Source organism: Talpa europaea (assembly GCF_964194135.1).
Source record: "Talpa europaea genome assembly, chromosome: 6".
Classification (NCBI taxonomy): Eukaryota; Metazoa; Chordata; class Mammalia; order Eulipotyphla; family Talpidae; genus Talpa; species Talpa europaea.
Window position 1 is genome coordinate 9,790,124 of NC_140072.1, and position 144,179 is coordinate 9,934,302.

The 144,179-nt window shown below is 45.4% G+C and overlaps 3 protein-coding genes across 5 annotated transcripts; 2 read left to right on the forward strand and 1 right to left on the reverse strand.

The window, feature by feature from the left end:
* Positions 1 to 15,024: 15,024 nt before the first annotated feature.
* Positions 15,025 to 18,970, forward strand: GDF7 (growth differentiation factor 7; the record flags this gene model as incomplete). Its single annotated transcript, XM_084235422.1, has 2 exons — positions 15,025 to 15,367; positions 17,991 to 18,970. The coding sequence occupies 2 exons, from the start codon at positions 15,025 to 15,027 to the stop codon at positions 18,968 to 18,970; spliced, it is 1,323 nt and encodes a 440-aa protein (XP_084091548.1).
* A 13,261-nt stretch (positions 18,971 to 32,231) lies between these two features.
* Positions 32,232 to 98,241, reverse strand: LDAH (lipid droplet associated hydrolase; the record flags this gene model as incomplete). 3 transcript variants are annotated; one of them, XM_084235812.1, is made up of 6 exons in its annotated part: positions 32,232 to 32,423; positions 43,748 to 43,830; positions 53,169 to 53,403; positions 83,449 to 83,618; positions 95,803 to 95,946; positions 98,088 to 98,241. In XM_084235812.1, the coding sequence occupies 6 exons, from the start codon at positions 98,239 to 98,241 to the stop codon at positions 32,232 to 32,234; spliced, it is 978 nt and encodes a 325-aa protein (XP_084091938.1). The 3 variants fall into 3 exon arrangements, with proteins under 3 accessions (XP_084091938.1, XP_084091939.1, XP_084091940.1); XM_084235813.1 differs by lacking the exons at positions 32,232 to 32,423; positions 53,169 to 53,403 and having other exon boundaries at positions 43,798 to 43,830; XM_084235814.1 differs by lacking the exons at positions 32,232 to 32,423; positions 53,169 to 53,403; positions 95,803 to 95,946 and having other exon boundaries at positions 43,798 to 43,830; positions 98,070 to 98,241.
* Positions 98,242 to 113,511: 15,270 nt separating this feature from the next.
* Positions 113,512 to 113,646, forward strand: LOC311172002 (thymosin beta-4-like; the record flags this gene model as incomplete). The annotated part of the gene is made up of 1 exon (XM_084235105.1): positions 113,512 to 113,646. The coding sequence occupies one exon, from the start codon at positions 113,512 to 113,514 to the stop codon at positions 113,644 to 113,646; it is 135 nt and encodes a 44-aa protein (XP_084091231.1).
* Positions 113,647 to 144,179: the final 30,533 nt, after the last annotated feature.

The following is a 144,179-nucleotide window of genomic DNA, read 5'->3' on the forward strand; positions in this document are numbered from 1 at the left end:
ACCCTGCCATGCTGCTCCTACCTCAGGAAGACGAGGCTTGACTGCGCTTCCCAAGGAAAGAGACCTCCCCTGGGCCCCACGCCCTCTGGAACGCTGGTGCCACCACCCACCTCACTGCGGTGCCTCTGAGGTGCTCTGCCCAGGGCTGGGCACTGGGGTGCAGGTAGTCAGTGTGGGGGTCTGTGGAGAGAATGTGTAGCAACCGAAAAGGACCTCCCTGTTGTCTACGCAGTCCGCATTGTAACAGTGTCACTCCTGCAGGAAGGCAGGTTCCAGGTTCCCTGCCCCGCTCAGGGAGGGTGTTGCTGAGCAGCAAGGGGAAGCCGAACAGGATTTGGGGGAGAAAGCTGGAGGGATGAGGCCTGGAGGAGGCCCGTGGAGCAGACAGACATGTGAAGAAGCAGCCGCACTTGCTTCTCGGCCTTTGCCTTCTCTACAGGAACTTGGCTGTGGACAGAAACACCTGGAAGAGATGTGGGAGAGAGGCCCAAAGGGGAGGCTGGCAGTGGCAGCCTTTAACTTGATTTGTACTTTGATTTGCTCCTTTTGGCCCAGACTTGCCTGGCGCCTTCTGCCCCTTTCCTGGGGTTCTTTCCAGAAGGTGCCTTAGACTTGGGGCAAGTTGTCAGGCCTCAGTGGCGCTGCTCTGGGCCAGCCCTCTTTGGCTGGGCATTGACCCACGAGGGGACGGGCCACTTCAGGTGCTTGATTTGGAAACTATATTCTTTCCCTTGTCTTCGTCACACTAATCGTCTTGAAGTTCCTTCCATTAAGTTCCTACGCACCAGAGTATGTTTAGTTTTGATGCGGCAGATGGCAGAACCTAGAGCGGGCAGGTTTGGGGGTTCTGGGTTGCCCCTCACCCTGCCCTGTAACATCTCCACAGCGAGCCCCACTGGCAGTGTTGGGGCTTAGTGGTACCACACACCATGGGGTGATGCCTGTCATGGCATCATTCAAGGTCAAACACAGAGCCCCCATTCCTCACCCAGCAGGGAGGGTTGAACAGATAAGGGAATCTGTAAGGTTGCCATGGAAACCAGGCCTAAGCGGGACCACCTTGACCTCCTTCACCAGCAGAGCTCCAGGAGTGCAGAAGCAGAGTCCAAAGTCACCGCCCTAGACCAGACATCCCAGCAGAACAGGTGCGAACCGCTGACCCAAATGGGCAAGCCCCTGAGAACAGAGACTAAAAGGAGCCTCAGGGTCCTCCCGCCCGGGGCACAGACCCCTGCCCTGCCCACTGCACCCCTCAGCAGTGTGCTCACAAGCCCTTCCCTGTGCGCCATGGTCTCTGGTACCGTGTGCCTGCTCCCTGGGAGCCTCGCTCACAACCACCACCTCATGGTGACCGGCCTCGTCGCCCGTATTTAATCCCAGTTTTCATGAAGAAATTCTATAGCGAAAAGTTTAGAGAGACGAATCGCTTTCCCCGGTGCATCTTGAGCACTGCAGACACGCATGGCCTTATCTCGCTTCTTTCAAATATGTTTGTGGACAAGCTGAGGCGGCGAAAGGAGGGATGAGCGAGGGAAGGAAGGTCTGGAGGGGCCCAAGCTGCTGCCCGCAGGCCAGCAGGTGGGGTTCACGGTGGCCCAGGCTTGCCCCTCAGAGGAAGGCGGGGCGGCGTGGAGGCCCAGGCTGCTGCTCCTGCGCCGGGCCACACAGCTGGTGGGACGCGCCTCAGCCCAGACCTTCCCCAGCTGGAGCGGCAGTTCAGGTGTACAAAGGGGCAGCCATTGCGCTGGCGGCTGCCTTGCCCTTATATTTGCGGAGCGGGGTGTCAGGGAGCCACAGTCCAAGAGGGCCTGAGAATGAGCATAGGGCAGAATAGGACTATCATGCAGGAAGCCTGGAGACAACAGGAGGGAACTTAGAATTCAGAGGCAGAAGAGGGAGCAAGGGGAAGGAAAAGGGATAGGCAGGAGACAGGTAGGGGGCCGGAGGGCCCAGTGCCTAGCCAAGGGCGGGGCCAAGGACTGTGTGAACTGAGGGCCAAGTGCAAGCTGAGGGTGGGCGTACAGCCAAAGGGCACGTAAACAGTGGGAGTCGGGTGTACAGCCAAGGGCTGGGCACACAACTGAAGACCAGGTGCAGACCCCAGGGCCTCGTGCATGGTTGAGGGGCACCTGCAAAGCCCAGGGCCAGGGACAAGAGTGAGGGCCGCTTGCAGAGCCAGGGCCGCGTGCAGAGCCCAGGGCCGCGTGCAGAGCCCAGGGACAGGTGCAGAGCCCAGGGCCGCGTGCAGAGCCCAGGGCCGTGTGCAGAGCCCAGGGCCGTGTGCAGAGCCCAGGGCCGTGTGCAGAGCCCAGGGCCGCGTGCAGAGCCAGGGCCGTGTGCAGAGCCCAGGGCCGCGTGCAGAGCCAGGGCCGGTGCGGAGCCCAGGGCCGCGTACAGAGCTGAGGGCCGCGTGCAGAGCCCAGGGCCGCGTGCAGAGCCCAGGGCTGGGTGCAGAGCCCAGGACAGGGTGCAGAGCCAGGGCCGCGTGCAGAGCCCAGGACCGGGTGCAGAGCCAGGGCCGCGTGCAGAGCCCAGGGACAGGTGCAGAGCCAGGGCCGCGTGCAGAGCCCAGGGACAGGTGCAGAGCCCAGGGCCGCGTGCAGAGCCCAGGGCCGGGTGCAGAGCCAGGGCCGGTGCAGAGCCCAGGGACAGGTGCAGAGCCCAGGGCCGCGTACAGAGCCCAGGGCCGGGTGCAGAGCCCAGGGCCGCGTGCAGAGCCCAGGGACAGGTGCAGAGCCCAGGGCCGCGTGCAGAGCCAGGGCCGCGTGCAGAGCCCAGGGCCGTGTGCAGAGCCCAGGGCCGGGTGCGGAGCCCAGGGCCGCGTGCAGAGCCCAGGGCCGCGTGCAGAGCCCAGGGACAGGTGCAGAGCCCAGGGCCGCGTGCAGAGCCCAGGGCCGTGTGCAGAGCCCAGGGCCGCGTGCAGAGCCAGGGCCGTGTGCAGAGCCCAGGGCCGCGTGCAGAGCCAGGGCCGGTGCGGAGCCCAGGGCCGCGTACAGAGCTGAGGGCCGTGTGCAGAGCCCAGGGCCGCGTGCAGAGCCAGGGCCGGTGCGGAGCCCAGGGCCGCGTACAGAGCTGAGGGCCGCGTGCAGAGCCCAGGGCCGCGTGCAGAGCCCAGGGCTGGGTGCAGAGCCCAGGACAGGGTGCAGAGCCAGGGCCGCGTGCAGAGCCCAGGGCCGCGTGCAGAGCCCAGGACAGGGTGCAGAGCCAGGGCCGCGTGCAGAGCCCAGGGCCGCGTGCAGAGCCCAGGGCCGTGTGCAGAGCCCAGGGCCGTGTGCAGAGCCCAGGGCCGCGTGCAGAGCCAGGGCCGGTGCGGAGCCCAGGGCTGCGTACAGAGCTGAGGGCCGCGTGCAGAGCCCAGGGCTGGGTGCAGAGCCCAGGACAGGGTGCAGAGCCAGGGCCGCGTGCAGAGCCCAGGACCGGGTGCAGAGCCAGGGCCGCGTGCAGAGCCCAGGGCCGCGTACAGAGCCCAGGGCCGGGTGCGGAGCCCAGGGCCGCGTGCTGAGCCAGGGCCGCGTGCAGAGCCAGGGCCGTGTGCAGAGCCCAGGGCCGCGTGCAGAGCCAGGGCCGGTGCGGAGCCCAGGGCCGCGTACAGAGCTGAGGGCCGCGTGCAGAGCCCAGGGCCGCGTGCAGAGCCCAGGGCCGGGTGCAGAGCCCAGGACAGGGTGCAGAGCCAGGGCCGCGTGCAGAGCCCAGGACCGGGTGCAGAGCCAGGGCCGCGTGCAGAGCCCAGGGACAGGTGCAGAGCCCAGGGCCGCGTGCAGAGCCCAGGGCCGGGTGCAGAGCCAGGGCCGCGTGCAGAGCCCAGGGACAGGTGCAGAGCCCAGGGCCGCGTACAGAGCCCAGGGCCGGGTGCAGAGCCAGGGCCGCGTGCAGAGCCCAGGGACAGGTGCAGAGCCCAGGGCCGCGTGCAGAGCCAGGGCCGCGTGCAGAGCCCAGGGACAGGTGCAGAGCCAGGGCCGGGTGCGCAGCCGCGGGGCACGTGCACTGCCGGGCCAGGTGCACACAACCCGAGGCCTCACTTGAGGCCATCGCAGGGCTGTGAGCGGCCCCACCAGAAAGATGTGGCTCGAAGCACGAGGCACTGGCGGCGCCGTGCGAGCAGCAGGCGGGACTCGGGCTGTGGTGGCGGGCGCGGGGGGACTGCGGTGGAAGCGGGACGCGGCCGAGACAGCCGTCGGATCGCGGCCGGTGGCAGAGGGCGTGAGGGCGGGGCCGCCCAGCCGCCGAGGAGGGCGCGCCCCCCGGCCCGCGGTGACGCCCGGCCGGCCTGGCGCGAGGCCCGAGGAGCCCCTGGCGACAGCGCGGACCGCCGAGGGGCGCGCTCGTGAGGGCGGGGGCCCCCATCTCTCGGGCGGCGCGGCCTGTCCCCAGTGCCGGTGGCGGTCGCGCTGCGCCCGTGGAGGCCCCGCCGGCCCGGCCCGCTTCTGCCTGCGCGCGCCCGTGCGCCTCTCGGGTAATCGCCTGCAATGCCTGGAATGCGGGCTCCAAATCTGATATTTTGCTTCCTGCCTGACTCAAGGAGCCCCTTCCATGACTGAGCTGCAGTAACGCAAACCACATTGCGCGGGGCGCGCCGCCCGGGAGCAGTGCCCAGGCCCCGCCTCGAGGAGTCCCCGGCCCGCGCGCCGGCCGCTTGGAGACGGAGACTGCGCTGGGCTGCGGCCTCTCAGGCCCAGGCGGCCCTTGTTTCTGCTGGGGCCTGTTTCTGGGGACCTGCTGGTTTCTCCCTTCTAATGAGTGATGCGTTAGCACCCTAGGGGCCCGGCACCCCAGTGGAAAGGGTCAGCCCATCACATGCGTCTCCGCAAGTGCTGCTGTCCAGCGCTGGGCGTGACCTCGCCAGGCCCTGGGCGAGCAGGTGGCGCGGGCGCCCCTGGGGAGGCTCACCGACTGCTGAGGACGTTGGAGATGCCAACACGGCCGTGGGCCCGGGTGCTCGGGGAAGGGCACAGCACTACTCCGCTCGGGGTTGGGGCATCCAGGAGTCCTTCCAGGAGGAGGTGATGGATATTGTCTCTTGAATCTCGGTTTTCTCAAGTAGTGAAATGGGGGTTCCTGGTATGAGTTAAATGTGACTGAAATGAGAGGCACAGCAGGTGCTGTTGAGTGGCTACTCAAAAGCCATACACATCCCCTTTCTCTTTGCCTTTTACTGCCGCAGAGGCTGGAAACACTGGCGCTCTAACCTCCCTTGCAGTTAAAAGAGGCCCCGTGACATAACCTGCCACGTATACAGACGTCCTGTAGAGGGTTTACCTTGCCAGGAGAAAACTTTGCTCTTCTGCTGTCTACTGTCTGGAAAGGAGATGCAATGCTGGAGCAGCAGCAGCCATCTTGTGACCATGAGGCACAAACAGGCTTGAGGGACCCATTCTTGGGACTGCTGCTTGCACCAGGGCTTAAACCACTCCAAAAGGTTTTCTGCAAAGACGTCCTTGTGGGTCAGGGCTGACAGAGAAACTGCTCAATGTGGGATTGAAACAGTTGAGGAAGAGAAGCAAGAACGTGAGTTTTACACAGCGGTGCAAAGCCGGGTGCCTCAGAACATCAGTGTGCCTGGAGCACCGGGCCACAGTCTGCGCTGTATCCTGAGGGGAGCAGACTTTCCTTCCTGGAGGGGACTGGAGGTCCTGGGTAGTGCCATCTAGGAACATGGGGCCAGTGCTTGGGGAGGGGGGAGAGGGGAGTGGAGGGTGTGTGATGGGGGTGGGGAGTGGGTCGGCAGAGACCAGAGATGAGAAAATGTGGAAGGTGAGAGTGGCGATCTCTCCAGAAGCTTGACCCTGAAGCAGAGGACACAAGCAGGTGGTGTTCTAGATTACTTAGAAATCTTTTATTCATTGCAGGAAAACTAGAAAATGGCTACCTGGCATTTTTTCTGCAACTCTATGTAACACACAGCTTTTCTTTTAATGCAGAATCCCACTGGACATGCTATTTTTTTTAAACCATTTTTTAAAAAAGATTTATTTATTTATACACGCACTGGGTACAGTCAGAAGCGCGGGAGGGTGAGAGAATTCGCCAGAGCAGGGAGCAGAACAGGCAGAAGGACTGAAGTACACTGCTGAGGAGAGCAGTGGGCATGGCAGGAGAGGTCTGCGCGCCATGTGGGACCCTCGCCAGCGGCTGGGGATCGAACTGGCGCTGCAGAGGCTGCCGGCAGCTTTGCAGCCCAGCGCTCAACCGCTGCGCCACCAGGGGAGGCCCACCACTGGACATGCTATTTTATGACATGTCTTCTCATTCACCGTTTGGAACAGCCTGCTGCTCTGCAAAGCCCCCCTCCGACGCCCCCCCACCCCCACATCCTCCCTGGGCACTAGGTGCTGGTCTTAGGCAAATGGCCTTCTACCTAAGGAAGAATTAGGCTGCTCCCAGAGCCAGTCCAGAGCCACAGACATGAGGGAGGAGGGGGGAGGGGGAGCAGGAGGGACAGAAGAGACAGAAAGGGGTGGGTTCAAGGGCTCCAGGGGATCCTCGGAATCCCTGCTGCCCGGGCTGGCCTAGCCAGCCTCTCTTCAGGGGGGAAGGCGAAGGGCTGGGCAGCTGCCCATGGTGGGGGAAAGGGGCGCACAGGGTAGTGTCCCCTTCTGGGTGTGACCTACCCTCTGCCCCCAGGAGGGCTGAATAGGGCACCTTCCCCACCGCAGCAGCCCTGGAGCCACTTCCTTAAATCCTCTCCAATGTGTTAGGTGGGCAAGGAGTTTCTTCAGAAGGAATTTGTTTGCCCCAGTTGTGTTCTCAGTGATGTTGGGCCCCAAGTCCACCGTGTCCCTGCCCAGAGCCCAGGCGAGGAAGGAGTAAGGCAGCGGCTGCGTCACTCCTGTGACACCCGAGGTGGCCGGAGGACGTCCCTGAAGGATCCCTCCTGTGGAGAGGGGCTGTTAGGGGGAAAAGGCTGTCCTAGAGCTGATTCCACACAGGCTTTGTGGACTCCACCCCCACCCCAGGCCAAAGCCAAAGACACTGGGAACTCCAAATCCCATCCCCACCAAAGGGAAGGGGGCTGGGACCTGAGGGTGGGGTTCAGCAGCCAGGTTGGTATAAAGCCAGACACGTGGGCTTTGGAGGGGACCCCCATTTTGGCTCCCCGCCAGCTCGCAGCGTCCGGCCAGCGCTGAGAGTGCCTTTGGGTTTCCAGGTCGGGTAGGACGCATTAAAGACTTTATTTCCCTATTTTCTCCCTGAGTTGTACATTTTCCTTATTTCCTTTTCCCTTGTCAATAAGCCTTTTATTAACCCTTTGTGGGCGCCTGTAGTGGAGTATTCATAAGTCCCTTGTAAGCGCGCGGCTGAGGCCCCACAGCCAGGAACCCGTTCAACATCGGGGCCGCCCTGTAACAGGACAGCTGCGGGCGAGCACCTGTTTGTGAGTCTCACAAGTTTCTCTGTAACTCTCCTGTGTGCGTCCTTTGCACGTGCAAAAAATTAGGCTGTTTGTCTTTTTCTTAATTCGTAAGAACGCTTTCTCTGTTAGGAATACTAAGGCCCGGTGTTTATTATTATCTCATGTCTTATTTTTCTGTTTTTATTTTGAAAAAGTTTCAAAGTCACAGAGAAGCAGAAGGGCTGCCGCGCCCCTGGGACACCTTCCAGGCTCGGCGGTGGAGGAAGTTGGGAGAGGGCACTGACCTGGCCACCGCCAGCCTGTCGGGGAGCTGGGGTGCTCTTCCACCTCCTGAATCTGAAGCAGGGGGCAGAACTTTGTGTCCCCCACAGTGACCAGTCACTGGCTGTGGGACACCCCAGGAGAGGCCTCTGCAGCCGAGGTGCCTCCCCGGAGGACTGCAGGGAGAGGCGGGGAGGTGCTGCAGGCTCAGGGGACTCCCCTTCTGTCCTCCCAAGGCCTGGGGTCCCCTGGCACAGCCCCAAGATGGGCCTTCTCCGTGGCCTCTCTCCCTTTCCCCTGAAAAGGCTGAGTTATTTGTGGACGGCTTGAGGCAATACTTGGTGAGTCCTTAGAAGCCGGAGCATTTCCCTTCAAGGCTGCCCCTACCCTGCCCCTGCCCACAACCAAGAGCCCAGTGGACCCCAACATTTAATTGTGGCAGCCCTCGGTCTCTCCAGTCCCCCAGTCTCTCCCAGACTTGGACATTCCCAGGCTGTGCGGGCTGCTCTTGCCTGGGATCTGCTCATTTCTGGGGTTCCCCGCAGGCGACTTCTCTCGCGGGAGGGCCTCAGGGCAGTCACGTGCACAGGGCCTCAGGGCACACAAAGCCAGTGTCCCCCAGGACTCTGGAGGCTAAGTTGGATGTCTGGGGAAAGTCAGTGCTGTTTGAAATGTTTAATATGTTTAAGATTTTTAAGTAGTTCTGACCACAGATGTTGTTTTCTTGCAATGCAATGAAATTATACTTCAAAAAATATCCCTCTTACTAATACAGTATCAATAACTCAGGAGCTTCCTCCAATTATATTTTCTGTAACCAATGGTTTGATTCTCTCTGAGTCCCCTTTGGCTCCCGGTGATGAGAGAGAGGTGGGTTTCGGCCCTGCTTCCCCAGGAGGCAGCCCCCATCGTCAGCAACTTCACTGCACAAGTCGCCTTTTCCCTGCTGCAGTTGTCATCGTTATTCCAAACACCTGCAACTATTCTGTTTGCTCCTGGGTGCTCTGTCCTGTCGCCTTGACCTGCCAGTTCTGTTTCCAGTGGGAATTTCGAGGGAATTCCTTCATATTGAGACCTGAGAGTGAAGCTCTCTAAGGAGGACTTACTGTTCCGTGATATAAAAATGTGAATCAATTTTAGACAGAGTTATGGGGGGCGGTCTGTGAGATGCTAAGAGGGCTGGGTACAGAGCCGGGGCAGAAGGACAGGTGGGCCACCTGGTGCCCAACAGCCCCTCTTCCCCGGCTGTGCTGGCTGAGTTGGCCCCTCCCCCCACGCTGCCCACCTGCCTCAGTGTCACCTGTTGGTAGCATCTTCCCGGGTCAGGTGCCAACATCTAATTCAAGCCCATGCCAGGGGAAGAGCGATCTGCCCTGTGGGGTTGTCATTACCCTACTAGGTGCCATTCTGGTCATTTCCAGTTTCGCTATGGCCTCAATTTTTAAAATCCTTGTATAATCTTCGCCGTGCGAGCACACCGATAACAAGTTAAACTTTTACAAGTGAAATTGTTTGTCAAAGAATTTCCTTCTTTAAAATCTCAGTGTTGTCACGGTGCTCTTGGAAAATCTATGAACTTACATCCCTGCCAAGGCTATACAGGATGCCCACTGGCCTCGCCTCGCACGGGTAATGCAACTTAACTTCTTAGGTTTTACTAAATGTAGAGGTTAAAAAAAACAAAGGTCCTTTTAATTTGTAGTGATCTGCTGCTGGCACTTGACTCTGTCACCCAATGTCTTACTCTGAGCCCCCGAAAGCAGGTCAGCATTGGACTCCCATCCTCCAAGTCTTCATCCACGACAGAAAGGAAGTCTGAGGGGGGGGGGATGGAGCCCAGCTGCCCTCAATTATGCTATCACTTGGAACTGGAGGAGCTTCCTAGGAAAGTGGGGAGCCTTGAGGGTTTCCTCAGTTTTGTAGGTGCCCTCGTCTTCAGCAGAGCAGCTTCATGGACTGCCCACATCTCCTGGAGGCCTGTGCTGCACGGGCCAGCAGGCTGAGCGGCCACTGAACTCCATGATACCAGGTCCCTGGGCTCAGCCAGGGTTGCTCCTGCTGACGCTTCTGCGGGAACCAGGGGACTGTTGGGCCCTGCTGTCCGCAGGAGTGGATGGTCTCACCTCCTGGACTGAGGGACAGGCCTCTGGCACCTCAGTTCTGCTCCTGCCCTGTTAGCCGCTCTCTTGCCATGCCAGACACAATCTGGCCTCCTATTCATTGTGTTTCATGGAGAGACCTGAGCTTCTGCTTTAAGCACACGCTGGGGCTGGCGTTCCAAGTGATCGCAGATACAAGTCACCAGCTTTCATTCCAAAAGGAGCTTTTTTTTTAAAACGTGTATGTGGACACAAAGACATCCAACAAATCTAATGGAGACACACGCTAGAACACTGCAAGTACTGGCACGATGGCAAATCACCAGGGGTGGGGGGCTCAGAGACGGTGGCCACAGAGGACCAGCTCGACTTCCACCTACACCAGGACTTACCCCGAAAATAGCAGAAGTGGCCTCTGCCAAGCCAGGCGCTGTGGGAAGGACTTCGCCTACTCTGTTTCCTGTGCCCTGGGGCTCACCCTGACAGGCAGGAGTCCCTGTCCCCATCTAAAGACCAGGACACGTTGAGATGACAGGTTGATGAACTTTATAATGGTCCCAAAGCTGGTGCCCAGCAAAGGTGGTTTGGTCAGGCTTGCCATGACCCCGCACTGACCTCGGTGGCGACAGGTGACCCTTGTTGCCTCCTCTCAGGACACCTTACAGTTAGCTCCCAGGTGAGCTTGTTCACCTGCGGACCTGCCAGTCTTCTCCCACTGACTGAAAATTCAGCCCCGGTGGCGGGGCTGTTAGAACCAGTGGCCAGCAGATGGCAGTGTCCACCAGAGTCCTGCTATTTGTCCCGCCCGCCAGGCCTGAGAGCTAGTCCCTCGGGGAACTTCTGGGAAGGAAGCCACCCAGCTCCCTTCTTCTTTACCTCCCTCCCCCACTCAGCAGCCCCAGCCCCAGCCCCAGGGCAGGTCTAGCCAGTGGCCAGGGCTGCAGCCATCCCCAGTGTGGATGCCAGAGCTGTTGCCCTAGTTACTGGGGAGAGGCAGCCCTGGGTTGAGCATGGGAAATTCCTGAGAACCCAAAGTAGCCCAGCCTGGGGCATCAGACCCAGGGCTAAGCACATCCCTGCAGTCATCTTCCCACAGCAGTGGCCCAGCAGCCCCATCCCAGGTCTTTCTGGGGGAGATGCTCCTAGCACACACCCAGCTGTGTGCAGACCAGCATCACCAGATGCAGTGACAGCAGGCAGCTCCGGCCTCCTACCAGTGTTGTTACTACCTTGCCAGGAAGGCCATTCTCAGGGGTGAACCCCAGGCCAACTTGGGGTTCTGCCTCCTTCCAACCCTCTCTTCAGCTCTGAGGCAAAGGCCAGGGGCCATGGTGGATCCAACCAAGGACAGGTTCCTGGCTAGGTCCCTGAGTAGCCTTCTCTCACATCTTGAGTGTGAACCTTTGCCGGTGTCACCCTCAATTGCATTTAGGAATCTAAAGACAGGAAGGGTCCAGAGGACTGCTGCCTAGGGTTCAAGGCTAGATTTGAATTCTAGTCTCTTCTTTCTCAGGAGCACCAACCAAGCACAGCGGGGGGCATCTATTTTATTCCCAAATATCACTTGGCTGCAGGGACCCAGAACTCCCAATGGTGCACAGGGCAGGGGCTGTCCATCATTCCTCAGCTCAGGGTGCCCTGAGTTAGAAGGAAGAAAGCTGCATGTCAGATCACAGAGGGGTCCCCAGCCCAGGTGCTCTGATGCCAGCTAGCCAGGTGATGACCACGTCCCCTTCCTGGGCACTTGGCCCCTCCTGGGGACCCTGCAAGCTGGAGAGCAGGCCATCGCGTAGGGGCTCCTGTTGCTCATGCCCTGGGATCTGAGTGTGGCTGGACTGTGCAGCCGGGGCCTGCCCAAGCTCCAGGGAGCTCTAACAGGTAGAGTCCAAGCTTCACTTCCTAAGTGGCATCAACCCAGTGTCCAGGCTCAGTTCCAGATGACATGTTGGCTCCCCAGGGCAGCGGCCACATGGGGAACCGTCCCCACATTCAGGACTGCCCAGGGATGGGAAGCTCCCCGTCCCTGCAGGGAAGCAAGCACAGGGTAGCAATCTGTCACGAGTAAGGCGTGGAACACCAGCAAGTTGGCTTCATTCAGATTCTGCGACCTGAATCAGAGACCAGGCACTCAGAGGAAGTCAAGAGCTCCCACAAGGTGGGGGGACATTGGGGAAGTGGTCAGCAAAGAGCTCTCCAAGGGAAGGATCTTGAGGTGGAAGAGGGGACCCACCTCTCCTCATCTGGGTCAAGAAACACCACCCCACTCAACCAGGCTGCATTTATCCTCCCCCTGGACCCTCCCCCATTGGAGCCTACCTCACTTCTTCCTGAGATGGTGATGGTGGGGGTTTGGAGTTCTGGAAGTGCAGGATGGTGATAAACTGATGAAGAAGGAAAGCTCGATTTTCCAACCCCAGTTCCCCCAGTTTCTCTGAGCCGCTGCAGCTTCCTGCAGCCTATCAACAGCTCCTGATGAGCCGGGGGCAACGAGGGCCCAGCAGCAGGTGGTCCACTGGCTCCCTCCTGCCTGGTTCACCTGCCCCCAAGCTTCAGGCAGCCTCCCAGAAGAAGCATCCTGCAAGGGCTGGCCTGGCCCCTGGGTGTCCTCACATCACCTGCTCACCGGGGGGCCTCGGCTTCAGGAAGTCACTGCCCAGGCCTGAGAACTCCTCTTGGCCTCTTGGTTCTTGATTCAGGAAGGGCATCACCATGTGGCCCTAGGTCACATCATGTCACCAAGCAGCTGGGCCACCTGCTCCAGTGAGGCTGGCCTGTTCAGCTCAGTGGCTTCTGGAGTCTTGGGTAGGCCCCCCGCTGGGATGTTTGATTGCCAATGACAGGTGCTTGAGCTCCAGCAGCAGCAGCAGGAAGAAGTCTCCTGGGTCATCCTTTGTCTTCACCTGGACCTGAGAGTTCCTTTCTCTGCCAAGAATTTTCCAGAGAGCTAGATAGGGAAGGCAGGACCGCTAGACAGGGGTTGTCCACTGGGGTTGGGGAAGGGATTGCAGACCAAGCCCCTCACTGCCCCCTAACTGTGTGCAACCAAAGGTTGGGCAAAGGCATTTGGTGATTCCAGGCTCTGGGTGACTCTGGGCAAGGTGTGGACATCTTTTGTGACTCAACTTTCTGTGCATATAAAGTAGAAGTACTAACACCTGCCTCCCAGGACAGAGCGGAGGTGAGAACCAAGCGACAGGAGATGTGTTAAGCATTTAGCATGATGGCTGGTATTCAGAGAGCAAATGGTCACTGCCGCTCAGGGGAAGGAGAGGGAGCCAGCGATGTCCCAAGTGTCCCTGGACCTCCCTCCTCTGGGCTCAGCTCCCAAGTGTCCACTGCAGATGGAAACGCTGCAGCCGTCCCTCTGAATGCCCACCTGCACCCTGCACCGCTGTGTGCTCCATGTTTGCTGTCTCCACCCCCTCCCCACCCCCCCAAGCCAAAGCCGCGTCCACCGCCTGGGGCAGAGCACTGGCTGGCTGTCTGCTGGAAATGAGGGCAGAGGGGCTCTCCACACAGCTGCAGACAGCCGAGACCATGCAAGGGGCTGGCCTTTAGGGTTAAAGTGCGCCTAGAACCAGGACCAGTGATCCTGCCCAGGGTTCCTAAGGTGCGCGAACAAGTTAGTAAGTGGCTGCCAAGGGCTAAGGAAGCGGAAAACCAGCAGGGACCGAGCACCTGCGGCAGCGCAGAGACCTGTGGCGCGGCTGCGACACTGACCAGGGTCTCCTGGCTCGTCCTGTCAGGCCGCTGCGGGCTCAGGCTCGGCCCGAGCGCACGCCGAGGAAGACCTGCAGGCACCGCGCGGGCCGCTCTCCTCCTGGCCTCGAAGGCAGGGGGATTCGTGTTCTCGCAGCTCCGGCCACCCTAGCCCCCCGCTCCTCAGCCCACCCCATCTGCCTGCCCAGCTCCTCTCACCCCCACATTCCCCGAGCGGCGGCAGGTCCCAAGCCCAGCCCGCGCCGCGTCTGCGCCCTCCCTGGGGTGGGGACGGCCCGGGAGTTCGTTTGGGACGAAGCAGCCGGTGCCGCGAAACCAGGGCGCCCGGACCGCGGCCGCAGCCGGAGCTCCCGCCTCTGCCCGCCCGGCCTCTCCCCGCCCGAGCGCGGCGGCGCCCCCGAGGGTCGGGCTCGCGGGACTGGGGTCCCTGACATCCGAGCCAGGCCGGTCGCCGGCACCCACGCAAGAGGCCGCGACACCCGCTCCGCCGGGCTGTCCCGTTCGCGGCAAATCCAGTCTCAAAGGCAAAGCCGCGGTGCCCGGGCCAGGCTGCTCGGCCGGGAGGTGCCCGCGCCCGGGGCGTCCCGCCCGCCCGCGGGCCGAGCCCGCACCCGCCCTCCTGCTGCCGCGCGGCCCGGCGCCCCCAAGACCGTCTCCGCCCCGCGAGGTGACCAGAGCGACTCGGCGAGAAGGACCCGTCGGCGCCCCCGCCCCGGCTCCCCGCGGCCCGGCGGCTGCGGCTGCGCCCCGACATACCCGGCGCCGGTTCCCACGGCGCGCCCGGCAGGCGGGCGAGGGCGTCACTGCGAGGCGCGGAGGGACTCGGGGCGCCGCTCCCGCGCGGCCCCCGCCGCTCCGCGGCTGCCCGCGCGTCTCTGTCCCGGGCGCCCGAACGAGCCTTTGCTGTCCACGGCCGGCCCCGACCCGCCCTGTCCTCCCTCCCTGCGGGCCTCCGCCCTGCCCTGCGCCCCTTCCCCAGCTCCGATCTTGGGGGGCCCGGGGCAGGCCGGGGGGTCCCAGAACCGGGGATCAGAAACGCGCCTCCGGCAGCTCCGCACGCCCGGGTAGCGCGCCGGCCGCGGGGCTGCGGCTCGACGGGCGGGGCCGAGCCTCCCGCCCCACCTCGGCGTCGGGGCACCCGGCGGGCGGGCGGGCGGGCGGGGCGGGCGCTGCTCCGCGAGCCGCGGGGAGGCGGAGGGGCGGGTCCCCTCGTACCCCCGAGTCCCCGACTCAGGGGGGCGCGCTGGGCTCGGGCGCGGGAGGGTGGAGGAGGGTCGGCGGCTCGGGGCGGGGTTGGGGGGCTGGGGGGAGACGCCGCGGGGAGCCCTCGCGGGCGAGCGGGGGCCGCGGCTCCGGGGCGGGGGGCGGAGGCTCCGCGGGGGCGCCGCTTTCGGCCGAAGTGGGGGGCGCGGCGCCGGCGCTCGAGCGTTCGGCAGGGGGCGCTGCTCGCGGCGCTGGGCGGGGTGGGGGAGCGGGGGGGCCGCGGCCGGCCGCGCACGCTTCCCCGTTATTAAACACTATGTTCAGGAGGCGCCGGGGGACTTCCCGGAGCCTCGGAGCCCGCGCCGCGCGCCCGCCCGGCCCGCGGAGCCCATGGACCTGAGCGCGGCCGCCGCGCTGTGCCTGTGGCTGCTGAGCGCCTGCCGCCCCCGCGACGGGCTCGAGGCGGCCGCGGTGCTGCGGGCGGCGGGGGCCGGGCCCGCGCGGGGGCCGGGGGGCGGCGGCGGGCGGACCCTCGGCCCGGCCGCGGCGCTCGGGGCCCGCGCGGCGCGGCGCGGCGCGGGCGCGGGCTTCAGGAACGGCTCGGTGGTGCCGCACCAGTTCATGATGTCGCTGTACCGCGGCCTGGCCGGGGCCGCCGACGCCTCCCCTGCGGGCTCCGGCCGCCGCGGCCGCGCGGACACCATCACCGGCTTCGCGGACCAGGCGACCCCAGGTACGCGCGCCTCCCGCGCCGTCTGCCGGGCGCGCCCCGCGCGGGGGCCGCGGGGGGCCGGGCGCTCTCCCCTCCGTGGGCGCGGCCCGCCCGGCCTCAGGTGCTGGAAGGAAACCTCGCCGCGACTGGCGAGGCCGTGGCAGCGGGCGGGCCGGCCCCGGGGGAGGCCGGGCGCTGCCCTCGAGGAGGCAGGTTCGTCCCAGCCCTGGAGCAGCCGGACGGGGCTCCGGCCCTGGGGGCCTCCGCGGCCTTCGCGGTGGGGGCGGCCGCGACTTCGGTGCAGCCACCGCTGCAGCTCCCGGTCCCTCGGGGGCCGCGCACATGGGGGGGACTCCGGGACGCGGACAGAGGCGGACGATGTTCCGAGAGAAGCCGGTGGGATCTCCAGGTACAGGAGGGAGGCCCCTCTCAGCCGGCTGCCTGGGCTCGGCGGAGGGTGCAGCCCTGGGTGCCCGGGCCCTGCGCTGGGCCCCGGGAGACACAGAGGCGAGGACTCGCTGCGTGCGCGGGAGGGTGACGAGCGCGGCCGTGGAGGAATGTGGCCTGTCTCTGACCACGCGCCCACCTTACTCTGCCCTGAACCCTCCAAAGGTAGGACTTGGGTGAGGTCTCGGTGGTTGCTGTGTCATCTGGATTTTATTAATCTCTATTGAAGTCATTAGAGCAGACAGATAGGGAAAATTTAACTAATTTCAGGCGGAAATGCAAGTAATTTGGGCCTTAATTCTATCCAGCCAGAGATATGACACAGAAGGCAGGAGGGAAAGTGGAGTTTGCAGGCTGAGCGGGCGCCGCAGCAGGCCCAGGCTGCCTGGGAGCCGGAGCAGCTGTGCGGCCCTGGCCTGGGACAGCAGGTAGAGGCCCTGCAGGGACCCGGCATTGCCCACTGGCTCACACGCCAAAAGCCGATTTATTCTGGACACCCAAGGCCCAAATGGCCCTCTAGTCTGGTGGGGGCTTTCAAGCAGTCTCTGAGGGCTTGGCATGCCCTCCTGCCTGCTCATAGGATGCTGGAATACTGGGGTGCAAGGCCAGAGCAGGCCCAGTTCTAAAGCTGTTCCCAGGTGATGGGAGAGGTGGGGTGCGCAGGAGGTGGGGTGCACAGGGACCCAAGCCAGCAGAGGCACCAGGAGCCTGTTCTCATGGGTGCATGTAGGCTTGCCACAACCTCAGCCTGAGAAAAATCCTTTCCTGCGGAGCTCTGCTTGGCTGGCAAAGGTAAGGCCACCTCACCTTCCTTCCAGGGGTGGGTGGGGGCATACAGCAGCAGTGCCCTGAAGCTGGGAGAGGCTCCGGGGTGGCTCAGAGGAAGTGTTCCAGTGGCAAGCCTGGAGAGGGACACATGGGGGAGTGGGGAGCATTTGCTAACACTTCTCCTGCCTCCCTCCCACCTTAAGCCTTAGTGTAGAGCAACTGGAGGTCCCCAGAAATCACTGGCAGCACCCAGCCTTCCACCTCAGAAGCGGAGGGCTTGACTTCCGATGGTGGGGGGAGTCTGCTCAGTCTCTCAGAGTTTGGGGCAAAACGAAACCATATGACCCTCTTCAAAGAAAGCTCCTTATCTGCTCCTTGGTGGAATTTAACTTTTTTTTCCTGAAGACCAAAAAGGAAAAAAAAAGTGCACACGACCAGAAATAAAACTCCAAAGCTGGAGATAAGTCATAACGAGGGAAAGAATTAGCCTGAGAAGGGACCAGAGGGTCCTGGAGACAAGATCTCCTGGGGCCGCTGCCCTGGCTGCAGCAAGACAGTCCCTGGCCTTCCCAAACCTTCCAGAAGATTCCCTGTGCTCCACTGCTGCGTCCCCCTTTCGCTCCCCCTCCCCATCAGAGGTCTCGGGAGCTGGAGTTGCTGCTGGGCCTGGGGTTTCGCGTCAGCAGCGCTGGTCCGCGGGAGGCCTGGGGCTGAGCCCGCCGGGTGGTGGCCGCAGCTCGCCTCCCGCACAGCTCGAAGGCCAGATTCGCGGAGCTCCTTGGCAGCCCCGCTGACCCGTTCCCCTTCCGGACGGCTCTTAGGGTGGCAGTCTGCGTGGGAGACCCCCCTGGCAGGGATGTCCAGGCCGGCTGGGGAAGGGTGGCAGCCGCAGGAGCAGTTACAGGCAACGCGAATGTTCCATTTGCGCACAGCCGGGACCCCGCCGCCCTTGGGGGTTCGGCATTGCCGCCAGGGCAGTTCCCGGGCAGAGCAGAGCGCACCGGCGGGCAGTGGGCCTGGCTCCCGACCTCGGACGGCGCGGCTTCTGCTGCGCCCCCCGGCCGTGGTCTGGCCTCGACCTAGTTCTGGGAAGCTCGGGCTCTGGGGGTCGCAGCCAAACCCCAGAGTCTTTAGGTCTCGGTCTTGGGGTGGGGTGGGGGTGCGTTCTTGTCCTGGCGGCTCAGCGGTGCGCGGGGCCCTGCGGTGGCGAGAGACTTTCAGCTCCTTGAACTAAAGCCTGGTCGGGATGGGTGGGAGAAGCCGCCTCCGCTGCGGGCCGGCCGGGGGCCAGGGGCTGCGCCCGCGCCCGTCGCCCCGCTCCGCGCCCGCGGCGGGGGCTGCGCGCAGGTCGGCGACTCCGCGGCGGGCGGGCGGCCGGGGCTGCGGCCTCGCGCTCACCGCGCTCTCTCTCTCTGCCCGTCCCCTGCAGACGAGTCGGCAGCGGCGGCGGAGACCGGCCTGAGCTTCCAGTTCGACTTGTCCAGCCTTCCCGACGCCGACGAGGTGGTGGGCGCCGAGCTGCGTGTGCTGCGCCGCGCGTCCCTGGCCCCCGGCCCCGGCCCCGGCCCCGGCGGCGCGGCTCCCCCGCCGCTGCTGCTGCTGTCCACGTGCCCCGGCGCGGCCCGCGCGCCCCACCTGCAGCTCTCGCGGGCCGCGGAGCCCCTGGACGGCGCCCGCTGGGAGGTGTTCGACGTGGCGGACGCCGTGCGGCGCCACCGCCTGGAGCCGCGCGCGCCCGGGGCCTTCTGCCTCCGCCTGCGCGCGGTGGCGGACCCCGCGCGGAGCCCGCTGGCGCTGAGGCCGCTGGGCTTCGGCTCGGGGGCCGGGGGCGGCGAGGCGGCGGAGGAGCGCGCGCTGCTGGTCGTGTCCTCGCGCACGCAGAGGAAGGAGAGCCTCTTCAGGGAGATCCGCGCCCAGGCCCGCGCGCTGCGGGCCGCCCTGGCCGCCGAGCCGCCGCCGGACCCGGGACCCGTCATCGGGTCGCCGGCCGCGGGCCTCGGCGGCCGGCGGCGGCGGCGGACGGCCCTGGCCGGGGCGCGGGCTGCGCCGGGCAGCGGCGGGGGCGCGGGCCGGGGCCACGCGCGCAGGGGCCGCAGTCGCTGCAGCCGCAAGCCGCTGCACGTGGACTTCAAGGAGCTGGGCTGGGACGACTGGATCATCGCGCCGCTGGACTACGAGGCGTACCACTGCGAGGGCGTCTGCGACTTCCCGCTGCGCTCGCACCTCGAGCCCACCAACCACGCCATCATCCAGACGCTGCTCAACTCCATGGCGCCCGACGCGGCGCCCGCCTCCTGCTGCGTGCCCGCGCGCCTCAGCCCCATCAGCATCCTCTACATCGACGCCGCCAACAACGTGGTCTACAAGCAGTACGAGGACATGGTGGTGGAGGCCTGTGGCTGCAGGTAGCACGCCGGCCTGGCCAGCCTGGAAGCGGCAGCCGCGCCGCCCAGGACCCCGGCGAGGAGCTGCCGCGGGCGGGGCGCGTCACGGAGCACGAGCGGACCCGGCCCTGCGCTGTGCGAGGAGAGGGGGCGCGCGCTCACACTCACAGCAACACTCACACCCGCACACTCATGCGGCCGTGCACACGTGCACCGTGGACAGCGCGTGGCAGCCCTGGGAAGAGATGACCCGAGGCCACCGCAAGTCACAGCCACGTGTACTTTGGAAGCGCATCACCGGCGGCCCCTCCTGTCTTTTGGGGAGAAGGTGGTGTGTCAGTGTTACAGTGAGGGCGCTAAGTCGGGTAAACAGGCTGGGGTTGGGGGCTCCAGAGTGGGTGAGCTGGAGGGGCACTGGAGTCGGTTTTCTCTTACCCCTTTTTGTTTCTGCTGAGTGTGGGGCAGCCCCGGGGTTGCCCTCTGGGACCCGCTGAGGGTGTCAGGCCTTCACTGAAAGTTTATGTTAAGACTGGGCCATTTTCTCTGGGAAGGAGCCCCTGCAAAAGGCCTTCTCTTTTTCATTTAGCGGCTAAGGTCTAACTGCTCCTCCTCAATTTCGAAAGGGAATGTTTGTTGGGAAGAATGCACCGGGAGGGAGATCCGCTCCTCCTCTTTCCATCAGGTCCAATTGGGAGTGAACTTGAAAGCAGAAAGAATAAATGTAATTTGGAAGATGGGGTGACATGGGGAAGAGGTTGGGAACCCGGAGTCTGGTCTGACCTGAAGTTGGGGGTGGGTGGCATCCACCAGGTTCTGACCTCCTGAACCGGGCAGCCCCAGGTGGTTGCTGCGCTTGGGGGCACCAAAAGCTGGGAGTCAGGGGAGGGGCCAACGGTGGCTTTTCTTTGACCTGCCAGGAGGCCTCCTAAGGAGCTGGGGAGGATGCCACTAGGGCTTGAAAGAGGCCAGGAGGCTTTGTGGGGTGGCTCCCTCAGAGGACTGGGCCAGTCTGCCAGCTAGGCAAAGTCCCCTCCAAATGGTGGACTCCGAGTGGGCAACATGTGCTCTAGGCTTAGTGATCAAGTCTGTATCGGCTTTTACACGCATTCGCCGTGGTGTTGTTGTAGTTTTTGGCAGTGTGATTGTAACGGGAAATGAAGCCACACAAAAGTGCTTTTGTGAGATTTCAACTCCCCGCAACCCAGCAGTTCAGAGCCCAGGGAGCAAGGCCAGCCCCCTCCCGGCCTGGCTCTGTAGAAGGGCACTGGCCTCTCCAGAAGGCCTGAGTGGAGGGGCATGGAAGTCTAGCCTCCCACCCCCAGGCTCAGTATTTTGGCCCATAGAGTCTGGGCAAAAGGACTTTCTCTCCATGTAAAAAAGGAGCTCACTCCTATACCAGGCTTCCTCGCGGCACCTGGATGTTCCTGCCTGGACTCCCGTGTGGGCCTGTGTACATGGCTGGGAGGGCAGGAGGAGCACCTAGGATTCTACCTGTCTGGGCTCTGAGGGCTTCTCTGAAAAGCCCTGCAGCCCCCCTGGGCACCCCTCTTGGAGGCTGCGCTGGGCTTTCTCCTCTAGGGCCTCAGAGGGTTCCCTTCTAGTCTTGGGTGCAAAGGTCCAGGATGAGTTACGCAAGATTCTCAGTGATCCCACTCTTGAGTGCGAGAGAGATACTAGAGATTGACCCCACCTGAGTCCTTTCTATCCTTAAAATTCCCCCAAAGGAAAAGAAAACACATTTACAGTGTGAATTTATATGCTGGCTACGCGAGTAGCTATAAATAACCAGAAAGTGCAGCCATCTCTTGGGTTAAGACAAAAAATCCAGAAGTGACTGCTCTGGTTGACTCCCAGGCGGTTCCAGTCGCTGGGCAGGATGGTCCCGTTACCTGTGTGGATTTCGCCAGAGACGCCTCACTCTGCTTTGCTAACCTGTGCTGTGATGATGCCCGCGTGCTGGTTGCCCTGATGCCTGCCGTTAAGTGGCACTAAAGTGTTAACAAGTTGTAGTTTTATTTAGAAAAGGAGTTAATGAAAAATTACAACCCATTATTATTTTGAAGACATTTTACGGTATTTCCTATCTTTGGACAAAAGCAAATATTTTGATACTTTTTTTTAGTGACTAGGAGAAACAAATTGGGGGGGGGGATGTATTGATTCAACCTGGCATGAAAAAAAAAATCCCCTTTCTTTGTTTCCCCTGATTAGCTCCTCCTGAAACCAAATGTGTCCGAGTGATGCAGGAAGTAGGCATCTCCCTGCATCTTGAGCCCAGGCCGCACCCAGGGGTGACAGTTCCTTCCGTGGCCCCAATGTCCTCAGTGTGTTCTCTGTTTACTGAAACAGAGGAACTTCTGTGTTTCCTCTGGAGCTGCATGGAACCACCAGGGGCCATATGTGCCCATGCCACTCCACCAGCCCTGTGACATCTCAGATTTAAAAGTAGGTGACTGGAAAGGATGTGTCTCACTTTCTGGAAATGACAGTGGAGGGGCCCCCACATGTGCAGGCAGACAGGCCTTGCTGCTCTGATGTGGTTAGAGCAGCTCTGTGGAGAAAAGGCTCCAGCCAGCCCAGTCTGTCTGCTTTCTAGGTGGTCACTTAGCGGCAATCTGCAGCCCCCACCTGGGAGAGCAGGCTGTGAGTGAAGGCAGCCCCTCCCCTACTGTTCCTCCTAAAAAAAAAATGGAATTTTCCATTTTGTTAGGGGAGAATCTTGCACTGCCAGTGGAGAGCATTTGAACTGTCTTTCTGCTAGAGAGTACGGTTTGGCCTCCCTGCTCGGGGAGCACAGGGCAGGCCTGCTGGGACCTCAGGGGGCTGGTGCTGGGCCTGCTAAAACACCAAGAAGGCCTGGTCACTGCTGCTTGAAGCCAGACTTCTGTCCTAAAGGAGACCCCAATCCTGGCCTGCCGGCATGTCTGCTGATGCCCAGTCGCTTGACTTCCCATGCAGCAGGGCTGGGTCCTCTGGAGAGGTGGTCATCTCACCTTGGGAAGTGGGCTTGAGCAGAGCTGTCACCCATGGTGCTGCCCTGCATGTGATCGCTGGGGGCAGAGGACAGCGGAGTCCACGCCATCAGACCCAGGCCAGTGATCTCCCTCTCTCCTGACAGCGTCGTGGAGCCTCCCTGTCAGTGCTCCAGAGAGTACTGACCGCCCTGTGGGTGGCATTGGAGTGTGAGTCAAATTTAACAAGTCTTTTATCCTGTTTGCGATTTCATTCAAACTCGGAGCAGAAAGCAACTGGGGACTACAGCCTGATTTTGTTCTAAAAGTGGGGGGAATTTGAATGCTTTCCAAGAGCAGCTTGTGCACAGACCAAGTCAGTCTCCCCGTGCTTGCATCTGCCGTCCAGAAACCCCGGGAGAGGAAGAGAAAGCGCTACAGCCGTCTCTGGGGCACAGATGTCATCGGGGCCTGGCCAGCTCTCGAGAGAGCCTCTCAGAGGGGACGTGGGACCAGCAGATGGGCTGCGCAGACCAAGGCTGGGGGAAACAGCAGTGTCGGGGGAGGGAAGGACCTGCCTTTGTCTCCTTGAAGGTGTCTGGACTGGGAAGGAGAGAGTCAGCACATGGGTGAGTCCAGTGTGACTGATGGAGTGGGGCGTCATGGGCTCCTGAGTGTCTGTGCTAGGTGTGGGTCTGTGTGGATTCCCACACGTCTGCCTGCCTGCAGGGCAGCCCCTCACCAGCCTCCATCCCCTCTGGGAATCCCGGCTGTCACCTCCCACCCAGAGCTTAAAACTTCTGCCCATGTAAAATAAGGAGCTCTGCAGCTCCCGGCTCTGGGATTCTACCTGGTCCAGGTCACTCACATGGTTCAAAGGCAGAGCGAATGTATCTGGTCCCAGGAAAGGTCCCCTCCACGCAGGTCCCGGCCCCAGCGCCATGTTGCATGAGCATTGCCGCTCTTGTGTGCCTGCACCCGTGTCCACGATGCTCCTCGCCTTCTTTGCTGCTTCGATTTCCACCCAGGGCAAGGCAAGTGCAGGGGTGCCTGGACCTAGGGGGAAGGACTCAGCTCACCAAAGCCAAGCCCTGTCCTGCGTCCCTGGAGGAGGAGCACTTCCAGCAGCGTCAGCCCTCCCGGGCCCACACAGGTGGGAAGAGCCTCCCTGGGCTGACGTGCTTCTGTGACCAGGTCGCGAGACTCCCGCTCTGCTGGTGCTCTGTGGAAGCAGCAGGGGAGAGAAAAGGCTGGTTGGCAGCCCAGGCAGGACCCTGGGCTGCCCCTGGATGAGGACAGGTGGCAGGTGGACTGCTCTGGCAGGTCCCACCCTCTCCTGGCCACCGCCCTGCCAAGCTCATGTCTGGTGCCCTGCCTGGGGGCTGGCCCAGGGGTAGGTGCCAGAACCCTTCTCTATCTCTTCTTTTTTGTGGCCTGGAAAATGGTGGCAGATTTAACATTAAGAAGCATTAGAAGGCAGGAGTCAAAAAAGATGTTGTTTGTCATGTTTTGGGTACTTTGGAGGCCTTTGGTTCCCAGAGCCTTCTGGCCATTTAGGCTGGAGCAGTCACCTTCCTCTCTGTGCCCTTTGGGCTTTCACCTGCCCCCAAGTTTAGAGCTGTGCACAGTTACCTCCCTGCCAGGCAGTTTTCGGGAGGACATTTCCTGTCTGTGAAGTTACCTGCCCTGGGCTGGGGGTGAGGGTTGGCTGTGGCTTAGTAAATCAGGGGGGTCACTGAGGACTTGAAATTTGCCATTTGGGTCTGAGCTTCGCTCGGGGAGGCTCTGTGCTCAGGATATCCAGCTCCACTGCACGGTGCTTGCTGCTTCTGCCTCCCTGCAGTGTGTGCCCCAGGGGCCGACAGCAGCTGTGGCCTTGGCTGGCTGAGCAGAGTTTGGGCTGGTGCTTCGTGGCAACCCAGAAGTTACAGCAGAGCAACCCAGGGCGGTGGAGTCAACTGTGTGGTCACTGCAAAACAAGTCTGCATTTCGGGGTACGCTTGTGGTTGTTTGAAAGCACAAGTCCATCCTCAGTGGCCCAGCCAGCAGCCCCCTCTGCCTGCTCAGGCCTTGGGGAGAGGGAACTGCCCGGCAGCCCTGCAGACACCCGTGCCTGCCAGTGTGTGCGTCTGTGCTGGCGGAGGGAAGGTTTGACTCTGTCACAGGCCTGGGGCAAAGCAGTAGGGCTGGCGTTGAGGGCCACTTCCCGAGGGTTCTGCAGCCGGCGAAGACCCGGCAGGGCGCTGCCATGTGCTGCTGTGCCGAGCAGGGCTGTGGCTCTTTGTTGCCTGATGAACTTTGTCTGCTAGTTTAGAAACCTCGCTCTAGGGAGGGGCCCCGCTAGACACTTTTTACCCTTTTGCTAAGTCAGTTAGGGGATGCAGAAATAAGTTGTCTAGAAAAGGGAAAAGGAAAAACTTTGATAGTCAAGCCCTGGGCATCGTAGGGAGTCGCGGGGGGAGACTGCAGCCCCTGGCAGGCTGTTTTGCCTTTGCCTTTCTATTTCACTGCCCGCTGAGCTGTTGGCGAACAGGGTGGCCGTGGCTGGAGATGGCCTGGCAGGAGGGGCCCGGGCCGGTGTTCTCTCCCAAAGCGCCTCCATGCTGGCTGACCAGCGAGGCCACCACGCCCACCACTGCATCTGAGACCTGCCGAGACGCTGCTCCCAGCCCCTGGGCCGCTGGAGCCCAGAACCATGGCGGGAGCTTCCAGGGTGATTAAAAACAAGACTTGCTCGAAGGCTTGGTCATCAGAGTCCTGCTGAATTAGACGTAACCCACAAGCCCATCGGGAGCCCACCACCACACACCCGACGCTCCGGGGCGGTGGGACTGGGAAGGGCGGCTGGAGGCCAGTGAGAGGCGGCCCTGCACACGCCGCGGGGGCCCCACCTGCCGGGCTGCCCTCGGCCGCTTCAGCCCAGACAGCCCTGCCTGGACTTTCAGCAGGAGAGTCTGAAAGCTTGACAGATGCGCTGCAGGCCTCTCCCCACTTCCCGCTTATCTTGGCGTGCGTGAGGGCACCAGGGGCGAGGGAAGACTCGTGGGTCCTATTTCCCTGCAGGGCAGCAGCATGGCGTGGGAAGGGGGCACCCACAAGCAGAGCTTATTTCTTTGCAACTTACATTTCTGGGTCAGGACCTGCCAGAGTCAGAGCAAAGGCAGCCACTCAGCATTCTGGTTGCGAGATGGTGGTGCCGTTGAGCGAGAAAGCACGCTCTGGGGAAGACGTGCTTTCTGACTGGGAAATACTCAGGTGCTCCAAGCCAGGAACAGACTTTTGAAAGGGGCATTTCCCTGGCATTCTCCACCTCAGCCACATCACGGGTCACACACCCCGAATGATTTTTTTTGTATCACTTTATACTGTAGTGCAAGCAGCTTCCATGTTTTCTATGACAAAGAATCATAATGCAGTCACTTTAGGTCTATTAGCTGCGAGTATTTCACCCCAAATGAAGGGCCAATGAACTTGTTACAGGGTTTAACATGCGGGCTGCCACTTGCCCTTCAGCGGATGGCAGGAGGCAGTTCTGGAAAGCTTAGAAAACTTTTTTTCTTCTTCTTCAATATAAAGAGGCAATTGCTCTCATCCTGAAATGTTCTGTAAAGTAACCACGCCAGTCAGGGCCGGTGCTGTCTGACGGCCACCCGCCTCCACTAGCACGCTTACCCCGGCTCCAGGACTGGGATTTTAAGGAAATGTGCAAAATTTGGAGTGATGGTAATGCCATCATGGCTCAGCAACAGGGACTGTTCCCTCAGCAGCTGAGGGCAAACTGCATTCTTTTTTGGGGGGTGGAAGTCACTTTCATCTTGCGGTGACACTCACTGTTCCTCAGCCGGGCTCAGGACGAACGGGGAGAGGGGTGAGTTTTTCGAGCTTGTTTAATGCGAGCTGAGGTTTCCTTGGCGGGCGATTCCAGCTCTGGTTTGGTGGGAGCAGAACTCCGCGGCTTGGGGCGTGGGCCTGGGGCTGGGGCACCCTGCTGCCTGGCCGGGCCACTTGGGCAGCAAGAGCTGATGTCGTGAACCCTGCCAGGCCGGCCAGCGCGCAGGGAGCTCTCGAAGGGCAGTACAAACCCACTGTGTACATGTGAGCTCAAGTTTAAATAGATTGTACATATTGAAATGTAAATGAACTGTAAAACAATCTCTATTTTTCTTGACAATTTTATAGCAGTATATATTTGTTAAACGTCCTTGTGTACTCTGCAGTAACCATTTTTAATATTTTGTACAGATAAGTTGATTAAATATTTTATTGATAGAACCGCTCCTCTAGGGACCTGTTTTGTGACTTGCCACCAAGCTCTTCTGTGCTATTACTCCCGCCCTCAACCCCAGGAGCAGGAGTCAGCCACTCCGGGGTGGCCTCTCAGGCCCGCGGGGCTTTATGCTGACCCCCCACCCCCACGGTGGGGGGTGCGGTGCTAGGGTTAGGCTGTGGTTCCCCGGTCTGCGTGACCCCCCCAGCACTGTGTAGACACCAGGCGCAGCCCCTCAACCCCCGCATGACGCCCCTTCTGGACGGGAAGGCAGAAGAATCAGGCTTGGTTCCGGGGAGAAGAGGCCAAAAGGCAGTGGAAAGTATTTTCTCTCTGGAAAATGAGCATTGTGTCCTGTAATGAGTGAGGATCGTCACTCCAAACCCAGAGGGCGAGAAGGTTTTCTGGCTTCCTGTGCCCTGGGCTGCTGCAGGACCTTTCACTTCAGAAAGCAGGCGTGGCCTGCGGAGAGGGCACGGCCTGTCCTGGGAGCCGTGGCTCGGCAGGTGGCTGCAGCAGTGTCCTCTGCAAGGCCACTTGCGTATTTTCTAGAAACAAAGAAAAACCTAGAACGAACTGGATGGGAACTTTTGCGGGGTCCCCTTCCGGACCACGTGCAGACCTATGTCGAGCGCCCCATCCCACCTGTCACATCTTTGCAGCAGCCACAGGTGCCCTGCAGCGGCCCTGGCTCACACACGGCGAAGGAGACTGGACTCTGCTCTGGGAAGGCCTCTGGGAGAGGACTAGTGACTGAGCAGGCCGTGTGGGAGGGTGGCAGGGACTTGCTCTCACTGCTGGCTTCCTGCCAGGGTCACGTCCTCTGGGCCATAGACCGGCCAGTGTGACCTGTCTTTGCAGAGAACAAGGGCAGCACAGGCCCACTCTGGCCCACAGGCCTCCTGCAGGTGCTAATGCCAGGCCTGTGGCCAGGTGTGTCTTTCTCAAGTGAAAGGTAGATGAACAAAGTCTGCTTCCTTTTTGGCCCTTAATTGAATCTTTACTGAGGCAAAGTGTCTCTTAGGAAGGAAAATTGTTCGCCAGCGAACTTGTTTGGTTGGTCTGACAAAATGTGCAAGGTCCATGACCCTGCCGTGGAAGCACGCTTTATTGATAACCCTCTCTGGCCTGTTTTCTCACCTTTCATCTACACGTGACATACCTTGGCGGTCTGTGGGCAGAGGGTCCCACATTCAGTAGAGAAGGGGCAGTGACAGGGAGAAAGGCAGGTCAGGGGTGGCATTTGAAACTGCTTCCTACTCCCCAAACCCGAGGAGAGGAAGCGGAAGGGCCCACAGTCACTGATGTTAAGGGCTTGACGACTGGCCACCCTCCCCAGTCGGCAGCGCCTGGTGTGCTGGTGCCTGCTCATCTCCAGGTAGGCGAGAAAGCCAGGCCTGCGGCTACCACTGCTGCCCCGCTGTGGCCAGTGCTCCCGTGACCCTGGGAACCCTATACCCATCTGCCCGGAAGGAACGTGACCTGGGGAGAAACGGGTGTGTTGCAACGTGTCACCAGCGTGCAGCCACTGACGCGAGGCTGGGGTGTCCGCCTGTGCTAATCACATGCAGGTGCGCAGCCTTCAGCGGGGCGGTGGGAGGAGGCCCAGATGTTCTGCAGAGCCCGTGCGGGTGGATTTGCAGAGGCTGACTCGAGTCCCTCCGTGAGGGAGGGCGGCCCCGCAGGTGCACCCGCACCCCCTGGCTGTAATGGACGCCCAGTCACAGGGTCACATTCCCTCCCAGGAAAGAGGAATTTTCCCATAGACTTACCCAGAAGGAAGCCTGTCCCAATGTGGGGAGGTCAGCGTGGGCCCCTTTGCCAGAATGTCTGAGGAATGCAATTAAAAATGAAAACGCTCTGCTATCCCAGGACACGGTCTCCTGTATTGTTGCTGTAATTCCCACTTGGGGTGCTGCACGGGGTTTGTGCTCAGCGAACAATAACCACATATTTGGGAGCTGCTAATACCCAAACTGCAGAGGTTTTCTAATCAGAGAAAGAAGCAACAGTTGCAGCCGGACGGGGCAAGAATGGGCAGGAGCTGGTGCCTGCTTTCTCAGAGTCCCCAGGGTCAGAGGAGCACTATCGAGGTCCTCGAATCTCGCTGACCCTGTGTCACAGCTCTGCTGGGGAAATGCTACCCAGATCAAAGAGCAGGTCCATTTCACACCCCTACCGAGGGAGAGAGAGTCCCTGAGAAGTGATTCCTGATAATCTGATGCACCAAGTGAATTGTGTTTCTTGATAGCTGGCCTATTAGGCATCATGGATACATTTGTTCACAGAGCACACAGACCCACTAACTCGCCTCTCCTCAAATGCCACTCTCCGGGGGAAGGTGACCCCGAGCATCTTCTTGTTCCTGCAAGGGAAGGCCAGGGACAAAGGTGCCGTCTCACACTATTTAAGAGATGCTGTGCTTCCTGCATCTTTTCTAAATTGACTGTAAGCACCTCAAGGTGATGTCCTCCAGTATCCAGGTGTGTGTGTGTGTGTGTGTGTGTGTGTGTGTGTGTGTGTGTGTGAGAGAGTGTGTGTGTGTGTCCTGCGTGGCCTGAGGCTGGAAAGTGAGCCAGGTGAGCTTGCCTCCTCCGTCCCCCCATCATGAACCAGAACTGCTAGGACTGCAAGAATCGGGCTCCAGGCGGGAGAAACAGTGCACTGATGCTATCATGGGTGCCCGCTGCACCACAGCGAGAGATGAAAAGAAAATCACGTTCGCGCACTTTCCTTTAGGAGCTCATCTACCATGAGCTGGACGTGTGCGCATGACTTCATCCGACCCCATTAGAAACAAACACAAAACCTCCCAGAACTGAAGCAAGCACATTCACAGATGAGGACACGGGGTGATGGTGGAGAGGGAGGAGAGAGAGTTGAGCCTTTGTAACACCCCAAACCTGACAAATGGCAGATTTGATGCCTGGTCTCCGTGGACTGAAATGACAATATATCCACTTTCTGGAAAAACAGCAAGAAGAGAGAGGTGCAGAAGGAGAGAGCATGATGCTTGTTTTTTAATAATTATTTTTACAAATTTCAAAATCACCTCCAAATTACAAAAGAGTTCGCAGTACAGCACAAAGAACAGATTTTTCTGTGAACCACTTGGAAGTAAAATGACATGATACCTCAGCCCCCAGACAAGTCAGTTTTTCCGCAGTAGGGCGTTCTCCACCTCTCCACCCAGGAATCAGAAAGTCACCACCCCTCTCCTTCTCCCAAACTCACTGTCAGGCCCCGTTCAAGTGGCCCGATTTGTCCTGAAAATGTTAGAAAAAACAAACAAACAAACATGGAATCCGGACCAGGCGCTGTGTCAGCTGTCATGTCTCCGGGGGTCCTCAAGTCTGCACGGACATTCAATTTGAATGTAGCGCGGGATGAAAGAACATCAAGGTCACCGGCTCTCCAAGGGTTGAGTGGAGAAGTGCGTGGAGTGAGGGCCCCCGTCACTGTGGACATGAGGCCCGAGGGTCACGGCTGCACCTGCAGGGTCTCTGCCCTGGCCCATACAGACCACGGCTCTACTGCCGGCTTTTCACTCAGCACCAAAAACCCCAAACCAAGCGCAGTCTCTGCCAAGGATCGCCCGCGCACCCGACTAGTGCTCAGGGCAAAATGCTTCTGGAAAGTGAATTTTAACTGTTTATCAATTTAAGTTTTATTTTTTCTGATGATGATGATGCTTAAGAGTAAATATTATTATAGCCAATCTTTATTGAGAAGACACTCTTGGCCCGGTATTCTAATAATGGCTTTAAAGCCATCAGTCCATTTAATCCTTCCAGCAACGTGAGGGGCGCTTTACTGCTAGTCCAATCTTATCGACTAGGACACGGAGGCATGGAGAGGAAGGCACCTAAAATCGCCGATGGTGAGGGCTCCAGCAGTCAACATACTTGATCACTTCACACATGCGCGTGGAAACATTGACTCTTTTCATTTCTAATGACATAAAATGAACTTCAATGTGATGAAATCGGATTCTTTCTTCCCAAAAAGCACCGAGAAAGTGGCTTTTCAATGTAAGAGGGAGACTTGCACCCGAGTGAACTCAGAATTGCTCAGAGAGCCTTCTTCCCCCAACACCCAGAGATCAGGCTGGGCGAGGGCAGAAGTGCTGCTAAAACATTTATTTTGAAAATGCATTTAATGCTTAGATAATAAACAGGAAATTAGGGACAGTATATATAATCATTTTACTTTTCATCATTTTTTGAGGCTCTGAAAAACCAACATAGTACAATGTTACAACTGCAGACTCAAAAAATGGAAAATGGAAAATAATATTTAAAGAAAAACTGGGGTGCTTGCTCTTTGCTCCAGTAGGTGGAACTACTGCCGTGCTGCCGGCCGGTGTCTCGAGCATCTCCCCAGTGCGGCTTCAGAGCCACAGGCCCTCGTACGAACAGCAGGTTTCTAGATGCAGCCCTGGCACTGGCTGAGCATCTGCGTCTCCTGCCCGAGCTGGGCCTGCTCCTTGCTGCAGCACTCTCGTCGGACTCGCTCTGGGGCTGACACATCTCAAAGCTGAGTCCTTCCTCAGGGGCTTTGGGTTTTGAGAGGAAGGACAGGGTGCCCTTGTTGTCAGGGAACAATAAGACCTTGAGGGGGTTCTAGGAGAAGGGAGGATGCATCTGGGCCAAGGCTGAGTCTGCAGCTAGGGAGAGGCACAGGCAGGTGCCAGGGCTGAGCCCACGGCAGCAGTATTATTAGTGGCTCCAGAGCACAGCAAGCGCTTCCTGTGGCCTTCGAGGTGTCCAGAGAGGACGAATGCATATAATCGAATGGCTTGCTTAGTTAGCTAATAAAACAATTTCTTTCCAACTAACAAAGTTCATCAGAAATGGAGAGCTCATTTGTGGTAATTCTCTGTTCAGCAGTGAAAGATGCCCTTTCAAAACTGACTAGGAGACTTTCAGAAGAGAATCATAACATCGCTAAGAACTCTGTCCTCGAAGCCCAGCACAGCTCCTGGCTCATGGATGGTCTGCAGTGGAGTTTTCCTGAAAAAGTCACAGAAGGGCAGCTGCATGTGGCAGGTACAGGTTTGATGTGGGGCAGCCCAGTGCCTCCCCATCCTGGGCTGGAGAGGAGCCTGTGGGGAGTTCATCACTCACACTCACGGGTTGCAGCTCAGTCTCGGGGTGGCAGGGGTAGGCAGGATCCTCCAACAACTCCTGTCTGCTTAGTTGACCAGAGTAACATCTGGCAAGCCTCACCCAGTCTCCTGCAGGTAGATCAGGGAGTCGCACACCCCAGGGAGGAGTCTCAGAGATGGAGACAGGCAGTGCCTCCCCTGACGTCGTCTCTGCCAGGGCCTGCGGCACGGGTGGCCAGAGGAAAGGCTGACATGCAGCAAGGCACAGCGGGTGGGCCTGCAGGCTGTCTCGGTGCCCCATCTGGCACTGATGATCTCAGCCAGGACCTGCGCAGAGTCAGCCTGGTCTCCCCTTCAGCTTGTCCCGAGGGAGAGCTGAGTCCACTGCCAAGATCCACAGCTCATCACCTCCGGCCGCTGGAACGCGAGCGTGTCCTTCTCCTGGTTTCATGCTCTTGGCCACGGACTTAAAACCCACCAATCGAGCTCCCACGTCTTCCAGTGGGTCTTTCCTCATTTCCTCTAGGAGATCCTAGTCTATAATGTAACTCAATTACATTAGTTACATTTTGCCTGCAAGGATCCTGCCGACCAAGACCGATAGTTGGGCCCCACTGGGCATCTTGTGCAAATGGAAGACACCTTGTTTAGATCACTGTGTTCCCTGAGTCTTGAAAATGTGTCATTGAACCTGTGGAGTATTTCATCGACGGGTTAACTTTAGCCTGAAGCATATGGGAGGCCTCCGAGCCAGTAGCTTTTTTTTTTTAGAGGCATGATCCACACAAATCATACAAGTTTCAGAAGAGCTGGTAGTTTTTGAGCCAAGAGGTTCTTACTGTTCTTTTCTCTTCTCAAATCAAATATCAAAGTTAAACGATTACCTACTAAATATGCTACTTACTACTAAGAGGCAGGCGCTACCTCTGTATTACCTGTGTTCGCTTCACTGTGTCAACGTTTATATTTTGGACAGGTCTTCCTTCAGCCAGTCACCTGTCATATCAGCCACTTCCTGGGAATTATAGAGGACAAAAGAATGGGGTATTTTTTTCTCACAGAGTCGAATATCTCCTTCAGGAAAATCTTTCTTTATGTCTTCATAGAACTGGAGGGGACACCAAGGATCTATAGTTCCATAGTAAAATGTAAGCTGAAAGACAAAGACAGCCTTTTACTACACAACACTTTCCCCTCCCAACACCAGCAACCTGCAATGCTTTGAAAACAGCCCCTGCTCGAGGCTCCCAGCTGGTCCCAAGGCTCCCTATAGGGCGCAGCTTACGGCAGTGAATGAAGGGCACCCGAGGGAAGGAGATCCACACAGGAGGGCCTGAGTGAAGAGCTCCCGGACTCGCTGAAAAGACCCATTGGCAGAGCTGTGCGTGTCGAGGCTGGGGTGGACACTGAGGAGATGGTGGGTGAGGACGAGGCAGTTACTGAGACATAGTCACTAGTGACCATCAGTGCATGTGCCTGCGGCCAGGTGGCAGGCATGACAGGAAAACGCTGGCTGAATACACATAAAGATGACCAGATAGTCCAGGATTCCAAAGGGAGCACATGAAATGTGAGCAGAGCCCTACGTGTCTAGGACATTTCTAAGACCCTCACTGGACGCTGACCTGCACCTGCCCACCACATATGCACATGCACACATGTACACACATGCACACACACAACGTACACCATACCTGTGCACATGTGGACACACGTGTATGTAAACATCATATTTGCATGCATGTTTATGCATATGTACACCCATTTATAAACACATGTGTATCACATATAAACACATCTATGTCTAGGTCTAGGCTGCTGTTCTTCACTGAGAAACAGCCCTAGAACTATGTTCTAGTCTTTTTGCATTTCTAGAGAAATGAAATTTTATTCAGAAAAGGCTTTGTATATAAAATAAGATTAAGTTTAAGAACCTGAGACATTTTTCACTTAATTTAGTCTCCCCTCCTTCTGTTTTTGCTCACTACAATCATTTCTGGACACTCCACAGCCCCTGATTCATTTTGCATGGCCCTGGAAGAGTGAGGTTCTAGTTGCTTCCTGGGGAACAGGAGAGCCTGGCAGATGCTGGTTCTTTCCGCCTGGTGTCAGTCTCCCTGTAGCTCCACAATCTGTCCCCGATGCGAGACCTCTCAGCCAGTTGCAAGAAGATCAGTTTGCCAGGATCCTCAGCAGCCGCCCGCTAGAGTTGGGAGTATGAGCTGTCTGCAGGCGTTATATACCAACAGGCTAGTGGCCTTACTTGTCTCCCACCACTCCCCCCTCTACCAGCGACACTCCTGATAATTACATGTGGGAAATAGCAGCTGGACTGTCACTTGCACCGGGTGCAGTGGTTCTGCAGAGCAAGAAGCCTGTGGTGTCTGTCAGGGCTGTGCCCGTGTCCTGGAGGTGTTGGAATAAGAAAGAGACCCTGGGAGCCCTCATGGCAGCACAAGCTCTGGTGGTGAAGACATGTAAGACCTTCATGCACTTGGGTCCGTGGCAGAATTGCCAGGTGGGGAAGGCCTGCCCCGATGAAGCCAGCCTCTAACACGACAACATGGCTGCAGGCACCTGCTGCTGCTTCCTGCCTAACATAGCAGGGACTGTTTCTGGGGAGAGCTTAGCATTTTCTTTTCAGTGAGGCAGTTGCAACTTGAAATGTGCAGTGAGAAGTACAGCTTGATGCGCGTCAGCACTGGGGAGACGCCCCCCTGCCCTGCTGATGCATGAAGGCATCAGTCAGTTGAGCAGGAATCATTAAAGGTGGGTCACAGGGACCCGACACCTACCTTCGGCTATCAAGGCAGGTGGTGCCTGAGCAGTGACAGGGCACACGATGCCCAGGCCTAGGAGTGCAACACAGCGTGACCCTGGGGCTCAAGCTGGGGAGCAGCGAGCTTTTGAGACTGCCCGCGTGCTCAGCGCACGGCATTTCTTGAGCTGCCGCGTCCAGCTGCCGTTTAAAGTGGGCCGTACTGGTTAAATCTCTAAGTGATGGGGGAAAGGCCTTTTGTTTTGGACTTATTTTTAAAATTTCTTCAGGCTACAATCATGGAAGGGCTGTCTATGAAAATCTTGGCTCACAAGTAACACGTGGTTATTCTAAATGCCTTTACATACACTGGCTCAAGATACATCCAGTTCCCTACAGATTATAAATCACAGGCAATAGATCCAAACAGAGGACTCTGCACCTGTAACCCTAAGCAGGAAACTGAAAAAGTATGGGGTGTGTGGAGGTGGTGGTGGGGGGTGGGGGGAACAGGTGAAGCAGGAGGAAAGAAATAACTGGACACCAAACCACAGTGGTCTGGAGCACACACTGTCATTATATCAACACGTAAACACAAACAGCGAATGAAAGGGAACCGGTGAAAACCAAGAATAATGTGCGAAGCGCGGTGCTGAGTCCTTACAGCAACATGAGAGGAAGGTGATTTATCCTAATTTTACAGAAAAGGAAACTGAGACTTAGATTCATTTGCTTAAGTTCAAGCAATTAGTGTGTTGTAAAGCGTGGTTACAGATCCAGAGCAACATTCCTAATCGGTACCTTTTACTATTATTTATAATTAACAGTGAACTGACTCATGAAATTAAAACACAAGGCCTGAAGCCTGGAAGCATTTAAATGAGGACTGACAGCTGAGCGAGACAATCAACCACAGGCCAAATCTAACTGCCTTTACTTACAGCCTTTCTCAGAGTTGATGCGATTCCTCTGGGGGTGGGGCTATGGGTTCGAGGGGCTTGATAATTGCTGTGAAAGTACTGGAATTTTTAACTAAGCATCTCAGGCTATCAGCAGGATGTTTAAATTCGAATGTTTATAAGAAAATGAATTATTTCCTGTAGTTTATTTCTCCTTGGCACTTGCTTTGATACGCGTGAGAGCTGATAAGAAGTACGCATGCTTGAGATGGAGATTATTCTGCATTTTCGAACTGTTGTCACGTTCAGTGATCCATTTATTCTACTAAACACAAAATTTAATTTTCTTCTGTCTGTATTTTGGTTTCCCGGGACTGTGCTTTAGTTTCGCCCTGTGTGTATTTTTGCGGCAAGGTGGAACACGGCTACCAGTCTCTGCGTACTTGACATAGGTCCCTTTTGCTCTTCAGTGCGCCCCCCAGGAACATGGCCCGGGACAGGTCCCTGCTGCGGTGCGCTGCCACACATGAGACACAGCTGTCTTTTTCCAGTGTTTTTCTTTTTTTTTCCTTTTCTTTCACTTTTTGCTGTGGAGACTGGCAGATTCACAACAGTCCCCACAAAAATTACTTTATGTCCCCTGCTCATGGATTGGAAGAATAAACATTATTAAAATGGCCATCCTACCAAAAGCAATATACCGATTCAATGCTAGTCCAATCAAAATTTCAATGTCATTCTTCAAAGAAATAGAACAATTATTGATGAAATTCATATGGAATCACCGAAAACCCCGAATAGCCAAAGCTCTACTGAAAAAAAAAGAAGGAAATGGAGGCATCACACTCCCAGACTTCAAACTATACTACAAAGCCATAATCATCAAAACTGCATGGTATTGGAATACAGACCAATGGAATCGAATAGAAAATCCAGAAATAAACCCACAGATTTATGGTCAACTAATCTTTGACAAAGGAGCAAAGACTATGCATTGGAGCAAAGAAAGTTTGTTCAATAAATGGTGCTGGGAAAACTGGGTTGCTACATGCAAAAGAATGAAGCTTGACCACTACCTCACACCATACACAAAAATCAACTCAAAATGGATTAAAGAACTAGACATAAGACCTGAAACCATAAAATACATAGAAGGAAATATAGGTGAAACACTACGTGATTTGCATATCGAAGACATCTTTACAGACACATCACCCAAAGCAGTGATAGTGAAGGCAAAGATAAACAGCTGGGACTACATCAAATTAAAGAGCTTCTGCACAGCAAAAGAGACAATAACAAAAACAAAGAGAAACCCCACCAACTGGGAGAACATTTTTGCACCCAACACTAATGATAAAGGACTGATCACAAAAATCTGCAAAGAGCTGATGAGACTCAACAACAACAAAGAAAATAACCCAGTCAAAAAATGGGCAGAAGAGCTAAAAAGAAACTTCTCTGAAGAGGAAATGCAAATGGCCAACAGACATATGAAAAAATGTTCAACATCACTTGTCATCAGGGAAATGCAAATCAAAACTACCATGAGATACCATCTTACACCAGTGAGAATGGCACATATTAAAAAAACTAGCAACAACAAATGTTGGCGAGGTTGTGGAGAAAAAGGAACTCTTCTGCACTGTTGGTGGGAGTGCAAACTGGTCCAACCACTATGGAGAGCTGTGTGGAGATTTCTGGACCTACTAAACATAGAGCTTCCACAGGATCCAGCAATTCCACTCCTAGGTATTTACCCAAAGGACACAGAAACATCAATTCCAAAGAATACCTGCACCCCTATGTTTATAGCAGCACTGTTTACAATAGCTAAGCTTTGGAAACAGCCCAAATGCCCAAAAATAGATGACTGGATCAAGAAGATGTGGTACATATATACCATGGAATATTACTCAGCATTCAAAAAAGATAAACACATGCAATTTGCAGCAACATGGATGGCGCTGGAAGGGATCATGCTCAGCGAAATAAGCCAAAAAGAAAAAGAAAAATACCGGATGGTCTCACTCATAGCAGGGATCTAGAAAACTTAAATAAGGGATCAGGAAAATGAATAACTATAAGAAAGTGATAATCAAAATCAACAAAAAACTATGAACCAGAGACACTTTTTGGGGGGTGGGGGCTGGGAGGGGAGGGATTGGGGTCAGAATGGGGCATGTGCAGTTGTATGGGGGAATATAAAAATAAAATTTATTATTAAAAAAAAAATTACTTTAAATCTCTTTCCCATCTGGCACTGGCTAAATGGTTGAAATTCAAAAGAAAGATAGTTCTACCCAGGAGAAGCTCCCAGACTGAGGAACACACGGGCATGTAGAGACTGGCCCTGAGTCATAGCAGACAGAGAGTTGTGCGGGGGCAGCACCGCAGAAACCGAAGTTTGAATTGCTTCTCCCTATTCAACAGTCCAGCAGGAGTGTAGGCATTAAAGGACTTGTGGGCCTACTAAAGTTTTTCATAGTTTTAGAATTTTATTAATTTATTATTTTTCTTTTGTTACCTTATGGCTAAATGAATTTTAGAAGCTCCTTAGACTCTAATTCAACCTGAAGCCAAGTTTGGTCAGCCAGTAGTATCCAAATTGAATTTTATTCCTTCAGGTGGTCTTGGGGAGTCTATTCCATGCTATAGGGTTGACCTGAGCAGAATGGGAAATGGTGTTTCTGGGGCCATGGTGTATAAGGTGAAAGCTGTCCCCATAAAGCTCTTATACTCCGCTGTGGTAAAATAATCTGTGACAGTTAGTTAGAGCGAGCCAGGTGCGGCAGCTGGGGCGGTGAGAACTTGAGCCTGAGCCACCTGGGCTGATCTCGGCTCTCCCACCTCGAGTGTTGTTACCTTGGAGAGGATGCCTGAGCCTCTCTGCACCTGTTCCCTTCTCTGCAGAGTGGGCACGGGAACAGCCACCTTCTGCGCCGATGCCGAGGGTGCGGAAACAAACACATCCAGTATTTGACAGAGAGAAGACACTCTTCAAGGGTGGTTGCCATGACCAGGGGGACGCTGATGAGGACAAAGCAATCCCAGAGTCTAGTCTAGGCAGTGGTGGAGGCAAAATCTAGATTCGGCCCCACAGTGAAGCTGTGCCCAGGCCAGAGGAAGAAATTATGACCTAAATTATTTTTTGAGAAAATATATTTTCTTCTGATAGCTGCTTTTGCTATGTCTGGCTTGGAAAACATATAAGTATTAAACATTTTGTTAAGCCTAAAGCAGAGTATTTTATTCCATATATTCTTTATTCCTCTGAAATTACCATGCAGAAAGCCATGGGATGGGAGAAGCCATTGCGAAGTGCATGGTCCTCAAGCCAGCACAGACCAGTTTCCCGGGTGCAGGGCCACCTGCTCTTACGAACCAGCCCTGGAGCTTCCTCTGCACCGTCCCGCGTGGTTTTCTGGTTGAGCTGCTCCAAAATGGAAGCAGGCGCCAGTGTTCTGGGACACATTTCCCTTTCTGGTTCTGCTCAATGTGAGCCCCCGGGCTCTGGCAGCAGCAACTCCACAGAGCCCCTGGGCCCTGCGAAGCTGCCTTGGTGAGCATGTCACGAGGAGCGGTAGCACTTGGGTGCCAGATGACCAGGCTTCCGGCTCGGGTTATGCGTTGATTTCTTGAGGGTGTCCTCCTCTAGCGTATCAGTATTTCCTCAGTCACTGGGAGTTGCTCAGGGTGAGGTTGCCATGAAAAGGCCACCCTGACCACAACAGCATCGCCCCCTTAACAGGCCGGCTCCCTCTGAACCCTGGCAGCAGTTCAAGCCACTGCCTGGCTGTTGCTCTGGGGCGCAGGGTCCTCAGTACTCCAGGCCTGGGGTGGGTTCCTGACTGCTCTGTGGCCGTTTTGGGCTTCCTTTTCTGTCATCTTTCCGTATCAGTGTCCCTGCTCGAGGGAGGTTGGAGGGCTGCTCCTCCCGCCACTCCTGACGTGGTGGGGCGAGCTGAAATGGCCAAAAAAAAAAAAAAAAAAAAAAAAGACAGGCAGGAAAGCAAAGACAGGCAGGAAAGCATGCCAGGGCTGGCGCATATATAGACAACCAAAACATACACATACGAAAATTAAATTTTGTGTTTAGTAGAATAAATGCATCACAGCTCCCTGCTCGGCAAGGAGAGGGTCGGCGTGCAGGGAGAGGGGCGATGCCGATGCCCGGGGAGGAGGCACACCTTCTCTGTCCTACTTTGCGAATTCAAGAAAAATGTTATGGCTCCTGATTGCTCCTCTTTTTCTTTTGTTCTCTGAAATAACTCCCACCTGATCAAAGCAGCAAAAGGTCCGATGGAAAGTGGCCAGTTGACCCCGTGGTCGAATGAGTCCCCCACAGTGAGGTCTCCCTCTTAGCTAGATTTCCCTGTCCTGCCCCCATGTCCTGTTTCACCCCCTTAGTAGAGCTTTTCCAGGCTCAGGGCACGCACCGTTAAGCCCGCCAATGCACAGCCATTACTTTTCTTAATAAAATGAAAATTAAAATCCCCAAAGTAACAAAAGTGACAAAGCATGAAGGTGAAAACACAACACGACCTCCACATCCTGCTCGTCTCGGAGGCATCTAGGGGAAGGGAGGGGCCCTGTGGCAGATGGGAAGGGAGGCTCCCAGTGGCCCCCAAGCTTGCCAAGGTGGCTCCCTCCTTCTGCAGGACTCATCCCAACTGGAAGTCACTGGCCACCTGCTGATTAGCTTCGTCATCCTCACCTGGAGATGCTGACCCGAGGGGATGATTTTCCTGTAGTGAGCAACCAATGTTTCCTTCTGCATTTGGGTTTCTCCCTTGTTAGCTGCCTCAGGAAACTGGCAGATGGGCTAGGAGGGTCTTGATTCATTTACACAGAGAAGAAACCCAAGTCTAGCTCGTCAGAAAACTGCACTCGGGTGCTGGGCCCAAGTCTGGGGAGGATCAGGTGTGACTGTGTCCTGTACTTACACAATACCCCTGTCAGGCGAATAATCTTATTAAATACTAAGAGGCACATATAGAATATAACTAACCTAATAATAAACAACATTTATTGAATGCTAACTTTATGTTACGTACTACTCTTGCAAGACCTTGATATGAATCATAGCATTGTATTTTTGGAACAACTGGCAGAGAATAAATACTATTACTAAAGCATCGTATTGATGGAAGGAGACACAGTGAGGTCAAGGCACTTAATCAAGGTCATACAAGCAAGAAACAGCAGAACTAACATCTGAAGCTCAAGTTGTGACTCTGAAGACTGTGTTTCCCAACACACCTCTCTCCTTTCAATCACATTCCACTAGAGGACTCAAGGGTACGCTAACACAGTGCCTAAAAGGAAGCTCTCAAGGTCAGAATGATTGAGATAAAAACAAACCTATCTATTCCGGGATGGCTATGACATTCTGAATGGGCTTCACATTAAACAGGCAGAACTAACACAATCGGTTTCAGATCGAGCTGGGCGGAAAGGCAGCCCTGGGTCGCTGGTCCAGGGAGCGCTCCTATGCTCCGCCGAGCAGGACATGTGCATGTCTGAAGGATTTGCATGCCCGAATCTGCAAACAACTGCACATGGTTTGTTCCCAAAGGCAACATGCACTCGGGGCTCTGGCGGGCAAAGCAGGATGGGGACAGAGGCAGAGTGGGGGGCTCCTGCTCCTGAGCACCCTTTGCCCTTCTCCCAGAACACACAGTCACCAGAGCCAGCCCTCTGGGTGCAGGGGCAGCCCCTCCACTGCTGCCCACCTTCCTCAGCAAGCCACGCCCCTCGTGATCTCGCTGGGAACAGTTTCAGACTCTCCACTGATATCAGTGTTCAGGTTTCTCTGGCAATAGCACACACCAGCTGTTTCCAAGCACCTAGGCCAAAGATGGTCACGGCAGTTTAGAATTTCCCTCCTAAGTGAGCTTTAAATGAAAACTTTAAGTTTCTAAACCAAATACAAATTCATTTTTCTATGAATGAAACACACCCCCCCCCCCCCCCCCCCCGTCTAGTTCAGAACTGACAGAACAAGGGGATCTGACCGTCTATTTGCCTCAGACACCCGGTGCCTCACAAAGCAGAGCACACTCCAGAGGGCCCCAGGGGATCGGGCTAGCAAAGTGGACAGCTGACGCGCTTAATGTGGTTTATGCCAACCTCATTTCATTCCCGTCCTCCCTACCCACTCCTGTTTAACTCGGCAGCTCTCGTCTTCCTCCAGCCTTTAAGCTCTACTTCCCGAGGACTGAACTTCAGATGCCTTCTCTCCATTGACTACGTTCTTCCTTCGGTTATCATTCCCCATGCTCACAGCTGTAACCACATCCTTGTCACTCCCAAACCAAAATTCAGCCTTGACTACTCTTCTGAGCTTCCTACCTACACACCCCTGTTGGACTGGGGGGGACCCACAGGTATCGCAAACTCAATTCCAAAATGAACGACCTTTCTTAACCACCTCCCTCAGGGTGCTGATGCTGCTTCCTACCCCATAGGCCCTATTTTATTACCAAATTCAAATACAGAAAAATCACCTCAGGCTCCTTCACCTCCACAGCCTCACGTCCTATTAGTACTATGTGCCTTTGATTCTACTTCCTAAATTTTCCCAAATTCTACCCCCCTTCCACCCTAATCCTACTGCCTTAGTTCTCATAAAGGTCTTCCAAATAGATTCCTCACCTCAAATTCTATTTTCCTCAAATATTCTGCCCCATGTTTTCCCCGAACTAATCTCTCTCATTTGTTGACCAGCGCATTGAGTGCTACCGTTAAAACCAGCCTTTACTGGAAAAGCTTATGACTGAACTGTGTGTTAACATGAACCTCGAGACGCCTGCCATCTGACGCTGCACCTCCACGTTGCTCCCTAGAAGCGCCATCTACCCACAGTCCCCGACGCAGCTCCCAAGGCGGCCTTCCTCTGGGAATGACAGCACTTGCACATGGTTTGACTCAGGAAGGAGAAAGTTAGCACCTTCCTTTGACCTCTTTTCGAGCATAACATACAAACAGAATCCAGAATCCAATATTCACCCACAATGAGGACTATTTTACAGTCGCTGGCTCCCACAGGTGGTAAAATGGGCTTTGACACATGACGGGTCTGGTCATTCAGCAAGTGTGAATTTTGGAAGTGAGCAACTATGGTCTGATTACTGACTAGGAGTTGAGCTGTTTTTTATGAACCTCTTGTCTTGAGAAGTTAAATGAACTTTTGAAACAAATTCATTTATAATTTAACTGGAAAATAAAATACTGCTTTTCTTGTATTTTCACATCCCTCAGTGACTGGAAACAGTTGGAAGCCCTGGAGACAAGGCCTTTCTGAGGCTCCAGCCTTCCTCACTCAGCTTGTGAGGGCTTCCAAATTTTAATCTTCAGCCAGTAGCTATTTTAGAAATATGATGACCACTATGGCCATAGACAAGCACAGACTAGCATTTTCCAGAGTCCTCTCTGGGTGAAGCCACTATGATCAATACTCTGAAAAAAATTTTTTAAGGAAAAAAAAATATATTTGCTTTAAGACAGTCATACTGAAAGTCAAAGCTTATGAATCTAGATTATACAGTCCAACATATAAAGGCTTACATGTAATAAAAAATTTCTAGTACCACATGAAAAGATTATAAAAGAATGGATAAAACTACTTTTGATAATATTTTATTATCCCAATATATCAAAAATACTATCATTTCAACACATGAGTAATACAAAAACATAAATGAAATGTTTATTCTTTTTCAGTGAGAACTGTACTGAATTTCCAAAATCCAATCTGGCACATCCCCATTCAGACCAGCCACCAAAAGCCGCATGTGGTGAGTGGGCAGCTCGGTAGATGGTGCATGCTTCCTGCCCAGGAAGCACAGGCCGTGGCACCAGGGAGTGCCAAGGCAACGAGCTGTAATGAATATGCTCTGAACCACGGTCCCCCCAGTTTCAGAGAACGGTGTTTCCAAGTGTGTTTGTGCAAAAGGTTAGCATTTGTAGCAGCAACTCACAGATGCTAAATATTCAATCTTTGTCTTTTGCACCTGCTTATATAGAAAACTGGTTCAGAGCTGGACATTCCTGATCTAATACATTGGAGAACAAGAAAGAGGCCGATGGAGTCACCAGGTCACATGACTTCTTTTGCAGTGTTTTATTCACACTTTAACTTACTTATCCCAGAAAGTGAAGAACAGAATACTATGAAAAGGAACAAAGAACAAAAAAAATGTTCTTGGAAATTAACAACTTGAAAGCCAAAATAAAAATTGGATAAAAGGAAGTGCTGGAAGAGAGAAATTGAAGAAATGTCCTAGAAATTAGTACAAAGAGGAAAAAGAGAAATGCTATAAGAAGGAAAATATGACTTAGAGGATCAATCTAAGAGTAAGAGGATCAATCAAGCAGAGGTCCATCCTCCGGGAGGTCCAGACAGAGAGGACAGAAGAGAGGGAAAGAGTCATCAAAAAATAACACAAGGAAATTTCCAATAATATGAATGTTCCAATTTACATTAAATATTATTTCCAATAATATAAATATTATGGAGAGTCTTATTTGTACAAGACTCCAGAGAAACTGAAGTGCCTTGTTTGACAAAATAGGTAAGAATTGATTATAAAAATAAATCCAGCAAAACAGGTGGTAAAATGTATTTCAGTAGCTGTGGAATCAGCTTCACTAACTTTCTGTGCCACCATCAGGACTACAATAATTTCAAGTATAAATAAAACTATCAGAAATCTACAAACCCCTGAGGTCTAACAGATTCCAACTAGCTCTAGTCTTTCATTCTTCGCAAATATTTCAGCCCACCTACTTACATCCTTGAAGTACTAAGGTGCTTACCTTAGGTAAATGTCTCTTTATGGTTTCGTTATCTCGCTCCACCACCTCCATCATTTCTTGGCCCCCAAGGTAGGCAGCATTAGCTATGTTTAAAAAAGGAATTCAGAGACTTAGAATATACAGAGCAAATACACGTCAAATTAACTGTAGTAAATTCTGGCACATGAGTTGGGCAACACGCGTCTCTTGAAATAAGAGCATGTCCTGGTGGACCCTCCTCTCAACTTCACCTGCCTTTCTCAATAAATACAACCTTCAGTGGCATGTCAGATACCACAGCAGAAGATGTGTGTGTAAAGGTGCCAGATCAAAGATCTTATGATTTAAAAATTAGAAGCACTAATTGTTACAGATAAACCATGCAGACTGAGGAACCACATGCCATTACTAAAGGGAAACTGTCCTGGCAATTAAAAAAAAAAAAGTAAAAAGAATTTTAACTTTAAGTTAGGTTTTAGAGATCTCTAATTGTTTTTTATTTGGGTTATTAGTCCTATCACACAGACTGCAAAATGAGCAAAGGGACCCTCACTTTCAAGATGTTAACTACTTGGCAAAGAGAGGGCAAGACATAGACTTATGTGGCTTTCCTGTTCCAGCAAGAAAATTTCTATTTTAATACTCTGTGTCTTGAATTCCATTTTGATTGGAATTACTACTATTCCTTTATTTTCTATTTTGTCAGCATCCATCTGGTATATTTATTGTTTCCTTTATTTTCATTTTTTTTTTTGGTTATTTCATTTTAGATAAATCCCTTGAAATCATAAGTGGGCATCTTAAAAATGCCGTTTGAAAATCTCTCTCTTGAATAAAGCAACTTAACATACTCATACATATTGATAAGATATTTGGTCTGACTCCAGTTTTCTTGTTTTGTATATACTTTGCTCTCTGGTTGCTTATGACTCTTCTTTCCACCCCTTTAGTGTGAATGATTTTACCCCATATCGCTTAAAAATTCCTTTTCACTTATAACTTTAAAGGCGTATGTCACATTTTTATTCATTCATTGGCTAGCTGTAGTTAAAATGTAAAACTTCTATTTCTTCTATTGCTGTCTGGAACTAATCAGTGTCTATGGCTTCTCCATCCAAACAGGGTGGGCTCCCTGAACATGCTCGCACTTTCTCCTGCCTTCAGCCTGAGGTTAATGGTTTGGGTTCTGGTTTCTTGGACACAGGCTTTTTATAACTATATTCTATATATTCAAGAAGAAATATTGAACATGTTAAATAGAATCAATCACAGAAGACAGATGAAAAATACACTGGATAAGACTAAATAACAGAGTACACATCATGGAAGGAAAATTAGTGAACTAAAGACAGTAATAGAAATTGTCCAAAAGGAAACACAGGGAAAAAGAAAATAGGGGGAAAGAGGGAGAATAGAAAGCCAGTGAGGTGGCGCAGCGGTTGAGTGCTCGGCTGCAAGGCTACCCGTAGCCTCTGCAGTGCCAGTTCGATTCCCGGCCCCCAGCCAGGGTCCCACATGGCGCGCAGACCTCTCCTGCCACGCCCGCTGCTCCCCTCAGCAGTGTACTTTGTCAGTCTGCCTGTTCTGTTCCCTGCTCTGGCTCTGGTGAATTCTCTCACCCTCCTGCACTTCTGACTGTACCCAATGCTTGTATAAATAAACAAACAAACAAACAAATAAATAAATAAAAAAAAAAGCCAGTGAACTGTGAGTGAATATATAAGTGGGCTCATACACTGTGTAGTTGGAGTCTTTGAAGGAGGGAGCCATAGAAAAATTATTTGAAGAAAGAACAGCTGAAATTTCTAATGTCTCTTAAAACCCATAAACCAATAGATTCAAAAAGGTCAAAGTAGATATTAAAACTATACTGAGGTATATAATAAAGCTGCTTAAAATTAATGATAAAGAGAAAATCTTAAAAGCAGATAAAGGGTACATTATATAGAGCAGAAACAAGATTAAACACGATGGCCGATTTCTTGTTGAAATAATATAACTAGGAGATAGTGGAGCAACGACTTTGAAGGAGAACTGTGAATATGATGACACAGAGGGGAGATGACTTTAGGGAGATGACCTTGGTGGGCCTAGCCTAATCACGTGAGCCCTTCAAAGTCTGAGTTTTCTCTGGCTGATGGAAGAAGAGGAAGCCAGAGATTCAAAGCACTAATGCAGCTCCTGTGGAAAGGACTTGAGAGCAGCTACAAGGGGCTGAGAGGGACCAATGGTTGATAGGTTGCAACAAAATGGGGACCTGCGTCATACAGCCACATAAACTTAGTCATAAAGCCTAAGGATTGGCAACAACCCGCATGAGCTCAGAAGTCGATTTCTGGATATTGTAGGGGTGTAAGAGAGGCTGCTGAGAGCAGGCAAAGATGATTTTTGAGCTGGGTGGCAGTTGATATGGGTGTTTGCCTTGTGACAATTCAGCAAGGTAAACTTTTGTGTGTTTTTTTCTTTTAATATTTATATATATATTTTACATCATTGTTCATTTTTTAAAAAGATTTATTTATTTATGCATACAAGAATTGGGATGCAGGCCAGAGGTGTGGAGGGTGAGAGGATTCACCAGAGGCAGAGTGGGGAACAGAACAGGCAGACTGACTGAAATATACTGCTGAGGGGAGCAATGGACAAGACAGGAGAGTGCTGCGTCGTGTGGGTAGCTGCCTGGCCGGGGATCAAAGTCGTGCTGCAGAGGCTGTGGATAGCTTCATAGGTTGTATCTTAACCGCCTGCGCCACCAGGGAGGCCCACACTGTTCATTTTTGTACATTGTATGCTTTCTCCTCCCAGGTGTAGTCCCCATGAAATTCCCACCACCAGTTCACCCGTGCACTGTCACCACAGTCCTTTGTGCTTTTCCCTCCCCTGTTTTGATCCCTCTGCCTCCTGCTCCTTTGCAGAATGTCTCTGATTTATAGTTGTTTGCTAATTTTGTTTTTTCTTTATTATTATTGTTATTTTTTTCCTGATCCCTTACTTGGTTCCCCTAGATTCCTATAAACCCAGATACATATGGACAACTTTTTTGGTACTATTATTATTATACTATCATTCATAAATTAGAAAAAATGCAAAATTCAAATTACTTGTAAGGAATTTTACATTTCTAAAAGTAAATTTTTATCAGGGAGTGTATCTAAGTCCACCTACACTCCTCATTTTTTTTGTTCTTGTAATTTCCCATCTAAGTTTACTTGTATAATACCAGTTTCCTTTCCAGTAATTGCTTGAAGGAAGCCATCTTTTTCATTCCTCAGAAATGTTCACAATACAACACAGTGGTCAGAAATAATAACACAAAATAGAAGTGTAATTTCCTAAGGAGAAAACACATTTCCTTGGCAAGGACTGTCAACATTCCTGGAAACCAGAATTCAGAGTTTCAAGCACCATAGTGAAGGAAATATCTAGTAGCAGGAGTAATGGAAACAAAAACATTAAGAAAAGAGAATGATTTAGAAGAATGTCAATTATTTACTTTTGTTTCTTTATAAACCTAAATACAGGTATTAAAAAAACTCACCGAGGAGTCTCATATTCTATTTTATCTGATACCATCAACTTCTGCAATCTGCTTAATATTCAAATGTTACTGTAGGACTTCAAGTAGCTCAAGATTTGAAATAGCTTGAGTGAGGGAAGATCAGCTGGAAGATCAAATGGCTATTCAATTCAAAGGTCAAATGATGTCGCTGCCTTCTGCAAGCACAATCTGCAACAGAGGGCTGCCCTGCTCAGCCTCCTTGCCGGGAGCGAGGCCCTTTTGTCTGTCTGAAAAATCCCAACTCATCCTTAAGCCCCATTTGTTTATCTTCTCTTCCCTTACTTCTTTAGGTAAAACTGATCTCCCTTTTCTTGGTACCAATCACGGCCCATATGCTAACTTTATTGTGATACATTAAAATTCTTCAACTTTGCCTCTCCTGACACACTGGAAGTAACATAAGGGCAGGGGCTATATTTCATTTATTATTCTCTCTGCTTACCTGAGTGCTTGGTCCAGCAGGGATCAGTCACTAAGGATGTTAATGACATAAAGGGGGGAGGTAGTCTGGTTGATCGGTTTTTTTTTTTTTTTTTTTGACCGGGGGTGGGGGGAGAAATTGGGAGGAAAAATCTTGTGACTCTTTTAAGTGGTGGAGGAGCTGATATCAACAATGGAGGCCAGAACCGAAAATGGGATGCCCAGCTGGCAGGTACTGGTGTAAAATTGGGACAAGAGGGCAAGTCTAAGAGACGGGCACCAAAGGAGGCCACCTAAAGTACTGGTCCCAGTAGTGAAGCAAACCAAAATTAATGATAAAATAGGCTATTTGGAAGGGCAATAGTAGCATCTGGGGTGGGAAGCCAAGTTGTCCTGTGCTGGTGGCCTGCGGTCTAGAGCCAGCGAAGGGTCCAGAGTGACATGCCCTAACCTGACTTCACAACTACACTGGGGATGGATTTTTGGTGCTGCAGCAAAGGGTATCACTGGAGATGGGCATAGTTTAATTAGAGTAGGTGAACTAAGTAGGTATTTCATGTGCGTATGCACACAGCGATGTAAAATGAGATTATTCTTCTAAAATATTACTTCTCATCATCTTGGTTTTCTTAAAATGGACATAAAGTCTATAAGTACAAACTATACCACAATTTTTACAAGGAAAAATCAATCTCCTAAAAAAAGGTTAATGGGTAGTAGATGACAGAGGTAAAGGGGGTGAACTGTACAGGAAGGACAGAATTAGGAGTTCTGTGGTAAACTTTATGTAGTTTATGCAGATGTTGATTTACAATGACACACATCTGACATAATGTTATAATGCAGCGCTACTTCAATAAAAATAATGTTCATTACACAATATGCTGAACTACAAAACGATTTGTGATATGTACCTCCATGATGGGAGGGTGGCTGGGGACAGTAATCATTAGCAAGCATACAGGGTGAAATAGCAAAAAGTTTAATTTTGAATAGTCTTTAAAGAACAAAAAGTGCAGTAATCATCACCATGGAATTGGAGATGGCCTCTGCCAGGGGATGGAAAGGTGTATCCAGACAGGTGCACCCAGAAAGGTTTCGAGGAAGGACCTGCCAAACAAATAAACTACAGACTCCAGTCTTGCCAGGGTTTGAAACCTCAAAGATATTTTGGAGGGACAGGCTGTGGTGAATTTTAGTTATGGTGGAGAGAGGAAGGCGCTGATTGTCTCGGTTACCAGTTAATATGGGTTAAGTTAACCATCTGGGTATCTGGAAGGTGGGATATACTGTGATAAAGTCCCTGGAAGATGAATCCCAAGACCATGCTGGGGTGGGGATGTAGCAGATAATGTGTTCCTACCCCAAAGCCAACAAACCCCTCATTTCCTCTCCTTCTGAAACACAGTAAAGTGGAAACACACGGCTTCTCCATGTGCCTTGCAGCTGGGACACAGTGGTGCTGGCTATTCACCCAAAGGCAGGAGTTGTCGGGCAGGACTTTTCTTTCTAAGTTAGCCATAGTCTCATCAGGAACAAACCCTTGCTTTTTTCCTCTTTCCCTTCATTCTGCCCGAGTGTCTGACATGAGGCCCGGAGTCATCACGTGATCATGAGATGTCAAACATGAGAATAAAGGTCTGTGTGCTAAGGACGAAAGAGTGAAATCTAGAGAGAACCCCAATCCTTGACAGCAGCACCAGGTATCATTTACCCCTGGACCATTTACCTCTAGGTCTCTCAGTGCATGGGAAGAACAGATCCCTGTTTAGGCCACCATAACCTAGTTTCTGCTATCTACTGCTAAACTTAATCCTAGCTGATAAAAGCAAATGAATACAGGACTTTAAATTTTCTAGGTGTTTTGGTCATACTACAGGGATTGATGTCAACCTTAGCCTCCTGTTAGCCTCTGGTACTTGAGTGGAGGCAGAAGGTGGCATCACGTCCTGTTTACACATAGGAGGACCTCCCTGAGAGGAGGTAAAGGTAGAGATGACTGAAAAGGAGCCTTTCTAAGGCTAGCCGCTCCTAGCATGTCTCCTGACTGCTCCCGAGGCTGGTGAGATGTTGCTAAGGTGGGGGAGTTGGGAGGTGTAAGCCAGGCACGGTGACAGAACTCTTAGGATTGCAGAAAGATGGTGAAACTGGATGGTCCGGGAGACATGAATATCCACATGCCAGATTATCTCAGATCCTTAATCCTAAAACTGACCCCCAACCCCACACGCAATTTCCCCTTCATTGCGGAATTTTAGGATAACCTCCCATGAACCATTAAAAGCTGCAGGTGGCTTTATAAATGGATTTTTCTAAACTATACACACAAACTAGAGAACTAATATAGGGATCTAGTTTTATCTTATTCAAAAAATTATTCTGGCATTGAGTTAAAAATATTCTGAGAAGAAATTTATGATTCTTTAGTGAAGCTCACTTCATTTAATTGTAGGTTTTAAAAAGTTATTTCCATATTCATTAAGGAAAGATGATGAAAGTTTCTTTTATAAAAACATATGCAACAAAGAACAGAACCTATCAAGAACCTATGTTTCTGAAAGTTATTTTTCTAGTTAGATAATGATAAGAAATTACATCAATTTGGCCAGTTATAACTAAGGAAAAGATCCTAGAACATTTTTAGAAGTTAATTATCTTGACTTGTGAGACTGCTGAGCTAAAATACATTTGCTTTTATCTTTGATCAGAAAAACCAATTTTGTTGTTTCAATGAACAGTCTATTTCTCATGAAATGGTAGAACATCTATTTGAAAGAAAATACACAGTAACAAACATTCCAGAATTAAGTCAAAGAACCTATACACATTTCCTTAACAATAACAATTAAATCAATCTAGTTATATAAATTGAACTGGAGAACTGGTAAGGTGGTAAAGTGTTCAAAGTGGGGCTACTCTTTCATAGGAAATGATGTTTCTCTCAGTCAACCAGTGAAGAAGGCATTTAATGCCATAGAATCCCAGCCTTACAAAGGCACGTGCCATCTTTGCCAAAAGGGCAACACATTTGAAATACTTGAGTATTGTGTCCCTTGAATTTTTCAGACCTTACTACAACAACAAAAAAAGTATGTGTATAAACTAAAGGATACAGAAAATCAATTTCTCTCTAGATAGGGCAGGATTTATTATCCACTACTTGGACTGGCAAACTTCCTCCGTTTGTTCCCGAAAGATTTCCACTGAAGCACAGACATTACATAATGCGTAAACACCGCAAGGCCTCCTAAAGGTCAAGCTGGCATGTGAAAGGTCATTGTCTGGATGACAGTCAAGCCACCAAGAAGCAAGTCTGTGAGCAGAACATGCAGAAGGTGCAGACATAACACTAAGGATGGTCGTGGGCCTGGCCTTCCTTCCCCTGACAGCCCGTCTCTCCTGTGTAACCTGAAATCTTGCCATTGATTCAAATGGCTGGTTTGAGTAGTGGTTACCTTCACCATTGCATCCACCAGGGTCTTTGCTATGAGTATGTTTTCTCTCAGTTGTAAGAAGCAAGGTTACAGGAATCACCTAGAGGGTAGCTGGGGCCAATCTGGCAAGGCAGTTTCTGTGGTAGTTGTTGCAAGAGGACACAAGGGTGACAGTGGGAATGCAAAGGGACAGGTGGGAAGAAGCTGACTGTGATGATCAAGAAGCCCGGGTTAAGGGTCAGCCTAGTCATTACTAGGAGCCAGACTTAAAACATCCAAATAGAGAAGCAACTGAGAACCCAAAGAAGAAAGAAGGCCGCTAATTCTTGCCTTTTCCCCCTTTGTTCAAGGTTACACAGACTAGGCGGGTAATGGGAGAAAAACAGACCGCTGCAGTACTGGCTACTTGCTTATCAGAAGGCCAGACCTAGAACGAAGAGAACAGATCAGAGAAAGAAGGATGTCAAGTGTGTGAGTTGTTTGTGTGGAACAGAAACGAAGCAATGTGCCTGAGTGTTTGGTCTGGCTTGGAGTCTATTTTTGCGCATGGTATAATTCCACCACCGTGGTGTGGGAAAGGAAGTCCAGGTTCCCAAGCACTGGCTGGAAGCTTCTGGTTGCCTTGGATCAGGGAGGGGAACGTGTCTGTTTCCCTCCTTGATGCCTGTACTTGGGGTTGCTGGAAGACCCAGAAGACCAATTACTGCAACTGGGAGGAAGAGTCCTTTCTCTCGGGTGCAGTTCAAGGACCTACTTCTCCAAGAGGGTACTCACAGCTCTGGTGCAGAGACTGGAAAACAACTCACAAAATTACCTGCTTTATTAAAGATATTAAATACTTTATTATGTTATATGTAATATACAGTCACTAAACATAAAAAAATGAAATTTTTTATAGCCCTTGTTCTGATTTGGGTTTAGAAAACATTTCTAAATAGGAATAATAGCTGCCTATCTAATGCCTATCAAAAACAGGAGTACATTCTATTCCATCTTCCTGGAAGTAGGTTTCCTTGGAGGAAGATCATGTCCCTAAAGGATGACTGCTTTTCAACATGCTTTCTACAGGGCAAAAAAGAAAAAATAGCAAAGAAGAAAAAGGGCTATAAAAGGGAATAAAATGACTTCTTGAAGTATACTTGGAGTGAGTTTACATGTTTGCCAGAATTTCAATTGATTTCCATTTGTCCTCAAATAATTCCCAAGTATATGGGCCCTTAGACATCGAGTCTAATGCTTGATCTGAACAGTGACTGAGAACCAGAGAGGGAAAGGGACTAATTCGAGCCACAGAGTGAGTTGGGGGGCAAAGCCAAAATGAGAGTGGAGGCTTCCTGATTTGTAGTTAGTGCCTCTTTCACTAACCTGGCCATTTCTTTCTTCTCTAGAATATGAGGGATGGATGAGGGACTTACTCAGATATCTTTGAGGGACAACTTCAATTTCAATCTTTGGTGATTTTCAATCTTTGGTGAGAAAGTTGTAATAAAGTATGGAGGGGAAAAACTGACAAACGCAGAAACTTTATTGAACTTTGTGTGATGACTATCTCTTGCTACATATTTGGGAATACCCACCCTGCCACTTTCCACACTTCTTCCCACCCGCCTACCCCCAAGCAGCAGGTGCACAACTGTAAAGGAATCCACAATGCTCAGGACCTGGGGCACTCCTATGGCAGACTTTACCCCCGAGCTTGGCCTTTCTGACTGACTGGGGCCAAAGGCAACTGTGGCAACCATCGCCTGGACTCCTGTCAAGGCTCCATATATACACGATGCACAGAATTCTTGCTCCATCCTGCTGTTAGAGTGGGGAATCAGAAGGATAGGGTCTAAAATTGCAGCTTGGTGAGGTTTTTCTATCTGTCTTATAAACTCCCCTCTATTTTCATTTTATTTCTAGCTTTGAATTTGTGGGAGAAAAAAACTCAACAAATAATTCTTGTTTGGTATTTATCTACTGCTTGAGATTATTATCTAAGCCTTGTGATACACAGATAAGCATACACATCTTAAAATGTGCTTACCAAGGCAGAACGGTTCCAATAAGCTCAGGACCGTAAACTCATTCTCCAGGTCCAGCATTCGAAGGCCCATATTTATCAGCAAGGACTTGATTTTCTCAGGGCAAGGCTTAAGTAACAGGTAGCCAGTAGCATAGAGAACATACCGGAACCAGCACAGGAGTGGAGTGGCGATCCTGCCATTGCGGGACTCCGACATCCGCTCAATCGTTGGAAAGAGCAGAATGGAGCGAATTATCTACAATTAAAAAAAAAAAAAACCACACTTAGATGAGCACTTTTCTTAAGGGCTGCTATGTTATTGTTCCTTTATAGCATGGACAAGTGACCGGGCTTTAGACTGTGACTAATGATGTGTTGAGAATGAGAAGATCATCTGCTGCCCTCAGTCCACAGCCACTCTAGGTGGGAAACATGAATGTCCTGCGTTGTTGGGGTGAAATTCCAGGGGTCAGGAGAAAATCACTCCTAGGTAACTCCTCAATTGTGACAGCAATTCAGTCCCTTTGAAGGACTGAAGGAATTAATGTACCTTCTTAGTAATTATGCCAATTGATTGACGGATGATGCTGGAAGAAAGTAGAGTAAGTGACTATTTCTAGCATTTGGTTGTGCTTAACTTCAGCTGAGTCTGTTCCTCTATTTCAGGTGTTGGTGGTTTGCTTTGCCCTTTCCTGTACGCCTTTGCATGCCTCTTTCTGGATACACTGAATGCACTTTTCCCAGAAGGCTCTGAGAGGAAAGGTGGGTTTTTGTGGCCTTATTTCTTTTATATCTTCTACTATTAACATCCCTTTCCACAGAAGTCTGTTTGATGACATTGACCAAAGGTTAAAGTTGATCAGGTATCACCTTTAGTTCTGCCTTCATGTCTTGCTAATAGAGAACATGGATTTGAGGGTGAAAACCGTGCAGGACTCTTTTCTTCCTAGTCAGAATAGCTTTCTGTTTTTCCTTGGTCATATCTGTCAGCTAAGTGTTCAGCCATTTCCTGTAGATTTTTCCTTTTCTCTCAACAATAACAGATATGTTAGCTGTTTCTTTTTTGCTTACAATAATTTGACCTCCACTGGATCTTTTCTGTCATGTAAGTAAGATGTACTGTTCCCTGAACACCTCTAAAACCTTAATGGTGAATAAAAGACATTCTTGGTGAGCAGGAAGCCACAGACTTTTCATACAATTTTTAAAATGCTCCATATGCAAAAATGCACATTGCAAAATGCTCTGACTATGGTTTTCAAATAAAGGCAGGAGTTTCAGCCAAAATCCAAAAGGGAGTTTCTGCTGCCTTGGCATCTTCTGAAGTACAAAGCAGAGGACAGGCCTTACTAAAAGCCTATGGGCACCTGTGATGCAGACCATTGTGGGCTCTGGGATGTCAGAAGTGACCCAGAATCCTCCAGTCAGAGCCAGCTGCCTGTACTGCAATTAGCTTACACAAAAGTTAAATGTAAAGATTCATGCAAAGCTTAAGGGATCTCTGTGGAGTCTGACGGGACAAGAAAAGTCAGTTAAGGAAATCCTTGCTGGTCTCCACTTTGAGTGTGAGCTCCCACTCTGCACATTATACACAGCAAGAATGTGATCAGCTCGGCATCCCAGGACGCTGACGTTTGGTCATCTCCTTCTCCTCGTGGCTTAGCACGGTGACAGATCACACCGTATGAGGCAGTGACCACTAAGATGCTGAGGATACGGGGTAAGCAGAGTATGCAGCACAAGCCTCAGAACTACAGTCATTTTCAGCTGCAGGAAGCATGAGCAGAGCTGACACTTCCCGCATAGCTACTGTATCTCGCACATTTTGACAGATTTTTAGGTATTTATTTTTGATGCTATTGTAAATGGGATATTAAAAAATTACATTTTCTAAATGGTTGTTACTTATACATACACAATATAGAAATGATATTTTGCACATTGATTTTGTGTCTAGCAAGCTCACTAACACCCTTAATTGTTCTAACAACGTGTCTGTAGATTCTTTTGTTTTCTGAGTACATAATCATCCACAAATAATGGAAGTGTAAATTTTGATTCTTTTCAAATCATTATCCCTTTCTTTCTTTTCTTTTTTTTTAATCGAGGTAACACTGGCTTAAATACTGTTTTTGCGTTTTAAAGATAGAGGATCTCCCCCTTCAGGTGTAGTTACTGTACCACACACACCACCCAAACACCCTAGTCCCCACCATGGTCCACACAGATCTGAGAGATCTGACTACACAACTGAGGCTGGGGTGGGGTAGAAGTGGGGGAGTGGAGGGAAGAGAGAACAATGAAGGGAGGCAGCACAATGGACTGACTATCTTGTTTCCTACTGAGTAAAGGTAACCTTAATATAATGCTGAATGAAAATAATTCTTGCTCCCGAACTCAAAGGAAAACATTTCAATATAATCACCATTAAGCAGGATGTATACAGGGGTTTTCAAGAGATAGACTCTGCAGATTAAAAAAATTTCCTTCATTCTTAGTTTAATTGCTTTTTAAAAATCATAAATGGATTCTGAATTTTATCAAATACCTTTCATGTTTCTATTGCAGTGATCATGTGTTTTCGTCCTCTCATTTATTAATGGGATAAACTATCACTTGATTTTCTAATGTGAAACTAACTTTCCATTTTCGGATGATCCCACTTTTTCATATGTTGCTATTTTTGGTTTCCTGATATTTTGCATAGGACTTTTGCATGTGGATGAATGAATCTTTTCTTACATTATTTTTTTCCAGGTTTGGATATATAGGTTTTGCTAGTTTGAGAAAACTGGGTTGGAGAATGTGGCTTCTTTTCTATTATGTAGGAAATTTTGTAAAATAACAGTTATTTTTCTTTGACTATTTCCTAGAACTCACCAGTGAAGCTTGGAGTTTTATTTTGAGAAAGTTTTGACTACGAATTGAGTCAATTTCTTTAATGGCTCCTGACCATCCAGACTTTCAAGTTCTTCTTGAATCTGTTTTGATGGTATATTTTAGTAGGGATTTGTTCATTTTATGTAAACTTCCCAATTTATTGGCATACATTTATTAATAATATCCTGCTGTGTGCTTCAATCTCTGAGCCACTAGCAGTGACAGAACCTTTCATTCCTAATACTGGCTATTAGTACCTGAAAGAGCAAAACCTTCTCTATGAAGAAACTCTTTTCGGCTCTAGTAATGCTTTCCCTTTAGGGCTTCTTTTGCTTAATATTAACACAGCCACACCAGATTCTTTGGGTATATTCAGTAATGTATAAACTTTCCCACTCTTGTATTTTCTAATTTTCTGTGCCCATATAGTTAGTGGGTATAGCTGGAAATTTTTCTTGTTCTAATCTAATAGTCATTGTCTTTTAATTAATATGACTAATTCTTTATATTTTCATTTAAATAATTGCTAACATTTTGGACCTAAATCTAAAAATCTTATTTTGTACTTTTCATTTTTTGTACCCCTCCATATATTTTCTCCCTTTTTTACCATCCTTTGGATGAGAAAGATGTAAATACATACTTGATAATAAATACTAAATAAGTGATATAAAAATGAGCAAAATATGTTAGCAAGTCATAATAAATGATTAATAATTGAAAATTATATGACACTTTAAAATAATAAATAATGAGTAAAATATGTATGATGTTAGTAAGCCTTAAGTTGTATGGTGGGGAAGGGGAGAAATAAAGTAATATCAGAAGACTAGGAGTCGCTGGAAGTGGTGCTGAAGCTTTAAATGGATGTTTAGGGTAGACTTCAGTAAAAGGTAACATTTGTGCAAATGAAGTTAGAGAGTAAACTGGGAGAGATCTGCTGTTCTGAGAGAGAGAACAGCAAGTGCAAAGGCCAAGAGACAGAACCTAATTTGAGTAAAAGCTTTGAGTAAAAGCAAGGAGAAGAGTATTGCTGGGGCCCAGATGCAGAGCGGAGCAGCTCAGCTGTGATCACAGGCAGCAGGGGGGACGGGACACAGGGTCTAACAGGACTTTGTTACTCAGAGTGAGCTGAGAAGCCTTTGAAGAGTTTTGAAAACAGGAGTGATGTGTCTCACTTCCACTTTAATAGGATTACTCTGGTCGTTGTATTGTTAACATTGTCTTGGTAGAGCTAAGTCAATGAAACTAGACAAGATTAAGAAATGAGGCTCTAAATAATGAGGAGGCAAAGGAACTGTTATTTATGGCTTATATTTAACATGTTAAAAAATCACATGTATAAAAATAAGAGCCACTCTCTCACCCTCCTGCACTTCTGACTGTACCCAGTGCTTGTATAAATAAATAAATAAATCTTTAAAAAAAAAAAGAAAAAAAATAAGAGCCACACACAAATGAAAAGGAAAAAGCGCTGTGCTTATCTAAAGACACTTTTAAACTTCAAAGGGACATTTCTTTGTTCTATTGCAAAAGAGATGTTGAAGTCCTCACTAAGTTATAAATTCATTCAATTCCAAATGAAATACTAAAAGGTGACGATTATTTTGAAGTTTGGCATATTATGTTAACATTTGGAAAATGAATTCTGCAAGTAATTAAGGAATTCTGAAAAGGAAAAGAAGGGAGATTACCTCTCCTAAATATTACTCATATTTTGAATATTTGTAGCAGGTTAAACTGATACCAGACGAAGATCACATGGTTCAATGGAACAACAAGAGAGTCTAGAAACAGATTTTAGTTTATATGGGAATTAATTAAATTTATGATAAAGATTTCAGTGGAGAAAAAAAATTGTTCAATAAATGCAGATGGGAAAAAGGAAAAACTGAATAATCTGAACTGACAAAAGACTGGGGATGAGTATCCAGAACAGGAGCAGCCACATTGTTTATGCAAGGAATATTATGCTGCCATGAAGCACCAGGTGGGTTTGCATGTGCTGACAATGAGGGGTTACAGTGATTCCTTGTTGAAACCAAAGTGTGAAAAAAAGGGGCTTAGCAAGTGTCAAGGGAGACATTCTGACTCTTGAGGTTCATATGTTCTTTGGATTTTTCTTTTTTTATTGTGAAAGCACAAAGTTGTTTTTGCTTATTTTCAGGTTCCTACACTATGTCCTGTATGGGATACCTGGAAAATTAGATGTCACTGAACATTCACTAACTGGAATTTAACTATTCTGGTCTCAATTTTATTTTCTCCTCCAGAGGACTTTTAATCATAATGGTAATTAACCAAACCACTACTATCAAGAAATTGGCTTTAAAAATAATGCCAGGGAATATTGTGAGATAAGTACATTCACTCCTAATCTCCTAAAATGTTTGTATTTACACTCCCACCTCATTTACACCCCCACTGCATTATACTTCCACGGTAGATGATAAAGTATTTAGAAAGTGTACTGTCAGGTGCTATAAATTCTTCACTAGGAAAGTAAACTTTTTCATGTTTTATTGTACTTTGCTACGCAAGTTAAAAAATACTAAAACACATTACAAACATTTTTAATGGGAAAGTTAGAAATAAATGTCTTTGTTTTTTCTTTTTCCCCTAGTCAATCTACTGTTAACCAGAACAATCAACTAATGAAAATGATCTGTTTTCCAAGAACTCTGGTAATTTAGTCCTTTATGATAACTCATTGCTCTTTTCAGTTGAAGTTTATTCACTACAAAATAAAGAGTTTCCTTGTGTTTATTAAAATATCCACAAGGATTTAGAGACCATAAATGGTTAATATGGTTACTGTCATACTAGAAAACATACCATACAGATTCCATACTAGTTATGTAGTCCACAGTGCACAAGGCACTTCAGACTGATCAAATCAGCTGGCAGAGAGAGGAAGCAATCCATTACTTTTTATAAATGATCCATTACTGTGACCTGTGTTAAACAAAACTGCATGCAAGGGAAACTCTAAAAATACACGAGCAACTACAGGGTTACATTTAGTTGATCTATATCAATAACAAATTAAGAATTAAAGTGCACTCTGAAATCATGGGAATGTACTGAAACAATAAGGAAGTTCTATTATGTCCTCTGAATGCATCATTGCCTCTCAAAAATATAAGTAAACCAAAGATTATTTATCACAACTAACACTGGGGTGATGAGATTGGTTTCCTCCTTTGCCTTTGGAGAACTATAGTTATTATCTGTTGGGTGAAACTTACACTTTTCCTATATCATAATGATAATTTCAATGAAATTTATAGTCCATATTTGACAGAATAAGTCACAGTAATAAAAGTTCCTTTTATTCATAAAGAAACCTATTGGCAAAAAATCACTGAGGTCAAGGAAATATACCCAATTTTATAACACAGCTGTGCAGAGAAGGTTTCCAAATCTATATACATGACGAAATATTTTCTTCTGTTACTGTCTCATTAAAGAAAGAACTTCTAGGTTGGCCAATTCATTCTACTCTAAGGACACATTTTCATATATTTCACATTCTCATCTGAAATCTATCAGAGTCAGCATTTGACAATGAATCACAGGAAAGCAGACATGCACATTGGGACATTTTACACAAGGTAATTTGCTGGGGTGAGAGACAGTATTTTATTTATTAATTTTTTTTTTTTTTTAAAGAGCTGTCTCCAAAGTGCCTTGGAGCAACTCATGCAAGTAAGAAGCCACATGCACATGCGATCCCAGGGAGGCAGTCTGTAGCCACTGCGCCCTGGGTCCCTGGCAGGAAGCGCATGCGTGGTGGGTGTAATTGGCTGCAGGTAGAGACGGTATTTTGATGTTTATTTTTCCTGAATTTATTATTATTATTTTTCAGAGAGGAAGTTAGGAAACAATTTGAAGGACAGTCATAAGTTAAGGACTATGATGTTCAGTTGGGGTTTCTATGTAATCTGTTTCAGTAAAAAGGCTTTTTTTTAAAACAGAGCAAAATCTAAAAAATCATCAACCAACTTTACTGTTCAGATAGTTCACTGCAGATGTATCCACTTTTCTGAGGTGCAGCAATAATGCCTTATGGGAGGGCCAAAAGGAGCCATGATAAATGTTACTTCATCATCTTCAAAAGACAGCACCTCTGCTGCTTTCCCTATTTGTTTATTAGCTGAGCTCATCTGCTGCAGTGAGGGCTGGGAGCTTCCCCTGCACATGTTGAAAACAAGGAAATGTAGCACATGGCTTTCCTTTTATATGACTGCCAACATTGTTAAGACATGTTAGAGAACATGCAATACAAACCAGACCGTCTTCAAAGATAAAGTTGCTAGCAGTCAAAGCACAGACCTACTTCAGCTTATCTCCTCTCCCAATAAGCCCATATTTTCCTCTCCTTAGAATAAGACCATTCAGTTTATTTAATCATACGTGTGTAATTTATAAACTGCAACGGTCATTCTATTTTAATGAGCAAGAGCTTACTTTCTAAGATCTTATTCTGTCTTAAAAATTTCATATGCCTGTAATACAGGAATATGTTGCTCAGCAGGGGAGTGCTGAGAGTAACAGTAGCAGTGTAGCAGTGGTAGCTTACTATCTTGTAGGAACTATGCTAAAGTACTTCATATATTTATCTCATTTAACATGCATAACAACCTTCTCCAGTAAATTTTCTCATTTCATAGACAAGAATACTGAGGTTTTGCTACAAAGTGGCAAAGCTAGGGTCACTTCAGAAGCCACACCATTAGCCATTATATCCACTATATACTTACACACAAAAGAACTTTCTAGTCGTCACTGTTATTTGGTGACTTAATTCCCTATGATCTAACCAATCTCTACTATGATTGGTAGAGATAGAGCAATATTTAAAAGTGTTTTAAATCATTCAGATTTAGAAGTAATTAACTCCATATCTTAAAAAGTAAAGCACAAGATCCTGCAACAACTGGTTACGAAAAAATTACACCATTTCAATATATTTAAGATAGACAGAATTCCCCAAACTGACCACTGTCACCACTTTCCCTTCCTGTGAGTGATATCCTCACTTCTTTGGGGCAGAGCTATTTCTATACTTTACCTGAGTAGTTAAAAAAAAAGCCATTTCTTGGATTTTAGTCCACTTGTCAGGGTTGCTAACTACAGGGAATGTATATATTTGTGAGATAATTATATAACTTATTATTGCATTTCAACATTTGAAACATAGCTTCAAAATCTTCCTATAGCCTGTTTTCTCAAGCTTTTGTCATTTCACACACAATTATTTTATTTTACTTGTCAGCTTAAAATCTCATGGCATCCACTTCCTTTTGAGTCTTTTAGATTCAGGATTGCAAAGTGTTAGAATAATGATAATTATGGTTCCACCAGACTCTTCTTTACAGACTGCTCTGCATACAGTACCTATTGTAGAGTGCCTATTATTCCAAAATGAATAGCACAGTACTCTCACGTAGCCTCAGAATTCATGAATGGTCACAATAGCACACTCATCCTCAGCCTTACAGAAGTCTCTCACAAGGCTACTATGGTTTCTGGCATTATCAGCTTTCTCTTGCTTTCCACTGGCAAAGCTACGCTGAATCTGAAAAAGTGTTTTTGTTGACTAAAAAAACCGCTATTTGGTAATTCCTTGAACTTAGAGCTGGAGTTACCCTATGCGGGTCAGGGAGCAAAAAGCCCCACTGTTTGACAATGGGGTTGCAGCTTTTCCAAGTTAGAAACTCTAGTCTTTAAGCTTAGGTCAAGAATGACTGAGAGGGAAGACTCATTGACTCACTTCCTAACAACTACGGGTTGTTTTCTGGTGTATTCATTCACTCACTTATATATTGATTTTCTCAAGATATACAGCACCTACAATATACCAGATGGGGAGACGAGTGGAAACCAAATTGTGATTGAGGCAGTTTCTGCATTTAGAGAATCGGAAGTCTAGGAGACATCTCAATAAGCGGCAATGCCATTTCCCTCAGGCCTACGAGGGTAAATACTCCTGAAGGCCCCTCGCAGGGCATATTCTGGTAACTTTAAAAAAAAAGTAATTATCATTTATTTCAGGGGAAATATTTAATGACTCCTTGGACCTCTAAATTAACATATATGTCTGCCAAGAGACCAAATTCCACTAAAACAGACACAGCCTCTTCAGGGATTAATAATCCTCACAGCTGGATTGCAGCCCTATTTTGACAGGGGTCATGGGCAACACTTCCACATCAGCAGTCCATCCTGTTACTATAACTGGAATCTCTGGCTGTGTCAGACTTAAATATCTCCAAAATCTGCTTCCGAAAATAAACCTGACTGTGGCTTACCATATTGACTTTTGGGGCCTTGACCAAAAACTGATTTTTATCTAATCACCCTTCAGTGAAAGCCAGGAGTCCATGTGTGTCAGCCCAGCCCACACAAAGAGAGCTTCCAAATAACAAATTTAATACACAAACCTTAACTATGAAAATAAGAAACAACAGACTCACAGATATTTGAGTAAAGCATCTATATGAAAGCAGAGAATAAAACCAATATAAAAAGAAATAAAAAAAATAAAAAGACAAGGAAAGGATTAGAAACAATCAGTAGTTTGCTTAAAGATAAAACAGTACATTAAAGAAAAGTGGGATACAAAGAGAACATTTAGTACATTACATTCTTAAAAATTAAAAGTATGGTTTCTTCAATTAAAAAAATCAGTGAAAAGACTGGAAGATAAAAGTGGAAGAAAATCCACTTGAAAGTACAGAGAGGAGTAGGAGGAAAGAAAATGAGAGACTCAATCTAGTTTCAGAAAGAAAAGACAAAGAAAAAGCAAGAAGAAATAGCACCTGGCTACATGGGTGCTCATGCTGAGGCACCAAAGGCTGAGGACAAGGTGCTAGCCCCTAGCAGCTGCTCTAACATATCCCCTTGGCCTGTATGGCTGAAATTAACAGACATTTATGTTATCCTAAGTGGAACCACACTTTTACCATATAAGGCTCTGTGGATTAGGGCCTGATATATTTGGGGGAAATTTTTCAGCCTACCATAGATAACAATTTTTTTTTTAATAAATTCCAAACCAAGGTACAATATTGTGAAATTCAAAATATCAGGAATAAAAGATTTTAGAAGCTTCCAGAAAAAAAAATTCCACACAAATAAAGAGAAATCAAAATGGAATTATACATATCTACTTCTAGCCATGGTGAAGTCATAGGAAGCAGATTCACCCTCCCATCTTAAACAACTTAGAAAACCAGACAAGATATATGAAATTAATGGTCTTCAGACACTGGACAAAGGCAGTTCAGGACAATGAATCCTGAAAGAGAAAAATTAATGAGGTGAACCCTCCCCAAATGCCCCATTTCACTGCCTAGAGAGTTTCCTGGCACATGGAAAGGAAACCAAACAGAGCCTGGCCATCAACTGAGTAGAGAGACAAAGTTGAGCTTTGGGGAGGTCAAAGTGGCTAAAATTGGCAGGGCAGGGTGCTGGAGAAGAGAAAGCTGACTGCAGAGAGAAGGCACTTGTAAGATCTGCGCACAGTTCTCAGCCCCACCACCCTAAATCTTTGGCTGAGAAACTGGCAAGTGCATTTCTGTGAAGAAATTACAGGGAAAGAACTAATAGAGAGAAGCAGGGGAACAATCCCTACAGTTTCCACAGGACTGGGAATCATATGTTCCTACCAGGCCAGAGTGGAGAAACTTCCTAACACTTAGGACATTAAAAGTTCTCTGGAGGTATTGCATCAATAGTGAGACCAAATTAACCTTTGACTAAAGGCTGTTTAGACAAAGCTTAAATCACACCCTGAAAACATCAAAGTTTTGAAACAACCTGAGTATATTTCAAAACAAAGCTCAACAATATTTTAAAAATTACAGTGATATACAGTAACTTTTATATGTAACAATATAAAATTCACAATGCTTGCCACCCAGTCAAAAATTACCAGATACTTAAGAAAGCAGGATCATATGCCCATTATTAGATGAGGACTTTAAAACAGCAATTATAGAAGTACTTTACATATTCAAGAGAGTGGAGAACAGCATGAAAATGCTAAGGGGAGAAATGGGAGATTTATTTGTGTCAATAAATTAGAAGCTGAGATGAAATGGATAAATTTTTTGAAAGAAACAAAATGGCAAAGCTTACTTAAGAAGTTCACAAAGAGGAAAACTCACACTGGAGACAGAGAAAAATGAATAGAGATAAAGTGAGAGAAAGTAAGTTTGTGGTTAAAAACCTTTCCACAACAGGTATAAAAAAAAGTGGGAGAATGACTGATAGTACGTATAGGCTGTTATTAGGGTTTTTTAGAGGAATGCAATCAATAAGCGGAATGTGTAGTGTGTTTGTGGGGAGGGATATATACACATGAGATTTATTTACATATTTGCATATAAAGATATTTGTATGAATGAAAAAGACATTATATGAATGTTCATAGTAGCTTAATAATAACCTTAACTTAGGGTCTCCCTGGTGGCGCAAGGGGTTAAGCACCACACTATGAAGCTGTCCACAGCCTCTGTAGCACGAGTTCGATCCCTGGCCGGCCAGGGAGCAACCCACATGGTGCAGCAAACCTTTCCTGACTCGCCCGCTCCTCCCCTCGGCAGTGCTTTTGGTCGATCTGCCTGTTCTGTTCCCCACTCTGTCTCTGGTGGATCCTCTCACCCCCCGCGTCTCTGGCCTGTACCCCAGCTCTTGTATGCATAAATAAATAAATCTTTTAAAAAATAATAACCTCAACTTGGAAAATCCTGAATATCCTTCAACTGGTAAATGAATGAACAACTGTGGAATATACATACAAAATGTATTAATTGCCAGGGCAAAAGCTGTAATTATGCAGAGAACTTTGGATGACACCCTGATTGGATGAACAAAATGCATACTACCACCAAGCAGCAGCAGCAAGTGCCTGCAGGTCTGACATTCTGAGAAGGGCATGGCACCACCTATGGGATACTGCAGACTCAATTTAGAGGCTACATAAGAAAACACGAAGCACACACCAGATTAATAATATTCTGCTCATTGTAAAAGAATCATATTATTTCACATGTCAAATTTATGAAAAGAAAAAGGGATGCTATGAACTTCCAGATCAAAGGAATAGGACAAAGAGACAAGAATATCTGATCCCAGATTAGACCCTATAACAGAGGGAGAAAAATGCAATAAAGCTCTTGTATGCATAAATAAATAAATCTTTAAAAAAATAATAACCTCAACTTGGAAAATCCTGAATATCCTTCAACTGGTAAATGAATGGGTCAAATGTCAAAATTGGAACATGGAAAATAGATTAGTGCATTATATTAATATTAAATTTATTAAAGTTGGTAACTTTACTGTGGTTAAGAGAATATTTCTATTCTTTTTTTAAAAAGATTTATTTATGCACACAAGAGCTGAGGTATAGGCCAGAGGTGTGGGGGAGGTAAGAGGATTCACCAGAGACAGAGAGGGGAGCAGAACAGGCAGACTGACTGAAACACACTGCTGAGGGGAGCAGCAGACGAGTCAGGAGAGGTCTACTGCGCTATGTGGGTTGCTCCCTGGCCGTCAGGGGATCGAACTCGTGCTGCTGAGGCTGCGGACTGCTTCATAGTGTGGCACTTAACCCCTTGCACCACCAGGGAGGTATTTTTAAGAACTACACTCCTTAGGGTGATTTGAGGTAAGGAACCATGATACATTCAACTTACTGTCAAATGGCTCAGAAAAAAATTGTGTGTGTGTACTTGTGTCTACATATATGGAGAGAGACAGATTGGATGGGGGGAGAGTGAGAGCAAATAATAAAGCAAATCAAGGAAAATATTAACAGGCAAATCTGTGTAAAGTGTATATGGTGTTCCTCATACTGTTCTTAACTCTGGCAACCTGCCTGTAATTTTAAAATTAGTTCTAAATAAAATGTTAAAAAAATAAAGTACAGTCAACCACTGCCCTCTATCCCCAGCTGTGGCACTTCCAACCCCCTTTATCTTGCTCCATTCTTTTAATCAAGGGAGCACTGCCTTTGAACATACTAATTTGTGGGGCTTTTTATGTTTATGAATCTCTCCCCTTAGCAGACCGAGAACTCAGAGAGGCTGAGCTTTTGATCGGCTTTGTTCACAGGTGCACCCAGGGCCAGCGACAGCACATGGTGCAGATCAGCCAAACTGAAAGTTTGGCTGAAGGGCAGCCAGTCCCCTAAGACATCGTCTCATCCCTTCTTCCCAAGCAACTTCTCCTCCTCAAGCCCAGTTCAGGACTGGAGGTTACTTTGCGTAGAAATGGAAGGAGAGAGCTTCCTGGGTAGCTGGGGTGGCAAAAGCTAGGGGAAAGGCTGTTATGAGAAAGGGGATTCAGTGAAAGTTCACACACTAGATGCCGACACTCACAAGCAAACACCAGCCATTGCGCTGTTTGCATCAATGATGCTGTCTTCAGGCAGGAAATTTGAAGATTTTTTTTAGGGGCGGGGGCAGGAGGGACTAAGTACTGTACAGAAAAACAAAAGAAAATATAGGAGATAAGTGATAGGAAATGCCACAAAAAATGTCAGGATAGCGGTCCAATCACTGCAGGGAAACTGCCTAACTGACCAGGGCGCTCCCACACAATCCTCTGAGGATTTTCAATGTGTCATTCTTAAATATGAATAGATAACAAGGGAATATCAGAAATGTGAGAAAAGCTTCAATTATAGTAGCGAGATCAACAAGAACAAAACATGAAATAAAGGAATACCGAATGAGCAGAGAAATGTAAGAGTATCAAAAAATTCCCATATTGCTTTCTACAGAGGAAGAGAAAGATCCATGAAATAAAAATATAACAAAGTAGGAACAAAGTACAAGAAGTTACTGTCAGAAATTATTTATATAAAAGCTGAAAACAAAAATTTAGATATAGAAGATAAAGTTTAGGAAAAAATTCCATATTTCTTATCACATAGAATTTTAAAAAGTAAATCAATGAAGAGAATCATTTTTGGCAGTTTAACCTGAGAAAATGGGGGGAAATACGAGGGGAAATTTTCAGTATGTAAGGATGCCAGCTTCCATATTAAAAAAGGCTGGTTATACGGGCCAAGGAATATTAAAATCACCTTAAGATAAAAGAATGGGGACAAAATGATGATTCTAAAACTATCCAGAGGAAAAAACAGGTTATATAAAGACTCAAAAACTCAAAAGGATGTACTTCTCAAGAGCAAAGCTTGAAAACCTGAAGTGAGGCAACAGCTGGTACTGGTGGAGATGGTGGTGGCAGATGAGCTTACTGTGGAGAATCTTCCTGCCAAGAACAATCAGAAAAGCTGGAAAATACTTTTTTTTTTTAAAAGTGACTTTGAAAGCATCAAAGGCAGAAGGGATAGGAAAAAGCCAAAATCTTAGAGAAAAAAGAACTCAGAGAGGTATGCAGAAAAAAAAAAATCTTCCAGTTATTTGCTGATTCGCGAGCAGAAGCTTGAGAGATTGAGAAACTGAAGAGTTTCTGGAAATCTTAAGGGGCCTGAGGGTGAAAACTTGGGTGTTTGTACCCATGAAAGAAAAGGCATCCTTGGCTCTTAGTGGGAACCACTGATGAGTTACCCCTTGAAGTAGTGTTGAACTGGAAATAAACCAACCCTCACAAAACTGCTTTTGATTCAGCTTAATTACTTATGGCATTAAAGTGAACTGTCAACTGTAACTGCTGGTCAAAAGCAAAAGTAAACCCTTCTGGGAGGGAGATAAAAGCTTCATGTTGTTTGCACAATTTTTGATATGTAATGTCAGGTATTGAACAAAAGAAATCTCTCCAACTTCTGATGGTAAGTCTGCACGTCAACTTGACCAGGCCATGGGTACGCTATTAAATCTAAATTGGCAGATCAAGTAAAGTAGACTGCCCTCGCCAATGTTAGTGTGCCACATCCAGTCAGCTGAGGGCCTGAACAGAACAGAAAGCTGGGACACTGGTTGTTTTGTTTTGTTTTTGCCTTCAGACTCAAAATGACGCGTCAGCTCTTCCGGATCTTGCGTCTGCCTGCTTTTTTTTTTTTTTTTTAATTTTTTAAGATTTTTTTTTTATATTCCTCATACATTGCACCCCCCTTATTTTGACCCCAACCCCCCCCCCCATATTTGTCTCTGGTTTATAGTTGCTTGTTGATTTTGATTTTTTCTTTCTTATAGTTATTCTTTTTCATGGTTCCTTATTTAGGTTTTCTAAATAAGAAATGAGTGAGACCATCCGGTATTTTTCTTTTTCTTTCTGGCTTATTTCGCTGAGCATGATCCCTTCCAGCGCCATCCATGTTGCTGCAAATTGCATGTGTTTATCTTTTTTGAATGCTGAGTAATAGTCCATGGTGTATATGTACCACATCTTCTTGATCCAGTCATCTATTTTTGGGCATTTGGGCTGTTTCCAAAGCTTAGCTATTATAAACAGTGCTGCTGTAAACATAGGGGTGCAGGGCCCTTTTGAATTAATGTTTCTGTGTCCTCTGGGTAAATACCTAGGAGTAGAATTGCTGGATCATATGGAAGCTCTATCTTTAGTAGGTTGTATGATAATATCAATAGATGCTGAGAAAGCATTTGACAAAGTACAACACCCATTTATGATTAAGGCTCTTGAAATTCTCGGGATACAAGGAACATACCTCAACATCATAAAGGCCATATATGACAAGCCCACAGCCAATATCATTCTCAATGGTGAAAAAAGCTGAAAGTATTCCCATTAAGATCTGGAACAAGACAAGGATGACCACTCTCACCACTGCTTTTCAACATAATACTGGAAGTCCTAGCCAGAGCAATAAGACAAGAGAAAGACATACAAGGAATCCAAATAGTCAAGGAAGACGCCTGCTTTTGGACTAGAACTTACACCATCAGCTCTCCTGGGTCTCCAGCTCGCTGACTGCAGATATTGGGATTTGTCAGCCCCCTCCCATAACCGTGGAAGCCAATTCCTTCTCGGAAGTCTCTTTCTAGATACACCCCCCCCCCCCCAACTGGTGCTGCTTCTCTGGAGAAGCCTGATGAAGACACAAGACTTCTGAAGGACAAGGTGACATGACCAAAGGGAAAAAGCAGAAAAGAAACGCAGCCCTGTCAGTCCTGTCAGACTTAGGCGCTGCGGTCCTCAGACAACTTTCATTCTGACTTCAAATGTGTCATCCCTGAATTTTTATTTTTTAAGAATAAAAATAATTACGCTTTAAAAAAGTTGTTGACAGATCTATAGAGTTACTGAGGTAAGAAACTGTATACCTGAGACCCTCAGTGCTGTAAATGAGTTACCTCAATTGAAAAAAGCAATCAGCTAGTCCCAAGAGTCCATTAAAAAAACTGGACAATACAAAAGGGAATTGCTAGAGGTATCTGTGACTAACAGAATCAAGAAATTAAGTGACAAGATGGAGAATTCCAGGAACTGGGAATTATAAAATTATAGACTGAAACTTCCATAAGCAAAAACCAAAATAACAAATTGAGAACTGTAACAGGTGGGTTTTTAAAGTTTATACACAGCGAAAGAGAGGATTAATGAACTGAAAAATAAGCCAGAGGTAAATACCTAGATCAAAATAGAAGAGGAAAAAGGAATTATTTGTAAGTTACAACTCAATTATTAAAAAGTTCAAAAATAAAATCGAATTAATATGCAATGCCTATCACAAAAGGTAGAACACATGAGAATTATGAGCCAAAGGGTTATGAAGGAAGGACAGTGACAGGGGAAAGTTTGTGGAGGAGTCCGCATTTGAGATGATTTTAAAAGATGGATTGACGGTATCCCTTAGGCATTGGTAGGAAAAAACAGAGTGGAAGTGGTTCAAAAAAGGCATGCCGAGGAAAGTGCAGAGGACACGGGGCAACAGTTTTAAAAGGTGGCAGTGCTAGGTATGCAGAGGGCAGCCACAGGGGTCCTCCTCAGAAAATCCGGAAAGCCCCTGGCAGCCGAGAAATCAGAATCTGTACCCAAACTCCGTGACATGGCCTCTGTATCAGTGTCAGTCAACACTCATACAATATTACTAAAGCCCTCCGTGCCTTTCTCCTCTGCAATGGGGCACAAGAAGTTCCTCAGCATTTTCTAGAGGGGAGGTTATGAGAGAGGGAAAGGTTGAATACTTAACACTCAATTTGGCCCACTACGGATGCCCCCATAACTACACCGGTGTGCGGATAAATTACAATTATTTGAACCGTTTACGGATTCATGCACACACCCCCTCTGGTCTCTGCACAGCTGATACCAGGAAATGATACACTGTCTGGATTCCTGGGGACAGGCTTCCAGAGTGATGCTGACTGCCTTTCGTTTTATCCACCCATCACTATACCTCCCGATAACCAATAATCTGGCTTCCTTCCAACCACATACAATTAGTCTGAAGTGACTTGGAATGTGACATCTCAAAGCAACCACGTTTTCCTCTGGTGAAGCATCTTTCACTGAGCGCCTGCTAGGCTTTTTCCACATCAGGGAATTTTTTATGGCCTACATTGCATATTGTTCACAGATTTTCCATATGTGCAAGAAGGGGTGGTAAAATGGCCTCATGCACACTGAATATTAAAGAGTCTTATCCTTCTTTAAAGATCACATTCATATTTCTCATTACTGCAAACAGACTTAAGCAGAATCTTCTGGCTGGAATGAACAATAGTCACACACACACATATACAAAACCCAACTGTGTCACAGAATTTTGTTCCTATTCCCATGGTATCTTCTCTGACTGCCATGCGCCATCCACTAGGCCCTGCGAATCTGCTCTCCTGGGGACACTCTGCTCCTCAGCACACCAAAGTGCAGTGCAGCAAGGTACAAGCTGTACTTTTCAGACCAATAGCCATCCGATTGCAGGGTATTCACAGACACCCCTCTGCCTTAGTCACGAACGCACCCCAGAGGATCTCTGTGCCCTACACGGTCCCACTTGGCCATTATGAAACTCATCGTCCGATGAACACTCAAGTGTCAAGTTAATGAGTCTTAAAAAGACCTATATAAAAATCACAAACTCTTACACCAAATTCCTCTCTAGCAAATTATAATCAGATCTAGCCATGTCTTTCTTTAAAAATCTCACATTCTGGGGCCTCCCCTGGTGGCGCAGTGGTTAAGCGCTGGGCTGCCCGCAGCCTCTGCAGCGCAGGTTCATTCCCGGGGCCGCCAGTGAGGCTCCCACCAAAAAAAAAAAAACAAAAAAACCTCACATTCTGTTTGAAGATGCTACCTGTAGTTTTACCTGTACCACAAAAGCAATTTGTGGTACAGTTAGTGTGTTAAGTCTGTCTGGATGCTACACTGATCTTCAAAGGCACATTTACTTCTTAAGCATTTTCCCCACCTTCTTGAAATGTACAAATATATTAACTTTTATAATCGGAAAGGAAAACCTTTAATATAAAGGAAGATATTGCAAACCAATTATAAAAAGACACTTTCAGGACAAAGAACATTTGAATATGGACTTTTTTAGATCTCAGAAAACTATCATTGATTTTTATGATATGGTACTTGTATAAAAAAAGATTCTTGGGGCCTCCCTGGTGGCGCAGCGGTTGAGCACTGGGTTGCGAAGCTGCCCACAGCCTCAGCGGCACCGGTTCAATCCCCGGCTGCTCCCCGGCCACCGGAGGAGGGTCCCACATGGTGCGCAGACCTCTCCTGCCACCCGCTGCTCCCCTCAGCAGTGTACTTCGGTCCTTCTGCCTGCTCTGCTCCCCGCTCTGGCTCTGGTGAATTCTCTCACCCTCCCGTGCTTCTGACTGTACCCAGTGCATGTATAAACAAAACAAACAAACAAACAAATAAATAAATAAAACAAAAAAAAAAAAAAAAGATTCTTTTTAAGTGATGCACAATAATGTATTTAGGATTGAAATATCATCTGGGTTATTATTTACCTGAAAGCATTAAAGAAAAACTAATGAGGTAAAGATAAAAAATAGTAGTGACCATATTAATTGAATAATGAGTATCTGGAGATTCTTGATACAATTATTTTTATTTTCTGTTTGTAATTTTCCATAATAAAAATTTTGATGTCAGTTAAGAAGGGGCTTCTTTTTCCTTTCTATCTATGTTTCCTTAGATTGCTATATTCATTCTTCACTATTCTTACAACAAGCTGGTGATTAGTTTATGACATACACAGCAGACTGGGAGACAACAGGTAAATTATTCTCAGTATTCGTCACAATGTCACATAAATAGTTCCTTGAGTGCCCAAGGACACAAACATACAGACAGTGGAGCTTGCTGGACTGCAGAGGGCTACTGCAAAACTTTGAGAACTGCACGCAAATAAGAGGGCTTACTCTAGTTTCTACAGACAGACCTCTCCTAGTTTGTTGCTTTAATCTTAGACTGAAGATTTTAAAGAAATTAGAATTAAATATATGGCCCCACCCCAGGGTGACCCTGATAACTAAAGGAAATGAGAAAATACATTCTACTAGTACTGTTTCCTGGGCGAGTTGGATGTCAGCACCTTTTACTCAAGGAGTCCCCTGGTATGAATAAGGTCAGAGGCAAAGGAGATACAAAAAGATCTTTCCTTTACAGAACTTGCTCAGTGTCCCTCCTGCTTCCAAGGGATGATAGAGAAGACAGAGTTGACATGTTATAGAAAGATCAAGAACAGATTTCATTGTCCAGAGCATCTCAAAACAGTTTGTGTTGCAAGGTTTTGGCAAGCTTGGTGGTTCTTAAACTTGAGCATGCATCAGAGCCACCTGTAGCACTTGCTAAAACAATGATGGGTGGGGTTGGCTAGAGCTCTGGATTCAGCAGGCCTGGGGGGGGGGCCCAATCATTTATACTCTAACAAGACCCCAGCTGATTCTGATGCTGCTTTGAGAACTACTGGCTTGGACATTTGAACCAGTGCCTTGTGTCATCTATTATAATCTATTCACAATTACTCTTGGGCTAGAAGAGGTGGTGATAAAATGTGTTCAGGCAGCAAGTGTAGAGCTTTCTCTGGCTAGTAGCCACTCAATTTCATTTGCCTAACCTGTCCCTTCAAACACACTTCACCAACTTCCCATTTACTGGACCTTTGAGAAGACGGGGTATTTCCCATATCTGACAGATGTCATGGATACACAAATATTAAAATGGCTCAATATTTCAATCTAAAGTGTTCTGAAATTCTCAGATGAAATGCATTAGATAAAGTACTAAGTATTAACATGCATGAAGAATGTTCTATTATAAAACCCCTGTTTTCACTTTCTTGCAGTTTTCCAAAAAATTAGTCCTTTGTGGTGAAATTTTCCATGCTTGATTTCAGCCCAAAGGTGTTTTTTCTTTTTTTCAAAGTTTGAGAAAAATATATTAAATAGTTTTTGAGTTATGAAAAGACGAAAAAAAAAAAACCCACACAATTTTTCCACTTTGAAAGCAATTTCGGGATTTTTAAAAAATATGCAGATAACTAAAAAATAGCTGAAGTTGAAAAGTTGAAACTTTCCATGTGTCTTGTTTTCAACAAGGTAGTCTGGGTAATTCAGAAAAGACAACGTTGTATACATGCACATAAAACAAATATATATTTACATAAATGCACAAGTGATTGGAGAAACGGCATTTCATCATGCCCAATACAAACCTCCCTAGAGTAGGGGTCAGTGTTTTCTGAAATGGGGTCTTTCACAGATCAGAGTAGTGGGCTGCCTGACCTCTGTGGTTCTCTCACAGCAGGGCTCACTGACAGGCCAGGTGGACACAACTGTGGATCTTCCATCCACTGTATCTGCAGAATCCTCCAATTCCCTTCACATGCTAACCTCCCCTCCTGTTCCCTGTTTAATTCTAGGATTTTGTTCACTGCCTTCTGAGTTCAAATTCTGCCCAAGTCACAAAACCAACTCTCTATGCTCCTGAATATTCGCATGTGTCCTATCTCCCAATTCTCTCCAAACGCCCTGGAAAGCATTTGCCCACTTCCCACTAAAACACTCCTTGGGTATTTGAAAAACTCAAGTATTTAAGAAACAAAAGTTGAAATCTTAAGCTTAAGTCAAATAAGCTTTGGTGATTTGTCAAAGCAAGTACTCTAACCATCTCTAATCATGACCTTCCTAATCCACCTGGAAGGGGATGATGGTAAAGTCAGAAAACAATGCAGAGTCCTAAACCTGCCACCTACTAGCTACCTGGCATATGGGTTAAACTTATAACTCCTTGGAACTTTAGTCTCATCTGTAAAATGTGAAAAATTAGGTTGGTAAATGACTGCAGGGTAAGTGAATTGATCAGGCTTTTTTCGCCACTAGCCTCTGTGGCTATTATCTGCAGCCTTGATCACCTTAATGCAGAAGGCGTTTGGGAGCATGAGAGCGGGCACATGTGCCTGAGTGTGAACACCTGGAGCATGGGTGGGCACGCAGAATAAATGTGCACACCTGCGCCTAGAGGGCAGGGCTATAAGGGCGGAGGGCTATAAGGACATGGAGGATGGCTGCTGGGAGTCGGCCACAGAGGACCAGTGAGTATAGAAAATGTGAGACAGCCCCGTCTTATACCCTGAATCCCTTCCCCGCCCCCCTTTGCTTGCCTGCCTTGTCAGCCTGCAGGCTTGCCACTACTGCACCTTTGTTACATTTTGTTACATGGGAACGAAAGTTTTATAAATCTCAAATGAGTGTTGGGTATAACCTTTAGTAATGACAATAACATCAATTAAAAAAAAAAGTTTTAGGTTCCTGGATGCAAAGAGTCAAGTTTAAGTTATGAAAACGCTTTTAAAAGGAGGTTATGATGAAGGAAAAAATTCAGTTTCCCTGGCTTTCAAGTGTGCAGGCTTAAAGACAAGAAGGAACCTGCTCCAAAAAACATTCCCATATCTCTTTCACGTTCAACATTTCTCTCTGCGCCATTCCCCTCAGACTTCCAGGCAAACATTGTTCCCTTGGCCTGCTTCTTCCTTGAGCTGTCATCGGGTCTTTGCCACATCTTGGGCCAATTGCTGAATCACTATCCAATTATCACCTAACTTCCTGCATTATTCTCATTATTCACTAAAAATGTTCTCTTTGAGGTGCTCACGACCATCCAGTTACTCATACCAGAAACCGTAAGTCTTCATTCTCTTCAACCTTTGTTACACTCTTTTTTTTTGTGTCACCTATTGCTTTTTAATATACTGTCTTCCTTCCAGTCCACAAAGACTATTCCTTTTGATTCTGTGGGTTCGGATTCAAATAGGGCACAGCTCAACTTCTGCTCTGTATGCCTGGTGGCATTCAGCAGCCTGGAAAGTTCCAGGTTTCATGTCTGGCTGTGTGGCCATCTTGGACTTTTTCAGAATGGGTGATCTCTGGCTGGACTTCTTATGTGGCAGCTGGTTGCCAAAAGGGAGGCTGCAGAAGCTCCCACTCCTTCAGGTCTGAGTCTGGAAGCACCAGAATGCCACTTCTGCTGTACCCCACTGGCAAAAGCAAGTCATGTGTGCCGCCCAAACTCAGGTGAAGGGAAAGAGACTTCACCTCTTGCAGCAGAATGGCAAAGAGTCAGTGACCATCTCCAGTCCAGCAGATGCCCACACCTTCCTCAACTTTCCTTTGTCTTCGCTTATGTGGTATAACAGCTTTCAAATTTTTTACCTCGAGCCATAGTGGGATACACATTCTACACTGTTATGTATGATATCAACACACACTCAAAAGTAAGTCTCACAAGACATACTTGTGAATTCTCTATTTTCACATTCTATTTTCTAATATTTTCTATTCTATTTTACTCTATTATATGTGTATTCTTTTTTAACCAACACTGTTTCATTCTTCATAAATGCATGTTTCTAATTTTTCTATTCTAATCTTACCTTATTGTATTCATTTCTGGAAACACTGCCCCCTTCCTTGAACAGGACCACACTTCGAAACCTCCCTGATGGCAGACTTAGCCAGGGGCCTGCTCTGTCCAGCATGGTGTGCGGAACAGCAAATGTCACTCTCAGAGAGAGGTTTTTAAATGCAGGGTGTGGCTCATTGTTTCCCTTTATCCTCTGCCAGGAGACTGGGACATTCCAGATAGAAGCTACTCCACCAACCTAGAGTTGGGATTAAGAGCCCATGGAGAAAACTACACGGGGGCAGTGTACCCTCAAAGGACTGAATCATAAGCATAAACTTTTGTTGTTGTAAGTCACTGATACCGTGTCCACAGTCACCCCATCTGGACTCAGCCACTGGCTGCAACCCACTGAGGTGATTTCAGGACCCATTAATGATGAATGGCAGCCAACAATTTGGAAAAATCATGATACCTTTTAGTCTTTCTCTGCTTCTTCCTATTCCTCTTTCTTTATACAGTGTCATTCCCCTAATTACATCTGTGACTTTTGTTCTCCCCTTAGTAAACTGAACTTGGCAAGTCCCAAATACCTTCCTTATTTCTCACCTGCATTACAAATATGCTATCCCTTAGTTGTTTGCTTTTCATTCTACACTTTCTCGCCACATTTTATTCTTTTCACTGAGAGATTACTCTACCTGATGTATGACTGTCACCACCACAGATCCTTCAGTGGCTCCTTGTGGTTCAGAAAATGGAGTCCGAATCCCGACAAGCCAGCTTATGTGCACTTCCATTTCTGTCAGTCTAGGTCCCTACCCAACTGCTCCCTGCATACAGCCACTCTGCATTCAAATCAGACCACTTACTGTTCTCTTCATATGCTCAGCCACTTCTTTTTTTCATACTATTCACACTGCTTAGAATGCATAGCAACCATCTACCCCACCCAAATATCAAATACTCATTCTTCCCCTATTCAGATATTAGTTCGCCCATAAATCTTTTTCTTTTTTAAACTGCAGAACACTGATTCTTAAACAGGTAGCTTTTTCTAATCTTCACAGAAGTCACTTCCTCTTTTAAAACCTACCATACTTCCTCATCCTACCTTCTGTTTCTTATCACTTAAGCTATGAACTGTGACCAGTGAATTATCTCCTATTCTTCCTCCTCCCTCCAGATTATCTCTACGCTGAATGCAACTCAGTGATGTTGTAGGACTGATTTCCACAAGCCTGTCTAACTCTGCAGACATGCGGTTCATCAGAAGGGTGTTAGTGCACCATCAGTCTCAATCACCTCACTGCAGAATATATGAGTTTATTTTTTCCAGAATACAGATAAGATGTATTTCTGAATCAACACCAACAAGATCTAACAAGCTAATCTAATTCGTCAAGTTTTCCAAACCTCTCAGCCACGCGTGTGGTGTATGCTCTTAGTCTCTAAAATATCATGGGGGATGCCAAAGGAAAAAAAGTTCTATACTATAACAGAGTCCGAGTATTTAATTTCATCAATTTTACTCGTGTATCTTTAAGACATGTTTATTCTTCCTTGAGATTAAATTCTACGTGCTAATGTTTTTTCTTCCCACAGCAAATCAGTAGCAACAAATTAAGTAGGGAAGAGAAGTTGAACCTAACAACTAAGGAAGAAGAGAGGACAACTACAAGATAAACAGGTATGAGTACTTTTAAAATAAAAGCCACTATCATCTGAGAGATTTCAGGACATAAGCAAACCCCCTTTGGTTCTATTTCACTGTGGCACAATGGCACTGTCAAAGGGTGTGCTCAAATCCCTAGCAAAGAATTCCTCCATTATCAGTATTCATTATTGAAGGAGGAGGATAAATTAAGTGATTTATTTTAAACAAACTTTTATCCAACTGGATAAAATAGTCTGGTGCTTAAAGGAGTGAGTTTATGTAATCTGGAAATTTCATTTAGAGAGAAGATATTTTTGCCAACCAGAGAGACAAAGGAAGCTCTATGTTACTGTGTATTTTCCTCAAGGAAGGTCAAATAAAAAAAAAAAAGTTAAGGTTTTGAAGGATCTGATATCTCTGGAAGGGGAGGAAGTGTTATAATTAAATACCACATAAATTCCTAGAGGAAAATAAAAGCTAAATTACTTGAGTTTCACCTCATGACTCAGGGCAGAGCCCAGGTAAGAATCAAGGGCTTTCTGGTGGGAGTGCAAACTGGTCCAACCACTATGGAGAGCTGTGTGGAGGTTCCTCAATCTGCTAAAGATGGAACTTCCATATGATCTGGCAATTCCACTCTTAGGTATTTACCCAGAGGACACAGAAACATTAATTCAAAAGGGCACCTGCACCCCTATGTTTATAGCAGCACTATTTATAATAGGTAAGCTATGGAAACAACTCAAATGCCCCAAAATAGATGACTGGATCAAGAAGATGTGGTACATACACACAATAGAATATTACTCAGCAATCAAAAAAGATAAACTTATGCAACTTGCAGCAACATGGATGGAGCTGGAAGGGATCATGCTCAGTGAAATAAATCAGAAAGAAAAAGAAAAATACCAGATGGTCTCACTCATAGCAGGAATTTAGAAAACCTAAACAAGGGCCCGGAAAAAGACTAATTATAATAAAGTAAAAATCAAAATCAACAAGCAACTATAAACCAGAGACACACTACGGGGGTAGGGAGGAGAAGGGAGTAGGATCAAAACAAGGGTGGTGGGAATTGTGTGGGGACTATAACCAAGATGGAAATGCATACATTGTGCAAAAATGAAAAATGATGTAAAAAATATATAAAATTAAAAAAATAAAGAAGGCTGTCCCCTTCCCTGCAGAACTATGTCATAAGGAGCAAAACCATCTAGTAGAAGAATAAAAAAGCAAACAAAAATAAAAAAAAAAAAAGGGCTTTTAACAGCCCTGAACTTTCTGCAAACTACTGGCAAAATTGGGCGGCAGACACAAAGGATTGAAGTGGAGAGAAGAAGATTCTAGATAGTGGGGACAAGACTATTATTTTCTGTTCTCAGTTTGTGCCCCTGACCCGAATTGCTAGAACAGCATCTGTGGGGTGCTCTGCCTCCTGCTCCTCAGGCTGTAGTATGATAAGTCACATGTATTCAGCTGAGCACCAGGGCTCTGCCACCGTCACACAGAGGTTGAAAGCAGCACAGGGCATCTCTGAGGGCCGCTCTCCACCCACGGCTGCTATCACTGTGCCCTACCTGTGGCTTCAGACTGAGCTGAGGCTGAATCCTGACAAGGCACTTCTCTCCCTGGCCTCACCTAGAAAATGAAAGATGGGGCTACCTTATTTCTAAAGCCCACTTCAGTTCTAAGATCCTAGGAGTTTGAAACTGCTTATTATTACAGTTTGTGACAGTCAACAATCACCTATTTTCTCAGGTTCTTTTTAGATTCTTTATTCTGAACATTACTGTCAAAATAGGAAGAATTTTTATAGTGCTATGTACCAAATTTGCTTAAACAAAAAAAGTTTTAATGGTAGATTTTTAAAGGAATCATATAAATTTTTTTAGTATATTAAATGCAGGTTAGATAATGAGTCTAAAACACGCCATCAGTTTCTTAAAATCATTTTAAGAACAAAATTTCCTATAATTAGTTACAAAAATATTGCAAAGAACTGAACCAAAATAAAACCAAACAAATCAGCTACTAAACTACACATATGTCCTCAAAATCTAATGGGAGTCAAATATTCCAGTAAAAATAACAGAAGAGATGGAAACACAAGTTTCTGATTATCACACTTCATATGTTATAAAACATAACAGCTAACTTATTTTTGGCAAAATGATTAGGGATTGCAACACTCTGGCTTACACAAACTTATTTGATTGTCAAATGCATCTTAAATGGAGCGTGTCATGCTGACTTCAGGCATGCAGGCACTGCAGCCTTCGAGTAGCCCAGAGACACCGAAATTTCAACACTTCAGCGGGGATCACACCACCAATATTAACTGGGCCAGGTGTTTAAAGCGGGGGAGGCTTCAACACTGTAGTTAATTGAAACCAGATAAAGCCTTTGGATGATAAAAAAAAAAATCATACAGATGGTCACCCTTCTCCCTGGGTGACCTTTATGGACAATTTATTGTGTGCATTATTTTCTAGAATACACCATTTTTAAGAAAATGCAGTTTCACATGTTTCTCTGAAAACTTTGTAATCACAGTATGAATTATGTCACCATAAGCAGACTAGGTTAAGTTTGTATTTCATCTCCCCCCGATTTTCACCACTATTCCTGCAAGGGCAAGAACACCTGAAAGTGGAGCAATGATCAGAAAGGTATGAGGCTGAAGACGCCATAACAAGTTACATAACCTAAGATGCCTGTCTGTCTTTCCCAATAGACGCGGTGGACACAAGCCAAAAAAGAGATGGTTCAAAGAAAATGTGGTGAACAACTGCTTTCAAAGATGTGTAGAGACCCTAGATATTACATGCAGGGTGGACGTGGAGCAAACAAAAAAACCAGAGGACTGATGTGTGATTAAGTTAATAAACCGTGACGGGTTCAGAACTGGGTATTTTCTTCCCTATGTTTCCAGAACAGGGTATGAGACTTCTTCACAGAAACTGACACACACGCACATCTCTGTGTCTGTATCTCGATACACAGAGGGAGATTTTTATAGGAATTGGCTCACGAGATTATGGAGGCCAAAAAGTTCCACAATATGCTGTCTGCCAGCTGGAGGACCAGGAGAGCCCGTGGTTTAACTTAGTCTGAGCTTGACATCCTGAGAACTGGGAGTTGGTGGTGTAATTCCCAGTCTGAGGCTGAAGGCCTAAGAACTGGGGGTGCTGCTGGTATAAGCCCAGAGTGCAAAGTCTACGAATCAGGAGTACCTAGGCCCCGCCACAGGAAAGGATGGGTCACCCAATTCAAGAAGAGAGAAAGAATTTGCCCTTCCTCTATATTTTTGTTGCCTGTGTCCACCACTTTGGTGAGGGGGGATCTTTTTCACACCGTCTGCTGATTCAAATGCTCATCTCCTCTGGAACCACCGTCACAGACACACTCACCAGCTATCTGGGTAGGGCTTAGCCCATTCAAGTTGACACATAAAATTAACCATCACAAACAATAATGCTATTATTACTTTCAGTAGGCCGATGCTTTTTTTTTTAAAAATATTTTAAAAACACCTGGAACAACTAAAGGCCAAAAATTGTACTTCATATCAGTTTCCTATATTTTTTGACAGAGCCAAGTCACTTCCCATATCAGAATATAAATTGGTGTTTAATTTATATATTTATGTTTACACGTGATGTACTACAACCCAAGTGAAACCCTGACTGTGGTGGTGGTGGGGACAGGCAGCTTCTGACATGGACCCCAGTGATCCTCGCCTTCTACTATTCATGCTCCAGGGTCACTCACTCCCCCAAGTGTGGATCGGACCTACTGATTTGCTGCTAAGAAACAAAAGTCTTGCCAACAGACTCCTTCTCTTGCTCTTCTCCCACACTTGCTCTGATTAGGCTCCTAGACAGGAGCTGAGGGTGGCCTCCACCCCACTGCTGGGGATGAACCAAGACCCTCAGTCCAACAACCCTCGAGGAGCTGAGTACTGCCGACATCTATGGTGTGAGCTTGTGCATTCAAATCTTCAGAGGCGACCGCAGCCCTGAGTCACCGTGACTACAGTCTTTTGAGAACCCTGAAGCAGAGGACCAGAGAAATCATGACCAGATTGCAGCCCCACAGTAAGTGTGAGAGAAAAGGTACTGGGGTATACTGTTAAGTTTTGGGGCAATATGTTACACAGCAGTAGATAATAGCTAACTAATAATTGAGCCAGTGACAATTACCTTCCATTACAGCTAACACTTACATGGAACTTTTAAGTTGTATGCACTACTCTTAATTCTTCATATAATTCCTCTCACAAAAATCTTTTCTAAATATCTCACTATCCCCAATTTTCAGATGAGGAAACTGAAGTACAGACTCAGTAACTTGTCCAAGGTCACACAGGCAAAGTAGGACAGCAAGTATTTGAACCGGCACTAGGGTTCACTGCGTCTGTGCTGACAGAATCATCATGTGGCAGAGCTGGACACCGTAAAGATGGTGACCTTAAAACAGTGCCACAGGAGATTTAGGGGCATAAAAATGATCAGAAGACATGAAAAATGCTAAAAACAAAAATAAAGTCTACTCTTGGATTAAGATACTTTATCTAGGGTTAGGGGAGAGAGAAGAAGCAATAATACAGTGAATGGAATGTCATCTTGAATTTATTCATGCTTAGAAATGAAAAATGTATTTTCTTATATCCAATAGGAGGAAATTAACGATCTCCATTTGGTATTAAAAACCACACCCAGGGAGGATATAGTTGTACTTTTTCCAAGGGCAATTATGAGTAAGAAGTACATGTGACAAGCTGGTAGGGAAATGAGCAAATTTCTAGTGAGCTCCAAGACTCCAACGGAGATATTTGATCACACAGTGAGAAAAGCCCAAATACTAAGACAGATTCCATAGAGGAATCACCTCCAATCCCACATTCAGATGGTCAGGCTACCCAGCACCCCCTCAACTCCCCCATGCCCTGGGCTTACATCAGACAGTAGATATCACACCTGTGGGTTGCTCTGTCTCCTCTAGAGACCTGGCTGTCTTACCTCAAAGATGATTTTATCCACTGGAATGTCCTCAAAGCACAGCATAGGGCTTGACACATGGCAAGTGTTTAACATATGTTTGTTGCATAAAGAAACATTATATCGTGAATCACATCCATTCAATGGATCATTTTTGATGGTGTATGTTAGTGACAGTATGAGGTTCTGCTTTGTTTTCAAGCGCAGTTCATCAGCTTTCTGGGCACTTTTAATAGGTCTCTGCTTCTCCAGCGTCTCGCCTACTATAAGGCACACTGTGGCACCCAGTAAGTACTTGTGAATGACTGAATGTTGCAATAAGGCTGCCCAGCCACAGAACAGCAGATAAGGATGGAGACTTAAGACTTAGGAAAGATCTGGTGTTCTACAAAGACAGTTTTTGCCTATCACCGATGATAAGGCCAATTAATTTTCCTTTTGAAAGGAGGTGATAATATTTGCAAAATATTCTCCCAACAAAGACAGCTTCTTGTCTAGGTCTTAGCTGATGACTGCCCTTAAGTATTCCTTTATAAAAGGCAGCAAGTTATATGTAACGTCAGTACTCCAGAAAACCTTAGATTAAAAGGCATTCCTCTAGGGCCTCCCTTGGTGGCGCAGCGGTTGAGCGCTGGGCTGCGAGGCTGCCTGCAGCCTCTGCAGCGCCGGTTCATTCCCCAGCTGCTGGCGAGGGTCCCACCAAAAAAAAAAAAAAAAAAAAAAAAAGGCATTCCTCTAGAAGATTCCTATCTCCCTCAGCATTGTTCTTTGACATTATGGGAATTTCATGACTACACAAGGAGACCTAAGTAAAATGGAGAGGATAAAAAGAGCCGCCAACTATACCCTCTCCGTTCGACTGATCAGTTAAACAAGAGAAAAAGAGGAAAGAAAAGCTGTGGAGGATTTGTACAGGTGCATACCCAAGGCCCTGCCGTTGCTCCCTGAGCATACTTACTGGAAGTTCAGGGGCAAGCTTCAAAATCTGGAGGCTCATATAGCAGCCTATTGAATGACCAATGAGCACAAGTTTCATGTCCTTGGGTACATGAGTCCTCAGGAAAGCCAGTTTATGTTCTACTTGACCACAGAGTCCATAGATGTCTTTAACTTCTTGAGCATTGGGATCTAAAAGCAAAAATATGAGCATGTTTTCACTCAGTAATTACTGGGGAAAATATCCAAAGGAATAGCAACAATAATAACAGTCACCATTTATTTGAAGTCTACAATGTGCCACCTCTGATGTTATGCACTTTATTTAAACTGCATCAGTCAGGTTTCACAACAACCCTAAAAAGCAGCATTTTTATCTTTGTTCTCTCAATAAAACCCACAAAACTCACAGACTTTAGGTGATAGACTCAGAGTCACGTAGTAAATGGGACAAGTGCTATTTAAATCCACGTCTCCCTATTCTCAAAACCCATAAACTTTCCACTACCCTGTGTTAGCTCAGGCCAATAGTATTCAAATTTGAGCACACACTAACTTTGTAGGAAATGGTATTGCTGGTCCCAGGCCTACATATCAAGAACCACTAGGTAGGCCAAGTTACATTCCTTGAAAGACAGTCAAGAAAATCCATTACTCTGCTTCACTTGTTTGGATAATCTGTTTGTTTGTTTAAAGAACTCAGACTGAAAGACTTAAGTAGAAATGTTGTGAACTGTTCTATTTACCCAGCACAGTCCTGGCCTGAAATATCCTATCTTCCTTTCACAAATGAACTGTCCTCTAGATTCTTTAAGATCTAATTATAACTTGAGCTCATCTTCAAGAAAAAGGAATAAGCCTTCCTTTGTGCTTAACCAGTACTCAACTCAGTAACACTTGATCCCGCTTGAGTAACTGTTTCCTCTTAGGCTGAAAGCACCTCCAAGGCAAGGTCCATCTTTTTACCTCCACGTCCCCTGTGGTTAGCACACAGGAAGTATTATCATTGAGTGAAAACATGAACTAACAAGATGATCTCTGAGGATGCTGCCAGCTCTAACATTTTACGACTATAGGAAACTTCAACAGATTTTCCCTATGAAAATATATACACGACCCCAAAGACTGGGTGGGCGGAGTACTTCAAAATATCACAAGGTTAACTACCTAAAATTTGAATCACGGGAATACTCAATTTCTTGCCTTCAAAACACCTGCATGGTATTGATACAAACTATGTGGCTCATTTCAAAGGCATGGAAAACTCACAAAGGACTGCGTTTCAGTTTGTCAGTTCGTGCTGGATTTGTTTTTTCTTCAATAGTTAGCTCCTTTCCTCAGTCTGGCTAATTCCTCTCCATCCTTCAAATTCTCAACAAGTGTGATCTCCTCTGAGACATCATTTCATGACTCAGTAGGTAAAGTTTCCACAACAACCCACTTTTATCCCACCACACTGCTCCCAACATACTCCTACACAGTTCTCTCTTGCTTCTCTCTCTCCCCAGTGCTGGCACACAGTTACTCAGAGCTTTTTCCTGACCAGTGAAGCTTAGTTCCCTATTTCTGTGGCACTGCTGATGTCCCAGGCTTGTCATGTTCTGCCTTGGCCTATGACTCATTCTTCATTTTAACAAATTAAGCATACATGGAACTGGGAGGAAACAGGATCTGGAAATCAGCCTTCCGTAGGGCTCCAGAGCCTCCAAATTAATAGTATAGTTAAGTGTGTGCAGTTTATATCCTGCAACTCTCAACATATCTTCTCTGATGTCGCCACCTTAAAGAGCTCCTATTGCTCTGTGATACTCAAAAACAACCATCTGTAATATTTGCAACCCAAGCTCTTTATTTCTCAAAACACACATGTGAAAATGTTGAACTCATCCGTTCACGAAACAATGTGGCATTGTACAAAGATCCTGGGTGTTGGACACAGATCCGTCTGGGTATAAATCTCAGCTTAGCACCTCACTTTGTAACTCGGGCAAGACCTTTAACCTGGCTTCAGTTTCTTCAGATAACACAGAGATAACAATGCTAGCCTCCTAGGGATGTTGTTTGTGCAGCACTTCAGAGAACACAGCACAAAGTGTTTTGTGTGATCTGTTTGAGAAATAAAAGCTATTTCAATTCCTGTCTTTTAAGCCCTCACAAATACATACATACATACCAAGGACATTTAAATAGTGAGAGCAAAGAGAAAGAAAAATAGCTAGATGTAATGAACATTTTAAAACATTAGAAATAAGGTCATAAAACATCATGTTTCAGAGGAACTTTAATGACCATTGTAATTCAAATGAATATCCAAAAGGATATTTGAGATAAATCTGGCTTTAAACCTCTGGGAATTGCTCAGATGATTTTCAAGATCAATGCTCAACATGCTAAGAGTTTACTGAAGTATGAGATTAATGGGTAAAGTACCTCCATAAATAAATAATCAATGATAGAGAAAATTTACATGTCTATTTGGACATTTTACCAGCAAAACCTAGAGGATAAGAGACTATATATACTTGACTCTATATTTTTATTGCTATTTAAAAAAATATACTTTGAAATAATGCCAGGAATCATTAACTTACTATCCATAAGATATAGCAAAAATTGCATTCAATTGTATCCAAATCAGAAGAATGATAAAATGGAAATGATTTCCAGCATTCTCTCTACAGGAAAGATGTTCTACAAGTTATAATTAACTAAGTGCATTTAGACATGATCTGTTTTTCAATTATGAACTGCTGAGTTGATAGATCGCAATCCAAATCACCATATTTTTATCAATATATATGGTCCTGCACATGACACTGACATGTCTTTAGAAACTGTCCTATTCCTTCGATCCATCTCTGTGGAATTTAAAAAAGGCAAAAAAGAAAAACCCGTCACTATGGAATACACACTGCAGCTCGTTTATTGATTCTCGTTGATTTCAAAAGGTACATATAATCTGCTCCTAAGTAGCTCACAGAGGAAGCATAATGTCAGAGCTCCACATTTACTTTTTATCTAGTTATTTAAATTGATCAATTCATTTACTAGAACTTTGACACTTTTGGACTGAAATATTATGTAGCCCTTACAACTTCAATACACGGGTGAGTCTGAGAACTATAATTTTCTTCTATTTCATAAGAACTAAGTTGACAGCACTCTGACAGAAAACAGTGACTATCTCATGACAGTGAAAATATAGATGCAAATACAATATGCTCCCTTTGTCTTCAAGTTGTTCAGTCTAAAAACAGGAAACATATTTTTTAAAAACCCACAATTATAAAACACAAAAATATATTTCAAATATTTCTTTGAGAAAAGAACAAGAGTTTATTGGATTACAACAGAAAGGTAAAGTCCCTTTGGATTCATAAAAGAACTGTGCTCCTCTCTAAGTAACCTTAGTAATCTAGAAAAATATTCTTCACGACATTACTATAAATGCATAAATGTAACAGTGGATTTGAACGTAAGCGTAACAGTCTAACACATACATGTCTGGGTCTAACCAGCTACACGCTGAATATAAAGGAACACATCTAAGCATATATTTTCACGCAAGCAGAGTTTATGAGTCATCTATGACCACAAACTAAAAAGGCTGGAGGACAGCGCCACATAAGCCTTCTGCTAGCAGTGAGTTGACATAAAGTAATGAAATCTCATATCAGAAGTTTCTTAACCAATAAACTCTTCCATCCTGTCCCTATCATTACTTCAAAGCTACAGCTTAATAACTTCAATTAAACAACTTACATGTGGAGATTAAAAGGCTAAAAACAGCACTTCATATTTTAAAAAAATGCTCTGAACAAGATGAATATACAGTATACTCCTTAAGATTTAAAAATATACAAAACAATATCATGTTTTTCATCATTAAATATGTAACCAAAAACATAAAAATACTTCATAAACAAAGTCTTTCCTCTAATTCATGATAGCAGAACTGAAGATGGGATACAAAGAACATGGAAATTTTTTTTGTATAGTTTTATTTTACAAAAACACTGAACACATTATGGCAAAGTGTTAAGTACCCATTGTGAGGATGCAGAGAATCTTGAACTATTACACAATTGTTCAAACTTTGCCATATTTAGAAACATTTTTTAAAATATTTTTTTTTCAAAATGAGGAATGCTTTGAGATGCTGCTCCTAGAATCAATATTTCAGGGGCAACCACCATTCACCTCTTCATTACTCCCACGGAATACAAAAGTCCCAAAGGACTCTGGCCAGGTTCACGTTACACATTAGTAAAGCAGCAGATGAGACCCACGTCACCGATCCAAAGGACTTCCTTTCACAACTGTCCAGGTTTACTAAGCTGATGACAAAGCACACTCACAGTTTAGGCCTCACCTGTCCTCAGCAACCTGAGCATTTCTGTACACTCCCTCTTGCTAAACACTGGTGCAGTTCTGGCAACCTTTAAGGTATGCAACCAACAGTGAGGGGACGGGAGGCAGGCATTCTATGATTCTATTTAAAACTTCCATCTTCCTTAAATACAAAACTATAAACCTAAACATACGCTTTATAAAGTAATTCTTAATGATTTTTCTCCAAACAGATGGTGAAAACCAAAGCTGTCAAGTTATTCTTTCTACTTGACTAAAACCAATAATGTATGAAGGATTTCAATGGGAGAAGCATGGGAAGTGAGGTGGAGGGGAAGGAGGGGTGGGGTCAACAAGGAGAACATAATGTTACAGCAAATGACAAAAACAAAAGGCATGAAAGTGCGAGGTGTTTTTTTGGACACAGCTGGGAGTTATGTGGCTATTTGTGGTGATAAGGGGAGGTGGAACAAGTTTAGAAAGGAAGGTTGATGCTAGATCGTTAGGATGCTGAACATCTTCAGGGAGTCTGGTCTCCATGTGCGAGCAGGGAGAAGCTAGCCAAGGGCAGGAGGGGGGATATCAGCCTGTCTAGAAGGTGTTAACGACAGAGCTGTGCTCCATCATCCTGCTGGGCTTCTTACTTCTGTCTTCTCTGAGACACTTAACAACGTGCTTGAATCCCAACTTCTATTCTGCTCTGCCCTTTGCTTTTCTGCTTCTGCCCGCCTACTTAGAGACTTGATTGTTTATTTCCAGTGGCTGTGAGCTGAAGACTTGATTTTCTGATTGTCCCTGCCCTCCACTCTCCCAGTCTTTCCATTTTACCACCGTGTTTCTTGTTAGTCACAGACCTGGCAAGAAAGCACTCCTGGTTTTTCTGTCTTTCAGTTTTAGAACAGAAGTGGCTTCTTGTTTCTTTGGGTAAGCATGACCCAAATGCATCATTAGTTAAAAGACCATGTAAATTTTTAAGGTAATGTTTTATCAGCTGAAACTAAACCATTGTGATTTCTAGCTTTTATGTTCTACTTCTAGAACAAATGACTTGAAACAGTTGATAATGAATCTGCCATCAAGCAAGCTCACTCTGGTAAATTAAAGCCAGAGAGCGTTTATACTTCTAATTCCTCAAATTTTCTTTTCACACTTTCCCCCCTTGAGTAACTCCCTTCTGACACTGGTGACATCTGTTCTCCCAATTATACTCAATTTATGATTGTGATAATGTGGTGCAACTAGAATATTATTTCCAACTGTTCATAATTTTAACATGTGCTAATATGAAGCAAAACATACTTTTAACATTTGACGTGTGGTTATAGCTTATATCCTTTCTCTCAGTGATTACATATTTCTCACACCGTATTTTCCATGTCAGAAAACCTGTACTGCAGAACAATAATCTTGGATGATGAAAAATATATCCATCCTGCCTACCCAAAGCAATCTACTGTAGCATGTGTTTGCAAACATAACCTCCAATATGTAAAACAGATGAAAGCAGAACTCTTTGGTTGAATGGGGTGGGGAGGCAGGATAGTGGGCCCAGAGCACTACTACCCTTCACAAAACTTTTGGGCTACTCAGAAAACAGATGGGAAGTTGCTAACTTCAAAGGTGGAGACTAGAATTTCCATTTCTTTGTAAACCTTCGGCACCACACATTAACAATCTAGGAGGCTGTCATAAATCCTTGATGAGGATGAGTTGCCCTTCCACCCCTCTGAAAGCACAGCTTCCTTCAGCCCTGTGGCGGGCCTGTGGGCTGATGCCTCTAGGTGGCACTGTTCTCATTAGGGAGCAAAGGACCCAGACTCTAATTACTAAGTTATTAACTCGACAGTACACACAGAGACTAAGCAATAAGCAATCTCAAGATAAAGTTATAAATCATAAGGTGTCAATTTGAAACAAGAATTAAAGACATTCTCTAGCAATTCAGACACAACAGTTAGCTTCTACTAGTCTTCCTGACCAGTGATTAATGGTGAAGATCGACGGCTATGGTTCTGAAAATGTGATCCCAGGATCAGCTTGAACACAGGCCAGAACTGTGCGGGTCCACACACACTACAGTACGAGAAGTGCATTTCCTCTTCCTTATGATTTTAATAACACTTTCTCCTTTGTAGCTTACTTTATTCTACGAATGTGTATAACATACAAACTAAACTGCAGGTTAACTGTTTATGTTACTGGTGAGGCTTCTGGTCAACAGCAGGCTCTCAGTTGTTTCAGAAGTTACAGTTGGATTTGCGACTGCAGTGGGGTTGGCACCCTTCACCCTTGTGTTGTTCAAGGGTCAAGTGTACACAGTGAATTGAAGTCAGAAAGGCATGTGTGCTCATGTTTGTATGCACACACACTCACACACACACACACAAATCACACAATGGATGGGGACTCTGAGTATTTACAAAAGGACTTGCCGTGAGTTCCGCCATTTCATTCACATTCCATGTATCCTGCTCCCTTACAAGTCACAATAGGGAAAGAGTCTGGGTTTAAGCTGTGACCATGGAAGGGCTCATCTGAGAATCAGCTTATCTATTAGCTAAAGTTAGCCTGACAACAAGGTTTCATTAGCATTTTTACCCGCCTTCTGGGATGACTTCCCAAAGCACCTAATACAGGCTTCCTACCTAGGGCCTGCCGCCCCCAGCAGAGGTCACCTAGCCCAGCTGGACCACACTTTCTTTCCTTCATTGAAAAATAAGGGTTCAAGATGGGACTTGATGAATACATTTTTCTTCTAAAATTCTCAAATTGTTTTCTTTTTTTAAAAAACCTTCTTTATTCAATGGTAGAAACTTTCAAACATACATAAAAATACAGAGAGTAGTATAATAAAACCTCATGTGCCCATTATTTTTCTTCAGGTCTCCTCCCTAGTTTTACTGAAGCAGAATTGACAAATAAAAATGGTATATATTTAGGTTGCACTATGTGATTTTTAAAAGGAGTGCATGTGATGATTTAATATATGTACACACTGCAAAATGATTTTCACAATCAAGTTTTAATTAACTTCAGGTGACATCTGTCACCTCACAGTAGAATGTAAGTTCCTGGCATGATGCTTTTGACTGACAAGCATCTATTTCCAAGCCACCCATCCTGAGTAAACATGCCAGCTGCATGACACAGGCAGTAGGGAGACAACCAGATAAGGAACTAGGCCGTCTCCACCCACCCAAGAAGGTCACTTTCAGAAACTTGGGTAACCTCCAAAACTGCCTGCCCGAGTGACCCTGTTTATCTTTTCCCAAGCCCTACTTCCAGCTCATATGCTTTAAATTAGCCAATAGAAGGTAAACCCTTGAAACTTGATACCTGTTCTTATTCTTTCCTGCCCCCTCAATTCTGTCACCCCCAGGGGTGCTTGCGCATCTCCCTGATGGTTTCTTGCACAAGTGCATTTTGCAATCATATTAAGAACCAAGAGCCAACCCTGCCATAAATGGGGGCCCTGGTGGGGGGAAATATGTGTGGAACTTGCGACTAGTGATGTGTACCCATTCCTAACTGGGCACACTGCCATCAACAGGCTTGGGACCTGGGGAAAACACAGTTACCTGTTTGTTACCTGGTGGAAACACTTTATATCTACTCTTTTAGCAAATTCCAATTATACAACACAGCATTATCACACAACACAGTACTGTTAACTATAATCATTATGCTGTACATTAGATCCCCAGAACTTAATCAAACTTTCTGCTGAAAATCTGTGTCCTTTTACTAACTTCATCCCAATTCCCATACCCTTGAACTTCTGGCAACAACAGTTCTGCTCTCTGCTTCTGTAAGTTTGACTTTTTAAATATTCCACATATAAGTGAGATCACACAGTATCTGTCTTTCTGTGTCAGGCTTAAATCCCTTAATATAGATCCTCACATTTTCTTTATTCATCTGTTCATGAATACTTTTTTTTCCCCTCTCTCTTAGAATTAAGCACATATTTTGAATAATGCCACAGTGAACACAGATGCAAATCTCTTCATCATATTGATTTTACTGCTTTTAGCTATATACCCAGAAATGGGGTTGCTGGATGAATTGGTAGTTCTATTCTGAACATTATTAGGAACTTCCATATGTTTTCATAATGGTTGTGCCCAGTTATGTTTCCACCAACAGTGCACAAGGGTTCTCTTTTCTTCATACCTTCACCTACTTGTTACCTCTTGCCTTTTTACTAATAGTCATCCTCACAGGTGTGAGGTGAATCTCATTGCAGTACTGCTATGCACTTCCTTGACGATTAGTACTGTTGAGTATCTTTTTACATCCTGTTGGCCATTTCTAGGTCTTATTTGGAAAAATGTCCTTTCAGCTGCTTTGCCCATTTTTTAATAAGGCTAAGTTGGGTTGTTCTTTTTGCTATTCAGTTGTCTGAGTCCCTTGTATATTTTAGAAAATACCCCCTTAGCAGACAAACGGTTTGCCAATGTTTTCTCCCATTGATCTTCTTTATTGTCTCCTTTGCTGGGCAGAGCTTTTTAGTCTGATCAAGTTGCATCTGTTTATTTTTGCTTTTGTTACCTGTGGTTTTGATGTCATATCCAAAGTCATTGCCAAGACCAATGTCAAGATTTTCCCTGTGTTTTCTTCTGAAGGTTCTATGATTTCATGTCTTAAATGTAAGTATTTAAACCATTTCAAGTTAATTTTTTTGTGTAATGTTTAGGATAAGGATCCAGTTTTATTCTTTTGCATGTGGATACTCAGTTTTCCTGACATCATTTATTGAAGAGATTATGTTTTCCCCACTGTGTATTCCTGACACCCTTGTCAAATATCAGGTGACGATATACAAATGGGTTTATTTTGGGGCTCTCCATTTTGTTCCACTGGTTTATTCTTATGTCAGCACCATACTGTTTTGATTATAATATAGTTTGGAATGGAAGTGTGATACTTATTCTTCCTAGTCAACATAGTCTTTGGGATTTTTTGTGGTTCCCTATGAATTTTAGATTTTTTTATTTCTATAAAAGATGCCATTGGAATTTTAGTAAGGATTTGCATAGGGATTACACTGAATCCAACAGCTATAATTCTAAATAGAAGATAATTACAGAAGTTAAAAACCATAAGGTAGATTGAAGTGGCAGAAGAAGAAATCTGCATGACTGAAGGCTGAAATAAGGTCTGGACGTGCTCACTACCACCGCCTGTGTACTTAAGAGTGGAAACTATTTAGCAAATTCAAGAGTTTGCTGGGACAAGGGCAATCTTACACGTGTCTGTCTTAAAAAGGGAGACATAGGAAGTCTGATGACGACGACATTACCTAACAATAAACAATGTAAGTGCAACAGATTCGTTTCAAGCACAGATGTGTTTTCACCTAAGTGCTGGCAAAGAGACAATTCATAGCAAGTCCTCAAAAATCACTGAGTAAGTGAAATTGGGAAAAATGGCTCAAGTTCCATTAAGGTTGGTCTCTGATGTTAAAGTCTATTTAAAATAACACAAGATTCTCGAACCAGAACCAGAACAGTTTTGAGAAGCTGATCTACACGACCGTATGTGAGAATTAAGACAAGAGGTCAAGAGCCAGGGATGTGTTCACAGCGAGTTGATATATAAAGAGTTGGAACTATGGCTTCAGGAGGGAAAAGCAAAGAGAACCAAATTCCATACTAACTAGACAGCCAAAGAGTACCTGGTGTGTGTGTGCATGAAGGTGATTTATTTCCGAAATTTTGTAATAACTCTATTGTGTCTTGAACATATGTTTCAGTTAGCAACGAAAAATAGGGTATAGATAAAAATAGGCATCACTTCTGAACTATCAATTATTCCTTCGAATAAAAAATTTAACACAGCCACGGATATTCATGAATATGGGAAGAAATTCTACTCAGAATGGAAACTCTCCCTCCTTCACTATTCAATAGGATTAAGGCTTCAAAGGAATACCGCCTAAAAATCATCAGGTAACAATTCTGAGGATGGACCAAAGGCAGCTACTGAAATTGGAACAAAATGTAGTAAAAATGTTTTGAACTTGTATGTTTCACTATTGCTCAGGTGCAATGCCAAGTGCACATGCTGACACACACTCGTGATCAGTTTGGAATGTCAGTACACACATTTCTGCAAATAAAAAATTTGAAGCACGATTGCTGTGGACTGAATGTTTGTGTTCCCTAAAATGCTTACGTTGAAGCTCCAGCTCCACCCCACCTCCCTTCCCCCACTGTGATGGTATGTGGAGACAGAGCTATCAGAGCAGCAGTGAGGAGCAACTTCCAAGCCAGACAACTGATCGTAGAAGGTAGAGCTTTTCATACTCCACCCTGAGTGGGGACTGATAGGAAACGGGCTTTCGGCAGTTGAACTGCTGGCACTTGGGCCACTGTACGGTGAGGGCATTTGGGACTTAAACTGCTGGTAAGGGGGGGTGTCTGTGGAGAAGCTGCTGGCTTGCCACATGCAGGTTCAGTTTGGACCTTGGTCTCTGCACAGCAGATGCTATCTGGGTGCATCTGGCCATGTGCCAGCCTGTGAATGCTGTCTCTCTCTGACTCTCTCTTCCTGTGCAAACAGATCTTGTTATTGTTGTTTCACACTGTGTGTTTTTGGGTCGTGTCCTGCAATCAATAGTGAGTGGACAAGGATCCAGCACCCACCAACTGAGTCAACGTTGGTTCCCCTGGGTTTACACTGTTTCAAAGCCTTTGGCAGATAATTATGGTTAGATGAAATCACAAGGGTAGGGCCCCTCACGACAAGATAAGAGCCCTTCTAAAGAAGAGACACCAGGAAGCTTAATGACTTGTTTTCTCTGTCATGTGAGGACATAAAGAGAAGGTGGCTGTCTGCAAGCCAGGAAAAGGATTCTCCCTACCTCCTGACTTAGTGAACCCCTGATATTGGGCAGAGCCTCCAGACCATGAGAAAATAAGTTCTTGTTACTTAAGCCACCTGGTCTATTGTTTTTGTAATGTTTTATTAATACAATGATAAAAAGTAAAATATAAATATTAATTTTTAAAAAAGATCAATATTTGCTTTTTATTTTTTTATTGTTTAGAATGGTTATAGATTTACAGAAAATTTGAACAGATTAGTAGAGAGAGTTCCCCTATCATCTGCTCCTTTCTCCCTCCCTACCTGCATATAGTTTTCCCTAGCCTTGGAAGCTCAGGCCATGGAGGAGGCACACTAGAATCAGGAGTAAACTAGGAATGAAGCCGCAGCTACTTCTTTCCAACTGCAAATTAACTAATGGGCAACCCCCTCCTCCAGTACAAATGACCCTTCAATGGGATGTCTACAGAAGTAGTTAAGCTATATTTTTCTGTTTCCTCTCATTTTTCATTTCTTAGAAGAATGGACATGCTAGAATACCCATAAGTTAAAAGCAGGTATTCTGTATTTCTATGGTTCGACTCTCTCCACTAAAAGGCTTCCTTCTGGCAGGGCACCACACAGAGTCCTGACTTCCTCTCCAGCTTTCAAGGTTCCTCCCAACCTGGCCCTGCCTACCAGTAGCATACTTGCTGACTATTCTCAACTCTGCAGCTCCCCTACAGCCCTAAATACCACCAAAATCTACTCAACTGTCAAAACCCATTTACTCCACAAAATTTTTCAAACCCACACTCCCCTTACTCCTAGGTAGCCACATGGTCAGTAGATCAGAGTTAGTCACTAAATCTGTAAATATGAGTGAAAATTCTCCAGTGTAAGGACCATGACTTACAATGCGTCCCCCCACCATTCCTCTTAGTACAATCCTGGACATACAGTACATGATCAATACATCGATGGTTGATTACTCATTGGTAAACAGAGAAGACAAGTCCTAGACAGATTGTTCAGTCTGCCCAAAACTTACAGAAAATTACTTGCAGAAGAGTTGAGTGATTCTATAAGTTCGTAAATTACCAAATTGTGGCACCACGGGCTGGCCCAATGTCACAAGCAGAGATTTCCACTGCTGTAGCTCTTAGGCCTTCCAGAAACCTACCATTCTGAAGGAAAGCAGATGTTAATAAACACATACCCTCTGAGGTTGGAAGAATCTTCTTGTCTTTGGGTAACATGGCATGCCCAGCATGACTGATGGCCCAAATTGGAAAGCGTTTATTTGTTACAGAGTACAAGGCCTTGATGAATGGCACATAGAAGGCACAAAAACCTGGGTTACCTAAGAAAAGAAACAAAGACCCAAGGTTAAAAGAAACAAAGACCCAAGACGATAAAATCAGCCAAGACAATGTGTAGACTGGTAAAGAAGGGCCTCCTTCTCCTCACACTTTCCTCCAAAAATCTAGTAACATTTTCAGGTATATGTCAATTTTAATATCCTTCATACTTTAAGTCTAGGAATGTGCAGAAAATCTCTGCTCTTGCTTTGTTCTCCAGCTGTTTCCAGTAAATTCTTCTTGTCTGTCCCTCAACTTAGTGAATAGAAGCACCAATCATAAACCAAATACTCAAGTCTCTCTTGAGCATTCTCCCTGTTCTTCACGTTCAATTCACCAATAACTTGTTAACTTCGCTCCCAAAATCCATTTCAGTTCTGTTCTCTATTCTCCACTAGTTTGTCTCTTCCCACTTTCTGCCACAGCCTTCTACCTTTTCTTGTTCCCTTGGAAGCCACTCTTCAGAGAACCCAGAGATGTCTTCATACCTCAGATCAAATCATAGCAGCACCTATATAAACTCCTTTGGGGGCTTCCACTTTCATCCAAATAGTCTAAAATCTTTAAAACTGCTTTTTTAAGGCCCTCCAAATTTGACGACTCTCAATTATGAAGCTGCACAAAAGTGAAGCAGTGTGAGACTCATTCACAAAAAGAACTTTCTGGAGTCTACTAAGAGTGCCTTTATCATTTATCACAAGTATTTATATAAACATGTATAGTTCGATCTTTTGGGGAAAAGACCATCAACTAATATATGGAGATTTTTCTTATGTATTTGAGGAATGCACAATCCTTAATATACAAAAAATATTGTAGACATGGGTTTGCTGAAGAGAAGCAGAATGGATGCATGATTCTTTTTCAAAGAATCAATCTGATATGTCTTTAAGGGGAAAAGACAGTGAAATGGATTCTCAGATCATGCCTTCAAAACTACCAGTTTCTCTCCACCTCCAGCTATTTCTCCAATCAATTTATCTATTTTTTCACGCTAGGAACGTTTCTCCTCTTTGCAATTACATGACATGGTTTTGTTGCACTGATATCATCTCTGCCATCCTTGCCAAATTTCACAGCTCTCTTCATTTCCTTCACCCCTCCATTTGCTACAGAAGTAATGTAGCAAAGTGGTTAGGGAACCAGACTGCCTGGATTGGAATCTTGGCTTTGTCACTTATCAAGTGTGTAACTTCTGGAAGTTAGTGAACCTACCTGGACCTTGGTTTCCTTGTCCATAAAATGGGGATAATACATAGTACCTGAGAACTAAGTGGATTAATTTATATAAAGTACTTAAACACTTCCATATAAATGTTAGCTATTGGAACCTGTCATCAATGTCTAGCCCTGATGGTAATATGTGGTGGCCTTCTTTCTTCCACACTGTGGTTTTGCTTCTGTTGTCTTCTGACTTAGTGATGCAAGTTCCAATTCCTTTTTGTGCTGGTGCTAGTGTTAATTTTGCTGATAGGATTAAAATGTCCTCAAATGTGGTATGATGTACTTTGGTCAGCGGACTGGCCACTGTGCAACTAGAGACAAGGGAGGAGGAATGAATCAGCACCGGGTTAGAACATCTGTGGCAGCTGTGGGTGACACTGCTTTGTATTTTATATGTATATTTTCAATAAATTTGGAATTTTTTTGAGTATTGAGTATAAAGTAGCAATCTAACTTTCCAAGTTATTAGTCAACTGTCCAAAGATTTATTATACAATTCATTCTTTCTGCATTGATTTGAAATGTCTTCCCTCTAATACTAAATTCTGACATTTGCCTGCTACTTTTGATTACAGATAATTCTTTATTTTTCCCTTTTACCCTCTGCCAGCACTGTATTTATTATCTTCGTTACTATATTGTATTATATTAGGGTTTTTTTTTTTTTTTTTTTTAATGCTTCAATCACTGGTAGGGCAAATCCCTTTTTTTTCCCCACTAAATTTTCTAGGCTGGTTTCATAACCATCAGAATTATTTTTACCAGTTTCACTTCTTAAAAATCCCTTTGGAATTCTGGTTGAAATTTCATCTCACTTATACATGAATTTAGCAAGACTGAATAGCACAATAATAATAGCACTTTGAAATCAGAAATAGCTGTAAGTATGTGGTTTCCTTATCCTGACTTTTGAACTTACCAGTAATAATGAAAATCAGCAACTTAGGCCTGGTGGCACTTTGGTCATTGATGAGGTCAGTCCAGGGCCCACATTTTAAAACCTGGGTTTCAACTCCACAACATAGAATGAATTCTTCATGCAGAGGAATTTCTTCCTTGACTTCTGAGTCCATTTCTAATTATAGGGAAAAACAACATAGAGAGTCAATAAAATGTAAAACCTTGAGAATATTACAATATTCAAGAATAAAAAAGGGCAAATTTAATATACCTATGCAGAAATACCAACAAGGAGATACAGGTGATAGGAGGCTATTTAGCTGTTCTGAATTATAGGATTGCAAAAATAAAACAAGCCACAAGAGTAAGGAGAAACAGACACACATCTTTGGCAAAATAAAAGACTGGAAGAGGGGCCTGAATCAAGATAAGGCCAACCTTTCCTACAACCCTCCTCTCTAGTCTAAACTGAAGTAACCAATTTCTGCTTTCCCGGTGAGACAAGTGCGTCTCCCTTCACCTGGTGGAGAGTGGCGAGAGTGCCAAGTTCATGGCTTGCCCTTGTCCTCTCCCACGCAGAACTGCAAGGACAAGAGCTCCATTATGGTCTATGTTTTTCCTCTTATTAGTCCGCTTATCCAAAACTCTGCAAGGATATTTAACACATTATAAAAGCAGTATGCCATTGCAGATTATATGCTATTAAATTATGAAATGGGCAGGAGGGGAGAAAGGGTATGAGATAATAATCATGATATATGCAAACATGCAGTCCCAAATTATTTTTATCCCTCTCATCTCTGTCTCTGCCTTCCTTAGGCCCCTCCACAAGCCCATGTCAGACTTCTGGAGCCTCTTTGTCCTCCTCTCTGCTGTCCTCCATGCATTCAGAGTCCTCCAGGGCCCAAATACTCAGCACCCTTACAGCTCTTTCTCCTCCTCCTGCTTTGTAAGGGCCAGCACTCTAGTCTGTCTTATCTTTCCATGTCCCCAATGTCCTGAGGCTTTTCTGCTACCAGGCCTTTGTGCATGTTTATTCGCATCCACTTTCAGCCCCTCAGCTCCAAATTCCATCCTTCATTTTCTCCTCTGGAGAAATATTTTTCCTCTGCCAGTTGACCTAATGGTAAGCTTTAGCAGAGCGCTCTGAAGAGACACTGCAGGAAAAGGATTTTCTTTCCTGGTTTCAATATACTCTGTCAGCAGGTTCCTTGAATGCTTTTTTCCCTCTTTCCTCTGCTATCAGGTAATCATAAGGTCCCTCTAGTGCAGTGAATTCCAGTTGGAGACAATTCTATCCCCAGAAGACATATGTCACTAACTGGAGACTTTTCACAGTCTCAGTTGGGGGAGGGGGTACTACTAGTGTGCCAATAGTGCTAAGGTGGAAAAACTGCTCTGGCTCTGGGTGCCATGAGAGTCTACTCTCTATACCATTTGGCTGGCTGCCATGGGCTCACTTTCTCCAGGTGCCCATTCAGGCAAAGCAGCAATGTAGCAAGAGTCCTAGAGCACATAGACTTGTGCCCCAGATCAGGCAGCTGCTCCCTGAATGCCCTCCTCAGCCCATGCACAGGATGGAGCCACTGTCAACAGCAGCAGACCTTTGTCCCATACAACAGCCTGGAACTACCCTGCCCACTGGAGCTTTAAGCTTGCTGAGGGAGGCCTCACCAACTCCCCATTTCAGCAGTGCCCAGACTTCCTCTGTACCCACCAGCCTCAACTCACCTGTGTCCTGAGGGTTGTGACTGTGGCCCTCCCAACACCGATACCTCCTGTCTGTGGCAGCACCCCAACTAGCCCTACAGACCCTCCCAACAGTCTTAGCTCACCTGTTGAGACAGTGACTACTGGCCACCTTTAGTCCAGGCAACCCAGCAAATTCCTGTACCACCGAAAGGACTGGACCACCCCTTCTTCACTGAGATCTAAACTCTGTTCCCAGTTTGCCCTCCCTAGGGCACTTTCCCTCTGCCCTAGGGCACTGTTTGGAGTTCTTTTTATACAGTAATGTAAAGTTTCTCTCTTACCATACCTTAATAATTTTTTGTTGTTGTTAAAAATAACCATTTACACTCAGGTGGTTTCTGTCTCCTGATTGGATCTGGACTGATAACATCCCTCCTGTGTCAATCCAACTTTCTCTTCTAATCTTTTCTACCTTAGACTCAGCTCAAATCCTATGTCCTACTTGAGACCTTCCCAAGTGTCCAAGTAAGGGAAATCTCGTCTTCTAAATCCATAGCACCTGTCGTTATTGTAAGCCTGCAATGGCATAGGTAGCCAGGTATACCTCATCCAGTCCTCTGTTTGCCTACTGTTCGTGTCATATCACACTCTCTCACAGCACCACAGTAGTAAAAAATTCAATGCAAACACCACCTGCCCCATGCCAAGTGAACATGAGGTAAAGGTAATGCTGGCTTGGATGGACAGGAGTGGGAGACTCCACACATTGATGGTAATAATGAAAATGTCTGTAGAAAGCAATCTGGCAGCATGAGTCAATATTCATAAGGCATATACTTTGGGTAATTTTCAGGAATCAATTCTAAAATTTTTTAAAAAATACTTAGAACTCCAATTATAAAACTGCAGAGATTTGGGACCTAAGAATGGTTAAGTAAATTATATAATTATTGAACCATTAAAAATGTATACACACACACACACTCAACATGATGGTAATGATAAAATAAACTGGAGTTCACTCTTACGACCGTTATGTCCCACTGAAACTGCTTAACTCTGCCAAGCTGGCTATGCTTTATCCATCTACTTTCTAAGATTTCTAAAACTTTACTTCTCTTATCTGATGTTATGTTGCCTCTTCCATTTTCTTCATTATGATTTTATTGTCATTTAGTGAATTTTAGAAGGGAGGAGATATAAATATACATTCCAAACTCTACATGTAACTGAAAGTCTAAAACTAATTTTCTTAAATAAAAACCCCATGGAAACTGAAAAATTCTCACTTAACAGGTAAAGACTCCTCTCCATTCAAAATATACTTGTTGACTAAATAAATAAAAGTGCCATCCCACCTATGCTTATGGATATTTAGTTCACTAATAATTGTCACCATAGCCCAATCTCCAAAACTGTCACAAAACGCAGTATATTTATAAAGGCCTTATGACATTAATAGGGTGTTAGGAATATTACATTTATGTATTATAATTACATTATACACAATATGAAATTAGAACACTGACAGACACTGGCTAAACTTAATACTTTCATCAGAAAAGATACCAAAGTTATTAACTATATTCAATTCATAAACACCACCAATGTCAAGTAAATGACATCTTGGAAGTTTGATTAGCCAGTAATTAATGACAATTCAAGTAGATATGAAACTCAAGCATAGTCTGTAAAAAGTGGAAATCAAACAAAAAAAATTCCAACTCTAAAGCACTTCAGACAAAATGCAATTGAGAAACACAGAGTTTTAGTATATGTGTTTCTAAAGCATCTTTTTATTTTACTTCAAACTTATTTAGAAATCCCATAGTTATGTAAGAAAAGCAATGGAAAATTTAAGGTATGCACATTCAAAATCTTCCTTACCTAAGAATCCAAGGTAGTTCTCATCTGCAAACAACTATCAGATTAAGGAGGAACAATGTGTTGTAAGATTATATAGCACTATTAAAAAGATTATATAGCCCCACCTACAGTCACAGGCTATACGCAATCTTAAATGTTTTGATAGGCTGCAAGATTTATGCTGGAAGAAAATCAAATGTGGATACAATCTATACAACTTAGGCAAGTTTTACTTCTAGATATAGTCATCTGCTTATATTAGTGAGATTATATTTTATTTAATAAGAAAATTTTTTTCTAATAAAATTTTACACAAACCTAGACAATATATATATGACAGAAAGGGAGCATATGATCAGCATGAATTTGTAGAGATTCAGATTTATTTATTTATTATAAAATCAGTCAATGAGAACAATGAGGTAGAACAAAACCACTTGAAAGTAGTTATAGCATGCAAATAATGTCTGTACTTTGTCTACTCAGTAAGTATTTTGCTTTATTTATCCAGGTAAGAACTGCGAGTGACAAGTTTTGTCTTTGCAACTGCTGTTGCAACATCCAGGTGGTCTTCAATTAAATTATATTATACTTGAAAGGGAAGCAGTGAGATAATTTCCTTTCAAAGTTAAAGCATTAAAAATATCTAACAATAACTAGTATTATTTATCATTTATATAGAAGCTTTGAAACTTCCTCAAATGACAAAAACTAAAATGACAAAAGTACATATTATCAAATGGAAGCTGTGGGGTGTGTTATTGTCCTACAAATACCCAGAGTAGAGCATATGCTGGATATGAGTCTGAGTCTTGATTGACAATGAATTAGTGCTATTTCTGGTCACTAGGAATAAACCACTTTATAAAATATTTAGTGCCTGGACAAGTGGTGGCGAAATTTTTTAAGGCCCATAGAAGAGATACAAAATTTGTAAGTGGTATCAAAATATAAGTACAAACAGCAGAAGCTTTAGGTTCTATTATTTTAAATTAGGCTTGTAAGAAATAATAACATGTTGGTGGTGATCTCTCTACAGTAAATGTTTGGTACATAACAGAGGTGAGCCAAGGAGTTATTTTAAGTTAGGGGATTTTTTAAAATTTTAAAATGTACATTACAATTATGTTTGCTTGTGTTCTAACAAGGAAAGACTAACTTGTCTCTAAACAACTTTCCAGTGAAAACAATTAGTTCAGCTGAGGAAATACAGAGAAAAAAGCCTTTTGCTAAAAATGCCAGCAGCCACTGAGATAACTGTGCAAAAATGTGTAATAAAAATAAAATAGAAAAGAAATAGAAAATATAAATGAACAGAGAATATGGAGTAGGTATAACTTCCAAAAAGCAAAAGAATATATTTAAACACAAATATATCAGTGACAAGTTAAAAATAGACTATGCTAACTAGATAAAAGAAAAAAAGTCTGATCCTTTTATGACATTTTGTTATACTTATGGATTCTGTGGGTCAGGAATTGAAAAGGGCAGAGAAAAGTTGATCTATTTCTTTTTTTTTTTTAAACTTTTTTTTTAAAGATTTATTTATTTATTTATTTATTTATTCATTTATTCATTTATTTATTTATTTATTTATTTATTTATTTATTTATTTATACAAGCACTGGGTACAGTCAGAAGCGCGGGAGGGTGAGAGAATTCACCAGAGCCAGAGCGGGGAGCAGAGCAGGCAGAAGGACCGAAGTACACTGCTGAGGGGAGCAGTGGGCAGCAGGAGAGGTCTGCGCGCCTTGTGGGACCCTCCTCAGGTGGCCGGGGAGCAGCAGGGAATCAGCTGGGGATCGAAGCGGTGCTGCAGAGGCTGTGGGCAGCTTCACAACCCAGCGCTCAACTGCTGCACCACTGGGGAGGCCCAAAAGTTGCTCTATTTCTAATCTACAAAGTGCTGAATTTTAGCTGAATGTGACACATTCACTAGGGCAGGAGTCACCTGTAAGTGTTCTTATTTAGGTCTGATAATTGACATTGTTCTCAGAAAGGTTGCTGCCCAGAAATGCATGCTCTCTGTGTTCTTTCCACATGGACTATTTTGGAATTGTTCAGAATACAGGTTTCCACACATGGGTTCCAAGAGCAATTGTCATAAGAGGATCAGAAGCTGTATCACTTGTAAGATCTAGCCCCAGAAGTCACAAAGCATCACTTCCAGGTTAGCCACAAGCCTACTCATATTCAAGGGGATTAAAAATGGACCTCATTCAATAGGAGTGTCAAAGTCACATTATAAGAAGAGTGACATGCTATGGGAGTTATTGTTGTGGCCAACTTTGGAAAACAATTTGTCAAATTAGGTTAAAGGTGCATAAGTTTTAGTTTTACAGAATATTTCAAGTAGCACTGATGAGTATTTTGAACCTTTCAGAGAGGGACAAAGAGTCTTTAAAAAACTGATTCAACCAATTTGTCAGAGATGATTGCATTAACCTTTCTTCTTTTGCAGGACAGTTTAGGAAAATATTGGAGGCATAGAGTCTGACGGTTTTTAAAGGGATTTTGGGGATTTGATTAAAGTAGTTCTTTTAGGGAAATTGTGAAAGACAAAAACCCCACAAGATTTGTGAGCTTGGAAATTATCAAAATAAGCTAAGCAAGAAAAGAGGGCAAGAGTGGAGATGTACATTATTTTGCAACTTCATGTGAATATATACTTGTATCAATTTTAAAAAATGTTAGCTAGGTCTTTACTTGTAAGTGGTAGAGTGGAGTGAGAGGAAAAGGACTAGGAAGCTTGCCTCATAACCCCACTTAAGCTTCAAAACATACAGGTGTGAATCAACATAAATATAGATGCACAGACAAAATCTTCCTTACAGTCTGCTATAAGATTTATGTCTACTGCATCTTTCTCCAGAATATCAGAGGAAGTAATCATTTTTTTGTATCTTGAATTGACAATAATCTCACCAACTGCAATAAAAACCACTTTTTTTTTTGGTGGTTCATTTGCCAAGTACATTTTCATCCTCTCCTCTGCAAAGCAGGCAGCAGAATTAATGGAATAAGAAATTGACAGCCGGATATTCTTTGTTATTTGTCAAGATTATGGGGCTTTTAAGTGATAAAATTAATTCTATCTCTGACTCCTACTTCCTATTTTCCAGTCACATTATTACTCCCAATTTTTATGTGATAATATAGAATCTGACCAACAACTAGTATACAATTGCAGGAGAAAGTTGCAGTGGGGCTGCGTGTAATGCACCATCCGTCTACACCTGGGAGGACTCTCTTGCTCCTACTTGATAAATGGTCATGAAAGTACAATTTTACAATTTTTTAAATGACTTCTACATTTTGCCTAATAGTTATTTTAATGACTCCATGCTATCCAGTAAGATTCTTCTCTAGCGTGCACAACTGGGTCAGAAGAACAAGCTTATATGATCACCATAAAAACCCATCGCCACTTCTTTAGAAACATCAAAACCAAAACATGTTCCATACTCATGATGAACTTGCAGAATTGCTCTCATTTGAAAAGCCCTCGATTTTTTTATAACTCCTTTACTATTTTTATACCAACAACTACATCACATTTTATTGTAATAATACACCCCAAATTTTAAAATGTGTTAGAAATTTAGCTTCTGGACAATCGAAGCCAAGTGATACAACAGAAAACCTACTGGTTTCCCCACAAGTATTCCGTCTAAATTCAGGGGAATAAATTCCGTTTTCACTTGGGGGCCGCAGAGAACTATTAAATCAAGTTGATGAAGTGTCGAATTTAGAGACTGGGCTAGGAGTCGATTCTCAGAAGGACCTGCGTGTCCTGACACACCTGGGAGCGGCTGACCCTGCAGAGAAACTGAGTCCCACCCAGACAGGCCTCTGAGGGCCCGCGGGTGGCCGCTCGGGGGTGCGGGGGTTCGGGGGTGGGAAACGGCTCGCCCGCGGCCACGGACGGCTCAGCAGGTGCAGGAACGGCGATCTCTGGCGAGCCCGTCGGGGCGCCTGCTCACGTCGTCCGGGCAAGGCGCCCCAAGACCTGGGCCCGGCGCCCCACGGCAGCGGCACGCCCCCCGCGCGCCCGGGCGGCTGGACCCGGAAGCCCGGCCTCGGGGACCGACCCCGACCGCCCGCACCGTCACAGGGATGCTGGGCGGCGGCTCCGGAATCTGCCCAGGGCAGCCGGGACTCGGCCCCGCGAGGCCCCGCAGGGCGAGGGACTCCGGCTCCCGCGCCAAGTCGCCGGGACTCGCCGGCCCCGCTCACCTGTCAGCCCCGAAGCAGCTGGATCTCGTGACGGTCAAGAAAGGCGCCCCCGGCAGGAAGTCCCGCCCCCTGACGTCACAGCGCCGCGCCGGGGATCCGGCGCCCAAAGGTGGTTCCGGGCGCCCGGGCTTGGGAGGTGCCTGACCTTGGCCTGGGACCAGCGGGTCAAGGTGAAACCCCGGGGGGTAGCTGTTCTGGAACTTTCTCTCCCCTTTCGTCTGTGAAGTCAGCCTTGGTAGACTTCTGATTTTCCTTTCTCCGTTTATCCCACGTTATTCCTATTTTCCCTTCCGCTGTTATACATCTTCTTTCTTCTATTCCCCGTATACACAGAAAGGTCGCTTTTCAAGTGGTGTTGTTTATTGGCATTAGGATGGCCAGCCTCTGTTACTCTGCACCTAGCAAAATAACGAACATCTTGTGAATTGTCGATCCTTAGCGAATGGCACGTAGTAGTGCTCAGTATATATTAGTATACTGCAAAAATGCAATAGTGAATATGATATGGTTTTTTAGCCGGGGGGGCTAGACTGGTGAATCACCCTTGCAGGGAAATGAAACCTTGATTGTTTGTATGCAGCATCTCAGTGGTCAGTATCCAATGAGTTGTGGAAATTAGACTAATACATGTTCTTCATTACTTTCCAGATTTGCAGTTTTATTTCCTAAATATGAAATGTTAACAAGAGTTTAAGAAAAGCAACTCACTGCACTAAGAGCTTTCATGAATTAACTCATGTTTAATCCTCACAGGAACCCAACTAAGTCAGTATTGACATATGATCATAAAATCTGGAAACACAAACACACAAAATTAATGAGTGATTACACTACAATGGCATTACATGATATAGTCAAGGTGTTGTTCCTCATTACTTATGCACAGCTCATTGTGTGTGCAAAATTCCAGTCAGTATGGTCCACTAATGCAGCATTACTTTCAATCCTTGCAAGTGCACTTCTGGAGCCTTGGTCAAATGATTTATGTCTCTGATTTCATTAAATAAGCCTGTGTCAGAAATATTAACCAAGGGGTTCCAATCTTTAAAAAAAAAAGTTATCTTTCCAGATTTATCTACTCTGGATTATTATCCCCATGTTGCCCACAGGTAAAATGAAACAGAGAAATGAACTTGCTCAAGATAACTTGGCAGAGCAAGGCTTTGCTACCCTATAGATTGCATTCTGCTTGGATGAGTTACCACTACTGCTGTGGTTGAAGTACTTATTCTTGTACACCCAGACACTTCCAGTAGTCTCCTAATTGTTTTCCATTCCTTCCCTCTATCCTTGCTGTTCCCACGATGGCCATGATTGCTTCAGTAAAGCTTTCAAACTTGTGCATACACTATTCATAACCCACATGGATTGATATCCCCCTCCAAGTGCAAGAATTCATCCAGATAAAAGTGGAAATAGGATCTGAAAATTAGTTGTGAATCCAGAGAGAATTCTTTCTCCATCTCTTGCTATAAGATGTGTAGAGCTAACATCAGCTTATTGACCATCCTGCCACCATCCTGAGAGAAAAAAATAAGCCTCTGTGATAGTTTTTGGTGGTGTTACTGCAGTACAGTGTAGCCTCTCCAGAGTGACATACAGGGAGACCCTTTCCTCTCACTCTCTTGATTTCAATTCTAATTACCCAGGCTCAGCTTGGATTTGTTTTCTAGCAATGGTTCAATTATCAGTGACAAGAGCTAGGAATCATATTGTACCTGTACAGTAGGGCCCTCTGCTACATTTAAAGGGGTCACGGTGAGCAAGCAAATGTCCCACAAAAGTGCCTACTATAAGCACGTATGGCTGTAAAATTAGACCACTCACAATAATTTAAAAGCAGTATATAAAAATGAAACATTTTACTTTTCACATAAAACTTTTAGACTTATTACTCATTCCATGTTTATGGACTACCTACCTACTACATAATAAACACTCTTCCAGACACTGAGGATACAAAAGCAATCCAAAGAGAAAAACCCTTCCTCCCACAGAAACAAAAAATTAAGTACTTTAACATGTGATAATAATGGAAGAGGAACTGAAAGGTGGTGAAGCATCAGTTACCTACTCTTGTTTAACACATCACCCCAAAACACAGCAGTTTAAAACAGTGAACATCTATTACCTCATACTGTTTCTAAGGTCAGGAATCCCAGAGTAGCCTTGCTGGAAGGCTCTAGCTCACTGGTGAGGTTGTAGTCAAGCTTCTGGGTGGTGTAGATATCTCAAAGTTCCACGGAGCTGGAATGACGTGATTGTTGGCTGGCCACGGTCCTCACTGGCTGTTGGCCAGAGGCTTCAGTTCCTCCCCATGTGGCCTCTCCCTAGAGCTTCCTGAGACTTGGCAGCAGGAAGCAAAGCAGAGGAGCAGAGTGAGAGCGAGAGGAGGACAAGGGGGTACACTCAAGAAGGACATCACAGTATTTTACAGCCGAGTCTCAAGACTGTTGTACCAACAACCTCTGTGTGCTTTATCACTTGTGTGTGCTGTGCAATGTCCATAGGCCACATGAGGGTCCAGTGTTAGAAGGCAGGGGCTATTGGGGACTGTTTTGGAAACTGGCAACCACCCACAGTGGTGCACTGTTTTGTATCATGCAACCAGCAACAATCCTCTCTTAGGAGACAAATTTGTGAAGAGATCTTCATGAAGAGAAGAAATAAATGCAGGATGATGTTAATGAGAAAGTTCTGGCAGAAGACTCCAATCCAACTCATTTTCTGACCAGCCATAAAACAATCATATGCTCCCTGACATACTCTCTGTGGTGTTATTTTGAACTGTTATTTTATTCCTATAGGGGAATTTTAAAACTTTTAACTTTTATCTCTAAAACTATAAATTTTAGTAAATATTTCTACTTTTAAGGGTAAATATTTCTACTTTTAAGGGTAAAGTAAGACATTTCAAGCAATTGATTTGTATCCAACTTAAAATACTGGCTTATAATTTTCTTTTCCAATAGTAAATAGCTCTGATTATTGAAATTGGATGTAGTTATTAGTGGAAGGCATATAGAAGAATGTGTAAAACTTTATTGTGGCGTATTTGGTTGGATAACAAACTGAGTGTAGTTCCATCTAAGAAATGGAATAGAAGTAAAATTTTAGATGATAGTATGGTTTTTGGATATGAAAAGTTAAAACCAGTGGATGGCATTTTTTCTGTTGTCTAGTTACTATCTCCTCCCTTTCAAACAGTATTTCTCCTTCCCCAAGAAGCTCATGTGTCTATAGGAGATTTCTAGATGGACCCTGATGGGCTTAATCAAGGCCTTTGCCTGACCTTAGACATTGATTCCAGGATGGGTCTGTGAACTGAACTTCTTCTGTCAGGGTGAAGTCTGGAAAGCTGTGGGGACCTGTGCTTTTTGTCCTTGCAGACAATGTGTGAATAGGATGCCTAGGATTGCTGCACATGTTGGCCTCCATGATGAACATCTGGCATTGAGAGGGTCACCGAGAAATGGGGGCAGATTCCTGATCCACTATGGAGAAGTCAATTAAACTCTGAGCTTCCCAGTTGCATGTTCCAAGAAAATTCTATGGTTGTCTAAGTCAGTTTCATTTGTGGTTTACTATTTTCATCAGACAACCTCCAAATGGATACCTTCTGGCCTATTATAGGGGCATCTGGGAACTCATCATAAAAGCATTCAGGGTAGACTTGCCTCTCACCCCCCACAAAAAAGATTTTAGTGGCAGGCCAGGGATCTGTGAGGATAAGGAAAATATGGCAGATAGAGGTCAACAACTATCTTTAGAAATTAAAAACAAAATAGGAATTGGGACTAGCTACAGATGACTATCCCTTTAGAGTACAATATGTCCCCATTTTATTGGATTCCTTGGAAACTATTTGCTTTGTTCAACAAAGTTTTTGTAGGCTAATTATACTGCAATGAACTTTTACAAATAATTCCTTTTTACTTTTTTTTTTTTACTTTTTTAATGGAGACTTTCTATTCCCCAGTAAAACAAGATTGGAATTTTTCATAAATGAAAACGTCTTTCCATATCATCCATTTACCTATCTGTAAAAGACTGAATACTGTCCCTACAAAGACTTCCATGGCCTAATCCCTGAAACCTTTGGATGTGCTCCATTACATGGTGAAGATGACTTTGCAGATGTGATGATTAAGATGTGTTAAGGATCTTGAGATGGGAAGATTATCCTGACTTTTCTAGGTGGGTCCAATGTCCCATGTATGAGGGAAGCAGGATGGGCAGAGTCAGAGAAAATATGTGATCATGGAAACAGGGAGAGAATGTGGTGCAGGCAACAGTCAGAGCCAGAGAGAGAGAACTCAGAAGATGCTGTGCTGTTGGTTTCAAGATGGAGGAAGGGGCCACCAGCCAAGGAACGCACGCAGCCTGCTATTGGAAAAAGCAAGGAAATATATTCCCCCCAGACCTTCCATAAGAAACAGAGGCCTGCCACCACTTTGATTTTAGCCCAGAGTAGCTAATTTTAAAATTCTGACCTCTAGAACTGTGTGTTTTGTTTCATGCCTAAGTTTGTAGTTACTTGCTACAGTCACAATAGGAAAATAATATTTCAACTGAATAAGGACTTAAATTATTCTGTTTTGTAAACCAGAGGGTAGTATTAGCTAGGTAGATTTCAAGTTTCAGAGTACACTAGCTGTTACCAAAACACTAACTTTTCTTGCTTTTACCAAACATAATAGAAGCCTGTTTCCCCTTCATTGCATCTCTGTTTTGCTGTTGGCTGAACATTCCTGTTTAATGTGACTTTTGACAAACATTTAGTCTTGACAGAGAGAAAGCTAATTGACTCAATGAATTTTTGTTTTCCTGTAATGCTTACCTTCCTTTGGTCTTAGCCATGTGTGTTAGTTTTTAAAGTTTATAGTTTAAAAATGCATTATGTTATGACCTTATAAAATTGCAAAGGTGTCCCATTCTCAATTCAAACCCACCAGGGGAACATTTGTTTTGCATTCTCATTAGCAGGGTTAATGAGGCCCAGGCTTATGATTTAGCTCTCCCTGAATTATTCATTAGCAACATTGCTTTCCACAATCCTGGCACCACACACAACAGAAGAACTAAACTGTAGACTATTCTCTGGTTTCCTATGCTCTGTTAAACTTTTGCTTTCTTGGATTTAGATACCTTTAAAAGAGCCTCATACTTGACTGTCTTTTCGTAGTGTGGTTTCTGAAAGTGAAAGTGTAGTCTCCCCACTAGAATAGAGTTAAAATCCATTTTTATTCATTTTCTTAAGAAAGTTTGACTAAAATCAACAGAGTTCAACCAAAATTTATAAGAAATGTTGAATTTCCAATGTTACTATCTACAGCATCTCAACATTGAGTTCTGGCATCATCCTTTTTTGCAACATTTCAGAGAAACACGTTCCTTTTTCTCTTTTCCTTTTTCTTTTTTTGACTACTCCTCTCAGATGATAAAGCTGAAATACTGATCCCAAAGAGCATCTGTGGGGACTGAGTGGATGCGTGGACTTGTGACTGCCTGCCTCTGGCTTCTCCCTATGTTGGGAATAATGGCCTGTGGTAGGTGCTGTGACATCCTAAGCATTGGGTGAGACTGGTGTGAGAGCACTTCTAGTCTCGGAGAGGCAGTCCCACACATTGTTCTCATCCAATAGACAGGGCTCATCACTAGGAGCTACACTGAATAATGTGCTCTTGTGCAAGGTGGGGGAACCCGCTGAACTGCATGAGGGAAGGTGAGCTGTTGACTGGTGGGACTTCTTGAGTGCTGCCTTGAGAGATGGTTAATATTAGCAGAAAGGAGAGAGAAAATGGAATTCTGGATGAGAAGATTAATATAACAAAAAATGCAAAGTGGTCTGAAATGGCAAACTCCAGTGGAAAAATGTTGGCTCTGGTCTCCACTCTGCACAATCAAGACTTAGCACAGTGTTCTCAGGAACATCATTAGTTTTGTGCTAGCATCTACTGGAGGATTGCCCCCAGAGCCTTCGTGTCTACTTCAACATCCTTTTCTGAATTCTATACCCTTATGTCTCCCATGCCTCTGCCTCACATACTGTTCATTTTCCTGGCAACCTCAGGGAATTAATTTTTAGCTCAGAAAATTCCTAAACAACTTTCAATAGTGAAACAGTATGGCCCTAACTTTCTCAGGCAGAATTAGGCTCCTGGGCTTTTGAAATACCTTGAACATAGCTATATCCTAACACTTACTACATCTGCAGTTACCACATCTATTATAGCCTAACACTTGCTACATCTACAGTGACTACACATGACTGACTTTTGTTTGGCTTTATTTGCTTGAACACTTAAAAGTGCATTTTAGAATCATATTATCATGCTTAAATTTTTTATTGACGTATTACTAGTTTACAAGACTATAAAAATTTCAGGAAACAGCTCTATACCTCGATTTACAAGTGAGCCTCACCACACTCAATTTTTTCAGAACCCAGATGTGGATGAAGGGTACCACTTTGGGGATCTCCTCAAAGATACAAACAATCATAAACTATTATGCTAATAGGTTGCCATATTATATTCTATTAGCTAATATTTTACATGAGATTAAATGTTGATATTCACAAGTAGGATTCATTAGTGGCTTTCTTTTAGGATTTTTATTACCAGTATTACTCCAGCTTCATAAAAATGAATTCGAAGTTTTCCTGATTTTATATTCCATGCTCTGAACAATTTAAATAGTATTTAAACTATTGATAAATTATATTTTCAGAAAGATTAGCCTTTTAATTCATGCTCTCAAATTTGTTTGCTTAAGGTTATACAACGGAGTCACTAAAGAATCTTCCAATTTCATCTGTATTTATGGTTTACTCCACTATCATTTTCAGCTTTTCAATGTTCGTGGTATCTCCCAATTTTCCACTTGATCAAATGATCTAATGGTTTTATTTTTTTTAAAGAAGTAGTTCTTGAACTTATTTAATTTTACATGCTTGTATTTTAAAATTCACTACTGAAGTTTTTAGAATCTATGATTCATTCCTTTTGTTTCCCTTGGATTCTTTTCTCCTAAGCTGAGTCTTACTTTAAACATAACTTTTCCAACTACGATTCTTCTGAGCTATGCTCTGCTTGTATTCCATGTTTTTGATGTACTTATGAGTAACATCATTTGATAAACAAACAGATTTTCCCAGTGAATAATTTATTTTTCTATGAAGGAGATGGCTGAATGATCTATTATTTGGATAAATGTTTTCAGGAAGTCTTGTAAACAATAAATTTATTCTCACTAATTTTCTTCTCTTCTCAATGAGAGATTGTATCTTGTACCCCATTGACATTAGCTTTGACCATCTGGCTTGTTCTGGAAGATTAAATGTTAACACTGTGGGAGCATGCCATTGTGGAATTCTGTCTTCTCTTCTCTCTTTGCCTCAATGTTAGCTTGTCCCAGATGGGGGCTGTTCCTTGTCCAGGGTCCCAGAATAAAGGCGACATGGAATAGAGACACAACTAACTAGAAAAGGACATGTGATAGGAACGAGAAATAAATCTTTGTTGTGGTAAATTACTGAGATTTATGCATTGTTTGTTATCACATTTAAAATAACAAAACTGTACTCCGCGGCGACCTCGGCTCTGATGCTCCTCACAGCCTGCGCCTCGCTCACTTCCTCTGCAACCATGTCTGACAAACCCGATATGGCCAATATTAAGAAATTCGACATGTCGAAATTGAAGAAGACAGAAACGCAAGAGAAAAACCCACTGCCTTCGAAAGAAACGATTGAACAGGAGAAGCAAGCAGGCGAATCGTAGTGAGGCCTGGGCAGCCAATGTGCACTGTACATTCCACAGGTATTGCCTCTTATTTTACTTCTTTTAGCTGTTTAACTTTGTAACATAAAAGCAGTTGGATCAAGTTTGAATGACTGTGCTGCCCCTTTTCACGTCGAAGAGAACTACTGACAAGGAAGGCGCGCCTGCCTCTCCCATCTGCCAGGCAGGCTGCGGGGAAGGGAAGGAACTGGCATGTTGGCAAAGGAAGAAGCTCGTGGGACGACAGTGAAATCTAGAGTAAACACCCTGTTGGTCCACGGTGTCCTGCAGGCTGTCAAATGCAGTTTAATCAGAGTGCCATTTTTTTTTGTTCAAATGATTTTAATTGTTGGAATGCACAATTTTTTAATATGCAAATAAAAAGTTTTAAAACCTGAAAAAAAAATAGCAAAACTGTTTGATACATGTGTAGAATACATAGGTGTTATATTTCAATGCTTATATGAATATATAGGTGTTTCTGTTATATACACATGTATAGATTCTATATTCTTTTGTATATTTATATGTGATAATACATATAATATATAACTATAAAGCATATAGAATGTGCATCTAAGTATTACACAGTGACATCTTTTGAACAAATAATATATAATGTATGAATACATATAATGCAATCTTTACTAATTAAAATATTATACAAAATTATGATTGTATCTTTCCATTTATGACACATTTGTGGTCATAGTCATGATTTATTTAGTGCCAAGTCTTTGGTCAAAAAATTCCCCCATTATAAATTTGTTATTTTGAGAAAATGCCATTGTTCTGTACCCATCAGGTTTGGGATGTGGTCCTAGAAATTCACTAATATGGAAAAATGACACTTCCTCTTCGTGCTTGTACTTTTGTAATTTCTGATTTATTTATCCTTAAGACCAGCCAAAATTATTTGTCGTGACACGATTTATCTTTATAAATGTTATCACAGTAGAAAAAAAATATAAATATATATAATTATATATAAATATTTATATATAATTATATACATGAATATATATAATTATATATATAAATATATATAAACCTCCTATAATCAATAGATTTACAGACAGTGTGACATATGAAATAGTTAATAAAATTTCTTCTAAAATAGGACAAGAAAATATTCCATTTTTTCTTTGAAAGTATAGTCAAAAACTGCGGTATTATTTAAAGTTTCCAAACTTTGCATCTTATTTTGAAACCACAGGTCAAGAATTTTGTATCTTTGATTTAGCAAATGCTCATATAATTTAGTGATTATTTTAATCTTATGTCTTCTAGAATACTATTTCTTGGAAGAGATAAGCAAAAATATAAGCTTCCCATAAATATTTGAAAAATAGTATTTTTTGCTCAATATTGCCTGCCTTACATTGTCAAAGCAAAGCTGGCCAAGTGAATGTTTAGTAAATTGTCTAATTTTGTTCTTATAAACTCCAAAGCTCTGCATGTTAGTACAAATCTGAGTTTTAGTATGCTAATCTCTGAATAATCAAATATGCTTAGGAAAAAATAATCTGAAGGGGAACCGCAATGACAGGCCATACGATTTGCATTATTAGTACTTTCCATGTAATGACTCTACACATTGTTATCATTAGCAACACTACTTCAATCATGAATATCACCAAGTTCAGAAGAAATCATTTCTGAATTGTCTCTATTAGACCATGATCAAGAGGAAAAAATACAAGACTGAGTTTTCCTTTAGTGTTGTATCTGACATTTTTAAATAGACTCATTTTCTGCGGTTTCATGTAACCTATTACATTTGTCACTGAATGGCAGGGAGGCCTGTCTCTCATTAGCACTTCCGCTAGTACTTGAGAAAAATATCTTGAAAGAAAAAAACATTCAATCCCACCCCCGCCCCCGGATTTGGAGGCATTTGATTTTTTGAGAATTTCAGTGAAGATCATATGTAATTTTAGTTGAGTGCCCTCCCCAGATAATGTTACAAGATAGAGCTAACATACTGCTCGCCTAGAAATAGGTTTCTCTTTGATCCTCCAAATGGCTTTTGATTAAAAAATTGATTTTCCATTATGTTAAGAGTGAGATGGGATTTAAGTGGTGGTAGGAGAGACTTATTTGTAAAAGAACAAAAGAATACATCAGAATTAAATCTGTTACTTTTTTTATCCATTCTTTAATTTATTCCCCTCCTTTATCTTTATCTGAGCCCCAAGATTCCCTGTAAACTTCCACAGATTTAGAATGTGTTTACACTGGGTTTATCTATAATCTACATTGTGTGAGTGCATTTGTCTTTATAAGGAAGACTTGGAAAGGTTTTTTTAGCTCAGTTATTTGCCTTGCTTTTCCTTCCTTTTTCTCCATCACCAAAGATGTTCTTAGCATCAGTCAGCGACTCTCCATTGGGGTGAAACATTTGGGGTAACAATTCCCTTTGCAGCACTTACTGATGGACATATCCTATGATAGTGATGAGTGATTTTTGGTTGTGAAAATCAGATTGTATCACTCTCATGCTTAAAATGATCTGATCCTAAACTTCTGTCTGGCCTCATCTTCCTCCCCTAGGAGTCTGAACTACCTAGAGTTTCCATACAAGCTTTATTCTGATCCATCTGTCATTGTACATCCTCTGTGTGTGGCCTGGATATTCTTCACCAATGGGGAGGCAAATTAACTCCTTTAGTTCCTTTTGTTTTAGTGCAAACGCTACCTTGTCAGGAAAAACTTTTCCTACCAGCCCAAACATCCTCCACAGCTCCCACTGATCTTTGTAGAAGCCGACTGAGGCGGAGACGGATAATTTTCTGCCAGTCCAATGTCTATTTTCCTCTTCTTTCCTCATGAAAGTTTTCTTGAGTTTATTTGCAGTGGTAGTTTGCCCAATTCCCAAAATTCTTGTGCCAAACGACCTATCTCTGATCAATGAAATACAAATAGATCTGGGTGAGATTTCCAAGAAATCATTTTGGAAAGAGAACAGAAAGCTGATGTTAGTCTTTTTGTCTTTACATATTGCTGGAATATGGACATAATGACTGGAGCCCTAGCATCCACCTTGGACCATGAAGTTCCCTTGAGGTTGAATACCACATATTGGAGATGGTGGGGCACAAAGATGGAAAATTCTGAGACTGGCACTCAGGCTGCCTTAGCAGCCTTGGATATATACCTCTGAGTTTCTTTTATGAGAGACAGAGGTTTATTTATTATAGTTAACCATCTCTTACTTAGATTTTCTCTTAGGTGCTCCAACTGTAAACTTGACTAATACTTCTGCATTTTTGCAATTACCAATGTGTATAATATTGTTCTATTTCCATATATATCTTTTCCACTATACTATTTCTCAGTAGGGGAGTTGGGGTTACTTTGTTGTATTCTAATATAATGTGAATGTAATGCTTTATCCTGTCAGGATACAATTTTTGATCTGGTGATGGGACTAAGGTTGGGGTTTCCTAGAGGATCTTTCTTGGTCTCTATCTAGAGAAGAATCAAGTCTTCAGATAAGATCAGAAGAACTGTAAAGAGGAAATCAGTTGTTAAAAGAAGTAAATAACTTGTTCTTTCTCTCTCAAGCCTAAACTTTAAAGAATCTCAGTTTCCATGATAGACATGCACAGTGAAATGTGTTCAAGGTTGTGTTTTTTTCCTTAGAGGCATATGGGGACATGGATTGAGTGAGATCCCTGCGGATCAAAGTAAAAATGAGCAAATCACAGCTTTTAAACTGATTTACTTTATGCTGGTCTCTCTGGGTATTTCCCCTTTAAATATTTTAGCTGTATCTGAGCATCATGTAGACAGACGATCCTGAGCCTGAGTCCATCTTGGGACTGAGGGCCTGCAGGACCCTTTTGAAGTCAGCACAACAGCAGCTATAAGAAACAACCTGAGACCACAAGAGTAAGGAAGATCTCAGGAGGAAAGAGTGAGTCATGGGACTAACCGTCTCTTGTACCAAGAGTACATGCTTCTAGTGCAAGATCCTTCATTGAAGAATGCTGACTCTCCCTTTAATTATAAACACACTGGTGTTAGTTTTTAGGGAACATAGAAGTATTTAATTCAACCCTCTTATTTTGCAGATGAACTGAGATCCATAGAACTTCCACCAACTTGCCTATGTCAATGGCAGACCCAATTTGATGTTCACATGAAATTATGAAATTGTATAATTTTAAAGGCATTTTGTTGATTATAAACCTAATCAAGCCTTTTGCACAGATTCATATATACAGACAGACCAGACATTAGTAAATGTTGACTAGTTTTATTATGACAGCAGACAAAACTTCCTTCTTCTAACGATTATGGCTGAGTTAAAGACCATAAACCACATTGTTTTTTGTTTTTATCAAAATAGGATAAAAGGAGAATCATCTAAGGATAGAAAATATATAAGCAAAATATTAGAGATTACTAACATTAGAACGATCAAGATATGGGAAAGATTTTAATGCTTAGACAGGAAATTATAACGGGAAGCAGTAGACGATAAGATAAATGCAGATCTTTGAAACTAATCCTGTGGGAAAGTGAAAAGATGTTGGTAATTCATGAGTAAGAGAATGGAATTCTAAACACAAACAGATTTAGCGGACTAATGTGATAGTGACATGTTAGAAGGGTTGGGCTGGAAGGTGACTCTGCTCTCTATGCTCTTTGTTCTGCTTTGTGAGTCTCTACTTTTCCAGAAGAAATGACCTTCAAATGTGTTTGAAGTGAGGTCATTTTCCAAGGCTGTTTCCTGCCCATACAAGTTTGGGAATATAGTTCTTTTTTACATTGTGTTGCCTCTGATATTTGCAGTCTAAATTAATATAATTTCTTTGAAAATGTGAGATTTTTGTGTATTGATTTGTAATCCACTCCATGTCATAAACCGACCGAGCCATAGGACAGGCACGAATAATAACTCTGAGACCTTTCCTGTTTTCTTGCTCCCTTAGTGCCTCTTCCATAGCAGCAGCCTCAGATCCATTCTGTGCACTCAGCTTACTTCCTGGCAGATCCATCCTGTCATCAGTTCCCTCTTTTTTGTATTTTCCAGACCGGCATCAGCACAAATGGCAAGATCTCAGGTTCAATGTATTGGGTCTTTTCCAGCCAGACCCACAAGGAGGAAACCTATTGTCCTCATGGGGTTCATAGAGATGAACAGCTCTAGTTCCTCTGCTCCTTTAGCCAGGATGACTACTGCTCTATTTGAAGCCATTTTTGGGTTGTACTTTTAAAGACTGAACCTTGACTCTCTTCTTCTTTATAGCTGCATAGTACTCCATTAAGTGTATGTGTGTAAGGTAATTTAGTCAACTAATCTTCCATGTTTGGATAAATTTAGGTAGTGTCCATCATTTTGTCATTTCAAATGATGTTGCTGTGAGTAGCTTTGTGCATATAAGTTTTTGCACAAAGCTATTGTTGGAGGTATATCCTTGGCAAATTTCTAGCAGGGGTATTTCTGGATTAAAGGATAAATACATACATAGTTTTATTAGATATTGCCCAGTTCTCCTCTATTTGGAACTTTCCCATTTTGCAGTTCCACTGGCCATGTTTGAAACTATCTCCCACAACTTTGCCAACAGGGTGTATTGTTATAGTTTTGAAAGCTTGCCAATTTATGAGTGAGGAGAAACTCTTTTTTATTTCTTTTTTTATTTAAATATTTTATTTTATATACTTCTTACATCTTTTTTCATCTTTGCACAATGTATGCATTTTCATTTTGGTTATATTCCCCATACAATTGCACTTCTACCCTTATTTTGACTCTAGTCCTTCCTTTCCCTGCCCCTCCCTCCCTGCTACCCTCCCCACTTGTTGATTTTGATTTTAATTTGTATTGATTAGTATTTTTCCTGGTCTCTTATTTAGGTTTTCTAAATTCCTGCTATCAGTGAGACCATCCAGTATTTTTCTTTTTCTTTCTGACTTATTTCGCTGAGCATGATCCCTTCTAGCTCCATCCATGTTGCTGCAAACTGCATGTGTTTATCTTTTTTGATTGCTGAGTAATATTCCATTGTGTATGTGTACCACATCTTCTTGATCCAGTCATCTATTTTTGGGCATTTGGGTTGTTTCCATAGCTTAACTATTGTAAATAGTGCTGCTATAAACATAGGGGTGCAGGTGCCCTTTGGAATTACTGTTTCCTGTGTCATTTGGGTAAATACCTAGGAGTGGAATTGCTGGATCATATGGAAGCTCTATGTTTAGTAGGTCAAGAAATCTCCACACAGCTCTCCATAGCGGTTGGACCAGTTTGCACTCCCACCAACAGTGCAGAAGAGTTCCTTTTTCTTCACAACCTCACCAACATTTATTGTTGTTAGTTTTTTTAATATGTGCCATTCTCACTGGTGTGAGATGGTATCTCATGGTAGTTTTGATTTGCATTTCCCTGATTACAAGTGATGTTGAACATTTTTTCATATGCCTGTTGGCCATTTGCATTTCTTCTTCAGAGAAGTTTCTTTTTAACTCTTCTGCCCATTTTTTGACTGGATTATTTTCTTTGTTTTTGTTGAGTCTCATCAGCTATTTGTAGATTTTTGTGATTAGCCCTTTATCATTAGTGTTGTGTGCAAAAATTTTCTCCCAGTCAGTGGGGTTTCTCTTTGTTTTGGTTATTGTCTCTTTTGCTGTGCAGAAGCTCTTTAATTTGATGTAGTCCCAGCTGTTTATCTTTTCCTTCACTATCACTGCTTTGGGTGATGTGTCTGTAAAGATGTCTTTGAGGTGCATGTCATGTAGTGTTTCACCTATATTTTCTTCTACGTATTTTATGGTTTCAGGTCTTATGTCTAGTTCTTTAATCCATTTTGAGTTGGTTTTTGTGCATGATGTGAGGTAGTAGTCAAGTTTCATTCTTTTGCATGTAGTGACCCAGTTTTCCCAGCACCATTTATTGAACAAACTTTCTTTGCTCCAGTGCATATTCTTTGCTCTTTTGTCAAATATTAGTTGACCATAAATCTGTGGGTTTATTTCTGGATTTTCTATTCTATTCCATTGGTCTGTGTGTCTGTTCTTGTTCCAATACCATGCAGTTTTGATGATTATGGCTTTGTATTATAGTTTGAAGTCTGGGATTGTGATGCCTCCATTCCCTTCTTTTTTTTTTCAGAAGAGCTTTGGCTATTTGGGTGCTTCCATATGAATTTCATCAATAATTGTTCTATTTCTTTGAAGGATGTCATTGAAGTTTTTATTGGAATAGCATTGAATCTGTATATTGATTTTGGTAGGATGGCCATTTTGATGATGTTAATTCTTCCAATCCATGAGCAGGGGATGTCTTTCCATTTCTTTGTGTCTTCTTCTATTTCTTTTAACAGTGATTAATAGTTTTCTTTGTATAGGACCTTTACCTCTTTTGTTAGATTTATTCCCAAGTATTTTATTTTTTTTGTTTTGATAATAAAAGGGATTTTTTTATTTCTTCTTCTTCAGATTTATTGTTTGTGTGTAGAAAGGCTACTGATTTTTGCGTGTTGATTTTGTATCCTGACACTTTACTAAACTGATTAGTTGAATTAGTTTTTCTGTGGAGTTTTTGGGGTTATCTATGTATAATATCATATCATCTGCAAATAGTGATAGTTTGACTTCTTCTTTTCCTATTTGGATTCCTTGTATGTCTTTCTTTTGTCTTATTGCTCTGACTAGGACTTCCAGTATTATATTGAAAAGCAGTGGTGAGAGTGGACATCCTTGTCTTGTTCCAGATCTTAATGGAAATGCTTTCAGCTTTTCACCATTGAGAATGATACTGGCTGTTGGCTTGTCATATATGGCCTTTATGATGTTGAGGTATGTTCCTTGTATCCCAAGAATTTCAAGGGCTTTTATCTGAATGGGTGTTGTACTTTGTCGAAAGCTTTCTCAGCATCTATTGATATTATCATATGGTTTTTATATTTCTTTTTGTTGATGTATTGGATGACATTGATTGATTTTCAGATGTTGAACCATCCTTGTGTCCCTGGAATGAATCCTACTTGGTCGTCGTGGATTATCTTATGGATACATAGTTTTATTCTGATAGCTAAAATTTTATTGAGGATTTTTGCTTCAGTGTTCATTAGGGAGATTGGCCTGTAGTTTTCTTTTTTTGTGTTGTCCTTGTTCGGTTTTGGTATTAGTGTAATGTTGGCCTCATAGAACGTGTTTGGTATTATCCCTTTCTTCTCAATTTTTTGGAAGAGTTTGAGAAGGATAGGCACTAATTCGTCTCTGAATGGTAGAATTCATTTGTAAATCCATCAGGTCCTGGGCTTTTGTTTTTGGGGAGGTTTTTGATTACCATTTCAATTTTGCTGCTTGTAATTGGTCTGTTTAGGTGTTCTATTTCTTCTTTATCTATCTTTGGGTCATTGTAGAGTTGTAGGAATTTGTCCATCTCTTCTAGATTGTTGAACTTGTTTCCATATAACCGAGAAATGTATTTTTATGTATTTTAGATCTCTGTGTGTCCTGTTTGTCTGTTTCTGTCCATTTGTCTAATGTTTTTTAGTCTTTTCTCTCCCAAATTTTTAGTATTCTTAAACGTTAGGGATATTAGCATTTTATATATGGTACTTGTTACAAATCCACTCTCAGTTTAATTGCCTCTGGATTTTGAGTTACAGTTAGAAAATCCTTCTCTACATTGAAATTATAGTGGACCTCACCAAGGTTTATGTCTAGTACTATGTCGTTTCATTGAACTGATGTTGATATTCATTTAATTCCTGAGACTGTTTCTTCTTCTTCTGCAAATTCCTACTAGCTATTCATTGTAGAAAATATGTAATTTTTTAAGTGCTTAAATATTTTTTAAAATTTGGTGTTTGAATTTTTTACATGATTAGCAAATACTAAGACAAGTCAAGTTTTCCTTAAGAAACAAATCCAAACAGGAGCCTGCTATTGAGAATGAAAGATAGATTTTAACAATAAATAAAATTCAGTCTTAGTTTTGAAGAATAAATACATGTTGCTAGATTTGGGCCTTGGAAAGTCATGTCTGCGCCTCTGTGGAAGGTGTTTGATTGCTACAAAGTTTCTTTTCCTCCTCTTCCCCTAGGCAGTCAGTGTCTTAAAGATTTCTAAACCTCTCACTTTCATCATTGGGATTCATCGTGAATAAAGTCTACACACCAGCTTGTCATCCAAATTACTACATGCTCTAACTCTGACCCAGTTACCTAATTTTATCTCGTCCTGTGATCATGAACCTCCCAGTTTCCATTGCCCGCCACATGGATTGACTCATTTTAAAAAACAGAACCTTCTTTACCAGTGTGTGCTCAAGGTGTTCCATTTCCTTGGAGGTCCTTTCTCCTGTTCTGTACTTTAAAAAATCCTACCCAGCCATGAAGGTCTAACCTCAACCTCCTCTCTCCAGTGTTCTGGTATCTCCTTGGATTGCAGCGATCTCTGCTTCCTTTGTACTTCCAGAGAGCTTCCACTGTGTCAGGAGTCACAGCCATCATCTCTCATCCCAGGAGAGTTCAGTGGGAAGTGCAAGAGGGGACAAGCTCCAGCTACAGTCTGTTTGGTTGCACTTCTAATTTAATATAAGACGACCTCATTTATTATGACCCCCATCATCTTTAATTATTATGCCCTGAATTTGTGCATGGAGAACATCCCAGACCAATGATTCTCTGGGAGTTTTGTGCTTGATTGAGTTAAAAAGAAAAGTTATTTGGAACACACAAATATTCCGTGAAAGCAAAACAGAGGTGATCTTTGGACTAAGCACATAGAGTCATTGTGGGAGTTTAAAGGAAAAGGACGGGGAGCACCTAACTAGGTTATGGAGGCGTAGCTGGAGAGAATAAGAAAGTAAATGACTATAGCAGTGATAACATCAAAGTAGATCCCTGCACAAATGTCACTTCATTTGTTGGGGTGCATTAGGTAATTGTCCTATTTTGCTTCAGTTGCTGTGAAGTTAGGTAACTTGGCCAGTGTTACTGTGCAAAACCATGATAGCTTGGAGGAAATTTGATTGTTCATAGTATTAGAACTTTATCTGGAATCTGATCCTGGGTAAAGTTCAACAGATGACAAAGCATAACGTGGGTCAAAGCAACAACAAAAACTATATTTTCTCAATTATATTTCCCTGTATGGAAAATCACATTAATGACATGTGTGATGTCATATTGATGCTTGAAGTCATTTACATAATGGGTAATAATACCATCCTCTCGACTAAGGTACCATTGAAACAGGCAAATGTTGCAAATCTGAGGTGGTTACAGTTCCCAGGTGACAGCTTGGCCGAGCAAAAGCTAACAGCTCTCCTACTTAGCAGCAGGTTACAGCTCTTGCCGACTGCGCTAGTATTACAGGGGATACACACCTAAGGGGCCCTTGAGATGAATACCCAAGGAACAAGCTTCACTGGGTTGAAGAAGCAGGGCTAGGTCTGCTTTAGCAAATGAGGTTTTTAGTGTAATTCTGATTGATGGAAAGTATGTCAAGCTGTGATTGGTCAAACGTCAATTTTGGGTGAGGCTGGGGGGCATGGCTTCACCCCCTCACTGCAGTAGGCTGGTCTGCATGTGGGAGTTTGTGGGAGTTACTCACACACCCAGGGCTTGACCCTCCACGGCCTCCTGGTTCTGTTTTGTTGTTACCCAAGCTTGGGGTGCCTCCATGTTCATTTTTCTTTATTTTATCAGAGTTTCACTAAGGACAGCTACTCAGGTCTCTGAACTGGTGAAACCACATACCAGCAAGGGGCAGGAGATACGAGGGAGAAAGATCCTTCTGGATGTGGAATACAGAATCCTCCCAGGGCACAGGGCTGGCTACCTTTGGGTGTCAGCAAAAGAAGGGCTGTATCTGCAAGCAAGAGCCCAAAGTGGACAGCAAGGGTTGTCCTCTCCCGCCCCCACCTGCCCCCCGAAGAGACCAGGCTGAAAACATTTACATCTTTGAACCACTATATTTGAGGAAATGCAGTGGAGCGTGGACAGGGCCAAGGGAGAAACCAAGAGATGAGGCTTGTCTCATGTCTCAGAGGAGGCTGCAGACCACACGCCTCCAAAGTGGTGGCCCCTCCTGAAGCTCAGCCATACCTGACTTGGGACAGTGGGGATGTGGCAGCAGAGCAATGGCAGGACTGCTCTGGGGCCGCATGTGACCCCAAGGGCAGTCAGGGCTGACAGGGCTGTATCCAAGCAACCCCACCGTGTGCAAGGAGGGGAGAGGAGAGAGCAGCTGTCACGAGCAAAGCACTCGTGACCACTATTGCTGGGGAAAAAGTGAAAGTTTGAAATCTGCTCACACCTACAGGTCCTTATTCCTTTGCAAGTGTACTATCTTCTAGGGCTAACAAGCACATCCCACAAACCCGGCAGCTTCTAACAATAGCCATTTGTTCAATTGCAGTTTTGGAGACCAGAAGTTCAAAATCAAGGTGTTGGCAGGGCTTCTTTCCCACTGAAATAGTTTCCAGAGGAGGATCCTTCCTTGCCTCTTCTAGCTTCTGGTGGTCCTGGCATTCCTTGGCTTGTCCGGACTCCAGTTTCCATCCCCATCTGCATGTGCCTTTCTTCCCTGTGTGTTTCATACTCCTCTTCTTTCTCTAAGGACACTAGTGATTGGATTTAGGGTCCACCCATCCTAAATCCTGGATGACCTCAAATGGAGAGTCTTAATCAGGTCTGCAAAGATCCTATTTCCAAATAATTTCCAAGTAAGTTCACATTCACTGTATTGGGGATTAGGACTTGGACATAGCTTTTTGGGGTATAATACACTGTAAACTATGTTAGTTTTAGAACAGTCTTAAATTCTTTGATACCTCTTTCATTGAGAGGGTGTCTATGGCTTCTCTGTATGAATCTGGGTGACCCACCAGGCACCACCAGCTTCTAATAAACTTTAATATACTTTATATATCTATAAATTTGCCTATGCTAGGTATTTTATGTAAATGTATTCAGACAATAATTTCCCCTTTTATGTCTGGTTAATTAACTTGGTTAAATGATTTCAAGGTTCATCTATATTGTAGCGTGTATTAGAAGTTTATTCCCTTTTCTGACTGAACAATATTACATTGCATGTTTATACCACAATTTGGGTTATTTCCACCTTTTTTGTTATTGTGAATAGTGTTACTATAAACATTAGCATGCAATGATCTATTTGAATCCCTGTTTTAAGTATTTTTGGGTAGATACCCATGAGTGGAATTTCTGGATCCATGTAGTAATTCTGCGTTTAGTTTTTTGAGGAACAAAGAGTTTTACAGAGTGGCTGCACCATTTTCCTTTCCCACTAACAATTCTCAATGGTTCTAGTTCCTCCACAGTCTCACAACACCTGCTATTTTCTTTTTTTTCTTTAATGACAGCAATCCTAGTAGGCAAGTCATTGAGATTTTGATTTGCATTTCCCAAATAGTGATGGTGAACATCTTTTAATGTGTTTATTGGCCACTTGTGTTTCCTCTTTGGAGAAATGTCTATTCAAGCCTTACGCACATTTGAAAAATGTGCAAATGTGGTTTAGAAGTTCTTTAATATTCTTGTTGTTAACCTCTTATCAGGAAAGTGATTTGCAAATATCTTCTCCCATCCTGTGGGTTACCTTTTCACTCTGTTGATAATGTCCTTGGATGCCTAAGAGGGTTTAATTTTAATGGAATACAGATCTTTTTTTGTTGCCTGTATGAGTGTTGGTTTTGAACTTTAAGTGATTATTTTTTGATGTTAGGCTAGCAGGGTAGGTTCTGCTAAACATTTGGATCTGTGAATGTGACTAGACTAGAACTTATTTGTGGAGTTGTCTTTAGACCTGTGGCACAGACATTCACTCAGATGGCAGAGGAGTCAGGAGAGTCCATGTTATCACATCTCATTGAGAAATGCTCTTTGGACTATTCTTTCAGTGAATCCTAAATGCCTCGGTTTATCTAAGTAACTTACCCAGTTTTGGGGGAAAATTTTTTCAGTTTGTTCTGAATCCCTGTTGGGATTCCTTCTTACCCTGTATCTTTTGCCTTTTCAGAGATAGCAGTGCACAGAGAATAAACAATAGCTAATTTCTATTGTACTTTTCACCAGTTAACTTTAGCCTTTGAAATACCTTATCATTCTCAACTAAAACTTCTCTTTTCTGTATCCTCAAGTTGTATCATTTGAGTTGTATAAACAGTGATTATCTTTTTAACTGAGTTGTGCTCCATATTCTAATGTCTATAAGATGCATAATGTTAACAGTTCTACAGTTGATTTTTCTTGCTGGAGATAACCTTTGTGTTTCTTTAATTTTTCCATCCCCAAAGGGGACTATGAGTTTGGACAGCAAGATATTGCAGTCTTGTGCATATATGTGTGTATACGCGTGCATGTGAGTGTTTGTGTGACCATATGTATATATATGTATGTGTGTGCATTTGGATTAAAAGAATTTTGACTCTGTGGATGCAGTTGGATTGTCTGAGTATCCCAGAAACACAGAAAGTCATCTTTGTCCTTTTCGGTCTTCAAATACAATTTCTTGCCATGTCTAGGAAATAAAGGTATATTCACAAAGTTTATCCAAGAACTTATGGAGAAATTTGGGGGAGGTGATTCCAGATAGTTCTTCTTTCAGAGTAGATTAGTTTATGAAAACTGCCTGTCTAATGACAACTAGTGTAAAAGTTTAAGAACGAAATTGACATGAGCCTTGTGCCCTTCCTATATCCCTATTTTCATATAAGTGATATCAATGTGGAAGAAGTGGCCTGAAAGAGCAGAATTGGAAAATATTTAAATAAGCCATTAGTGCTGCCAACTCAACACTAGGGCATCTTGACCGCACATTTGGAACTACAAGAAACAAGTCATAAACCTCTGCACTCTGGGAATGACTCCATCTGGCATGAGAGAGGCCAGGCGGGGCCCCTCGGCAGCCACAGCTGATCCTCCCTGTGTTTCCAGCTTCTCTGGGTGGAGGATGAACAGAATCCAGGAGTCTGTGCAGACATGTGGCAACAAGGAGGAAGGGCAGGGGTCACGGAAAGCGTAACAGAAAGGGGCACAGAATGGGCAGAGGCCAGAAACACTGCCAAGGACATCTTTGTTTAAGGAGGAGAGAGATGAAGGACAAAGGGGAAGAATTTGAACTAAAAATGAATGTGGATGTGAGCCTTTGGAGAATCAGAAATTCAGATTCATAATTCAGTACTTCTCCAACTTCAAGATGCTTCTGAATAACCGGAGCATCTTGTTAAAATGCAAATTCTGATGAAGTCAGTCTGGGGTGGGACTGAGCCTCTACCTTCCTAACATACTCCCAGGTGATGCAATGCTGCCAGACCCCACTCTGAGTAGCAAACCTATAAAAGGGAAATAAGGTAGAAAAAGAATGAAGAAGGGACCGAAGGAGGAGGGGCAGCACCAGAAACCCACACGTTCCCTGCAGGTTACACTGTGGTGCGTGCCAAGCTTTTCCAGAGAAGGACCTTTGGATTTTCTGCAACTAAATCTCTTTAGTGGGGTCCATGACAGAAGTCCGGCTTGGGAGAATTACAGCCTTCTGTGTGACAAAATGTGAGCCTGAGTGTCACAGTGGTTGATTCTCTCCATTTTGTGCAGGGAGACACTGAGTTCAGGGTGTGCATCCCTCAGGAGAGAGAAATGGTGGTGTACAGGGAACATGGGACGCCACACAAAATCTAAGAGGACAGCTGAGCCTACCGAAGACATCCCTGGGAATGCCTAGAGATCTGCATTTTGGGGGACCTGATAAGTAGAGAAATGCGTGACCCTCCAAGGAACAACATGTGTGCAGCTTATGCAAGGTGGCTTGGGGCTGCCTCTCCCAAGACCCCAGAAGAGAGTATGCCACCCACCTGGGCTGGGGGAGGAGCTAGAGGTGGTGGAAGGGTCCGAAAGCCATGCCCCACCCCCTTATCCCTTGCCATTGGCATTTCTAAAACATCAGCGGGTATTTCTTATACTCTAAATTTTCATGTTTATAATTCTTGATTGTGTTTGTATTTTCTTATTGGTGTGTAAGAGCCCTGTTTATATGTTAATACAATTAGACCTTTGTTGTATGTCTGTGGTTGAAGTTTTAGAGACCTATGACCTTCAAAGATGCCCACGCTGCCTCTGCTCTGGGGCATCAGTGCTGTGGGCACTAGCATCCCTGAACACAGACGCGGCATGAGACGTGTCCAAACCGAGCTGGGGGTGGAGGGCAAGTGGAGGGTCAGTAGGTGCTCTCCACAGGTGACTAATTCTGGGTCTCATGAAAATTGAGCCCCGTACTAGGCCTTCCATCATTCCAGTCTGTTTAGCATTCGTAGGTCTACTTCTCTGTCTGCTGCTTCTCATATGGTACCTGTTTGCATGCTGGGTCTCCTCTGTCTTATTTATGGTTGCTCTTTTTTTGCATTGTAGAACTGAATATTTCTCTATAAAAATCACAAATATTCATTACTTTCCCCAAGGCAATTTGCTAAACACTTGAAGCTCTGTAGAGGAAATATGCTAGGGACAACTAAAAGGCTCCTCACCTGGAGTTTCTCCTTCCAACTTGATCTTGACCAGGCCCCTTGTTTGGGGCGCCAGAGACCAGGGCAGGGGAAAGCAGCAACATTCCTTCCTGCCAAGACCCAGTGAAGTCCGCATGTCCAAGGGGCCGCAGAGGTTGCCTGTCGGACACCAAGATGGACTCTGGCCGGCAGTTCCACCCAATCTCCCTTCACGGTAGAAACGTTCAGGGGTGCAGCACAGCAGGCTGTGGACCCCACCAGATTCTTACTGCACATACCTGCACTCCTGCTGTGGCAGAGGGGTGGATGGCAGCACCCCAATTCAGCTATGTGTTGATTCTGTACAAAGTGAAAACTGTACTTGAGATCAAAATTAGAGCTATAAACAAATCCCATCTCCCAACGTTTGTGACTTCCCCTATAATTAATGGACAAAAGTGAAAACTTAAATAGCCCTCATAAAATGGAAACAGTCATTGGTATAAATTTTATTCACCCTACTTAATTGGGAACCATTTAATAGGAATTTTACATGGAAAAGAGGGATCAAAGGCATTAAAGTCTCATTATTTAAAGTCAAAACAACATTTTATTGGGTTTTCATGAATTAAAATAGATCAAGGTCTTTTCAAAGGTCAGAAACAAAAGTGAATGCATTTAGGAAGAGGATGTAGCATGGAAGGGAAGTTAAAATCCTAGCAGTTCTATTCTTACAATAATAATTCTTTGCCCCTCCTCCAACTCTTGTGTTTGATAGAAAAACAGAGATGAATCGTTTTCATTAGCTAAGCATATTCTAATGTTCTATTAGCTAGATTGAAATCTTATTATAGTCCCTGGTGGAATAATTTAAGCTAGTATTCTTTATGAGTCTCTGCATATAAACATCTAACTTCAGCGTTTTAACCAAGATCCAAATCAAACACAATTAGTTAATTTCATCTTTCAGTAAGACATTGTTCAACTAACACACAGGTGTACTCTTTGGAAAGAAGCCAGCTAGAAAATACTTGAAGCCAACTACAGAGAAATTACCAGAATTTACTGAAGACCATAGGTTACAGTTTTAATTACTTAAAGACCAAATTTATTCAAATAGCCAGGGGGGGTTTTAATCTCAGCTGAAAATGCTTGGGTAGTTTCCATTTAGTTTTGCCTCATTCTAGAATCTAAATCTTGTGTTTTTTTCCTCCCTTAAATACCATATTGCTTTCTTGGGTCATGCCAATAAATACAAAGTTCTTATTAGTTGAAATACAGGCAAACAAGAAATATTCACTGTCTAGGTGCTCTTGATTCAGATGTCTAAAGCACTTGAGATGACTGATTCCCATGCCTTTTTGTTCTGCAAATAGAGCCCAGCATCTCCAAGGATTAGATTTTCTTGCAGTGCTTCCAATAATAATACTTGATTACACAAGGAATTGATGTAATAATACTCTCAGATAATAATAATAATGCTTAGCAATTATTTGTCATCTTCAGAGTGTTTTAATGTTTAATCCTTATAAAACCACCTCGAAGTGGGAATGTTAGCAAGTGGCACTTTATTATCACTTCTTTCTCTCACCGAAGTGTTTTTGCTTCCTTCAGTATCACTTGGATCCAGTTGGGTTGGTGAATTGTGAAAAATCTTTCCTTTACCATTTAATTTTTTTCACATAGACCATAAAGTAGGGAGAGAGTGCTCTAATTTTATTTTATTTTATTTGCATTTAAACAATATCTTAATGTCACATAAATAGCTGGTGAGTACCTCTGCACTACAAGTGAAATGCAACTCCAAGGCCTCTGCCTTCTAATTCTGGAATGTTAGCTTTGAAATGTCGTTTTTAGTTATTATGGAAAGTCCCTGTGCTCGAAAGATAGTCTAGAAATAAGAGAAACTGTGAAGACTGAGAAGCATTTAAACCTAATCCAGATGAGCGTTTAGAATTTTAAACAAAATTTAACAGGTTTAAGAGAAAAATACTTAAAATATTTTTAGTGAAGTTGAGCTCTTAACTTTTAGCATCCATTTTAGCAAAAGATAATAGAATGTGATTATTGTTCCTAAGGCCTGCTACTCTTGACTCTGAGTTTCAAGCTCTGCTTGATGTTTGATTTAGAGAATTCTCTAGTGACTCTATTAGTCAGGATGGCAGAGGTTTACTTGTGATAACTAACTGCAGCATCCCAGGGACTTAACATAAGAAAGGTGCATCCCTCGTGGGCCCCTTTCTATGATGATGCTCAGCAAAGGGGTGGGGAAGGAGAAAGGACTCTGCTCCTGAGGTCCAGCTGGTTGGTTTTCCACCATCAAGTAGCTGCACCCACTCGGAACATGCTCTTGCACCAATGCAGAGGAAGGGAGAAGCATGGAGAAGTCACATGTGCTCTTATGTGATTGAGTCTGAAATCCACAAGCGTCATATCTGACTGTTGTCCATTGGCCAGAAGAAGGCAAGGAGAGCAGGTGGTCACCTGGTGAACACTGTGGTCTCTTCCACAATTACTAAGTGATCTTCATGCTATTTACACACATGATGCTTTGCATAGATATGAGATCTATAATATATATCCTAATTTACATACAAAAGCATATTATATAGACGATGTAGTTTTTTATGGCTATAGTGCACATAACATGTATATTGGCCTGATTTTACTTATATTTGTCTTGGAAAATTGAATAAATTTTCCCAGAGCCACAAGGGTGTAAATTGCAGAAATATGACATGAACCTGCATGCACTTTTTAACTGAACAGATCGAAGGTCTGAGGAGGTGGAGGGCAGTTAGACCTGCCTCCATCCTAACCACTTAGTACCACAAAGTTTTCTTCATGGAAGCCAGGAGGATCCCCCCCCTCAATCATGGATCAAAATAGACTTGATCTGAGAGGAGCTGGAGAAAATCTGAATTAGAGCCTCGATGTTCTTCACAGGTGTATCTCTTCTGCATCCTCCCAGCACTTCTTTCCTAGCATCCTCATATGATTCTCTTGATTCCCCCAAATAATTTTTCCTCATTTCTAATGCCTTGCTCACATTTTTCTTTCCTTTTGCCATTCCCTTCTTCTGAGCTTACATCTTGAAGCTTTCATGATGAGAGCTGTTCTTCTCATCCCTGTATTATTTGTTCCTATAAGAAACCACATTTCTCTCCCCTTGGGAAGTCACAATGACATCCAGCCGCTCCCTGGAGAGGACTCGTGTTTTCTCCAGCTCCCTGAGCTTTGTTCATTCATTCCTCTTCCCACAACATCAGCAACATCACTCAGGAGGCCAAAAGCGCCTCTGAGAGTGGTGTCTTCTGGCCCCTGGATTCTGCCTTGATCCATTTTCTAGGAAAGGACAAAAGCTAAGTCCAAAGGGTAGGAGCTATCTGGCTTGATTGCCGCCCTTTATTTCTGTGGACTTCCCCACTCTATCCCAGCACACGCAGCGGGGGTGCACGTCTCCAGAGGTGACCAGGGAAGGCAGCCGTCCCCAGGCCATCCTGTCGGCAGAGGACCGCAGGTGAGTGAAGCTGGGAGAGCATGTGTGTTGGAACCGGAGCATCCTGGGTCGCACTCCTGCTCCAGGGGCTGGAGGCTTTCCACAGCTTCCTGAAAGCTGAGCCGGAAAGTGGCCTCTTGTTGTCCTCTGGAGCTTTGCCCTGGAGAAGTGTGTCAGCTCTTTGAACGCAGTGGGCAGGGCCCTGATGTGTTACTAGCTTCTGGCTCACCCCTCCACCACAGCCTGTCAGACAGAGATCTAACACTCACCCCCAGTGTGGAAACCTTCTTCAGGGACGCTTGGAGTTAAATCTCGTCAGGGCTCATGAGTTCCAGCAGGTGCTGGTGCAAGTCCACAGACATATTTTATGGAATGAAGGTTTCTCACAGGGGATTGTTCCACCACGAGGGGCTTCGAGCACAGCAGACATTGCTGAGGTGTCCGAGAGCAGGCGGGCCAACATGGTCGTGGGGGCAGGAGTGTCTGCGCCATCTACTCAACTTAGAACTCCAGCCGCAAGGTGAGAGGGACCTGCCAGGGCAGCCCAGGTGTGCTGCCATTGTTCCCTGGGAGAACCGCTAGACTGGTCATTTACATTCCTTTCCCAGGAGCTTATTCCTGCAGGCCGAGCCCAGGCCCTGATGCTTTTGCCTCTTTGCATCTTCTCCCTTTGCCCGCTCGTGGGCTAGTCCAGACTCTGCAGCCTGAAAGACCAGGTGACGCTGAGCCAGCTCCTGCCTGCTTCCCAAGTCCAATCCCTCGGCCCTTCCTCCTCACAGGCCCTGTGACCTCCTCCTCTTGTTTCTTGGGTTCTCTGTCCCTCATGTCCTGCCCGGGGCCTGGGGGTTGAGCCGAGCTCCGACCCTGGGAAGTGGAGGTCGGGTCCACACTGCAGGTCTGAGGACCTTTAATTAGAGGCTCCTCCAGACCACCCGCCTGCCCGCCCCTGCAAACCCCGAGTCTGCGTCCCAGAAAGGTCCTCGCCGCCGTGGGTGGCAGACCACAGCAGGCCGCCTGAAGGTGGTGAAGTGCCTGAGGAGCCCTCGGACCTCAGCTGGTTTTAATCCTATAAAACCGAAACTTAATATACAAGGCAGGCAAGATAAAACATGCTTTCGTGCTGCATCAGTGTTCCATGGTGGACCCCAAATCCCACGGGGTGGTGTTTGACTACAGTCACAGTGATGATGGTGACAGCAATGACAACAATCAGGACAACAGGATGATAAAAGGGAAAAAGCAGAAGCCAAAGGGAGAATCCTGGCACTTGTCTGGCGCTGCCCAGAGAGTCCTTGTGGGCCTGGAGGATTAAACAGGAAGCCCAGTGATGGGGCCCAATGCCTGGGCCCAGCAACTCTGCCCGAGGCACTGGCCACACTGGGCCATCTAAGTTCTTTGTTGCCCAAAGTGGAGCCTGGGAGTCCAGTTGGTCCAGAGGTTCCTAGAGACACTGGCCTAATGACCCAGGAGAATTTTCCTGTCTCTTCCTGGAAGAAACAATCCACAGTAAGGCACTAATTACATTTTCCTTCAGAGGCTTGCAGGAAGAGACAGGAAAATTCTCCTGGGTCATTAGGCCAGTGTCTCTAGGAACCTCTGGACCAACTGGACTCCCAGGCTCCACTTTGGGCAACAAAGAACTTAGATGGCCCAGTGTGGCCATTTTTTTTTGCTGGGCCTCCCTGGTAGCGCAAGGGGTTAAGCACTGCACTATGAAGCAATCTGCAGCCTCTGCAGCACGAGTTTGATCCCCGGCCGGCCAGGGAGAAACCCACATGGTGAGGCAGACCTCTCCTGCCTCGCCCGCTGCTCCCCTCAGCAGTGTATTTTGGTCAGTCTGCCTGTTCTGTCCCCCACCCTGTCTCTGGTGAATCCTCTCACCCCCCGCATCTCTGGCCTGTACCCCAGCTCTTGTGTGCATAAATAAATAAATCTTTAAAATATTGTTTTTTTGCTATTTTTTCTTTTGAGTGTGTGGTAAATGCATGTGGGTATACATATAGATGTATATTATATACAACATGAAATTGACCATTTCAATCATTTTTTGAGTGGACAGTTCAGGGAAATGAAGTACATTCCCACTTTTGTGCCACCATCACCACCATCGTTCCCTCTGCGTGGTGCTACGAGCGACACTTCTCCATGAAAACTGCCCTGCTGAGCCTACTCTCAGCATCCAGAGGTTGAGTCTGTGGATTACCATTTAGGTATCGTCCACCTGACCTCTTTCATTATGTGCTGCTCTTGGAGGCATTGTCTTCTTCCCTCCAACCATCTGCAATGCCCACTTCTCCATCGTGGGGTCCTCTTCCTCTGCCTTCAATATCATTGCAGCCCTGGGAATCTACCCACAGCTCTCTGTTCTTCACACTTCATGTCAATTATCCCTTAGTGTTTTGGCCAGGTCTCCACAGTGGAGAGCATAATGGGCTACCCCTGGGTTGAGGTTGAATATCCTCAGCCCAAGGCTTATTGCAGCTGAGAGAGGCTCCAAAGAAATTATGCAACCAATGATCATCCCCAGCCCCGAAGAGCTGCTCCAGTATCCATGTCCCAACAGCTGCAGGTGACTGAAGTGCATCTTGGTTGGGAGAGGAACCAGATAAGTTGGTTGATTGGTGACTAATAGCACAGACTAGAACTAAGTTAAATTTGTATTTCTTAAGAAGCAAGAAAAAAGACGCCCTCAAATAATGGGAGGCTGAACAGATGGCCTGCATATGTGGGAAAATACATTGTCCTCCCATCTTTGTACCATCCTCAAAACTCTCCGTGATTCCTACAAGTAGAACCACAGTTGTCCAGCTGCCAGACTGGAAATCCATTATTTTAGAAAACAGGAGGAGGGGATCAGCGTACAGTGTGAAAGTGAAGGTTTTCAACACCCTCAGGGGAGAGAAAAGAGGCCTAAGGACAGACATGGGCAAGAGTAGAGTTGGTGAAAGCCCAAAGGGACCCACTTGCTCCTTTTCTAAACTGAACAATAACTGACATTAGCACAGCCATACATGCAGTGGGCGTCTTTGCAGAATAAGATGGGCCTGGGAGAGTCCTCCTGTGGGACTAGCTGGCTCAGGGCTTGCTGACTATAGAATCAGCAACAGTTACCCAATGCCAGGACAATCAGCTGACCCTGACAGTAACTGTTGGTATCTTAGGGCAGGACTTTTGAGGGCTTAATATAGTTACATTGTAAACTGTTGGATGGTCATGTCCCAGGGGTTAAAGGGGATCAAAGCCCCTGGGACTGGTGGATGCTTCCCTGGGGAACAGCCTTCATGTTTCCTGCACAATTTCTGCTTATCTTTTGAGACTCTGTGTCCTAGCTCTGTGTGGCCTTCCCATTCCCGAGAGGATGAATTTCACAGCTGCTCTGCTCCCTTTCTATGCTTTTCCACCATATTATTGTCATACTCAGATTCACCTCTATGCCTATCCACTGAACTGCCTGGAAGGACATTTATGTCCATGGCTTTCATTGTTCCAACATATAAAAGGTCCTCAAAAAATGTTGGGGGAGGGCCTCCCTGGTGGTGCAAAGGGTTGGGCACTGCACTGTGAAGCAATTCGCAGCCTCTGCAGCATGAGTTCAATCCCCAGCTGGCCATGGAGCAACCCACATGGCGCAGCAGACCTCTCCTGTCTCGCCCACTGCTCCCCTCAGCAGTGTGTTTCAGTCGGTCTGCCTGTTCTTTTCTCTACTCTGTCTCTGGTGAATCCTCTTACCTCCCCCCACCCCCATATCTCTGGCCTCTACCCCAGATCTTATATGCATAAAAAAAAAAAAAGAAAAAAAATGTTGGGGGAATGAATGACTATTTTAAGTGACACACATTATCATACCACATTTCCCTATGAAATAAGAGGGTGATTGTTCCTGGTTGAGAACTTTCCAATGTATGACCCAGATCCAAAGTCACTTAAGCATTAAGATGGAGAGGCAAACACATGTGTTTTGTTCTGTGTTATTCTAAGTAATTTTGTACTTCCTCCCACCCCAGAGACTAATCAAAGGAGAGTATCTCCAATAAATGCAAGCTCATGACCTAGTGAATTTGCTACAAAACATTTAAAAGATGATGGTAGTTCTTTGTTGATGATGATGGTCAGTGCTGGCTCACTTGTCCCTGGCCAGACCATCCCTTCGTGGAGAGAGAGCCCAGGATGTAATGATCTCTCTATTGTGCTAGAAGTTCTGAGTGGTGGCCTATGGATGGGACAAGCATTGGGACTTTCAATTGTATCAGTTGCTATTATGCTTTTAAAATGTGCTTTCCCATAGCTGTGTGATGACAGGGAAATTGGGCCATTTTCTCCTTGAAAGAAGGGGGCCTCAGCAAAGGGAGAAGGTATTCGAGTTCTGTGTGTTCTGGGCACAATGAGCACAGGATTAGTGGAGAAAAAGCCCAAGGCCCCACCAAAGTGAAACCCTATCCTCTTGGCTCTGAGAGTTGAATGTCTGACCTGGAGCAAAGGAAAGAAATAGATCCAAGTTCCCTCAAGCATGGTGGACTGCTTAGCACCCCAAGCTGGAAGATCTAGGGCCAGCACATCCTCACCACTTTGCATTATTTCATTAAGCTGTTGACAAATAAACACATGGAAACAATCCACAGTAAGGCACTAATTACATTTTCCTTCAGAGGCTTGCAGGCCCCATGTCTTCTGTGAAAAATTATCTTAATCCCTCATTGACATCTAAGCCACCCTTACATTTTCCAAAGTTACTTAGTTATGCTTTTTAGAGGGCTTGATTGCTGTTCCTTCTACCTGACTCTGCACACAGTGTTCACTTCTCTTCACTTCCATCCTGGAGTGACGAGGGGCAAGGTGACCGCTGAGCTAACCTCAGCACCATTATCTTCACATGGAAGCTGCCGCCTTAGGATGGCGCATCAGTGGTTCCACCGACCAGGAGGCATTTACGCAGAGAAGTTAGTTCTTTTATCGGTTACGTGTGCGAAACTGGGATCTTTTTAATCAGATTGTCAATATCAGTCTTTCTGTGCTTCTCGTCTTTCCTAACAGTGGGTCTCACTCAGTCTGTGTCTTTTCATTCACTGATTGAGGGTCTAGCAGCCTAGAATGAGATAATTTTAAAATTAGAATGAGCTAATTTTCCTTGTAGGCACTAGAATGGTACTTGTTATGTATCACGCTTGAGAAAATGGGAAACTGATCACTATAATAATTTTCTGTGTTCTGTGGTTCAGATGAGCAAGCCTGGTTGAGACAGGCAGGCCGAAGTTGGGGTTCCCAGCAGCAGAGTGAGTGCTGAGCCATTTAGGTCATCCTCCACCACAGCCGTGGTGGATGTCTATGTATGGGGCAGAGGAGGAACAACCAGGAGCTAATGAAGTGCAGGCATCACCGTCTCTCACTCTGGTGGCCTCACTTCCCAGGCCCTACACCTAGCCAGAAATTTCTAATTTTAAGATATTTTTCTTAAAGGGAATTTTCCCTTCCCTCCAACTGAAAGGATTTTAGACCTCACAAAACCTGGCTTTTTTCCTGTTCCCTGTGTTGTGCTAGGCTTAAAAAAAAAGATTTATTTTTATTCGTTTATGCATACAAGAACGTGGGTGTATGCCAGAGGTGCAGGGGGTGAGAGGATTCACTGGAGACAGAGTGGGGAACAGAACAGGCAGAATGACTAAAATACACTGCTGAGGGGAGCAGCGGGTGAGACAGGAGAGGTCTGCTGCGCCATATGGGTAGCTCCCTGGCCTGGGATTGAACTCGTGCTGCAGAGGCTGCAGACAGCTTCGTAGGTTACGTCTTGACCCCTTGTGCTGCCAGGGAGGCCCCATTCTTTTCTATTTAATTGCCCGCACCCTTGTCAAAAATCAATTACTCATAAATATGTGGGTTTATATCTGGATTCTCAGTTCTATTTCATTGATCAGTAAGTCTATCCTTATGCCAGAACCATGAAGAAATTTCTATTTGTTTCTTTTTTTGTAATCCCTGTCTTTGTTGATAATAGAGACATGGTTTCCTTCCCTTCTTTGAGCTTATTAATAACTGATTTGAAGTCTGTGTCTCATAAGTACAATGCTTGGACTTCCTCAGGGAGAGTTTCTATTGAATGTTTTCTGGATATTCCCCTCCACAATTCCCGTCACAAGCTGTACTTTCTTTTTTCTTTGCTTGTCTCAAAATATTTTATCTAGGCTGAGAAAGTTAAACAGTAAAATAGGGTAACTCCAGAGATCTTCTCTGCTTTTGCTGTAGTCAGTTGTTGTTGCTGTCCTTTTGTAGTTGTTAGTTTCTTCTGAGATTTCTCTAAACTGATTCTATGACCAATTTAGAGTTGTGTGTGGCAACAGAGGCCTCTCTTGGTTAGCTAAAATGATAGCAAGTAATTGATTAGCGACATCATCACCATGTGGAACCAATCATTCTCCTGGTCTTTGCTGAGAAGCACTCGGTGTGTGTTAGGTTATGTCTTCAACATTCAGTGATGTATTTGGCAACTGTACCTTAGCCTTCACTTCTTGCTTTCTCAAAGCGCAAGGCCAGCCCAAGGTGAGAGTTGAGAGACACCTCGGGTCTTTCCCTGAACATATCGTGGCTTTCTAGATTTGCATGAATGTATCAGTTTTTCAAAGTCTCTATGGATGATTGCTCCCACCTTAAGTTTCTTGATTCATTATTTTTCCCAAATTAAATTCACTGCCTCAACACTGCAAAGTGAATCATTTCCTCTCATTGTTTTGATGAACACCCCTGGAAAGATATGAGTCAGGTCAGATAAATATAGCCTTGCAAATGTAGCTGGGATTCACCATACACACCAAATAATGGTGTTTCTCTGGGAATGAAGTAGCGAAGGAACTCTACAACCTCCTACCCCTCTAGTGGCTACTGGTATTACCATGATTGCAGGTGTTGGCTTTCCAGGTTACAATGGAGCCGGAGCAAGGCAGATGGAAATAAGGTAAGTTGAAAACTCTTTGCTAATACTGAAAGTCATTCTTCTTCTTGAATGAACACCCTCCCAATTGTGCAAGTATTTTGTTAACTTATAAAGTTCTGAAAAAGCTCATTTTGACAATTTTTGTCGATTCTCTCTTTGAGTCTATGGTAGAGAGAAATTTTGGGAGATCCTCACTCTGCCACTTTTACAGATGACACCTTTCTGGGTGGGGGACATCAAGGAGATACCGTGATTGGCGCAAAGGGTGGGGGAGCTGAGGTCAGGGACGCAATGAGGGCCGGAGGGCTGGGAAGGGCTGAGCCTATTGTAAGACATTTGCATTTTACTCTGATCCAAGGAGCCAGCAGGATTGTTGGGCAGAAGGAAGACACAGTAAGAGTTGGGTTTGGGCAGACTCGCTCTGGCTGCGACGTAGAGATTTTAACAGAGATTTTGAAGGGAGAAAGAGCAGAACCAGTTTTCTCAGGGAAAAAGCCAAGTCCTTTCCCCGGCCTGACAGGCCCTGAGTGATCCGTCTTGGCCGGTTCTCTTACCCACATCTTCCCACTTCACCCCCTTTTAACTCTGCTCCAGCTCCGCTGCATGTCTTGATTCTCCTCAGATTATTCCCCCGCCCTAAAGGCTTACACCTGCATTTCCACCTCCCCGAAACTACTCCCTGCAGCTGCTCACACAACGCATGCTCGTCCTGCAGCTCCCTGCGATGTCACCTCAGAGGGGCTGTCTCACATGAGACCACCACGCCTGTTCTTCAACCTCTTATCTACTTTATTTGTTATCCACCTGGCAGTGGGGGCTTAGTCATGCCAACTGCTTCTGGAAGCCTCTAGGAGCGGGAGGAAGTGGAGAAAGAAAGATATTCCTCAGGTAGGAGAACACACATCTTGTCCATTTTCTTTTTTCTTTTTTTTAAAGATTTATTTATTTATTTATTTATTTATTTATTTATTTATACAAGCACTGGGTACAGTCAGAAGCGCGGGAGGGTGAGAGAATTCACCAGAGCAGGAGCGGGGAGCAGAGCAGGCAGACTGACGAAATACACTGCTGAGGGGAGCAGCGGGCGGCAGGAGAGGTCTGCACGCCATGTGGGACTCTCGCCAGTGGCTGGGGACTGAACCGGCACTGCAGAGGCTGCGGGCAGCTTCGCAACCCAGCGCTCAACCGCTGCGCCACCAGGGGAGACCCTTACCCATTTTCTTAAAGCTTCCATCTCCAGGAAGGCCCTCCTTATGAAAACTTCCCCTTTAGCTGTATAGTTTGTCCAGTTTTAGGGCATTCTTGGGGTTAAATAAAAGCATACAGGAGGCATAAAAACCAGGTATAAAGGAGAGTGAATTAGTTTTGATTGCAGTGGTCTCACAAAGCCACTGTATCAACGATGTAACCTTCACTAATGTGCATGACAAATGGTCCTACAGACTCAGCTGCTCAACCCAGTTGGGGCTTACTTCTTACTCACAGTGTGGGTGGATCAGATGCCTCTTCTTAGTCATACTCTCCCAGCAGTGACTCAGGAGTTCTGGCTGCTTGCATCTTACGATGCTGCCTTTTAAACACGTGGACTCTGAATGGAAAGAGTAAACCTTGAAGGCACAAGGCCCTTACCTACCCTCATGCAGAGGTGAATACATAACACGTCTGCTCGTACTCCACTGGACAAACGCAAGCAGAGGCTTTGCTCCTGCTCTCTCTGGAAGGGATACTCCTGGGAGAACAGGGCTTGGCAGGCAGCTCTGCCATCTACCTGTTGGCAGTTCTGTCTGGGAACATTCTCCTGCCACATCATGGCATAAAACAAGTCCTGTGCCCTCAAGGGTGGCCCAGGAAAGCAATGAGAAGTGTCACAGGACTTGTGTGGCCTGGAAACAGATGACTGACACCTGGGTGACACCTGTGTGGGCACGACGCTACCTCCCACCTGGTCCCTTAACACGTGTAAGTGCCTACAATGTAGACGGAGCTCCAGGAAAGCAGGGGAATGGAGATTAAGCTTTTGCCACCCCAATGGAGCTGGACTCAAAATGAACATGAAGTTACAAAAAACCAGGTGACTCCCCTACCTCCATGGTGAGGGGGGCTAAAGCTGCTAAAGGATCTATATAAACCAAACTCTACCTGTCCTTTCCTTTCCGCATAAGTCCGCCCCCATCTCTCTACCCTCCTTTCTGTACTTCTACGACTCCCATGTTGGGTGAGGGAAACCAAGCCCTGCTGTGGGGCGGCTGGGCTGGGGTGGGGTGAGGGACTGTGTGGCTGAGCCCAGGGGCCACTGGAAGTAGAACTAGCTTGAGGGAAAGCATCCGGCGTCAGCTCCGCTTGGGTCTTCTCACATACCTGCACTGCGGCCTGAGAGACACGCAGCTCAGATCCTAGCACTGCGAAGTCCTCAGATGTTGCTAGCTCAGCTCACACCCCTTCTCCTGCCCTGGACACTCTAGCCCTGTCTGTGGGGTCTGGACGAGAAGGTTCTTTGCCACCTGGAATCCAGGTCACTCTTCGACTTGGGCTGAGGGTCTGTCACCTCGCTCTCGCTTCCATATTCAGTATCGCGTTCCTGGACGCAGACCTGCTTATAGGGAGGGTCTACTACAAGTTAGAAGCAGATTTCTGGCTTGGCTTTCCTTCCCAGACTTTGCCTTCTGCAGCCCTTCCATCTGGCTATTCCTAAGTTATATATATATTTAAAAATAATAAACGAGTAATCAAGTCAGTAAATGTTTCTCTGAATTCTGTGGGTTGCTCCAGCACATTCATTGAACTTGAGGGAGGGTCCTGGGAACCTCTGATTTATAGCCTGTCAGTCAGAAGCACAGGTGACAGCAACCTGGGCTTGCCCCTGGGGTCTGAAGAGGGAGGGGAGACTCTCGTATAGGCCTGAAACCTGACCCTGCGGAGTCCTATGCCACCTCTGGGTGGTGTCAGAATGGAGTTGAGTTGCAGGACACCCGCCGCTGTGGAAGCACTGCTGCTGTCTGTGGGGACCCTCTGCCCATCACGTTGAAAGTGGGCCCGAGAACCCAACACAAGCTCCCTCGATGCAAATGACAACAAAGGAAAAAGCAAATACTGCCCTGGGCATCTTCATGGAAATGTGTTTTCAGAGCCATTGGGGCCCCGGGCCCTGGAGACTGCACCTTGGGAGCCCCTGAGCTGGCATGAAGCAGGACCAGACCGTGCCCGGTCTTCCGCATCTTGCTGCCCATGTGGAAGGAGCACAGTCTGGAAATGCACATTTCAGGGACGTGTACACATCTACTCACCTTGGACACATCCAAGTCTGAGTTATAGCCATGACCCCATAGGAGAAAAAGTCAGTGGGGCCATTGCAGAGAGCAGCCTCGAGCGTGGATTTCAAATCGGTCTTGTCTTATGGCGCATCTGTGCCTCCCACTGAAGGGAATCCCAGCACCCGTCAGGGGATCAGGAACCACAAGGCAGGTTGCTGCTGCCTGCACATCAAAGCAGAGAGAAGGAGAAGAGCTTGTCAGGCCTGCTGCCCACGAGATCAGGTGACAGCTCTGGGGTCAGCGGAAGGTGTGCTCCGAAGGCCGAGGGGCAGCGACTGCTAGAGCTGGACGAGACACACCAGGTCAGACCCGCGGCTGCGTTTCTCTCTCAGCTTCCATAGGGGTCAGCACAGAGGAGGTTGTGCAAGTGTCCAGGGCCTCACACCTCCAGGCTCTTTCCTCCCTATGTTCTCTGAGCTTTCACCCAATTGTGAGCGATAAACAAGGCAAACCTTGTGCTCAGTTGCCATAAGATAGAGTCTCAGAGCAGACATGGCCGAGACCACACAGGGACTCGCCGATAACTTCCCAAGCCCCCACGGCGGGCGGGGTTTCTGAAGGCTCACTGTGTCCCTGATGGCAGGTGTATGTGCTTTGGGGGAGCCTCAGACCACTACGGGGTGTGTGTGGAAGGGAGCGCGGTCTCCTTCCTGTCTGCACAGAAAGACATCCTCTGACTTTTGCGTTGTCCAGCCCTCCCTGGCACGTCTGAAACAATGGGGCGGAGACAAGGAGGCTCTTACCTCGAGCTGGGGGACTCCCTTGAGAGAAAAAACAGGCTTCAGTTTGGGGCTGCTAGGTTTGTGGGTGCAGCAGGCTGAACTTGCTTCCTGCTGGACTTCAGCCGGTGGTGTGAGTGCTCAGAGGACACAGCGGCCCCTCGGGAAGAGTCCTGGTTCTTTTGCTATCCCTTCCCCTGACCTGTGACGGAGTGTCTGGGGTGGCTGACCTGTCCCTGTCGAAGTTTCCGCCAGCTTCCTGGTTATAACCTGCCTTGTTATGCTTTACGAGGTGTCCAGGTCTTCACAGAGCTCGCTGTGGACTCGGAAGGCGACTAGCGTTTCTCCTGGGGAAAGCGTCTGAGTGACAGAACAAGCCTGTTTGCAGGCCTGGGAGACTGCTCCTTCCATCTGCTCCCTGCAGAGCCGCCCGCCTTGCACCCACTCAGCTGAGCTCAGCGTTGAACTCTGAAGTTTTATCTCCCTCTGTCTTGTTATCTTGATGAGCAATCGCTCCCACGACATCGTGTCACCAATGGCATTTTCGCAGAGCCCTGGCCTGCAGCCTGGCCGCGTGGAGAGTCCCGCTCTGTCCTCCAGCCTGAGCCCCTCT